At 36.1% G+C, this 144,179-nt stretch overlaps 4 protein-coding genes, 1 long non-coding RNA gene and 1 pseudogene across 6 annotated transcripts; 1 reads left to right on the top strand and 5 right to left on the bottom strand.

Annotated features, from left to right (window-relative positions):
- Positions 1 to 12,097: 12,097 nt before the first annotated feature.
- Positions 12,098 to 12,640, bottom strand: LOC145676475 (uncharacterized). The gene has a single exon (XM_081747280.1). The coding sequence runs from the start codon at positions 12,638 to 12,640 to the stop codon at positions 12,098 to 12,100; it is 543 nt and encodes a 180-aa protein (XP_081603406.1).
- Positions 12,641 to 17,084: 4,444 nt separating this feature from the next.
- On the bottom strand, positions 17,085 to 47,503 carry LOC145676474 (uncharacterized). Of its 2 annotated transcripts, none has more exons than XM_081747278.1 (3): positions 46,956 to 47,503; positions 32,966 to 33,073; positions 17,085 to 18,223 (listed from the first exon to the last, which is right to left on the bottom strand). In XM_081747278.1, exons 1-3 carry the CDS (start codon positions 47,359 to 47,361, stop codon positions 17,871 to 17,873), a joined length of 867 nt encoding a protein of 288 aa, XP_081603404.1. In that variant the 5' UTR covers positions 47,362 to 47,503; the 3' UTR covers positions 17,085 to 17,870. The 2 variants fall into 2 exon arrangements, with proteins under 2 accessions (XP_081603404.1, XP_081603405.1); XM_081747279.1 differs by having other exon boundaries at positions 47,160 to 47,500.
- A 17,602-nt stretch (positions 47,504 to 65,105) lies between these two features.
- LOC145676481 (ATP synthase subunit s, mitochondrial pseudogene) lies at positions 65,106 to 70,986 on the bottom strand (annotated as a pseudogene).
- Positions 70,987 to 84,864: 13,878 nt separating this feature from the next.
- Positions 84,865 to 85,814, bottom strand: LOC145676480 (ATP synthase subunit s, mitochondrial-like). Its single transcript, XM_081747285.1, has one exon. The coding sequence runs from the start codon at positions 85,602 to 85,604 to the stop codon at positions 84,996 to 84,998; it is 609 nt and encodes a 202-aa protein (XP_081603411.1). The 5' UTR covers positions 85,605 to 85,814; the 3' UTR covers positions 84,865 to 84,995.
- Positions 85,815 to 85,868: 54 nt separating this feature from the next.
- On the top strand, positions 85,869 to 109,688 carry LOC145676482 (protein LLP homolog). The gene is made up of 3 exons (XM_081747286.1): positions 85,869 to 86,016; positions 96,596 to 96,756; positions 109,328 to 109,688. The coding sequence occupies exons 2-3, from the start codon at positions 96,615 to 96,617 to the stop codon at positions 109,642 to 109,644; spliced, it is 459 nt and encodes a 152-aa protein (XP_081603412.1). The 5' UTR covers positions 85,869 to 86,016; positions 96,596 to 96,614; the 3' UTR covers positions 109,645 to 109,688.
- A 3,912-nt stretch (positions 109,689 to 113,600) lies between these two features.
- Positions 113,601 to 130,641, bottom strand: LOC145676479 (uncharacterized; the record flags this gene model as incomplete). Its single annotated transcript, XR_014129390.1, has 3 exons — positions 113,601 to 124,124; positions 127,501 to 127,621; positions 130,510 to 130,641. It is a non-coding gene; the product is annotated as an uncharacterized LOC145676479 (long non-coding RNA).
- Positions 130,642 to 144,179: the final 13,538 nt, after the last annotated feature.

The following is a 144,179-nucleotide window of genomic DNA, read 5'->3' as shown; positions in this document are numbered from 1 at the left end:
TGACACGTACTGAATGGTACAGTTGCAGCTTTTCACCAATCTCTTCCTTAGAAATTTGTAAACTATATTAATTTTCTTGTTGATCATTCTATGCACAAATAATGTAGCCTACAAGCAAGTGATTTGACGATCATATTATTTCTTTGAAGAGCAGAGAGAGCAGTGCGAAACCATATCAAAAAATTCAAGAACCCTGTGACCATACTGAGAAAAAGGACGAGTACGATGTATACGCTGACATTGGCCTTTTCATTGGAAAATCAAATATTTCAGACGTCGAGAAGGAAATGTTACGAAGAAAGTGAGAATCTTTCACTTCACATAAATGTTATGTTCAAATAACAGGGTCTTATAAAAGATCTTTTCAAGTCAACTGATTTCAGTGGTATTTTTGGTTGGCATACTCCCATAAACTTAATGATGCCTTTTGGAAATATTTCTCTTTATTTTGCAAAGGAGGCGTTGTGGTAGGAGCTGGTACCACACGTTCTCGGCGTGGGATCTGGCAACACTCCTAGCCACGTGCTGTCTACTACCTATAAAGGGCAGTCCAAGCATGACTCGCCCTTCTACTTGTTCTTCGTCTTGGTTGGAGTCCGGCAGGCAGCAGCGGAGGGGGCGGCCCATAGAAGATTTGGAATGTATTATTGAAAAGTGATAGTGTTGAACTTATGTGTGAAAATGTTATAACCAACAAAGTAAAAGTGGACTATTAACCCAGCAGTTTCCGAAAGTTAAGTAGCTGGACAGTGCTGAACTTGTTTGTGAAAATGTTATAACCAACAAAGTGAAAGTGGACCATTAACCCAGCAGTTTCCGAAAGTGTGAGAGTTAAACAGCCATGACTGAAGAGAGTTACAAGGCAATCAGAGGCAGTGAGGGTGAAGAACCCGTTGTTCTGGGTTTCCGGGGCTTCGAGATCGGTCCTGATCCTCGAGTCGTGACTGCCCCATACATAAAACTAATTGGTGACTTAGAAGAGGATGATGAAGAGAAGCAGAGCTATTCAGGATTAAGGAAACGAAGAAGGGAGAGTGGTGACATAGGATCAGGCAGAAGTTTGTCAGTAGCCACAGATTTATCTCAGTGCCATATAACTCAGTTGTTGCCCGAGAGAGATGATGATAATGTGGGTGACGTAGAAGAGGATGATGAAGAGAAGCAGAGCTATTCAGGATTAAGGAAACGAAGAAGGAAGAGTGGTGACATAGGATCAGGCAGAAGTTTGTCAGTAGCCACAGATTTCTCAGAAACCAGTGAATAAGATAGGCATACAAAGCGTTGAAACATCCCCTCCTGTGGAAATCGTCAATGACAATATGGATTCTTTAAACAAGGAACCATTAAGCGACGGAAGTGATCCTTCCTACTATGAAGAAGTTTTGAGTGTAGATCGCGAAACTATTTGCAATATTTCTGTGTCGCGTTTTGTTAATGAAAATAGTGCGAAAGAAAATCAGGGTGGAAACATTTTCAATGGTAGAGGCGTGGATTTTCATGCGTGCCCTGAATTATTTGCATCTGATGAGGAGATTTTTGAAACGGTAGCCCGGTCTCAACTGGCTACCGGAAGTGACAAGAAGCGTCTTTTAGATATTTTGATGACGCACAGGGAAGTGTTTGCTAAATTCCCAGGACAGTGTGTTAATTTCGAGTATGATCTTGGTATTCAAGCCACAGGGCCTATCGTTCGACGCCCATATCCCATACCTCATAAATATAGGGATGCTGTAAGAGAAGAAATATCCAGATTAAAATCATTGGGTATTTTGGAACCTAGTAAGTCTTGTCATTTGAATCCTTTACATGTTGTTCCAAAAAAGCCTCCCCCTGGCTCCGATAGTATATCTTGTAGGCTTGTAGTGGATCTAAGGGCACCAAATGAAGTAACACCGTTACAGCATGTTAGGTCAGAGCGTATAGAAGATCTATTAGCTCGTTTCCATGGTAACGTAGTCTTTTCTTCGTTTGATTTTTGCAATTCCTATTTACAACTACGTCTTACTGAAAACTCCCGCCCTTTCACCGCGTTTTTATTTGAGGGAGAATTGCTACAATACACTTCGTTGCCTTTTAGTCAGAAAAATGGTTCTAGCGCCTTAAACATGTGTTTGCAGCAGGTTCTAGGAGAAAGTTTAATGTGTAGTATAATTCGTTATATTGATGACGTCTGTTTGGTGAGTCAGTCGACAGACGATCACTTGAGTGCATTGGACACTCTCCTTGAAAAGATAAAAGTAGCTGGCATGACTCTCAACATTGCAAAATGTTCATTTTTTGTGTCTGAACTTAAATTCCTTAGTTTTATGGTTTCCCCTAGTGGATACAGGAAAGACCCGGATGCAGTGCAATCTATCAACGCTCTTCCCAAACCCACTAATCTTAAGGAGCTTAGGCACGTATTAGGCATATTCTCGTGGCATTCTCGCTTTATAGAAGGATTCGCAATCATTGCTTCTCCTTTGTATGATCTTCTCAAAGCAAAGAAGAAATGGCAGTGGACTAGTGCTCACGATGAATCTTTTGCACAGCTTAAAGACGCTGTCATCAAAGATGTAATGCTATCATATCCGGATTTCAAGAAACGCTTCTACTTGCAAAGTGATGCAAATTTACGGGCGATTGCTGCAGTGCTCTATCAGTATGAAGGAGAAGACAAACGAGTGATTGCTTACGTCAGTAGGCTATTAACTGACTGTGAATCCCATTATTCGATCTCTGAACTCGAATGCCTTAGTATCATATATGCAGTAAAAAAGTGGGAATCGTATTTGGACGGACACCCGTTTACAATCCGCTGTGATCACAAAAGCTTACTGTATCTGCAGAAAATAAAAACATGGAATAATCGTTTGTTGCGTTGATCTCTGCAGTTACAGAAATTCCATTTTGACGTCGAATTCATCCCAGGTAGGCTGAATGATAACCCAGACGCTCTTACGCGCGTGTTGCCAACCCCCGAACAGAAAATAGTTCGCGCACACGCCCTTCAAGTTTTAAGAGAGGACGTCATCAACGTATCTACGCAACAATTAATTGAAATGCAGCGCGAAGACCCAGCGTACGCGGATAAAATTTCTTTCCTTACGCCGAGTCAGAAGAGTGAAGAAAGTTGTGTCCCCCCTGCTGCTAGCAGGCGAAAATGGAAAGATCAATATAAGTTGGAACGTGGTGTATTACTCATAAGAGATTTCCATTTCCCCGAACGCTGGAGAATTTGTCTTCCTCGTGCTCTTGTCAGCAAAGTAATCGAATGTTACCATAACAATGGCCATTTTGGTCGAGATAGATGTTTCAGCCTGATTTCAAAAGCGTTTCACTGGCCCTTCATGAGTCGAGATATTCGTAATTATGTGAGGGACTGTGTGATCTGCATGCGCACCAAATCTTATAAAATTCCAGTTGCTCTGCCTATGCAATTCATTACACCTTCTCGCAAAGGTGAATTGATCTCGTGTGATTTGTATGGCCCTCTCCCTCGTGGACCCAGAGGCGAAAAATATCTGTTGACTGTGTTAGATGTTTATACAAGATATTTGCAAGCATACTGTCTCAAGTCTGCCACCAGTGTTTCAATTGCCAATCATTTGGAGTCATTTTATTTCACTCATCTCGGAACCCCTGAAATCATTTTGACCGATAATGGAGCACACTTTACGTCGAAACGTTTTCTTGAGGTCATGCAGAAACATGGTGTCAAAATAAAACACTGTTCCCCCTACCATCCTCAAAGTAGTCCGGTAGAGAGGGAACACTCGAACATTTCCCGTTTATTCCGTTTGTTTTGCTCAGACAGACTATGTTGCACAAATCGTAATGCTGCTTAACAATTCAGTATCAGCATCCTTGGGAATTTCCCCCGCCGAACTGCACCTTAATCAGGATCCCGTGCGGGATGTTGAGAAATATTTTAAAGTCCCACTGAATAACCACAGTCCAAACGATGAAACAGAAACATGGGATCACAAGCTACTTCTTGCAGACTTTAGAAGAAGAGATCGCAAGCGCAGGCGAAATGAACGGATCAATGCCGCAGAAGACGTTAAACGGAAAGTTGAAACATTCGATCTAGTCTTTATCCGTCAGCACCCGACGAGTAGTTTTCTTGACCGAAAAATTTCGAAGTTTTTCGATCTGTTTCGGGGACCGTATCTTTGTTTCAGAGAAGTAGGCACCAAAGTATTCGAGTTCTGCGACGCGCTTACAGGGAAATCAATAGGAACTCATAGCGTGCACAATATGAAGTTGTGGCTCCCATCATCTTCAACCAAGTTGGCTTGGTTGAAACTCGCTGCAAAATGCGTGAAAGGGGACACACTTCGACAACTTGAGAAGAAAATTGCGAATATACAAAACATATCTTGAAACTTCCTCTACTTCTCTCTCCGTGCACCATTTCCCGCCGTCCAAGCATGACTCGCCCTTCTACTTGTTCTTCGTCTTGGTTGGAGTCCGGCAGGCAGCAGCGGAGGGGGCGGCCCATAGAAGATTTGGAATGTATTATTGAAAAGTGATAGTGTTGAACTTATGTGTGAAAATGTTATAACCAACAAAGTAAAAGTGGACTATTAACCCAGCAGTTTCCGAAAGTTAAGTAGCTGGACAGTGCTGAACTTGTTTGTGAAAATGTTATAACCAACAAAGTGAAAGTGGACTATTAACCCAGCAGTTTCCGAAAGTGTGAGAGTTAAACAGCCATGACTGAAGAGAGTTACAAGGCAATCAGAGGCAGTGAGGGTGAAGAACCCGTTGTTCTGGGTTTCCGGGGCTTCGAGATCGGTCCTGATCCTCGAGTCGTGACTGCCCCATACATAAAACTAATTGGTGACTTAGAAGAGGATGATGAAGAGAAGCAGAGCTATTCAGGATTAAGGAAACGAAGAAGGGAGAGTGGTGACATAGGATCAGGCAGAAGTTTGTCAGTAGCCACAGATTTATCTCAGTGCCATATAACTCAGTTGTTGCCCGAGAGAGATGATGATAATGTGGGTGACGTAGAAGAGGATGATGAAGAGAAGCAGAGCTATTCAGGATTAAGGAAACGAAGAAGGGAGAGTGGTGACATAGGATCAGGCAGAAGTTTGTCAGTAGCCACAGATTTCTCAGAAACCAGTGAATAAGATAGGCATACAAAGCGTTGAAACATCCCCTCCTGTGGAAATCGTCAATGACAATATGGATTCTTTAAACAAGGAACCATTAAGCGACGGAAGTGATCCTTCCTACTATGAAGAAGTTTTGAGTGTAGATCGCGAAACTATTCGCAATATTTCTGTGTCGCGTTTTGTTAATGAAAATAGTGCGAAAGAAAATCAGGGTGGAAACATTTTCAATGGTAGAGGCGTGGATTTTCATGCGTGCCCTGAATTATTTGCATCTGATGAGGAGATTTTTGAAACGGTAGCCCGGTCTCAACTGGCTACCGGAAGTGACAAGAAGCGTCTTTTAGATATTTTGATGACGCACAGGGAAGTGTTTGCTAAATTCCCAGGACAGTGTGTTAATTTCGAGTATGATCTTGGTATTCAAGCCACAGGGCCTATCGTTCGACGCCCATATCCCATACCTCATAAATATAGGGATGCTGTAAGAGAAGAAACATCCAGATTAAAATCATTGGGTATTTTGGAACCTAGTAAGTCTTGTCATTTGAATCCTTTACATGTTGTTCCAAAAAAGCCTCCCCCTGGCTCCGATAGTATATCTTGTAGGCTTGTAGTGGATCTAAGGGCACCAAATGAAGTAACACCGTTACAGCATGTTAGGTCAGAGCGTATAGAAGATCTATTAGCTCGTTTCCATGGTAACGTAGTCTTTTCTTCGTTTGATTTTTGCAATTCCTATTTACAACTACGTCTTACTGAAAACTCCCGCCCTTTCACCGCGTTTTTATTTGAGGGAGAATTGCTACAATACACTTCGTTGCCTTTTGGTCAGAAAAATGGTTCTAGCGCCTTAAACATGTGTTTGCAGCAGGTTCTAGGAGAAAGTTTAATGTGTAGTATAATTCGTTATATTGATGACGTCTGTTTGGTGAGTCAGTCGACAGACGATCACTTGAGTGCATTGGACACTCTCCTTGAAAAGATAAAAGTAGCTGGCATGACTCTCAACATTGCAAAATGTTCATTTTTTGTGTCTGAACTTAAATTCCTTAGTTTTATGGTTTCCCCTAGTGGATACAGGAAAGACCCGGATGCAGTGCAATCTATCAACGCTCTTCCCAAACCCACTAATCTTAAGGAGCTTAGGCACGTATTAGGCATATTCTCGTGGCATTCTCGCTTTATAGAAGGATTCGCAATCATTGCTTCTCCTTTGTATGATCTTCTCAAAGCAAAGAAGAAATGGCAGTGGACTAGTGCTCACGATGAATCTTTTGCACAGCTTAAAGACGCTGTCATCAAAGATGTAATGTTATCATATCCGGATTTCAAGAAACGCTTCTACTTGCAAAGTGATGCAAATTTACGGGCGATTGCTGCAGTGCTCTATCAGTATGAAGGAGAAGACAAACGAAGGATTGCTTACGTCAGTAGGCTATTAACTGACTGTGAATCCCATTATTCGATCTCTGAACTCGAATGCCTTAGTATCATATATGCAGTAAAAAAGTGGGAATCGTATTTGGACGGACACCCGTTTACAATCCGCTGTGATCACAAAAGCTTACTGTATCTGCAGAAAATAAAAACATGGAATAATCGTTTGTTGCGTTGGTCTCTGCAGTTACAGAAATTCCATTTTGACGTCGAATTCATCCCAGGTAGGCTGAATGATAACCCAGATGCTCTTACGCGCGTGTTGCCAACCCCCGAACAGAAAATAGTTCGCGCACACGCCCTTCAAGTTTTAAGAGAGGACGTCATCAACGTATCTACGCAACAATTAATTGAAATGCAGCGCGAAGACCCAGCGTACGCGGATAAAATTTCTTTCCTTACGCCGAGTCAGAAGAGTGAAGAAAGTTGTGTCCCCCCTGCTGCTAGCAGGCGAAAATGGAAAGATCAATATAAGTTGGAACGTGGTGTATTACTCATAAGAGATTTCCATTTCCCCGAACGCTGGAGAATTTGTCTTCCTCGTGCTCTTGTCAGCAAAGCAATCGAATGTTACCATAACAATGGCCATTTTGGTCGAGATAGATGTTTCAGCCTGATTTCAAAAGCGTTTTACTGGCCCTTCATGAGTCGAGATATTCGTAATTATGTGAGGGACTGTGTGATCTGCATGCGTACCAAATCTTATAAAATTCCAGTTGCTCTGCCTATGCAATTCATTACACCTTCTCGCAAAGGTGAATTGATCTCGTGTGATTTGTATGGCCCTCTCCCTCGTGGACCCAGAGGCGAAAAATATCTGTTGACTGTGTTAGATGTTTATACAAGATATTTGCAAGCATACTGTCTCAAGTCTGCCACCAGTGTTTCAATTGCCAATCATTTGGAGTCATTTTATTTCACTCATCTCGGAACCCCTGAAATTATTTTGACCGATAATGGAGCACACTTTACGTCGAAACGTTTTCTTGAGGTCATGCAGAAACATGGTGTCAAAATAAAACACTGTTCCCCCTACCATCCTCAAAGTAGTCCGGTAGAGAGGGAACACTCGAACATTTCCCGTTTATTCCGTTTGTTTTGCTCAGACAGACTATGTTGCACAAATCGTAATGCTGCTTAACAATTCAGTATCAGCATCCTTGGGAATTTCCCCCGCCGAACTGCACCTTAATCAGGATCCCGTGCGGGATGTTGAGAAATATTTTAAAGTCCCACTGAATAACCACAGTCCAAACGATGAAACAGAAACATGGGATCACAAGCTACTTCTTGCAGACTTTAGAAGAAGAGATCGCAAGCGCAGGCGAAATGAACGGATCAATGCCGCAGAAGACGTTAAACGGAAAGTTGAAACATTCGATCTAGTCTTTATCCGTCAGCACCCGACGAGTAGTTTTCTTGACCGAAAAATTTCGAAGTTTTTCGATCTGTTTCGGGGACCGTATCTTTGTTTCAGAGAAGTAGGCACCAAAGTATTCGAGTTCTGCGACGCGCTTACAGGGAAATCAATAGGAACTCATAGCGTGCACAATATGAAGTTGTGGCTCCCATCACCTTCAACCAAGTTGGCTTGGTTGAAACTCGCTGCAAAATGCGTGAAAGGGGACACACTTCGACAACTTGAGAAGAAGATTGCGAATATACAAAACATATCTTGAAACTTCCTCTACTTCTCTCTCCGTGCACCATTTCCCGCCGTCCAAGCATGACTCGCCCTTCTACTTGTTCTTCGTCTTGGTTGGAGTCCGGCAGGCAGCAGCGGAGGGGGCGGCCCATAGAAGATTTGGAATGTGTTATTGAAAAGTGACAGTCTTGAACTTATGTGTGAAAATGTTATAACCAACAAATTAAAAGTGGACTATTAACCCAGCAGTTTCCGAAAGTTAAGTAGCTGGACAGTGCTGAACTTGTTTGTGAAAATGTTATAACCAACAAAGTGAAAGTGGACCATTAACCCAGCAGTTTCCGAAAGTTAAGTAGCTGACTATTATTTTTTTCTTTTCCTTTTCAGAATATCATTCCTTAACTTTGTAAATATGTAATTCGCAAATATATTCTCGAAAGTCGAACGAGGTGTTTCGTTTCCAATTGCATCCCTAGATTTCATCATCTACTTTCGTCAAAATAATTTTGCAGGTAAAAGACGCGGGTACTCCTCTCGTTACCAGGCAATGTGCTCGTTGAACGGCCTTGTACGTTGAACGACCACAGTGTACGAAGTGGCTCTCATGAAACACCGCCAAGTCTAGTAAAGAACCGTTCAAAAGACGCAATTGAATCTTTTGATGAACGTGCTGGAACGAAATATTACGAACATACACGAACGTCAGCTCAAGATTTTCTCAAAATTTACCTCGGCAAGCAAAGAGACGTTGTGCAACAAATGCAAGGTAAAGATACAAGTGATACCCAGAAGAACAAAGCTATTTTATCAACTATTGTGAAGACTTTAATATTATGCGAAAGACAGGAAATAACACTTTGTGGGCATAGGGATTCAGGACGTTTGACGCTGGAGGATCCTCTTCACAATAACGGAAACTACCGCGCCATATTGCGTTATTGTGCAAGAGGGTGATTCTCTTCTAACTAATCATATAGAAAATTCGGATGCAAATGCTATGTATGTAAGTCCAACAGTACAAAATGTACTAATAAACGTAATAGGAGATCATATCCAATATGAAATGGTACAACGATTAAGGAGTGCCAAATATTTCAGTGTATTGGCAGATGAAACAACTGTATTAACCTAACGAACAATTCTCTCTATGTGTTCGGTATGCTGGCAAAGACACTGTAAGACACAGAGAAGATTTTCTTACATATGTTCCTGTATATGACGTTAAAGGGTCAATTATTGCTTCAAGAATTAAGGGTAATCTACTTCAACTACGTGCTGAATTAGCTTATTTACGAGGCCAAGGCTATGACGGTACATCAGCAATGAGAGGATCATTTAACGGAGCTCAATCACATATTCAAACAGAGTTCCCTAAGGCTGTTTACACACACTGCTAATCGCACTGCTTAAACTTGTGCTTAAGTGATGCGGCAAAACGTCCTTGTGTTCGCAATTGCTTTTCAGCTGTGTCTGAAGCGTGTATGTTTCTTTCGAGCGTCAGCTAAAAGATCGAAAATTCTGAAAGATATTCTTTTAGCTGATGGAGTGATCCACTCCTCAATTCATAATTATTAATGAAACTTGTTGGATAGAGAGACACTAGGAAGAGATTAGTACAGAAACACAAAGTGATGTGTCAAGGAAAGCTGAGTCTATTCATGCAAGTATGTGTAGTCTCCCTTTTGTAATTGCTCTGACAATAATGTCAGAGATTCTCTAGCCAACATACGTATTATCCAAAGCTTTGCAGAAAGAACAAATAGATCTAGCATCGGCTATATCAAGCAGAGGTGGATCCAGGACGGACTTCTGGGGGAGGGGGGGGGGGCGTGGGATGTAATACTGCTACTTAGAGCTACTTCTAAAAGCTTCAAACTCTGAGATGGGTTTTATTTATATATAAAATAAGAAAGTTTCCTCTTCTGTGGGGGGAAAGGCCAATCCCCCCTGGATCCGCCCCTGCTGTCAAGAGTGAGTGTCGTAGAAGAAACAATAAGCAACATGAGAGAAAATGCAACAGATGAGTTGCGGAAGCTATATTTCAAAGCTGAGAAAATGTCACGCAATGTACGGATTACTCCATTCATACCAAGAAGAGTAAAGAAAAATGAAATGAAATCTTTAAGTTTTACGTCCCACGATTATGCCGGTTAGGCTAAAGGAGACGGTGATTATGAGAGATGAGTGAAATGGTGGAATGAAGAAAGTGGGAGGAAACGGGAGAACCCCGAGAAAATCCACGAGGGCGGTGTTTGTTCACCACAAAGTTCACTTGGCGGGGGCTGGGATCGAACCCGGGACCCCAAGCACCAGAGGTGAAAGAAGAGTAAAGACTCAAAGGTTCCGGTCTAATGTAGAAGCTGAAACACTTGAAGAATATTATAGATCCGTGTTTGTTCCTTTCCTAGATGAAATTTTGGATGCGCTGAAATCCTGGTTTTCAAATCACAATCGTATTTTACTCGACCTTGACAGTTTGCTCCCTACTAAGACATCGTGCAGGGAATTTAAAGATGTATTGTCTGCAGTTGAGTTCTACAAAGATGATTTTCATCACAGCAATATCAATATCCTAGAAGTCGAGTGGAATTTATGGGTTTCAAATTGGAAGAAAGAAGCTCATGCTTCTAAATGTGTGCTGGAGACATTGCAACAACTAGATGAGGAAATGTTTCCAAACATAAAAATCTTCCTCATTTTAGCAGTGCTTCCTGTTACAACAGCTTCTCTGGAAAGAACTTTTGACGACTTAAAAATTATTTGAGAGAGAAACAAAAAACAAAGATCGTCAGACAGCTCTAACACTTATGACAGTGCACAGTGCTCCAGGAGACTACGTTTTAAGTAACGGTTATTCTGGGGCTATATTTATCATGTATAGAATGGCTATTTATGTAGTTGAATAAATATTATTTATCATATAGATAGTATAATTTTAATGTATGTTTTAGTGCTCTTGTCAGTTTTAGATGTTTGTTCTTAAAAAGTTTTTTGTCAATGTGTTTTGTTTGTTGAAAAAGTTGGGGAGGGGGAAGGAAGGAGTACGGTTACAAGTAAGTAGAACTTAGTAATACCAGACTTAACCTCTGGCTTTTGAAGTACAGGGTGGGCCATAAGTCCCTTATCACCCCTTGTAATATCCGTGCTCGTGGAAAATAGCGAACAACAACCATGTAGTAACATAGTAGGCCGAGGAGGAAGTCAAATTGTAATGGTGACCAAGATGGCGGCCATCTTGAATTCACGTCAAGATTTTTAAATAGGAACATGGTCATGAGGCACATCATTTTGGGCTAGAATTTAAAGACAAACACAATGCTGAAATCGGTTTGTTGATATCTTAATTTGTTCAAAAGTTACAGGCATTTTAAATTGCTAATTTTACCTGTCACGCATGGCGGAGCACGTGCTCTACGTGGCCCCCATCCCGAGTTATGCACAAGGTAAGTCGTTCAACCCAATTGTCCATGACCCTCAAAAGAGTTTCTGGTGAAATATCGGCACAGGCTGCAAATATACGTTCTTCCAGGTGTTCAAGATCCCGGATCTTTTCGGCATATACCTTTGCCTTCAGACGACCCCACAGATAAAAATCCAAGGGCGTCAGATCTGGTGATCGTTCTGGCCATTCAATGGAACCACGGCGCCCAAGGCAACGTCCAGGAAATTGTTCATCCAGATAGGTACGGACCTGTAATCCGTAATGCGGAGGGGCACCATCCTGCTGGAAAAAGAGTGGAAATGTGCCGTCCTCAGACAATATGGAAGGGAGGATGAGATCCCGCAACATATCCAAATACCGTTCAGCAGTGAGGGTACCAGGAATGATGAATGGACCAACTAATTTGGTGCCCCATAGACCACACCACACCATTAATTTGCCTATACCTACCATTTTGCAAGGGTCAACTCACTGAGGATTTGTCGGGGACCAATAGCGACAGTTTTGCTTATTCACTGCCCCAGTAACATAAAAATTGGCCTCATTGGAAAATAAAATTTGTGTGTGGAATGTGGGTTCAGTTTGCAACTGTGCAAGGGCCCAGTCGCAAAATTCCACACGACGATCAGAGTCATCTTCAGATAGATGATGTTGAAGTTGCAATTTGTACGGATGCCACTTGCTTTTCTGTAAGATACGTCTGATGGATGTAAGGCTGACACCACATTCCATGGACAGACGACGGGTACTGCCGTGTTGTGGTGATGCAGCAAATGATGCCAGCACTGCTACTGATGTGGCTTCATCTGTTTTGGTCGTGGGTCTTCCACACCTGAGTTTATCTGCTATGGAACCAGTATTCATGAACTTCTGGAAGAGTTGGGCGACACTAACATGGGACACAGGATGTCGATCTGGGTGCCTGGCATTGAATTCAGCTGCTACAGCCCTTGCACTCCTTCCTTCCCATGCCCTGATCAACTCCTTCCTCTCTGCTGTCGTTAGCGGCATAATTATTCACCTGTAACAACAGAAACAGTACGTTAAATTAGTAATTTGAAATGCCTGTAACTTTTGAACACATTAAGATATCAACAAACCGACTTCGCCATTGTCTTTAAATTCTAGCCTAAAATGATGTGCCGCATGACCATGTTCCCATTTAAAAACCTTGACGTGAATTCAAGATGGTGGCTTTCAAGATGGCCACCATCTTGGTCACCATCACAATCCGACTTCCACTTGGCCTACTATGTTACTACATGGTTGTTGTTCACTATTTTCCACGAACACGGATTTTACAAGGGGTGGTAAGAGACTTATGGCCCACAGTGCTTCAGGAGACTACGTTTTAAGTAATGGTTATTCTGAGGCTATATTTATCACGTATAGAATGGCTATTTATGTAGTTGAATAAATATTATTTATCATATAGATAGTATAATTTTAATGTATGTTTTAGTGCTCTTGTCAGTTTTAGATGTCTGTTATTAAAAGTTTTTTGTCAGTGTGTTTTGTTTGTTGGGCGAAGTTGGGGAGGGGAAGGAAGGAATACGGTTTCAAGTAAGTAGAACTTAGTAATATCAGACTTAACTTCTGGCACTTTTGAAGTATTGTGTACGTTATTTTATAAAGCATAAGTATTAAATATTCTGTATGAATATTATGCAAAAATATGAGACGCTTTTAAAAGTGTTTAGGGACATTTTTTAAATAAAAGGTGTCATTTTGAAAGCAACTAAGTCTTAGCTTTTGCCGATTAGCACCTTGCTGCCTTCTAAACTATTTTCGGAAGCTCTGTTCGTCCTAGTTACACTTGTTCGCATAAGATATTCCATTTAAAGGATTAACATTTTTCTTTTTATGTAGAGTAAAAGGGGTAATAATCTGGCACTGGATTATAATTGAAAATTGGTATTAATATTGAAATGAATTTTTTTGAGTTTTACGTCCCACGATTAAGCCGGTTAGGCTAAAGGAGACGGTGAAGATGAGAAATGAATGAAATGGTGGAATGAAGAAAGTGGGAGGAAATGGGAGAACCCCGAGAAAACCCACGAGCACGGTGTCTGTCCACCACAAAGTCCACACGGCGCGAGCTGGGATCGAACAAGGGACCCCAAGCACCGTAGGTGAACGCTCTAACACTGAGCCACCGGTCCCCCATGTAAAGTAAAAAGTGTAATACTCTGGCACTGGATTACACTTGAAAGTTGCTGTTAATATCGATAAAGGTTTGAGGCTGCTCATATTGTCACACAGGAGAATTGTGAGCTTGTGGTGGCTTCTGGCTTTGTTTGAGCGATTTTCATTTGTAATATGCAAAGGTCTATTTGTAAAAAAAAGTTTTCTATATTTGAGCTAAGATTCGGAATTTCCCATTATAATTTTTCAAAACGTCGTTTGTTTTGGTAAAGAAAAGTATTTGCTTTAAGAAGTTTACAAACTTACTTAAGAACAATTTGTGTTACATAGACCTGTGCTAACACGAAAACACAAGTTTACCTGCAAATAGCATTCAGTTGGTTAGTAGATTCTATCATGGTTACATCATGATATTGAGTTCGTGTCCTGGTGACACAAATGTACGTGTGTTTCTTTGAGATAGAATATGGGTGGAACTGAATACTAAGTACTAAAGGAGAAGTAAGGTAAACAGTGTTAATATTAGTAATGCAATTATTACTTTTCACCTTTGACTAGTCTTCAATGGTAATTAGTTTGGTTTGTTCTTTAATTTTAAAAGAATGTTTACACACTTTGGTTCTTACTCACGCCTCCCCAAAATGTTTATACTTTCTTAAAGAGTTAATGTTGTTAATGTTATTGCTCTCTCTCCTCTCAAGAAAGAAAGAAAGAAAAAAAACCTTTTTTCATTTTGACTCTTGCTTGCTGCAAGCCAACATGGAAGTGTTTAAATTCCATGTGAAGAGTATTGCCTTAGGTTATAGGAGGTGAGTCTGGCTCATCTAGCTTTCGCGAACATCGTGATTCAAATGGGTTGATATGGGTAAAAGAAATTCTTTACTTAACGCAGGCTATAATTTTAGATTAATGGATTATCCTTTTTTTTTAGTTCTTATCTTGTATTGCAACAACTCGGAATCTGGAAAACCACTGTCTACGTTTGGGCCATTTATTACTACTGGATACTTTAGGCTCGGTCGTTGCTCATTGTTTATTCTGTTTTAATTCATTATCAAAGCCAGAGTTTGCAATAACCACTTTCAGGTTCATTGCTATTTCTTATTTAATATATATATATATATATATATATATATATATATATATATATATATATATATATATATATATATATATATATATATATATATATAGGTTAAATGAATATAAATATACGTAGGTTAAATTATTCATACAATTCTTGTGATATTGTTTATTATGTAAATGAAATTCTGGAAAATTAAAAAAATGAAATTAAATGTTTGAGTTTTATGTCCCACGGTTATGCCGGTGAGGCTAAAGGAGACGGTGATGATGAGTAATGAATGAAATGGTGGAATGAAGAAAGTGGGAGGAAACGGGAGAACCCCGAGAAAACCCACGCACACGGTGTTTGTCCACCACAAAGTTCACTTGACGGGGGCTGGGATTGAACCCGGGACCCCAAGCACCAGAGGTGAACGCTCTACCACTCAGCCACCGCGGCCCCTCTGGAAAATTAGTATATATATATATAAAATAGTGTGTTCGTAAAGTCGCGCAACCCAAAGTTTGATTGCGTATATCTTTTGATCTAAGAATGATAAAGACCCGAGACTTGAAACAAATGTAAGCATGTTCTACACTATTTTCGAGATAATGACCAATGCTGGAACTTGTAACATTTTTGTATAGTAACGAAAGAAATTAGCGTAAGTGTAAAATAAAAAATGTGCAACATGAAGAAAATCAATATTCAGTTGCAGAAAACTGATTTCCTGCGGGTGAATTCCTGTGTATATGTACAGTATGCATCAACATTTATCCATTGGTGCGAAATTGTGACAAGGTCGATGCAGTGTTGCCATATAAAAAGGCTATTTAATGCAAGTCCGTAAAATGGGAGTTTTTGACAGAAATGCGGTCCCCTGGCAACACTGTTGTCGTAAAATTACTGCAACAGGTGTGCTTTACGTTAATTAATGATAAGCAATGGGAATTTGCACATAATTGATAGCATGATTTTTTATTCCAAAATTTGCGATATCGTAAGTTTTGGAATAGAAATTCGTGTCATCAATATGTGCAAATTCTCAGCACAAAGTTCACTTGGCGCGACCTGGGATCGAACCAAGGACCACATGCACTAGAGGTGAACGATCTACCACTGAGTTACCGCGGCCACAGCAACCAGCGCCTAGAGCTGAACGGTATTCACCAGATTATTGCGTATGCTGATGATATAATAGTGAATGATAGAAGAACAATTGAAAGAAATGCAGAGATTTCATTAAACGCTCGCCGGGACATGGGTTTAGAAATAAATTAAGAGAAAACTAAATACATGAAAGTTAGTCCGGATCGTAATACGACAAATTATGGATGCGGGAAAATATCAAATAACACTTTCGATAAAGTGGATACTAACAAATCGAAACCATATCACGAAGAAATTAAATGTCGACTTAAAGCAGGGAATTCATGTTATTCAGTTCAAAATGCTCTGACGTCACGAATTCTGTCGAGGAATTTTGAAGCGTACATATACAAAACGATAATCATGTCTGTTGTCCTGTATGGTTGCGAAATATGGTCGCTTACTCTGAGGGAAGAACGTAGACTGAAAATATTTGAGAACAAGATCCTGAGACGAATATTCGGACACAAGAGGAATGGGAATGGGGAATGTCGGAAACTTTATAACAAGGAACTACACAATTTATACCGTTTACCAAACATTGTTAGGGTCATCAAGTCTAGGAGGCTCAGGTGGGCAAGTCATGTAGCCAGATTGGAAGGAAGTACGAACGCATTCAAAGTTTCAACTGAAAATCCAGTCGGAAAACAGCCATTAGGAAGACCTAGGTGCACATGGGAGGACAATATTAAGATGGATCTCGCAGAAATAAGAATACAAACTATATCCAGTTGGCTTAAGACAGAAGTCAATGCAGAGCTTTTGTGAACGCACCAGCGAACCTCCGGTTCCATAGGCCATATAGTTAGTTTTTCTCAGCATTCAAATAATGATTTTAGTAAACTGCACTGCTTACTTGCATGAAGCTGAAAACAAAAGATGTAAAATAATGCCTGCAAATAACAGATTTCTGCTGAACAATTCGACTGCCATTTTCACGTTCAAATAAGCCTTAAAAATAGTTATGAAATTGCGGACGCGTTACAAACAAACAAAAGACGCCTTACTTTACATCCTTGTAGAAAATATTTTTAACATAAAATGTATCACGCCGTTTTTTTCTTCCTCCACCTAAACCTGAGACATGGTGGTTGGAATGTTTCTTCTTTAACTTCCATACCTCGAGAAGAAAGAAAAAAAAAAAAAAAATGAAGACCAATGTAAATTCTATCAAAATTATAGAAGTCAAAGATACTAAAAAGAAGTTCTTTTGAGAAACTCCTAACAAAATTAAAACACATTTCACGTATGTTCGAAATACTGAAAATGTTCACATTATATTGGTACTTACGAACTGTCTAAATTGTAGTAAGTTTTTATGTTTCGAACCAAGTAGCAAATGTAACATATGGTGAATATTTTAAGAATTTTGTGAAACTCGTAGCACTAACTCACTCACTTTCTATATATCCAAGCGTTTCTTAAATTGAATAAATAAATAAATAAATAAAAATAAAATAAAAAACGAAACGCTACTGACAGCAGTTTTTATAAAGCAATCTTGAATTCCTGAACGCATGTGTAGGATTCTGACTATCTTTTCATCAACATTTATCCCCGTTTACGTTATTATTTAAAAAAAAAAAAAAAAAGTTTGTGTTAAAAAAATGTTGTACAGGGATGAAAGATGTCTTTTAAATACTAAATATGAATCCTCTAGCAACCAACAGTACAATTTTCAACTGAAACAAGTCTACATATGTTTCTTACCTTAGTTTTTCAACAGATTTTCCACACATTATTTCATAATAATCTGAATTCAATCTAAAATATGTTAACACTTTAGAGCATCTGTATCAAATTAATTGCTTTTACGTTTCTTTTTCTTTAAAAAAAAAAAAAAAAAAAAAAAAAAAAATATGCTTCTCATGAAAATGACGCTTATGATTCATCGTCGACGCTTTTAAGTATTGCCTTTCTTGCTTCATAGTACGCCGCTTTTGCTTTAAAAGCTTCAATCTTACACTTTAACGCTTCTTTTTTTAATTCATAAAGTTCGATATTTCTCTTCTCTTGCGCTATCATCATTTTTAATTCCTGATCACAAACTAATTTTCTACGAATAGACAGTTCAGATGCAGTTTTTGCTCTGATTGAGGAGTCTCTTCTGAAAAACTTCGGTCGCACTCGTTTCACCCACGTATGTTGCTTTCCTTCGTTCCCTCCAGAGTGAGTTTCATCTGCATCTGTAGTAGTTTCATGGCCCAGCAATGAACATTCAACAGGAATATCAACTGAAAATAATAATAAATAAAATGCTTAGTCAACTGATAGCATGAAAATCAAATAATAAAGGTTTAGTCACCAAAAAATCCAAGTGGCAATTCTACGACGCAGCCGTTTTAGTGATGAGTTTTAATTTTCTTCAGTGCGTGACCTTTAAGAAATTTACGGTGATTTGAGGACAATATTATGAAAATGAAATGAAATGTTTCAGTTTTACGTCCCACGCTTATGCCGTGTAGGCTGAAGGGGACGCCGATGCTGAGAAATGAATGAAATGGTGGAATGAAGAAAGTGGGACGAAATGGGAAAACCGCGAGAAAACCCCACACATACGGTGTTTGTCAACCACAAAGTCCACTTGGCGCGAGCTGGGATGGAACCGGGATCTCATGCACTAGACGTGAACGGTCTACCACTGAGAAACCGTGGCCGCGAGGACGATATTACTGATGACTTTTCGTAACTGTAGGAATTTTAATTTATTAACTTACGTATATTCCTATTTGCAACCTGTGATATTTTACTAATGCTTTAGAATAAATCTTCTCTGTAGAAATAACGATAAAAGGTTGATGAAAACTGTATTACGTTTCCTTTCTACTACATTTGAGCTGTATTCTTGTACGTTAATCATACCGGAAGAGCTCAAAATCCTTAGCTCTTACCAATACATTTATTTAGTCCTGAACTGTTTCAACTATTGCTAATGAATGAAAATTGTTCTAAAGTTCTCTGTGTACTACATGTAATACAAAGAGAACTTTAAAACAAAGTTTGAAAAAAAGAAACATCCACGTCATAGGATTGCCACTACTTTGTTTATTATAATTAATAAAAATAATTAAAGCAACAACAGGAACACTAATAAATAAATAAACTCCCAACACTAAAGCAACCTAACTGTTACGATCAGGAAGATGACTACGATTCAACTGGGTGATGTGTAATCGGCGTATACTGATTTCTAATGGCATTATTTTTGAGTTTCTAAACCGATGTTCGCTAAGTTTAATCCAAGAAGCTGCTCAGTTGCCTCACGACAAAGTCTGAAACAATCCATCGGGAACTTGATTTCGGACTATAAATGTTCGCCTTACACCTTAAACCAGTGGTTCTCAAACTTTCCGGTAACGCGGACCTCCTGTGCAATGCTACCTGAAATTTCACATGGTATTAAAAACTATACTGATTAGAATTACCACTGACAAGAAACAGAGCAAGAAAAATATTACAGTAAGTAATTTATTCTAAAGATACGTGATTGTTTTCTAGTGAACGAAATATACTGAAAATCAATGTACTTTTTTTTTTTTTTTTTTTTTTTTTTTAAATAAGGAAATTCACTTGATAAAAGATGTTCTCAAATGTGAGATCACTAATATGAGGAATGAAATTCTTTCTGTTTTTCCATAATTGCACTGAAATCCGGAATAAGTTTTGTCACCATTAATTATAAGTCCGATTCCACATTAAGACGATTTCGCATTCAGGTTTTAATACTATAAAAAGCAGAAAAGGACTGTTCACATAAGTAAGTGGTAAGGAAAGGCATCAAATGTTGCAATGCCTTTTTAGACAACTCTTTACACTCACAGGTCAGAAATTTAGTAAAGTAGGAAAACATTTAAATTTCGAAACGTAAGTATAATTTCTAATTGCTTTCGTTTTAGTAACTGAAAAAATACTTCTTGTATAACAGCTGTGAGTTCCATTTTATTATTATACATTTCAATTTTTAGGTGTCGCGGATCCCCTGACTACGTCCCACGGACCCCCAGGGGTCCGCGTACCCCACTTTGAGAACCACTGCCTTAAACTGTAGAGTAGGACTGTACTTTGAAAAATTCAATTCCTAAGAGGGACCAAATGTGTAAAACTATCGTTACACATCCCTTTTCATTTGAGTTGAGTTTAGCGTCCTTTTTAGTAGCGAGGCTATATGAAACGTGGACCTACTTCTTAACGTAGGAACCAAACCACATGAACCCTTACCAGGAATCGACCCGTCTCTTCCACGCCAAAAGCGCGTACGCTAACCGCTTAACCACGAGGGAACTCTACACATCCCTTTAAACCACTGGATGTACAACACTAAATTAGGCATATGAAGTTTTTCTGATATACAAAATACGAGAATCACATTCACTTGCATCAATTTCGGATTGTTTTGGGGGAAATAATGGAGACACCAGCGACGAGGCTATTTATTTCCATCACAGAAAGATCAATAGCTGACTCATTCTGCTCATAACAGTAATGTCAACATAAAAACAATGATCGAAAACATGTCTTCTAAAATAGATAAAAGGGAATAAAAGCTCATCAAATGAAAAATAACAAGAAAATCAAAGTTCACACTGAAATTCCGATATTGACCACTTTCCCTGACCCGCGATACGATCATTTATGGTGAAGTTTAAAGAATCGTTCCCCACTATTTCCATAACCATTGAACGCTCTCCTTTCGATTTTTAAAAATATAATATAAGCCTGCTTCCTTACTCTAAATACTTCTGAGTAAAACTTTCTGTATTTGGAATGCAATAAAACATTAGTGTCAAACAAATCATTATAATGTAATGTATTCTATTTTCACAAGCTTTGATTTTTATAGACATAAATTTGGTTTCAAGTACTCACTGAGCAAAATAAATAATACGTTTATTGAAAAATTATTAATTTAAAAAAAAAAAACGTATTCTTTTGCTCAGTGAATAGTTGAAATTAAATTTAAATATTTATACATTAACTTAATATATCGGCATTCTAAATATACTCATAAACAAAAACAAATAAACACATCATAATTCGCCATATCGCTCTGATTATCTACAATCAACAAACCTAGCTTATTTTCTTCAGCAGCATCTGATTTTTTTAATATTTAATTTGTTCTTAAAAAGCTTGAAGTTTTAATATCTTTTGGTGCTTCTCAAGCTTCTTTATTTCTAGAGTCTTTTTCTATCTTTTTGAATCCTTAATACTTTCGTGAAATCTAATTGTATTTTCTCTGATTTTTCTGTGAAATACAGCAGTTTCTCTGATTCTCATCATATTTTGAAACACTTCTCTGATTCATTTTAATTTCCCTGACTTACAATGGCCTTCCCTAACTATCAAGGTCAGAGTAAGGCTTGCACCAAAATAAAAATTAAAAATTCTTCTAAAAGAATAAATATTAAAGCTAAAAGAATAAATATTAAAACAGAAAACAACAAGAAAAATAATTAATGAACAAAAATAGTTATAAAATAAAACAAGTTAAGAAGAAAAGCCTCAGAGAACGTTAACTATTTTAAATGCACGAATAAAAGAGAGAGACTCCGGTATCTAAAAACAGTGTTATCGCTCACAACCGGACTGAGAACAAACGTTCTCTGAAATTTGAGTATTCCAAGCATCCTACAAGAATACTCCACAGCACAATACAGTCTTCACAATAGCCCAAAATTGTTTTTTATAGAATGGAGTTTATTTCCATTGGCTTGGTTCTAATTCGCTTGCTAGTAAAAGCACATCCATTGGACGAAATAGCTACTGAGATCGGAATACAGGAAAATGTTTTAGTGCAACATCAGCTAACGGAGCGTGCTTGGTTGTTGTGTCTGCACACTTGTTTCAGACAACGGTGACACAGGCACGTTGAAATAAATCCGGATCAACAAGGCACATTCGTTGGCAGCAAAAGTGAATACATTGATTTTTTTTCAGCAGAAAACCGAAAACTTATCTCATTCAACTAGAGAACATAACGATTTAATGTCAGTTGATGTTGTCAAGTAATACCATAAAAGTACAGGGAACAACAATAAATAGGACAATCATTAATGTAGAGCACAAGAGACAGAACCCTGGACCTGCAACAGAAAACACATTGTTATGGTAAGAAATATGGGATTCCTTTTCGTATGCCACGGCTGTATTTACAACATGGCATCAAATCATGAGAAAATCAGCATGCATACGAATGAAATATCTCATAATGAAATGCGTTACAGATACTATACAAACACCATTGGAAAGGTACTGTAGTTACCTTTAATGCAGTGATAAAACCAATTTCAAATGTCGCAAATAATACCATGAAGTCATGAATAACCATAAGGCGTTTTTAAGTTATGAAATGTTTGGGAAGTAGTTGCACAAGAATACCCTATATTAACTTTGTATATGTCCACACAATGTACAGCTGTACAAAATATGAGATTGCAGAAAGGATAGTGATGATTTTATAGGGCATCAAGTATGGTCATATACGGAATTTTGCCAATGTTTGCACTTGAATATCTCTCGTGAGGGAAGTGTTAAACTTCTGAAACGTACCCTAAATGACTTTCAGTTCATATCGTGGTTTAAAATTCGGGTTTTAGAGTGTGCAGGTATGCAAACTAACGCTGAAAAGTTATATATAAAATAATGGCAAGGTACAGCATAAAGACGCATATTTTGTCCAGCTTAAATATGACTATAACACTAAAATACACTGCTACGAACAAAGCATGTACAAAAGAAGTCCTAACAAGCAGTGCAAGGATGTTATAAAATAGAGGATCTGCCCATACAACAAAATTGTGAAGCCATACGTCACAGTTTCGCCACACCTACTCTGCCCGCTCCGCGCCACTAAGATCGCAATGTTTCGAGCCAACAAACATGGCGGAAACGATTGTAGCCAATCAGACGTGCCAGCTCAGACGATGCTCAGTTGTTTTTTGGCTTCACTGAGTTCATAGGATGAAGATACGTATGGGCAGATCCTCTATTTTATAACATCCTTGAAGCAGTGTAATTAGTCTAATGACGTACACGTCACTGCAAATCTGAACATGAAACTGCATTGCATACATTTGTATGAAGCAGCACTATCAGCAAGTTTGAACACGCCTACCGCTGAAATTAGGTCGTAACTAAATCTCAGTTCGGAGCTGTTCTCTGAAACGAATAGTTGTGTGTTTGAAATTGAGTCCCTTTGGTGAAAACAGAGTACTCTGTCGGACAGTGTGTTTCAAGAGGACTGGCATAAAAGAATATATATGGAAAAGTGAGTATGCATTTTAACTCCAACATGCAAATTAAGTAAGGCTAATCAACAACTTTTGCAGTGAAGGATAGTAAGAAAAGAGATCTAAATTGTGAGCACGTACCACGAAAAGGTTTTATTTTATTTTATTTTTATTTTTATTTATTTATTTATTTTATTTTTTTTTTTTTTTGTCAAATATTCAAATATCTTTTTGGACAAATATATTCCACAATACCACAAAGGTTGGAAGAACGAGGGGGAAAGAAAACCACATGGAAATAATACTTGAATCATCTGGAAAGAAAGACAAGTCAAGTGGTGCAACTTACCTGTGGCATGTACACTCATGTCCAAAATTATTGTCACATCTATAACTGTTTTCTTGTAAGAATATAATTTGATAATAATATTGCAGGGTACTTTTAATACTGATACTGTGTGTATAATCTGGAAATGTATATTTGTGGTCAATTTCATACGAAAAGAATTATAAATGCGAAATTAGAATGAGTCAAGTAAAATGCTACTAAATGGACAAGAAAATTTTATTTTCGTTTCATTGTTCTTATTTACTGCTCTTTTGACATGAAATCTGACACATACATGTCTTTGTCAATTATACACATACTAACTTTATAAAAAATACCGGGCGAATTCGTTATAAAATTATATTCCTACAACAACATATTTATAGATATGCGACAATAATTTTGAACATGAGTGTATCTTCGTCCAAGATTTGCTTGTGCATATGGATATAATATGGAACCAGAAATTGGCCAAGAGTGTATACCTGCAGAAGCTAATCTTAGAGAAGCAGATAGGTATGTTTTGTATATTAATGTCACCAGTATCAAAACTAAGAAAACTTAGTGCTGAAGAAACAGAATGATGCTTCACGTTAACATGTACACGAATAACGAACACGTTGCAACGAAACATGTGGCAATCATTTCCAGAAGTATGATCGTGTTTAGAAAAATAAAGTGCTAAAAATATGTTCCCCTCATTAAAAGAAGCGAGTTTCGTTTCAAAGCGTGAAACTACGGTAGCCTTCCAAACGATATAAATACAATATTCAAACTTGAAGTAGTACATCTGCAACTATTAGTTGCAATAGAGGAATAAGATGTTCCTCGTGAGTCCATATCTAAAAGCCATTACCCTCTATTATTGTTTTTGTTCTACAGAGATTAATATTAGAAACCGGAAGTGCTAATTAAGGTCTATCACTTCCGGTTTCAATAAAGGAATACAATCAGAGGTGAAACATATTCTTGTGGCATTAAATCCGTATGAAAAACTACTTGTCGCTATCTATTTCCCTATTATACATTATGCGATCACTAGTGTTGTAACCAGAAAATACAATTTTCACCACTCCCAATTTGAACAGATATATAAAATTCAAGACCATACTCATTCTTGGGACGGAGAATGTCTGTAAAGCTTTTACCGTTTTTGCTCTATGAAAATTAAGTACTGCAACAGTAAGTACTGGTAAATTTCAATCACTTCTGGCTTTGGTACACTCTTGCGGCTGGTGGTGATATGTTCTCTTGAGACGCTGAATCGACTGCAAGAAACCGCTTCTCGCAATCTATTACCATTTTTGTATCTGGCGAAAAACGCTGAAATCGGAAATGGGTTATTTATATCACTTCCGGCTTGAATACAGAGTTAACGGAGATGAAACCTACACTTGGGTTGCTGAATCGATTGAAAAAAAAAAAAAAAAAAAACTCTTCTCGACAACTTTTACCATTTTTGCTCTATGGAAATCAATATTGAAGCCGGAATAGTAAATTTGAATTTCCAATTTCGATAGAGTGTTAAGGGTAGAAATGATATGTTGCCTTGGAACGCTGAATTGTTTGCAGAAAACCGATTCTCGCTATATATTCCTGTTTTAGTTCTATGGCGAAAAACGTTAAAACCTGAAATAACAAATTACAATCACATCTGGATTGAATAGAGGAATAACGGAGGACACAGAATCTATTATTGGGACGATGTATCGATTGCAAGAAGCCGCTTCATCATTTACCGTTTTTGCTCTGATACCCGTCGACATACGGATATGGTCGTTTTATAACACTTCCGACATTTATGCATAGCATAGTTTGGAAGTCTCAAATTGAAGATTAAGGCGCGCGGCTACAAAGGACAAAAAAAAAAAAAAAAAAAAAAAAAAAAAAGTTAAAATTCATTAGAGTTGGCCGAAGCGAAAAGTATGCGAGGAACTCCAGGTGTCGGAATATCTCGTGCGAATCAAACGAGAAACATGGTGTTCTTCCAGATCTTGAGAATAAAGGACGAAAATAGCTAAGAGTACAAAGTATAAAGGTAACCAAGAAAGTTCTGCCGCTTTTTGAAATGAAATGAAATCTTTAAGTTTTACGTCCCACGGTTATGCCGGTTAGGCTAAAGGAGACGGTGATGATGAGAGATGAGTGAAATGGTGGAAGAAAGTGGGAGGAAACGGAGAACCCCGAGAAAACCCTATGAAGTTCCTATGTTCACTCTGTCCTTAGGCAAGTTCACGGTGTAACTGAACTGCTACAATCAGGTAGTATGTTGGAAATACCCACACTAACAACTGACCTTTGCCTTATCTCCATTCGCATTCAACTCATGGTGTGAGGGCCAATTGAACACAGACCTCTACAAAAAGCGACAGAACTTTCTTGGTTACCTTTATAATAAAGGCTGTTCAACATTTCTACCAGCTCGGTAAAAACAGCAGAATTTTTGCTGGAATAAAAGGGTTGCATTTCAGTGGAAGTGAATGGAGTGAAGAAAAGCAGACAAAAATTAGTTAATTTATGTTACTTTATGTTCCGACACCACTTAACTGCCGGGATAGAAATGAGAGGCACCTAAGAGGTGCGGGATAACAATATCAAATTTATAGCAATAAAGCACATACTAAATGGGGGCGACTCCACCACTAGCCTTAGGCGACTAGAACCATGAGCAAAATTAGACAAGATAATGAATATGAATTTAATGTTAAAAATAATTTGGAAAATAACCAATGCATTTTCATTGAAAATTGGTAGCAATAACGACGTTAAGGAATAGGAGGTAAACAAAGGAATAGCAACTAATTTTGAACAGTCTCACCCTAATCCGAAGTAGTTCCAATCTTCTCCCTCTTACTCATAGATGATGTTTAGGCGCTGTCCTCGAAGTTCCAGTGACTTGCAGGTTGGGTTGTCCTGATGAAGTCCATGATGAAAACTTGTCCGACAATCAACCATGGCACTGAATGCCGGTCCCCAAAGGCAGGAAGACTCCGATGTGTCTCGCGTCGAGCTTGTCCTGACTTCATATCCCGTAACATTTATATAGCCACCGTTGGCATGCGGAATGAAATCTCATATTTCTAATCATACAATTGGTTTAAGCAACACGTATCAATATCAGTAAAAATTATCAAAAGTTAAAAAAAAGAAGAAAAAAATAAAAAAAAATCTTGCAACCGATTTGCAATAAATCGAGCGATATTTGGTGAAATTATCCTTGCTGAAATTGCTCGGAGACACACTAGAACCTACACCAACCTTAAAATAACGGTCATCGAAAAAATTAACTAACAACTCACCACGTGGCCACGAATATACCAGTATATAATGTTACATTATACCATAACGCAAATTTGTGCTATAAGCCTTCCCTAAATTGAAATATATAAAGCACATCAACTGAGAATCGATCCGGCAAATCCTAAAAGATCTGGGAACAAGGAATATGATTTTATTCTTTCACTGAAGAGCAAAAAGCTCAGAGTTGACACCAGGCCCGTAGCCAACCTCGAAATTTAGGGGGGGCTAAATGTAAATTAGGGGGCACACACACACACACACACACACACACACATATATATATATATATATATATATATATATATATATATATATATATATATAATGTCTGTCTCTGTGTCTGATGATGAATAATTTCTTATGCTCTTAAAACTAATACTACAGCGTGAAGGAATTACTATTAAAATTTTCCCCTATAGCGTTAGTACAATTGTACCTGAAAGCTAGAATACTATGAGTTTCCTTTTTATTTATTTGTTATGGCAACAAAATATTTCTTCCGTTTTCTCATCTTCAAGGAAATAAAAAAATATTTAAAAAAATAGTTGGCCGAACGAACCAATCATTAAAATTTCCAAAGAATTAGTACAGGAAATACATTTTTAAATTTTTGATGGACTGAAAAAAATATTTGTGAAACTCGAAAACATCTAGAGAGTAATGAGATTTAATACTATCTTCAAAGAGATTCTACAGAGAAGGGTCTCAAAATCTTAAATCAATATTTTGAAATACATGTGGCCTAAACAAATATATGCATATTGTAAAAATAAAATTAACATCTTACCTGTATTATTATTTACATGTCGTTAGATACGAAACTTTATATTTCTTCAAATATTACGCGCTTTATTTTACACTTGTACTTCTAAACATTTTTTGATCAGCTTTTCATAGTGATGTTCGAAAGAAATAATGATATGTTTATGGGTTTTTGCTATCTACAAATTTCTAAATTTTATAAGATTAAGAAACACAACACGCATATATACACTCCTCATGTTGGCACACTATAATAGAAACAAGTTGAACATTTGAACAATCACTAACAACACAATCACAGTATAAGTCTCCTTGTTTTGGACGCTGCCAATCTTAGAACAATTGTGTCCAGATCGAGATTTCTGGTGATGTCATTGTTGTAACTCAACAAAACAAGATCGGCACGGTGCAGTTAATGTACAACTCTTTTTGAAAAAGTGGGCCGTGGTGGCTCAGTGGCAGAGCGTTCACCTCTGGTGCTTGGGGTCCCGGGTTCGATCCCAGCCCCCGCCAAGTGAACTTTGTGGTGGACAAACACCGTGTGCGTGGGTTTTCTCGGGGTTCTCCCGTTTCCTCCCACTTTCTTCATTCCACCATTCCATTCATCACTCACCATCACCGTCTCCTTTAGCCTAACCGGCATAACCGTGGGACGTAAAACTTAATGATTTCATTTCATTTCCTTTTGAAAAAATGCCCTAACAAAGAAGGAATTCCTCTCACCTGAAGTAGTCCTATATAACGGTTGACCGGCTTCAGGGCAAAAATTTAGTAAAGAAAATATTCAAATTTACAAACGTAGGTAAATTTCTAATTGCTTTCTTTTTAGTAACTGAAAAAGTACATTTTGCATAACAGCTGTGAATTTCATTTTATCACAACACATTTCAATTTTTAGACGTCGCGGACCCCGTACCCAGGTCACGCGGACCCCCGGGGTCCGCGGATTCCGGTTTAAAAACCACTGCTCTAGACTCTTTGGAACATACTATCAACAATCATTTAGGAGGATTGCTACTAAAGTCATGTTTAAGTAAAAATAATCTGTTATATTTTGGTACTCGAGCATTCAAATTAGAAATAACTCCAAAAAAGTTCCCTGTTCTAGCGCAGTTACCTTCTTTCTCGAAACGAAATTGATAAGAGAAGTAACAATTCATTAAGTTTTCTTTGTGTAGTACAATTCATATCAAAGTATACATGAAATTCTTTACATTGTACAAATAATAATTCGAGATCAGTTGCTTTCGTAGGTACTAGAAAAGTTTAAGTTAAGAATTAATGATTTAAACAGCTATTTACTTATTTCTATCGAATATATCTCTTCTTCAAAATGAAACAAGTTATTTAACAAATAGTCAAGTTGCTGATACACTACAATTCTCATTCTTCAAGTCAACTTCGGTGCATCTTCCGAAACCAGCATCGATCAACTTTCAATTACAACCATGTTCAACTCATAACACAACAAGAGTAAACACAATTCAGAAAAGGAAACTTTTCTTACTGTGTTATCACGTGACCTAAAACGTAGTCAACCCCCGCCCCCACTCTCCATGTCCAATATACACAAAACAAACCCATACACCTGTGTGATGATTAGAGCGAAGCAGTTGCGGCCCCCTGTTGAGGGATGCTGTCTTTTCAATCTCTCGCATATTGACCGAAAGCCAATGATTCACAGCAAAAGGATGTTTTCAGCTGCAAATTCCAAGAAGGACAGGAAGAAGTAAACTCTTCGTCCGCAGATTAAGGTAAAACTATGTTGTTTCTGAACATAAATGCATGTTTGCCGATAGAATAACCATAAATTATTTTTCCCCTGCAGCGAGGGTCGTTTGCACATGAAGCATTAAAAAAAAGAAAAAGTATCACGCTCAAAGAAATATTAGCAATTCAAAGAAGCATAGCGCATAAATAGGCCAATACTTTAAATGAGGATAATAAAAGTAAATTTTAATTTAGCACTTTAAAGTACATTTGGAAATACAGTACAATTTCTTCCAACATTTCAGTCAGTGCTCGAATTAAACTTTCGAACGAGAGGGGGATGCTTATGTATTGTTGCTGAAAATATAGAGGGCGAAAATTTATCCCAGAAATGGATGTTATGTTACTTCTGTGATACGAACCGGACATACATTTTTACCGAAGGGGAATTTCCCCGGCATCCCCCGTTAATTCGAACTATGACTTTAGTTAGGGGCTGCAAAAAATTTAGGGGGGGCTGAGCCCGCCCTAGCCCCCCCTTGACTACGGGCCTGGTTGACACCACCATGAAGTCGGACCTTTCATTACTGGATAACATAGTCAAAGGCGACGGAATCTGGTACTATCAATATAAAAATCCATGACAATTCAGTGTGTATTAGATGACTGTGGAACAGATGTTTTAAGAATTCATGACAATGGAAACTAGGACATCTTCAATGATTGATGTTTAGAAGAGCACAGATGCTCGTCAATTTCACATTATACACAATTTTCTGTTATTAGCAGTTACAGAGTATCACCACCAATCCTGGAATTTTATTGTCAAATCTGATATATACTCAAGGCACTAACTGTGTTTTCTTTATTTCTTATCATCATACATTCTATCTAAAAAGTACATAAATTTTACAAAAGCAAGTATCTGAGTGATATTTTCTTTACAACAATGGATTCTTGAGGTGTTTATGACCACTTGTTCTTGTCGCAAATAATACTATAAAACAAGAAGGAAGCCAGGGCATGAGAAATTCAAAGGATACGGACTAATTTCGCTGTACGAGATTCTTAGAGAACCAGAGCAAATTCCTGCCTGCATCTTGGGAGTTAGAGGCGACAGGACTGTAAATAGTTCGTAAATCAAACAGGTATAGATCTCTTCCTCTTTTCCCTTCCTCCCTAACTTACTCCTACTTTTATCAAAATTTTGTCAGTATTGAAAAGCCTACTTGCTTCATTGGATTCTTGTTCCTAAAATAGTATTCCTAGTGCTTAGAAAATTTAATCTCATTAATCAGTGTTTCACATAGAGCCCTTTTCTACTACTACTTAATTTGGTACTCGTAAGAAGCAAATAATGCACAGGAATATCGAAGAAAATTATAAATACCAGATTAAAGTAACACATCCGAGACGCAAACCGGAAAAATACGCCAACGTTAGGCCTGTCAAACACCTTAAGAGAAACCGCAGATGGAATAGGTTAAGTCATTAAAAATTGAAGGATAAATCCACGAATCTCTCTACTCAGAACGAAAATTAACTTTGAATATAAGTGTCTTTAAGTGAAAGTGGTTATCGATTTCTTTAATGTCACTTTGGAAAGAAAGAAAGAAAAGGAAATTTGGAATGCCACTTTGGAAGGTTGTTTTACGTCCCTTTTTTACACCCTGTACAGTAGATTAGAGACGGATGATTATTGAAAGTGAATAATTATGAAAGAACTGATATAATGACAATGTTGGAGAACTCCAAGAAAATCCATAGACACAACATCAAACAAAGAATTCCTCGCACCAAAAGTGAGCGCTCTCCCAGCCCCCAGGACTGCTGGTGGCTGATTTGCTTACATATTCTAACTCTTAATAGACAAGTAGATATCAGGACATATGATAGACCTGTGATAGTGTTTTTTTTGCCTCATTGCACATTGTTCTGATGGTTATCCCTCGCCTCTTTACTGTCTTTACCGTGATCCGTAAGCGAAAATTCGGTAAGTATACATTTTAAAGACTAACAAAACAAAAGGAACTGGAGATAGAAACTCGTTTATTCGACAATATTGTAAAACTTTTCGGTAGGTAGAGATAGGTAATAAAAACAAGGTTTGGAATTGATAAGTTTATTTAAAAAAAATTAGTAGTATTTACAGAAAATATTACTTTTTTTTTTTTTTTTTTAAATTTATAGGTTGAAATTAGGTAGTTTCTGACCGTCTGGCCGAGGAAATTTTAATGTTTTGAAGCAAGCAGTCAGGGGCTAAGAAGTTACAGAGCCCCAAAGCAGGCTAAGCCAGGACGAAATGAATAGCCAAGAGTCCCGAAGCGGACTAGAAGCTTTGGGATTAGGTACTCCTAATGCTCCACAGCAAGCAGTAAGAGGGACACCAGAGAACTGGTACTGTTTCGCTGGTTGCTGTTGAATTTATAGACGACCAGAGCAGCGGCGGTGCAACTGCTGTTTTGTTGTTATATGTTTTCTGGGATGTGCTAGTGGTCCGTTGTTTGCTGCTTGTAGTAATTCCACAAGATGTGTAGTAAATTTATGTAGTAATGTTTACAAACAAGAGTACACGACATTGTCTGTATACAGTTAGCACACGGTACATTAACTCAATATACAATAGTATTGATAACAGTTTGAAATGACCGTGTTCTGATTTGAATTACACTGTTCTCTTGTGTGTTGAAATTACACATCAATTGTCAATAATACCCAAACCCTCCTCCCCTCCCAATTCTTTATCTGCTGTATCTCTGTCAGTGGTCATCCCTTCCGTTCATCCAAGGATGTTATAAAATAGAGGATCTGCCCATACGTATCTTCATCATATGAACTCAATGAAGCTGAAAAACAGCCGAGCATCGTCTAAACCGGCACGTCTGATTGGCTACTCTCGCTTCCGCCATGATTGTTGGCTCGAAACATTGCGATCTTAGTGGCGCGCAATGGACAGAGTAGGTGTGGCGAAGCTGTGACGTATGGCTTCACGATTTTGTTCTATGGGCAGATCCTCTATTTTATAACATCCTTGCGTTCACCACTCTCCTGCTGTTTTCAGTTGTTATTATGGTTTGGTCTGGAGCTCACTGCAATCGAAATGTGTTTCAAAAGCAATAGTTCTGTGTTTACTATGTAAAGCGCTTCTCGCTTAAAGTTTTGCTATTCCATGTAACACTAACTTGCAGTGGATCGAGAATTTCCGAACAATGGACTCAGCGTTGAAAAAATAATCTAGCCGACCTAAAAGTGCCCGTATGTTTGAGAATATTGAGCAATTACAAACTGTTTTCAATAGGATTATACTTTTCAATAAACACAATTTTACATGCAATACTTTTTATTTTATTAGACTTTAAAATGTGGGAGGTCATATTGGATCATCCTACATAATGATTTTATGTAAAAGTATTATTATTATTATTATTTAATGTTAATGGTGGTTTTCACTGGTCTTCAGTGCATCGCTATTCTTTGATGCTCGTTCGTCTAGTTAACTGCCTGCATCGTTCTAAGAAGGGTAGCTAGTATCACTGAAAAAAATATTCATAGTAACGCTCCTTATTAATATATATATATATATATTAAATACAAAGAACGTATTTTAATACTGATTATGTCATAGGTTATATTTCTATTAATCTTACCTACAGCATATTCATCTGCGGCCGTGGCCTCTTCATCTTCAATCTTGATATCTTTACCAGAGATCGGAGTCGAAGACTGGTCACCTTCCGTATCAGTTCCTGAATTTCCTAATATAGGAAAATAAAAAGTTCACATAAATCACACATTGCGATCTAGAGACTGAAGCATGTAATAAGAAATTCTATATTGGCTAACACATGGAGATGTTGCAGAAGCTTTTAGAGCCTTGAGTGTTTTTTCATAGGCTTCCCCAGTCAAAAATTTTCTCTCCCATGTCAATGAAATACGACGAAACCTTGAGTAAATGTACGTCGCTGCGAAATAAGATTTACTCTGTCTTCGGAACCTCTAAACCGAGTAAGTTAAGATTTGGCTGATTTGTCATGACTAACTTGATGATAACTCATAAATAATTTAAGAACTTCAATCCCTAGTAGCGTTAACAAAAAATTAAGGTGGATCACTAGGTGTTCCCAGTGTTATGTCAAACGCTGCTTAAATAGTGTGGCGTTGCCAAATAGTATCGAGTGTTTACTGATGCCAAATAATAAAGGAAGTAATGATGGAATTCTGCTTGGATACTTAATAGAGAAATTAGTTTTCGACCCTTACCGCAATTCCACTTCTCGAACTGCAACGCTAGAAACCAGGAATTTTCTTATTGTGACTACTACAGTAAACGTACAAATTTGGCAACAACGCATTATGGCGTTCTGCACAAGTTTCGTCTCAAAATCTATTTCCTTAAATGCAAATTAATATTTAAATAAAATATGAAACATAACACGAAAAACGGGCAAACAATATGTCTATTTTATAATAAGATCGTTACTTTTAAAATACTTTACACATAAAAATAAACATTTCGTAAAACTGAGCACTTCTAGTAAAATCTTACAGTAAGTGAAATCTTGTGTGCTCATTGTAAAACGAATCAAATATTTTCTTTTATTTGTTACACTTTACGCTATCAGAAGACACAACCAAATTAATTAGTGTCTTGTGCTGTAGCTGAAACATTACTCTATCTTATAGTACAATATTTGTAATATGTAACGTTTCATTGCGCAGTAGTTAAGGCAATGAGCTAAAATATAAACTGACTTCCGGATGGTGATCCACCGTAAATAATAATAGAATTTCTTTAATTGAATTAGGAATTAGATTTCTGGACTTTTGGCATCTATGGCCATATCACGTATGAAGGATGACATCTCTCTCCGATCATACTATCCGAACAAAGGGAAGAAAGAAAGGATTGGAGAAGGAAGGAAGCGGCCTGGGACATATGTTAGATACCATTCCGACATTTGCCTGGTGTGAATGAGAAAAACCTCACTTGGAATGGCTAGCATGATAAAGGTTCTACACTTTTCAACGAGTCTCCCCACCGGGAATCGAAGCCGGGACCGCTCGCATCAAAGACAAGAGCGCTAGCGACTACACTACGCGGGGCCACATTTTCTTAATTGAGACTTTTTAGGAGGCTTACATTTTATATATTAATTTCTTAAGAAATTCCCGTTATCTCCTTAAGTGGGTATGTCGAATACTTGCGTCCGCAATATTCTTTTCCCTATATATCATGACTATGGCAAACAACACGCTTGCGACTTCCACCGCTGTGCTAATTAAAAACACTTCTTAAGCAGATAGCGGTATATTGAAGCATACATTGGGTGTCTCGTGTCTTCCGCATCTACACTATTCATAGTTAATTGTTTTCTCCTTGAGTAGTTGAGGAATTGCAAAACCTGGTGAGTTAGAATGCCAATATACAGTAGGCGGAAAATCATGAAGAAAGAAAAAAATAAAGAATTAATGTGCATAACCAACAGGAACTGCACGGTAGGGTGCAACACATAAGATTCGATGGGTGACCTATTAGGAGAATACTACGATAATTTCGTTCACTTTTTAACCTGTTGACTTTTCCGATAAAATTGTTATCACATTAATTTATGGATAATTAAACTAATTTAAATAGCTCTGTAAATAAAAGATCTGTGACCTACAATGTACTGTTGTAGTATGTCTATGTTCCTTGTTCTCGCTTTCATCACATAAGCCTTAATACCAATTACATTTGCTATAACAGGAGAAACTAAATAGCTTTTCGTTAAATTTCCTTTTAGTGTCAATTATTATATTTTACTTGCTTTAGAACTTACTACAAGTTCATCCCAAAACTTATTTAAATTATCTCTCTATACCAATACATGTTCGTACGTGTCCTTATTTACTATATCTTTGATTTGTGTAATTTATATTTGAAATAAGGATTTTTTTTTTTTTTTTTTTTTTTTGTTACTTATTTAAAATTCTAATTGATGAAAATATCTTACACTTTTTTAAGCTTTCTCTTCTCGTGTGGAGCCTTGTTCACGGGGGAAAAACTAGAAGAAAAAGTAATAAAAACATCAAAGAAATATAAAGGAATCGGCAGAATAATGCAAGCTCTTTGTCGACTGCTGCCGGTTGCATGCTTAATGGTGGTGGAGCATACTGTGAAATTATGGGCTCACGCTATATGTTCTGTTCAGGCAGGAAAAGTTGGCAGCTCATATTAATGTTTCCGTTGTTGTACCAATACTATATGTATATTTTAATTACTGTTTCTTATTCTTTGATTCACCAATGTTATCTATATTTTATCTTTTTACAAAAATAAACAAATTTACAAAAGCAAATCTTTCTGTTTCAGCCGTGGTTCCAATTAAAACTCTTGGGGTCTACAACATTATATTTTGTTTCTTTTAAATATTTCGAACTTTCTCTCGTTTTTATCCTCCGTAAACAGAGCTCCAGGAAAGAACCGACAGGAAGCAGAATTTTAAGTAAAATGATTGTCAAAATTCCTGTATATTAGCATATTGTAATATTAATTGGTACAAGGGAAAGATATTTAACTAACTATTATCTCAATACTTTGTAAATTATTTATATTTTAAATGAAATAAAATTTAGCTCCCAGTCTGGTACTGGATTCACACATCTGTAGATGAATTAAGGAAGTCATATAGCAACTAAAAATTATATGCAGACAGAATATTTCTTCTGTAAGAAGCAAAACTTATGTTTATGAAGCAATGTGTTGGTTTAAATCGTAAACACTTCCAACTCCAGATCGAATATTGCTCTCCCATATGGGCCGTGGCCGCATCTACACATCTCTCTAGATTTGAAATCTGATCTCAATTTCTTTATTACAATAGTAAGTTTTCGTGTTCCCGCACTTCGAATATTACTTAAAGGAGGAAATTTTGCGATATCTTAATATCCAGCCGCCGGGAGTATGCAGAAATAACTCTGACCTGAAGTTTCTTCATAAGATAGTTAATGGGAACCTAAGATCAGAAACCCTACTTCAATAACTATCTTTACCTGTCCCTTTCCGCAAAACCCGGAATACCCACCTATTCCATCTTGCACGCCCTAGGTTGACAATTATACAGAGGTCTCTTTTTCCCCGAGTACTGAACTATTATAATAATCTAACTAGTGAGGTGGATATTTTTTTGAGCTAGCCAGTGTTTGATAGAGCAACAAAACGCATACTGGCCAAATAATATTACTTTTGCACTCTTTGTTGGCATTATTGATGCTATTGTTGTTGTTATTTATTTTTTGTCGTTTTTTCTTTTTTTGTGCTTGTTAACATTTCCCTGTGTAAAATGGTAAAATTATGCTGTATCTGGTAAATTGTTCAATAAGAATAAAATAAATAAATACTCTGAGCAATCAGGAAATTCCTGCAATTTTAAAGTAAGCGGAAGAGTAATGACGCCACCAAGAATTAAGAAGAGAAGGTAGGTGAACTGATTTGGTAGAGAACTCGAGAGTGTAATTGTATCCATAGAAGAGGCAATATCTACTCCATCATCCTAGCCGAAGAATTTTGGTGAGTACAGAAGTGGCTCATGACTTAATAACATGGTTTGCATTCGACTCGAAACGAAATGAAATGAAATCTTTGTGTTTTACGATTATGCCGGCTAGGCTAAAGGAGACGGTGATGATAAATCAACAAAATGCTGGAATGAAGAAAGTGGGAGGAAACGGGAGTACCCCGAAGAAACCCACGCACACGGTGTTTGTCCACCACAAAGTTCACTTGGCGCGAGATGGGATCGAACCAGGGACCCCATGCACCAGAGATTCGACTCGAAATTGCCAATCTTTTCTTGAAGTATGTGTTTGGTCCATTATCTGTTTTGAAAGCCTTAAAACATTGCTGTGAACTTTTTCTCTTATTTTTTTATGCTCGGTTGAAGTGTACGACAGCTACTTTCCGTTTGGGAAGGAGGGGAAACGTCATACTTTTAGGAATTATTTATTGACTATCGAGGATGGTAAAAAGTAGGTAATATATCGACTTCGATTTAGTTACTGAGTGATTCGAAAATAAAACCTGGGTTCGCCTCTCGTTGTGTTTTGAAGTTTGTTTATTTCTTTTGACGACTAGCGCTCTTTATCATATGTTCTTAATGATTCTCTTCAGCTTGCCTGTATGAGTTCCATTGCACTTACAACTTGTTTCATTAACATACGACTGCTGCTCATGGTAATGGTTCTTGTGTCCTGTTAGTCTAGAACACCTGCTCGTTTTTAAATTGTATTCATTGAAAATGCTCTTTAACCGAATTGTTATTCTAGAAAACCACTTTTACACCTACTCATTTTTCTCTACGTTTTAGTTTGATCTAAATTTTACCTGTAAATTTTCCAGTATTTTAAATCCGCTACAAATTCAAGAGAGTGAGTTGTCATCACCTACTACAACTTATAGATTATCGAATGCTTGAATTGTTAACGTCCATGTAGCTACTATATTAATTTTTAAGGTTACAGTTAATTTAGATAGTTAGAACAACTAATTGAACGTATATAACAGGTATCAAAATTTAACACAGTACTATTTGGATAAAAATTGATTATCATCACAGGAACACATCCAAGTTAATATTGTGCTAAATACATTCTATTATTTAATTTATAGTATGCATGGCAATTTATAATTCTTTTGGGATTCAACAGTTCCGTTTCTAGTTACCATGTACGTTCCTTTCTATTTTCGTAAATCAGTTCATTTCCTCCTAATCTGTATAAATAGATACTGCAAAATGATTGGTTTTCTAGTAGTATTGAATAAAAAATTTTTATTGGTGTTCCTATGGGAGCATGTGAAATAAACAGCACTAAACATATTAACTTAAAGCTGCCTGTATGACGTATTCCATGAAGAATATTACATCGATTTATAAAATAAACAATTTTCGATATGATAATAGTACCTACGTGGAGGTAAGAGCATAGTTATTCGTGAAAAAAGCTACCTAGATTATGGAAATTTGTAATGTCAACCTAGTCGACGAATAAACTTGCGGTAGGACTTCTAGCGGACAATGTTTAGCAGAAGGGGTGCAGGTATTTTTTTCTCTCTCTCTCTCTCTCTCTCTCTCTCTCTCTCTCTATATATATATATATATATATATATATATATATATATATATATATATATATATATATATAAAAGAGCTACAGTTTCGGTAGTTTCTTTACACGTTAGGTTAATTTAGGGCAGATTAAGTTAGTTTACGTTAGATTTGGCTAGCTTATGTTAGTGTAGAAGTCCAACACAATTTTCAAAAAATGATTGTACGTACTTTTGGACCCCTTCTACCAAATATTTACCATTCTGGCTGTATATTAGTATAGAAAATAAATATAAAATCACAGCGACTTCACATTTTAGTTATTATAAATTCCTTAATTTGTATTTTCAATTAATATCAATTATGTTCTTGTTGGGATATGTTTCTTTATGTTTAACATAAGGTTCAGCAGGTAGGACATTAAACTGAGTAGGACCTTTTAGCTTTGGATATTAAAGCGGTTAGGTTTGAGCTGTTTTTACTGTCTGAAGAATGTGTATATTTTGTAAGTTTCCAGTTAATAGTTAATTCTCAATGGGATAATGTTGTTCTGATTATTGTGTTTTTTCACGTACTGAAATCACTTGTAATCGGAGCAGTGAATCACAATATCGAATCGTGTGTGCCATAAAGTATAACTGCTCCAATTATGTTAGATTTAGTTTTGTTGTTTACAATATGAGAAAAAGTACTAATATTATATATAAAGTGTTGCAAAATAAATCCAATAGTGCAGCTTTACTATAGGGATCCATAGATTGTAAAAAAGTACAGAAAAAAATTGGGCAAGTCTTTAATTTAATCATTTCATGTCGAGAACAGAACCCAATCAACCTCTGCGGGGCTTCTAACCCGTTCCTACTACTAATACTACTTTATACTATGGATCCGTATAATAAAACTGCACGAATCCAATCTCTGAATAAAACGCATTTACTCTAGACTTGCCCTACTGCGAATGAAACTGCATAGGGCAAGTCATGTTCAACAATACTTAGTTGAACATGAAAAAAAACTGAAAAATAAAGTACAAAAATATACAGCAATTATAAAAAATAAAGCAATGTGGTCATACAATAGATATGAGGTATCAAGAATATTATGGAAACAAGTAGCAGTACCGGCGCTAACATATGCAAATGAAGTAATAACTTTAACGGAAAAAACCAGGAGTATTTTACAACAAGCACAAAATCAAATAGGAAGGTTTGCCCTAGGAGCAAATAAATTAAGTGCAAATGTAACAATAACAGGAGAAATGGGATGGAGTGATTTTGAAAAAAGAGAAGGTGTGAGTAAAGTAAAACATCTTGGAAGATTAAAATTTATGGAAGAACCAAGATTAGTAAAAGTGGTGCATGAGGCCACTAAACATATTAATCCAGGCTCTGTCCATAAGAGCTGTAGAAAAATCGGGGATGACAGCAGATCTCTTCAGAACCTGTTAGAGGGTGATCAATTAATGAAAAAAATCGAAGGTAACACTTCCGCAACCGGGGCCTTCATTGTGAAATTCAATATCCAAAATGGCGCCCGCGCGCAAGTAACAAATTATATTTGAACTTAAATATCTTCTCACAGAAACAAGTTAGAAACTTCGTTTTTGTACCAAATTAAAGATAATTGACAGTAGAAGTAAGAAACCGGGATATATTGCTTACATGTTGCCGCCATATTTAAAAATAACGGTTATTTGGGCCAAAAATTAGTTTTTCTCGTTTCTCTTTTTTCATTTCATGACAAATAACTATGAAGTTATTAAAAATATGAAAACACAGTCCAAACTAATTAAAGTAGCATAATCTTAGCTTTCTATCGTTACCAATATCTTTAGTAGATCTTAAAAAATGACGGAGCTATTTAAATTTAAGTGGCGCAGGGTGTAGTGTTTTCTGGACTGTTTAATAAATTACCGGAAAAACATTCACTACGCGCAAAACTTTCAAAGCTATTACTTTTCAACAAATTAAAATAGTCCATTCATTTTATCGATAAATTAAAGGTAATAGGTTGCTGTGTGGTAGGAAATGAAATAATAATGTTATTGCATTTGTCAGATATTATTATTAAAATGTTCGTTCATATAATATGTAGCTAATATAATTATTATATTGTTTTGTTTTGCAGACTTTGATGTCATGAGAATTTACTTTTGTTTGATGGTAATATCATGTGTGCTTGTGAGAGCTAATAATGTTTAACTAAGGTTTTCTACAGTTTCAAAATTTTTACGAATATATGATTTAGCTGTGCTTTACAGAATATTTACATATTTCTTTTCAGAGCATAATGTAAAATTACTGACAACCAACATGAAACACTAATGTAATTTTTGGAACAATTGAAGAAGCAGTGAGATATAGCAGGAGTTGCACCATTTTCAAGCAGTAATTCACTCAGATGCATTTCAAAGACGATAAACTTTGCTTTTGTGCAAAGGTAGTCTTTTAAGACATCTTGAATTTCAATTTTGTTTTTCGGGAAAGCCCAAACTCTCTCCATTTGCACCGGTAGGAATGTGTACATGACAGATTAGTTAGTAGTATAGGTGAGGCGGTTTCCCTTTGCTGTCTTTCCACATTTTTGACCGAGCTGATTAGATAGTCACATAAAATCCCTGCGGCTGCGTGTTTAAACATTGCTGCCGCTCCTGAAGAATACATCGAACAGATCAGCAAATGTTTGTAAACCTTTCACTCGAGTTTTACGAAGTTGAATCGTAACTTCAGCAATAATTGCTGTATTCATTGATGAATGTCCTTCGAAAACGTACTCAGACAGTCCCAACAACTTTTGCAAAGTAGACAAAGTAGACTACTTTATTTGCTTGACGAAACAGTGGAAGTTTTCGTCTGTGAATGGTCTCCGACAACGGAGTTGTTTTGTACAAAAATCGCTCGTTTCGGTATGCGACATAAGCTTCATGGCTACGTGTCGGGATTTCTTCTGCATTAGAATCTGGTGTAACTTCATGCGACGGGAAATGGTACAACTTCACAGGACTGTGAACTTTGTACGGGGTTTCCCTGCGCTCCATAAAATTCTACCATTCTGTTAACAGAGTTACGAACTTCATCAAGTACATTACCAAGAAACTCATGATGTGTTTGTGATATACCAAGAATCTGACTGAAGATTGGCATGTCGAAAGAACTTCGTGGTACGACAGTTCCCACTCTGTAATATAATTCTTTCTGCGCGTCTGACCCATAATTCCTTCCGATGATTTCTTCGATCTATTTATAATCTGTTCAAGTATCATATCAGCACCAACTGTGTTGAATACATTGTTCATTCTTCTGACTACGAAGTGGCCATTCATGAACTCAGCATTTATTTCCGGGTGTTGGGTCTCCAAATTTCTAATATGTTCAAGATAGAGGGACGCGCACCACAGGAAATTGATTCGATTGAATGCTACGATTACCGGGAGCAACTGCTGTAAAATATACAGATGCAGCGGCCAGTATCCTTCTTGGTCAGCTCTTATAAGGCTTTTCAACAGAAATAAAAGATGTAAAAACTGTTCAAGGCAGCGGCCCTGCTCCGAGATTGAGCTTAGTTTCTCTGAAAAGTTCTGCAAAGCTTCGATATTTCATCTGAATTTATGACCAAGCCCATGAACTGGTAAGTGCACGCTAAGCTTGTCTTTCTTTCATAATAGTCATAGTGTTCACGAACTGCTGGATGACAGATATAATATTCACCTTCTTCTTCCAGGAAAGCCTTCCCTTTAGCATAAACACATCTGCATGCATTCATAAACATACCTCTTGTAATAGCTCTGATTACGGATTTCTTTCTCTCTTCCTATTGCGCAACAAATTTACTTTGATACAGTCTCGCGACGGACGACATGGGCATGCGCCGCGAAACTGTAGGCCCATGGTCGCCATAGAGGTGTATCCTCTAAATGTGATAACGCATCCGATATTGCATCCAAGTCCTTGAAATCTAGAGAGGCATGATGAAATCTTAAGTATATCACAACGCACGGTGGTGAATTAAATTGTTTATATATTGCGCGTAGCATTATTTACTTTTAACAACATTCGTACTATTTTCATATAGATTAAATCATCATCACTTATTCTCATTAGTAATAACAATAACTAATACTCTTTACATAAATCGTTCCATTGGACTTTACTTTCGAAGAACTACAATTCCTTTTACCGGTACATATTAATTCTAGTTCCTTACGTTCATGTTATCATGCATCAGCTGTTCCAGAAATGACGTACCAAACCATCTTACCTTACGTGTATACATCTAACAACATTAAAGACTTCCACTGTGACTACTTGGCTCTTTATTCTCATATGTTACTATAGTGATAGAATAAATTTTCTAATTGTGCATGTAATATGAATTTTACTGAACCAACTAGTTGACACTTTTAATCACAAAATGGAAAATCATCGAAACAAGCAGCTTATTTGAAGTTACCATTAATTTTGAGATTTAAATGTAAATATAAAATGCTACATGAATTTGGTGTTTGTCGTTATCCCGGATTATTAGAGAAAGGGGGACGGAGCCCCTAAACTTACTATTACAGACACATAATCTGCTGGTATTTTCTCTCCGTCATGATATTAACAGAATAATAATACACAATTATAACAGGAAGTTCTTATGTAAAAACTATTAAAATATTGTGCCTTTTCTTCTTCTATCAACATTGATTTCTATTATGGTCCAGACCATATTCCAAGTTCCCTTAACACAGCTTCTGTAACTAGATTGAGAACAAGGCATCTTCAACAAAATTAACATTAAATTAAATATTTCACAATAATAACAAGATTGTAATGCCCATACCGAATGGAGCATTACACTCTCACTGCCCTAACGTAGATAGTTCCCTTTAGAATACTTTTGGTTACTTTGGACCCAAAAATTTTCTATGAAAAGGGACTCCAAACCACTACCAGAAATGTACTTTCCTGTGCAGACAAGAAGGTCATGTGGAATGATCCTAGCATGAGTACAATGTTTGAAAATTCATTGCTCCTAAGTTGAATTTCGGCAGCAATGTAATACACCCGTTCGTCACATACTACAGACATTGAAGATTGGTTTAAGTGTATAATTAGGATCTGGAAGTTTTTTCATTGCTGTATATACACTATTATATTCCGTTACTGGACACGGCAGTACTGGAAGAAAGCCAACTTGTTTCTTGGAAACATCTGAATCCGTTATTATCGCATTCATAGTACCCCGCGTTAGAGTGGATTATTTAGTTTCTAGCTCGTATGCAGCATGCATTATGTCTTGAGTAAACTCTTTCTGACGCAGACTATTGATGTCCAAATCATACAGTTCGGGAGAAATTGTCAGCGTGTTTTGAATCGATATAGGTTGTACCTTCCTTTCTTATTTCTTCAATTGCTGAGATGGAAGTAAGAATCGCAGATCTTGGAGTGGAGGTCTTGCTAATACCGATTTCGACAATTTCGGTTTCGATGAGAATTTTGTTGACACTTCCCGGAAAAGCACCATGACTGTATCGTGGCTATCATGGATTCCTGACAGAGTAACGTCTTCCTGGTCGAAACTGTCCATAGCTCCTCCCGTGAAACTATCACCCTGAGAGTGGTTCGAAAAAGACAAGGTGGAGGAACAGGTCTTTAGTGTATATTGTGCAAGGTTGCTTCGTGCTTGCATGATATCTTTGTAGCCAAGTGACACACTTAATTTATTCATAGTTGAGATCAGTTGTCTGATTTTTCATTTCTCATGAATTGAATGTGCCACCATCAAATGCATGAGGGTTGCTTTCCTACGATATATATTATAGAATAAAATCTGGAAGATTGACTTCAATAGATTCTGAAAATTTAGATTTTCTTCAAGATCATTTTCACTGTCTTCGTCAGTGCTATGTAGATCTTCGCTTGGGCTCCAGATATGATGTTCAGCTTGCCCACTTGTAGTACTTCTGCTAGGAAATCCAAAAGAGGTTGAGGAATTCTAGTTGTTGGCCAGGAGTTATGAAGTTGCTGACTGTCCCCAAATTCTCCTTCAGTACCGAAATTTGTGTGAATGAGAACCGTTCGTACTTCTTTCGCTGCACTCGTAAGTATGTTAATCGATCTCAGTTTGTCAGCTACTTATTCGGTACTAGATAATGAGTTGAAACCTAGAATCGGTTTATTTATTTTCGAAGGCTTAGAAAACCTTACTTTTTCTCCAAAGTTTAACTTCTTGTTATTAAAAGTCAGTTCACTTTTTCCATTAATGAAGTCTCGAATTTCCGACAATGTCAAACCACACCCTCATCCAATAGTTTCTCGATAATCGGCGCCACTTTATTAAGCACTCCACTTTTATTAGTTTTCTTAGACTCGGTAGTTGTGCTATCTGATTTCTGAGAATATTTATTGAACTTCAAAAGATAGTACTCAAGACAGGCCTTATGATAATAGACATCTGCACCGAAAAATACAGGTAATTCATCCTCCAAGTCACAAGTTCTCATAAATCCGTCATCCTTAAAGAACATGGTTGCGAAGAAAAATGTAGTTGCACGATTTGATTCACATATTCTGTACTTTTGTTTAATTCAGTTGTGTTTCTCTTTCCCACATACTACACATAAAACATTTCTTGTTTTCTTGTTTGAAGATGGTGATTGTCGAACTGGAATATCTACTCTCATTTTCTTTGCCATTGGTTCAGATTGAGATATTATTGAACGTTGATCCAGCTCCTCAGTTTCACTACGTTCTCTTTTCTTTTTCTTCCGTAACAACACATTCTTGTTTGAATATAACATATAGAATGCGTCATTGCAATGATACACAAATTTTGCACTTCGCTGAGATCCTTAAGTCTTTTCAGAACACCATCCTTGCGAATTTCAGCCGCAGCTATAACATCTTCTCTCCCTCGGAAAGATAACATTGTTTTACCTGAAGATTTGTCACGATTCTGGCAAATGATGCAGGCATTTACGTCTAATACGGATGCAGAGGAAGAGCTGTTTCGGGATAGGGAGATGCCAAACACGTTTTCTATAGTCATTGTCTAGAATATTGGTGCCAACTATGGATTTTTATTATTACACTGTCCACATTAGAGTCTGCAACATTAGCTACATATCATATAAACGAACATGTTAATAATAATATCTGACAAATGCAATAACATTATTATTTCATTTCCCACCACACAGCAACCTATTACCTTTAATTTATTGATAAAATGAATGGACTATTTTAATTTGTTGAAAAGTAATAGCTTTGAAAGTTTTGCGCGTAGTGAATGTTTTTCCGGTAATTTATTAAACAGTCCAGAAAACACTACACCCTGCGCCACTTAAATTTAAATAGCTCCGTCATTTTTTAAGATCTACTAAAGATATTGGTAACGATAGAAAACTAAGATTATGCTCCTTTAATTAGTTTGGACTGCGTTTTCATATTTTTAATAACTTCATAGTTATTTGTCATGAAATGAAAAAAGAGAAACGAGAAAAACTAATTTTTGGCCCAAATAACCGTTATTTTTAAATATGGCGGCAACATGTAAACAATATATCCCGGTTTCTTACTTCTACTGTCAATTATCTTTAATTTGGTACAAAAACGAAGTTTCTAACTTGTTTCTGTGAGAAGATATTTAAGTTCAAATATAATTTGTTACTTGCGCGCGGGCGCCATTTTGGATATTGAATTTCACAATGAAGGCCCCGGTTGCGGAAGTGTTACCTTCGATTTTTTTCATTAATTGATCACCCTCTAACAGGTTCTGAAGAGATCTGCTGTCATCCCCGACTTTTCTACAGCTGTTATGGACAGAGCCTAGACTATATGAGAAAAGGGGAGAACACGAAATGGTTTAGGAGAGTTAGGAAATTAGAAAGAAAGTATGATCAAACTACCCGCTGGCATAGAGAAGAAAATTATAAAAATTGGGAAAAAATCACAGAAAAAACATTTAAAGAGAAAGCGCAGGAAAAGTGGTATGAAGAATTTAAGAAGAGCAGTTTAAAAGGAATATACACACATAAAAAGAGTTATGAGAAAATAAATTACATGAACAATGATTTAGGAAGCATTTTACTTTTCAAAGCCAGGTCAGGGAGCCTTGAAACAGGGGTAAGACTGAAAAAATTTAAAGAAGTGAATGAAAAATGTCAATTATGTTTTAAAGAAGATGAAACATTAGAACACATATTGTTAAAATGTGAAGAAACCCAAAAAATCAGGGAAAAATGGAAATGGATCGATGAAATGAAAGAGGAAGGAAATTTGGTTACATTAGCTTGGAGGCTAGGCTTTAATGTAAATGGAAGGGAACTAAGTGAGAAAGAAATGGAAAAAACCAAAGAACTTCTTGAATTTTGGTGGAAAAAGAAAATGGAAAAAGTTAAATTAAAAAAAACAGTACTTATTTTTTTTTTCCAGGATCCAAACTTCCGAAGAGAAGGAAGGAAAATACCTTGAACCTGAACCTGAACCTGATAGGGAACTAGCCCAATTGAGACCTTCAATATCTGAACGGGCTTGCACAATATCAGCCTTGAGCACAAACTTTCAATTACCTAGGTATTCGTTATCACTATCTACAGAGTTTTTCACAGGTACCGCATTTTCACTAACTACAGATAGTACTTTTTCAGGCGAGGAATTCACCTGTTTCACAAACGTACACCCTCCCACCCTCAATACATCATGTCTCTCCCCAGCTAATTCCTTTTTCGCTTTTCTTTTCATGTTGTCATAAAGTGATTTAAGTTGTTTCGTACTTCTTTCTGTTACATTCGGATGGCAATTGAAATCTTTAGTCAAATCATCCCAAGCTATTTGTTTCAACTTATTCGTCACACCATCGGTTTTCACATTCTCTATGATGTCTTTGTATTTTATCATAAGCTCCACAAAATAACTGCGTTCTAGCTCAGAAAAGTTTGAAGACCTGATTCTTTTTGTTTTCTGTTCTGCCTCCATGCTATAATTTCGTACTTACAATTAACACAACACATATAAACAAATAAATGTACGCATTATGAGATTCACTTATTCAAAGTCATAACAGATTCTTAACGACCAATCAGAACTTATATTCTATATGAAAAATTTATGTATCATCAACTCTTCATGAAAAACTAATTAGCAGATTTCACGAGTGCCTTTCAGTCCCATCCACAGCACAAATTATCACGCGAAACGCAACGCAAAACATCAATTATAACTGCTATGCCGATTATTGCATATTGAAATGCAAATTTTTCGCTGCAAACAGCTACAGATGTAGTGCAAATAGCTGAAAGGCCGCGCTTCCATTGCATCCGATTGCGACTGCGAATACATGTGTGAATTTACTAACATGTATAAATGAATTGGAGTATGTCCAGTACATCCGAACAGCGAACACGAAGCGTCAAGAACAACCTTTACACGACTGTGGTAACCAGTGATATCAATATATTTATGAACGATATCACATTTCGTTGCTAGTTAAATGGAACATTGAAAGATTTTACAACTGATTTGAATATTTCTATTGTTTTAATATATTATAAACATATAGGGCCATATGCAGAGTCCTTCTGAAGTGTGATTAGTGCCATACTAAAGCGTTCGAGTTACATATGCTTCCCGCAGAAGTTGAGCGTTTAGCATGAAGCTAATCATTTGTCAAAACGACTCTGCATAAGGCGGATAGTGAATTAACATTTTACTGTAGCTACAAGTGGCTACTTTATTGGTTTAAGCAAAACCGAAAAAGCTGACACAAGCGCGAATCGAAACAGCCCTAATAGTATGTTGCTTTACAGCAAGTCTTTCAAAATATTTTAACTTGCTAGACTTTCCGTGCACTGTACACCTGCTGCAAGCTTTTTGAAAGAGTTACCCGCAAATGTCGTAATTTGATTTTCACTTGCTAGATTTTACTTGCCTCGGAGGCTTGAGCAACTTTGTCAGTTCTAGTAGGATCTGTGACTCACGTACCAAGGGTCCCGCCCAGATAGCAAAAATGACTTGCAACAAACTTGCAGCAGATTTGCAATTCAAGTCTGCCAAACTTGCAGCAGACTTATGATACAAGTCTGCAAGTTTGATGCAAGTTTAATGCAAACTTCCTAGTTGACGCTCTTCGAACTTGCAGCACGCCTGCAGTGCAAATGTATGGTAAGTTTGCAAAGCAAGTTTCTGCAAGAGGTTTACTTGCACAGCAAGTATACTGCAAGTTTCCATTTACACTGCAAGTGCACAGCAAATCGGCAGCAAGTTAGTGCAGGTCTGAAGCAAGTCTCTGCAAGGATACCACTCTACTGCAAGTCTACAGCAAGTTTGTAGTAAGTCTTCTGCAAGTATATACTTGCATTGCAAGTCTACAGGAGGTGTTCAACAAGTGAGTGTAGTAAGTTTTCTGCAGGTATATACTTGCATTGCATTGCATACAGGGGCGTCATTTAGGGGGGGCAGGAGGAGGCAATTGCCCTCCCAAGAGTTTGAGAATTACATATACTTTAATCTAATGTCTACTAATATAATAGTACAAAACGTGAAAGTCTTATGTCGGTGGTGCTCTTGGCCCCCTCAAGCAAAGTTTGAAATGACGCCAATGATTGCATGCATTTTACAAACCGAACATTTACTGTATACGAACAATCACACAGTATATTTTTCTCAACAACTTTGTCAAACAATACACGTTTAAAATATAAATTATCTCTACATACTGGATACTTACGTAGTTATCTTAATTATCCACTTAGACTTTTGTGCCACATGTTGATAGAAACTAGAACTGACACACTTGCTACAAAGTTGCAGCAAGCCTCCGAGGCAAGTATAATCTAGCAAATGAAAATCAAATTGACATTTGCGGGTAACTCTTTCAAAACGTCTGCAGCAGGTGTACAGTGCACGGAAAGTCTAGCAAGTTAAAATCAAATATAGTGAATGACTTGCTGCAAACCAACATGCTATTAGGGGTAAACTAAATAATAATTTATTTGATAATATTCACTAGTCCACTATACCCCCCATTTGCGAGAGTTTGCTTTGGAAATGAAGTGTATACAACATTGAATATTAAAAATATTATAATAAAATATATTAATAAACATACTGATTAAGTAATTGGAGTCAAACATACTTTTCTAGTAAGAATTATATATAGAGAGGATTTGCTTTAAAGTGCAATCCACACGAATATTCGAGTTTTAATCCAAATAGAAATCGGTAACTTACACGATAATATTAACTTCAATACTTCTATAATTCTTTATTCTTTTACGTATTATAATTCTCTTTAAGTTATGATTTTGCCATTTCAAAACGTGGACCGAAAATAAACATAAAATTCTATTTGTTAAAAAAACCTTTCAGTGATGATTTCAGGGGGTGACCTGAGGGAGAATTTAAGACCCTGTCGACCTAAAAAAAATCCCCTTCGGGGCCATATCTTCGATCATGCTCAAAGTGCACTAACAGTGCTTTGGTGTTTTCCGTCCTTCATATATTGACAATCCCTCAGGAAGAATCTTCTGAAATCACCAATGCTTATAAATAGTTTTTAATTACAAATCAAAGAATAATGAAATGTTGAACATACTTAATATTTTGTTTTCAGCTATGGATTATAGATTTGCAATTCATATAATGTTCCGTTCTAATCGAATTTGAAAGAAAAGTAGTTGCCAAAGACTTATTCAAAGAAATGTTCTCAGTCCTCTTATGAAAATAGGAACACACTTTAAAAAAAGACGAATTCTACTTACAGGGTTTGAACACATGAACTTCTGATTGACAGATTATTCACTCAACCCGCTCGACCATTTCACATGCCTTCACAGTGTCTCTTTTGACTTTTGTATAAAGTGGTTTTCTGCTCCACACTCGCTTTTGTTTATGTCGGTACAACTACGAGTTTGTAGTGGATATTTGGACGTTACAGGTCTTGCAATGTATAAAAGTCTTTTTAGTATAAATTACATTCGACTTTACGTCCTAATAACTTATATACAACAGGTTGAATCTGTGAAATGATTGAGGTTGGAGTGATCGTAAATGTTTTCATAGTTATGAGTCTGGATACACAAACCCACTTAACGTGGGAATTTATTTATGTGGAATTTGGTACTGTGCAATGTCACACCGGGACTGTTATAATTTGTTACTTTGTATTACTTAGTCCGGAATATATCTAAACGTTGAAGATGAAGAGAAAACAGAAACGATGAAAGCTATATAACCTTAATAACCTTACATAAATTGTAAAAATTGTATTGAATAATAACAGTAAAGTAGAACAATGCGTACCTTTTCTTATGTTTACTATTGATTTTAGAAAGAAGTAAGGAAAAAACGTGATAGTGCGTTAAACTAAAACGGAAGCTTAGGTTTTCGTAATGCCTGCTTTTACATGACTATAGACTTTCGTTCAAGACTGCTACTTTCAAGCTATTCCAATGTGTTCTTCCCAGACACAGAGAACTAGAATATATTTCCGTCCAGTGAATCTTGACGGAAGTGCCATGGAGTACGAAAAAGGAGCTGAGTTACAAATCAAGGAGTTCTGACTTCTATTCTTCCCTACAGCTGATATATATATACAGTAAACCCTCGTTAACACGAATTCCAAGGGACTGAAAAATCAGTAGTTCGTGTTAAAAGAATTCGTGTTAACCGGGGACCCAAATTTTATTATTCGAATACATTTTCTCCATACATACGCACTACAGTATACAGACTATACATACCACTACAGTATATTATGTATGTCATAGAAAACACTAGAGATGTTATCGAGATGAGACTTAGTCGTCTCGGTTCCAAATTCGAGACGAGACCAAGACTATTCTCTGTCTTGATACCATCCACAGAATTGTATCGAGACGAGACTGAGAGTTTCGGTCTCGTCTGGATTTCGAAAAGCACACCTCGATCTCAAATTCGAGTTAAGATCGAGATCGAGACTAGTTTCGGTCTCGGTACTATCCTCTAAAAAGTGAAAACACTACAGTAAGTTTATTATCCTATCTTCGAAGATTTACAAAAAAAGTTTCCGCGCAGAAAATCCAGGTCAAGTTATAAAATTGATAACTCCGCTAGCAGGGTGAGTACCGCTGGAAACGGAAAGGTATTTATGATTGCTGTCACCAGTTTGGAGTTACAGGGGAGAGATGATGTTTTGTTTCGAGCTGTCGCCAGCTCGTCTGCAGAGCACCTGCATGTTCAGCGCTTGACGGAGGACAGAATCAACACCTCATAAGAGAGGAAAGATACATGTTTCTGGTTTTTAGGCGGATTTTCATGTGTCCTTTACCTCCGTGAGTTGCGAGCGATTGTGTTAAACAGCCAATGAAATCACGCATCGGAGATGGCGCGCTACACTCGCGTCAGAGTAGAAATTTGTTCAATTCTGACGGAAGTAGCGCGCGTACACTATTGTATTCACTGACTAACATGGCGGAAGTCGCAAACTTTCTATTTTACGCATGCGCATTAGCTAGGGAGTAGTAATTTGGCGCAATACACGCACGGATGTATGAAAACGAAAATAATTTACGGTGAATACGCTACATGTGATGCTTCCGTTCTAACGCGGGCATGAAAATCCGCCTTTTCTCTTATTTACAAGGCAATTTTCGTCTGTATAAATACTGTATGACAAAAACTGATCTGGAGTGAAATCTGAAATAAGAAAAATGATCTGAAAAAAAAAATAAAGAGTTGAAAGTTCGTGTTAAATGAAAACATTTACTGACTCAAGGGACTAAAAATTAGTTCGTAATTCGTGCTAACCGAAATTCGTGTTAACCGATAAAACTTCCTATAAGATAACGTACAGCGATGCCGGGACCGAAATTTTGTTCGTCTTAACCGAGTGTTCGGCTTAAGCGAGTTCGTGTTAACGAGGTTATACTGTATATATATATATATATATATATATATATATATATATATATATATATATATATATATATATATATATATATATATATATATATATATTAAATATGATTTCTTCTATATAGTGAATGAAACCTTTGCATTCAAATCAAGTGAGAAATCTTTTTATTATCCAATTAATAGGATGTCCAATGTCACTCGGCATTAATAACCGCCTGAATCCTTCTCAGCATCCCTTCAATGAGGGTCCGAAAGTAACGCTCGCTTTCAGCAATTTGCTCCCAGGCGTCATAGATTAAATTCCACAATTCTGTTTTCGTGGTGGGTGACGGATTAGGCCAGTGTTCCTTCATAACTCTTTTCACTTCCGTCCACACATTTTCAATCGGGTTCATGTCGGCACCACGCGGAGGCCAATTCAGAACATTTACATCAGCCTGCTGCGCCAGCCAATTTTGGACTACCCGAGACATATGAACGAGTGACCTGTCATGCTGCAAATGGATCACCCCATCAGGATAAAGCTGTCGAACAGATAGCAGCATGACATTCCGAAGAATTTGCACATACTGTTCACCTGTTATACGTCCCTCTATCTGATGGAGTACTCCTAAGCCCTTTGACGTCAAGAAACCCTAGGCAGACACCAAAACACGCCCACAGTGTCGTCTGTGGTAGACATATCGCTGGTCAAACCTGGTTCCTCTTGGTCTATACATGACAACTGGTCCTAAACTTTCAGAGACGACCACGCATTCATCTGTGAAGATCACATCGCTCCAATTCCGATGCCTGTTCGTCTCTGCAAATTCAAGACGCAGTCTAATATGATCTTGTGAGAGGACTTCCTTTCTTACAGCACGACGAGTGTGAAGGCCTGCTGTCCTAAGCCTCTTGTAGCAGTAGATCGGGAAGCAGGAAAATTTGCTATCTGTTTCAGTGGCCGGGAGATCGTGTATGGTCTCTGCTGTGCAACAGCAATGAGCCGATTATCTTGCTCCTGTGTTGTAACACGTTTTCTCCCACTACCTGGACGTCTAGCAGATTCTCCAGTTTGCCGATATTGCTTTTCCCACCGTTGAGCAGTCCTTGTGGGAACTCCAACATTTATCGCTGCTTGTGCAACGCTAAAGCCGACATTTATGAGAGCTAAAACGGTCCTTTGGATTCTTGTCCATTATCTACACCAACGTGGTTTGAATAATCTCTGTTGCAACCAAACCTCTAGAAAGAACCTGTGTGAATGATTGATAGCTACACAATACATTGACAGAATACCAGTCATAGCACTGAAGCTGCCCTCAGGCAAACTGTCACGTAACTTTCTACTAGTTTCTGTGCTTTGTAACATACATGTAGTGTTTAGAAAACAAACAGGAACAACGTCAGTTGCTTAGTTCTTTGTAAACTAACTGATAAGACGATTTTGTCTTTTATAGAAATCATATTTGTCAAATTGCTGTTTGATATCTCTTTATTCATAATAAAAACAATATATCCAGATTCAGGGAAGCCCAAAGAAATTTTAATAGAAGTTTTAAAAATATCTTTATCATTCAGATCCTATATTATTTGAAAGTTACTATTGCAATGTATAAAAATGAAAACTGTTCAACATTGACTACATATAAATCAAGGAAATTTTAAATAAAAAAGATCGTAGTGGTTACACCTTTTCAAAAGTAAAAGTAATATAATTACTAAAAATTGCATTCATTGAAACACACAGGGGTTGCAAGCAGTGGTGTAACTACAATGGAGCGAGTGGAACAGTTGCTCCAGGCTGCACAGTAAAAGGGCGCAAGGGCGAAAAAAAGAATACGGAAAACTGTTCCTTACGCAAAGAACGTTTGAAAACATTTCAAAAGGTAAGCTATGACTTTGGCAACAGACGATATCGGAAGTGGATCCAGGAATTTTTGAGCAGGTCGCAGGTATAAAGAAATAAACTGGAGACATTTTTCGATATTTGGTTCGCTAACTAAAAATGTGGATTCCAGTGCTTCACAATACGTATTTATCTCTCCGCCGTTCTGGAGACGGCATTAAGGAAAGCCATGTTGTTCAACACGAGAGAATCCAGGATTACCATGAACTGGAAAAGCATACATTATCTGCAATGAATACAGAACGCACTCAGAATGTTCCTTTTGAGAGAAATAGTAAAAATTTTCCCCCACAGTCTTTGAGCAAGCGCTTCATTAGGGACTACTTTATATATTTTTCTCCTCTTGGAGGGGCGCGCGAGCCACGCGCCCAGTTTCTGTGTCCCCACTAAGCGATATCCGGACTATCGTCACTGTAATGTTTGTCTAGCTAGCTGCCTATTGAAAGTATTGCATAATGAGTCATTACAATCAGCGCGCCGCGCCCCCATTCCGGAATAAAACGACAGTTGGGCCTGTTTGAAACTTAGTTGACACTTATAAAGCTATTTTGTACTCCCTACTTATATTAAGAATTATAAACAATAATATCATTCTACCTTTAAAGTAAAAAGTAGCTTAAAATATAATTTGCAATTTTACAAGTCATATAAAAGAATTTTTCGCACACTCTCCTCCTCAACTCAGTGTGAGATGAACATAATTCATATTAAGTATGTAGTGATAACTTAGGAAAAAGATAATTGTAAAAACTTTAGGTTTCTTAATAAAAATAACTTCGTATACTGTTAGTATATATATATATATATATATATATATATATATATATACCGTATTCTCGCGTGTATAAGCCGCACTTTTTTCACGAAAAAGCAAACGAAAATGTAGGGAGCGGCTTATACACGCGAATGATTTAAAATGGCTTAAAGATAATTACGGTATTATTTTTTTGCGTTTGTTGTACGGTATTTACCGCACATCACAAGAAACACGTATAGAAAACAAATCCACAAAGCCACAATCAGACGAAACAACAATTCAATACAGGAACAAACACGTTAACTCAAATACCGCTATTGTTGATTTGAATCAACAATTACCGGTAAACGAACAAAATATTTTTTTAACGGAAGTAAAGTTAAATTTTAAGGGTGCGGCTTATACACGCGAGAATACGGTATATATATATATATATATATATATATATATATATATATATATATATATATATATATATATATATATATATATATATACTGTTAGTATGGTATATGTACATCCAAACTTTAGTAAACTGAAACTTAAATATGTAGACAGAACATTGTGAAGGATGTTACTAAATACCTGTGCTTTTAATTTGTACTTATTCTACACTGGTTGAAGATCAGTGAATGGTGTCTCATAATTACCCTCACTGACTCTATTTATTGGTATTTCACATTATTAGAATTGATTGTTACATATTTGGATATATGGTAGAATAATTCCTGATGTTATTGATATAACAAAACAATTTACAATATAGCAATAATCATGTCACTATTTGTAGTATTCAATAAATGCTGTTGGATATTGTCTTTGTTTATCAGTAAGTACGCCAGAAATTTTTACTTGGGGGTGTTCAAAATAAAAGGGGAGGTGCTCTCAAAATAGTGATATATATTTTTAAACAAACTCAAAGAAAACAGTATATTTTGAGAAAACAGTATACACAACTATTAGCAAGAGTAACTGGTTCCGTATTTCCCCTCCCTCGCAGCTTTCATTTATGTAGCTAAATCTGCTATAAGAAAACTTACACATCGTAATAGATTAATTTCTGTTCATTGGATCATTAAAATAAAATTTCATATTAACACCAATAGAAAATTAAGTTCAAAGATTTCATATTAATGCAAAGAGAAAACGAAGATTTTTTCATTAAAAAAAAAAAATTCAAGCCAATGCCAAAATATGAAGCGTCGATTCGATATTTCTTATATGTTATAGTAACTCGGCAAAAATGGACTTGGGGGAGTATTCCTTTTCCATCTAGGGGTGGGTGTAAAGAAATTTGGAGGTGTTGGGGGGTGTAGATTGCTCCCTGTTGTTTATAGGTACATAAATAATAATAAAAACATAATATAATTGATACCAAATGTATATTTTTAAGTACGAAATATACTGTACCTATATCATGTATTTGAGTACTAATTTTTATTTTTGAAAAATGGCTTTAAAATATTAAAACCACAGTAATGTAAAACATAGGCCAGGACTAAGGGGGGGAAGTCACTTTGCCGGGTGAAAATTCCGCCTTGGTCCGCCCCTGGCCATGTTACTGTAGCTATCAACAAAGGCAGCAAATTGATACAACGGAGACACGATTGTTCGCATGGTTTTCGAACTGATGTGTATGAAGTTCACTCCTACATTTAAACAGTGTGCTTTGTGATCGTGGCTAGCGAACAATCACTCTTAATCTGTGATCTGCAGTTTAATGCAAATTAATGCAATGCAAATCTGCACGTTTGATGAATATGCAGAAATGCTATCAATTTATGACGAAGCCCATCGTAATAGAAAGTGCTTGAGCTCTTTACGCTGAGCGCTTTTCACATCGTTGAGTGCCATCACGTACTATCTTTACCGAACTAGAACGTCGGCTTAGAGACAGGTATCTTCACAGTCAACAGAATCATCAGTTTGAAGACGAAGTGCTTCGACGCGATGAAGAGGATCCTTCGACGAGCACCTCACGCATGGCACACGACTTGTGTTGTAGCTGGACAACTGTATGTCGGGTTTTATATCACGAATAGCAGCAACCATATCATCTTATGCGAGTTCAAAGTTTTGGTCCAGGTGATTTTGAGACACGTATCGACTTCTGTCAGTGGATTCTTTAGCGCTGTGAAGAGGATCCTGCATTTCTCCAACGGATACTTTTCATGACGAGGCGACCTTCTCTACGGATGATGTGGTTAACTTTCATAATAACCACATGTGGCAGCAGAAAATCCTCATGGTGTTCGAGAACGGGCATTTCATGAACGATTCAGTGTGAACACATGGGCAGGCACCTTAAGTGGACGACTAATTGGACCATATCTTCTCTCAGTACCCTCACCGGTGCCAACTACTTAATCTTTTTGCAGAAGATACTGCGGTAGTTAATGGAAGAAATTTCTCTTGGAATCCGACAGCAAATGTGGTTTCAAGACGTACTGCAGCTGCGGCTGAGGAAATCCGAGATATTTCAGCCGTTCTAGATCTCATCTATGCGAACATGCGTAGTTGGTGCAAGGCATGAATCGCTGTTTGTGGGTGTTGCTTCCAACCGCTCTTGTGGCACAATTCGCTTCATGCAATGGACTCTACTTGCGTCAGTTGGATCATCACAATGCGCACTCGTCGATTCGAACTTGGTAAGTGCCACGCACTGACCTAGTGATCAGTGTTTCCTTTGTGAGTGTTCAGAGCGTCTTCGAGTGGAAACATACCTCTAGTATTGTGCTTTTGTCGCACGAAGCCATAATGTCCGCCGCAGGTTCTCGCAGTGGTGGTTGCTTGTGCAAAGAGGACACGATTGAGTCCTACTGTTGGCTTACTACCTTTGTTTTTCTGTCTACTGAAATGCGTCCTGCTCTGTAGTATACAATTTTGTTAGGGCATATCCTCAGCATACTTTTGTAGGACTCACGAACACACGGTGAATAGTCCTTCAGACTTAAATTTCCTAAATTTCTTTCACGTATCACTCCATGCACTTTTGTGTTATTGCAAACACTCAAATAACGCATGTCATTTCCACTGCAAAGTGCGTCAGTGCACAGAACAATCTACGTAACATGTAGACGACAGGTTTGACAACACATTAGCACAGGACTTCGAACATACTCTTTTTTGGCTTCAGCAACATAATGTTACGAAAACGACTCTGTACTTGTTTGTGGTACTACTAATGGAGAGTGCGACGTTGCATGCATTGAAAACAAATTAGTCTAACCTTCAGTAATACACTAATGTTTCTGGTATGGGTACATGTTTACTGGTAGTTATGCATCCACTCATATCAAAACTACAATTCTCCATACTGTATCTTTGATTCTGTTTCCACTATCGACACGGCACAGACAAATTCTACTTTAATATAAAATACTTTCCAGCTCATTTTGACCGACCTTTATTTGCAAGTGGGAACCCGCTACTTGCTTTGGGGAATCCCCTGCGCAATTCTTCTGGAGGTTTCATTTTGATATTGTGGATACTACGCGTATCCAACACCGACTGTGTCAAGATCATTCGTCTTCGTGCTATAGCGTGCCAAAATTCCGTGCCGCCAAATTTTCCAAGCACCTAACTCTTCAACGATGCCGCTTTCGGGTTACTGTCCATATATTTTGTTTGTTCGTTTTGATGTCTACTTTTAACTCCCAAGCGCTGTCATAGGAATTACGGAACACCGTGTATAAAAATGAAAATCACTATTTTATTGTCAACAACTTTTGAACCACCCGACCTATCTCGAACAAATTTTTAACATAGATTAGGTTGTAGTCTGGGAGTGATGTTTTAATTTCACTTTGACGTATTCTTCTCGTGTGAAGAACGGGCATTCTATTCGTTTAAAATATAAACCATAGTGTAAACTTTTATTTATCTAAATTAAACAAAACTTACAGTAAGTTGGACAATAATGTTTTTTTTTAATAATTTCAGTTTACAGTGGCTCACAAAATTGATCGTACACTTGGCGCTTTGAGACAAATGAATAGAAATAATCTCTTTTACATAGTTTATATTACCATAAACTGAAATATATATTATGTGAAGGGATCTTATAAACAAAATATATTTATTTCATTCTGATCTTGAAGCTTTGCTGGCGTCTACTATTAATCCAATGTTCTCGGGATTGCTGCCAGAGTGAGTGTTGCTGTGCTGAGCTTTCGTTACCATACAGCGGCAACATCTTCAGAGCTATGTGTTGGAGTGTGCTGGTCGTACAATTTATATTGTTGTCTTTAAGAATCGCTGTGTTTCTATTGGTTGTTCTTGTTGGCCAATGGCGTGCTCTGATTTTGCTGGTGGAAACTGCTCTCTGATTGGCTGATGGTTCTTTTCGTACTGAGAAGCTGAATCCAGATGTCAGGTACATGATAACCTTCGTCTCTGTTGATGGATGGCTTGCATGTACGGATGAATAGAGATTCATGTATTTTCCTCTCCCAGAACTGTTTGCTTTTCTTTAGTACTTCAATTTGGTCCCACATGGCCGTATGATTGTATTGTATGCAGTGTTCGGCTATTGCAGATTTTTCAGGTTGTTTAAGTCTGGTGTGTCGCTGGTGTTCTTTCATTCTGTCTTCAATGTTCCTACCCGTTTCACCTATGTAAGTGGCGTTACATTCACAGGTGATCCTATAGATGCCTGGTGTCTTTAATCCCAATGAGTCTTTTGCAGTTGGTAGTAAACTCCTGATCTTCGGTGGAGGGCAGTGTACAGTCTTGATGTTGAATTTCTTCAATAGTCTTGCTAGTTGGTTGGAGGTTTTTCCCATATATGGAATAACTGCAATATTTTCCTTGTCTGCCGTGTTGTCCTCTTTTGTGGTGCAACTTCTGCTACTGTATTTTCTCATGGCTGTCTTGATCTGTTTCGACGAATAACCATTGAATTTGAATACCGTTTCCAGCTGAGACAGTTCTGTGTTTATATTATCTGGATCTGATATTTGATAAGCTCTGTGTATTAGAGTATTTAACACCCCCATCTTCTGTGCAGGATGATGAAAACTGGTCGCATCGAGGTAGAGATCAGTGTGCGTGGGTTTCCTGTAGATTGAATGGCCTAGACTTCCATCTGGTTTCTTGTATACGAGTACGTCCAGGAACGGGAGTCTTCCTTCTGTTTCTGTTTCCATTGTGAACTGGATGTTGCGGTGTATAGAATTCAGATGCTGCAGGAATTCGTCGAGTTTCTGTCTGCCATGGGGCCATATGACGAATGTGTCGTCTACATATCTGTAGAATACTGTAGGTTTGTATGTTGCTGTTTCTAGCGCTTTGTGTTCAAAATACTCCATATAGAAGTTCGCTATTACTGGAGAGAGCCCATTGCCACACCATCGCTTTGTTCAAAGAAATTGTCTTGGTAACTGAAGTAGGTAGACGTTAGGGTGTGTCTGAAGAGATGTACTATATCCATGCTGAAGTGCGATTCCAAGAGTTTAATAGAATCTTCTAGTGGTACCCTCGTAAAGAGAGAAACCACATCAAAGCTGACTAGTATGTCATCTGCGTTTGTCTTGATGCTGTGTAGTAGCTGTACGAAATGGCTGGAGTTCCTGATATGGTGTGTACACTCTCCTGTTAGTGGCTGTAGCAGTCCTGTTAGTTTCTTGGCCAGGTTGTACGTGACCTCCTATGGTGTTAACTATGGGTCGTAATGGAACTTCTTTCTTGTGTATCTTCGGAAGGCCATAGATCCTTGGTGGTATTGAACCGGAAGGTTTAAGCCTCTTCTTTTCTTCTTCTTTCAGACTGGAACTTTGTATTAATCTGGAGGTTTTCTTTTCGATGGCCTTGGTTGGATCTCTGTCAATTTTTCTATATGCTGGATCTTCCAGTAGGCATGTCAATTTGGAGTGGTAGTCTTCCTTGTTGAGAATGATGGTCGCGTTCCCCTTGTCTGCTGGTAATATTATGATGCTGTCATCTGCTCGTAGGTCATTGAGGGCTTTCCTTTCTTCTCTGGATAGGTTGTATTTCGGCTTCTGCTGCTTGGCCCTCATAAGGGCCGTAACGGCTTGTGTGCGTATGTGGTCTGCTGCTTCTTGGTCTAAGTGTTTTATTGCTTGTTCTATTCCGCTTACAGTTTCCGTGATGGGAATGTGTTTTGGTGTTGGAGCGAATTTCAGGCCTTTGCATAGAAGACTTGTAGCTGCTTCACTTAGTCTTTTGCTGGAGAGATTCACCACTGCTTTTTCTCTGCTCGGATGAGATGGTTCCGGGTTTTGTCTTCGGTTAAGCTTTTCGAATTTCTTCTTAAGATGAACTGTGTGTAATTCATGCTGCTTGCTACCATATGTATACGTGATGGAATCTACCCATTCCCAGTCCAAGGTGTGGAGCACTGTTGGTAGATACAGAAGTAGATGCTTCATTTCCCTGTCGTGCTGGTCTAGTCTTCTGTAAAGTTCCTGTATCTCTTCTCTCACTAGAGCGTGGCTGGCCCTGATAAGGACCCGTTGTGCCTTCTGTGACTTGATGTGACTGGTTACTTTGGCGAAATCTGGAATGATACCTTGGTCTCTGCATCGTAGTAGGAAGGCCAATCGAGATAACAACTTCCCTTTTGTTCGGCGGAGTGTCTGGAGTCTGTTTATCTTCCTGTAAATGTCCTCCCCGTAGAGGTTTGTCAATATGATCTTGAAGCTTTGCTGGCGTCTACTATTAATCCAATGTTCTCGGGATTGCTGCCAGAGTGAGTGTTGCTGTGCTGAGCTTTCGTTACCATACAGCGGCAACATCTTCAGAGCTATGTGTTGGAGTGTGCTGGTCGTACAATTTATATTGTTGTCTTTAAGAATCGCTGTGTTTCTATTGGTTGTTCTTGTTGGCCAATGGCGTGCTCTGATTTTGCTGGTGGAAACTGCTCTCTGATTGGCTGATGGTTCTTTTCGTACTGAGAAGCTGAATCCAGATGTCAGGTACATGATAACCTTCGTCTCTGTTGATGGATGGCTTGTATGTACGGATGAATAGAGATTCATGTATTTTCCTCTCCCAGAACTGTTTGCTTTTCTTTAGTACTTCAATTTGGTCCCACATGGCCGTATGATTGTATTGTATGCAGTGTTCGGCTATTGCAGATTTTTCAGGTTGTTTAAGTCTGGTGTGTCGCTGGTGTTCTTTCATTCTGTCTTCAATGTTCCTACCCGTTTCACCTATGTAAGTGGCGTTACATTCACAGGTGATCCTATAGATGCCTGGTGTCTTTAATCCCAATGAGTCTTTTGCAGTTGGTAGTAAACTCCTGATCTTCGGTGGAGGGCAGTGTACAGTCTTTATATTTATTTCATTCCTTTACACAAAATCAGACCTTGAACATAGAAACAAAACACTTTCATACACAAACTTAAGAGTCACAAAATTATTCGTACACCTTGTCCATTTCCAAATTTGGAACGTTCAGTAGCAAGTTGCGAACCCGTTTCTTCTTATTTACCTCGGTTAGTCTGTTTGCCATTGATTGTACCAACTTCTTTGTAATACTAGGTGTAATCTTGAGCCACTCTTCTTTCAGGAACGTCTTCAGTTCTGTCAGGTTATTCGGTTGGCGGTGCTGCACATTCTTCTGTAATTCCTACTATAGATTTTCTATGAGATTAAGATCTGGTGATTGAGGAGGGGTTGCAGGAGTCTTTGGTGTGTTGTACAATAGCCATGAGCGCACAATATGAGCGGTATGCTTGGGGTCGTTGTCCTGCTGAAATCTGTAGAACTGTCCAAGTCCTAATTTTCTGCACTAGACTTCAAGTTCGTCTTCAATATGTTGAGATATGCAAATTTGTCCATTGTTCCCTCAATAAAGTGTAGATTTCCTACGCCAGAAGCTACCATGCAGCACCAAACCATGACTGATCCTCCTCCATGTTTTACTGTTGGTCTAGTGTGTTCCTTCTTAAATTCTGTATTAGGTTTCGTCAAATAATTTTGTGACCATCGGATCCATATAGGTTAAAATTACTCTTATCACTAAATATTAAGCTATTCCAAAAGTCTTCGGAGCATTGCTTATGTTCCAGAGCAAATTGAAGCCTTTTGCGTTGATTCGTCTTGTTAATATAGGGCTTCTTCCTAGCAACTCGACCATTGAATCCAGATTTTGTTAAAGTTCTTCTCACTGTTTCTACGGAAAGGGGTCTCCCAATGGATGATTCCACTTCTGTTGTCAGTTTGGGCACGCTTTTACGAGGATTCTTTTTTATTTTTAAAATGATTCTTCGTTCGTCTCTTTCACTCAGTGTAGATTTTCTTCCTCAACCAACTTTATTTCTTATCCTGCCCTCGTATTTGAATCTGTTGACAACTGCCTGGATGGTTGAATGTGTTCTTCCCGTTACTTTTGCCATAGTTCTTGAAGATTTGCCCTCCATGGCTAGTTTAATAATTAATTTACGTTTAGAATGTGTAGTTTCACTTTTTGATGCCATTGTACTGCACCTTCTTCGTGTTGCACTCGCCTCAAATATGTAGAAGGACGTGGATAACCTACTAGTACAGTGACTCACTCCTTCACCTTTGTTTGTTTCCACCCCTTCCCCTTCAGCACGAGCTAAATGTAAAGTGTACGATGAATTTTGTGACTGTCTTTTGCACATGGATCTGGAGAATCCACCAATAACTGTAGACACGGAGGACAAGAAGGTGCAATACTCATACAAATGGGTCTCATAAACATCAGTTCCGACTCAGTAACTGCAATCATGTAGACTTTATGACAAATAATTAATTTACGCGTTCATTTTTAGAAATTAGTAGGGTGTACGATCAATTTTGTGACCCACTGTACGTATAACTTTATTTCTTAAAAATTCTATTTCTTTATTACATTCTCAATCATTACATTAAATTTCTTTTATTAGATTCTCAATCATTATATTAATCATTAATATTAATATCAATTTTACTTTCGCAATACTTCTAACGAAGTATTCCTTTTTATAAAAAAATCCCCCCACCTACTGATGTTGTATAGAAAGTATACAAATTTCACAGATTGTGTACAAAGTTTCCCCTGCTTTTATTTATGTGGAGGAACCGGATTTATTTCTTTTGGTTTCATGAGTCTTGGCGGAGATCTGCACTCTTTGAGTATTCGTATTGTAATTGTGTATATGTTTTTTTTAAATATTTTATGTGGGGATTCGTATCACGGATCCTGGGTAAGTTGCACCATTTATAACATTGCGCCATATGTCTTATGAACAATAAATTCGATCATGAACAATTTTGGTGGTGTCCTCTTCGGCATTACTGCTGTATCGCCGGACCAATTTGAAAATCGAAAAACAGTACCAAAATATACTGCATTCGGCTATATTTGGTTGGATTACATTATTAGGTGTGCAGTTTTACTATAGGGATCCATAGTATAAGTAGGGTCAAGGGGCCGAACATCAGATGGTTTCCCAATATCGGATACCGAGAAATATTCCGTGTAAGGTGCTGGAGCCTAGCGGCCGTTATCGTAACTGCACATCAATCGGTGGGCCATTAGATGCCTGAGTTACGAAGTCTCTTGCAACAAGTTTATTTGTGTTGTGAAGTGTTTTGTGATTTTAACCTTGTGAAATATTTCTAATACTGTAGTTGATAGCAATATGTCGCCCATAAAGGCAACCTAATCATATTCGTACTATAATTATAATATAGGTTAAGAAAGTAGTTTTAAATTATATAATGTTTAGGTAGTTTGTTTCTATTTACTTGATGTATATAGTTGAAAGTTGCCACATGACCTACGTTGCCAAATATCGGATAGTACAGAAGTTCCAAATATCGGACATCAGATATTAGGGAACTATATTGCTGATGTCATTCTTCAATTATTACAGATGACAGAAATCACGCGAAGGAAGAAGCGGGATCCTGAAGCTATGCTCCAGGTCATTGCTGCCGTCAAGGGAAAGAACATGGGGTTCCTCAAGGCATCCAAAATTTGCAATATTTTGTTCACAGCCGTATAAACTTGACAAAGGTGGTGAACGATGGATACGATGTATCCAATGTCTTAAATGGGCACAGTAGCTATGTGCTGGCACTAATCCAAAAACATAGAAATCCTTTGTAAAATATTGAAAAATGAAAAAGTAATACATTGTAAATAAATAGATAGGTAGTTGAGTTGATACATTTGATAGGCAAACCTAATTTTTGAAAGTTAGGCTATGCTATGTACTTCAAGCCTCTTTAAATTCTGAGTGTGGTTAGTATTAGTACCTTGGAATGAGAACTAGAGATCCAATTTAAATATACAATTTATTATGACTGAATTGTACAGTAGGTTGCGTGTCACCAGGAAACATACCCACAATGATGAATGACGTTTTACTCATACATGCCAGATAGCAGAGTTCGAACAACGTTTAGTTACAAATAAATCTACATTATTAGAAAGTAGCCTCCTTTGTTGAACAATACTTAAGTACCAGAAAATCTGTATATTTAGAAAGTTGTCTGATAGAACAATGTTTAGTTAAGATAAATTTGCATATGTACACTCATGTCCAAAATGATTGTCGCATATCTATAACTGTCTTCTTGTAAGAATATAATTTGATAACGATTTTGCAGGGTACTTCTAATACTGCTACTATGTGTATAATCGGGAAATATATATTTGTGGTAAACCTCATAGGAAAAGAAATATAAATACGAAAATTATAATGATCAAAACAAACTGTTGCTAAATGGACAAGAAAGTTTTATTTTTGTTTTATTGTTCTTATTTACTGCTCTTTTGACATGCAGTTTGCCACATACATGTCTTTGTCGATTATACACGTACTAATATTATAAGAAATACCGGGCGAATTCGTTATCAAATTATATTCCTACAACATATTTATAGACATGCAACAATAATTTTGGACATGAGTGTACATATTTAGAAAGTAATCTATTTTGTAGAACAACGTTCAGTTAAATCTACACGTTTTACAACTTTACGTTTTGTATATGTTTACATTATGTAATGTAATTAAAATAATGCACAATCTTCTCCAATTGTGGTTTTCCGTAAGTCCTTCTCACTTTAATTTCCGTACACTTACTATTAGATATTGGGCAACCTTTCTCCGAATTGAGAAAAATGACACTTTGTACCAAAGTGTATTTATCTTTCTTTTAATATTTCCTTATTGCTTCGAAGCTTTCAAATTATAATCTACAAAGAGAACATTTAGAAGAGGCTATGTAAATTAAATATCTGTTGATAAAGTTTTTATTCATAGTTTTCAAACAGTATCCGATATATTTGGCATCTTTTCTATAGTAGTAGCAAGGAGTAGGAGTAGGTGTAGTAGTAGTAGGAATGGGTTAGAAGCCTCGCAGGGGTTGGTTGGGTTCTGTTCTCGACATGAAATGGGCAAATTAAAGACCTGCCCAAATTTTTCTGTACATTTTGTAATTATGGATCAGTATAGTAAAACTAGTGTACCTCTCCGCTAAATAGTCCATCCGCCTCCACATACAGTGCCGCTTATAAAATCTAAACAATCAGCAAATACAACCACTTTCTTAACTTTTACTATTCCCCTTACCTGACTTTCACTCATTCTTCCTTACAAATTTAAATAAATTCTCCAACTGACCTGGTAAATTTTCCAAAATGGGTCCGGCGATAGAGCTGTTAACCCCCCTCTTTTCTTCATGCTCTAAGCACGTGCTTATTTTGCAAAACGGTTAATTCGCTCCTACCTCTACTCATAAATTTTGTAATGAATGTACACTATGTCAGTCGAATTCATTAAATTATACAAAGTTCTTGATTTGTCAAAATCCGCATCATTCCACAGCAAGAATATTGAAAATAAACTATCTGACGGTGATGAGCAGTAAGACTACTAACATCCGAAGAGTCGGTAGCAACGCCAGATAATTCATTGTTAGAAGCACTCAGAGCAAAACATCCAGCTCACTCACATTTATTAGCCATCCCTGAACCTCCTGAGACATCAGCATCAGCAACTAAAGTATCATCAACGGAATTATTGAAAGCTATTAAATCATTTCCTTCTGGATCCGCCGGTGGAATGGATAACCTCAGAGCTTCAATTTTAAAATATTTAGCCCCATCCCACGATTACGAATCAAGAGATCATCTCATTACGGCAATCAGAGAACTGTTACACCTCATTATATTGGGAAATGTACCCACCATATTGAGACCGATATTCTTCGGTGCGTCGTTACTTGTTCTTAAGAAAAAAAGTGGTGGTATTCGGCCAATAGCCATGGGCATGTTTGGAGACGATTGTCGGCCAAAATAATCTGCAACAAGATGCGCGAATCTCTAATCAACATACTATATCCACACCAACTAGAAGTCTGTCTCCCATTTGGGGAGGAAGCCGCGGTACATGCAGCCCGCACATATTATTCTACTCCGCACACCCAAGTGAAAGCATTTTTAAAAATCGATTTCAGAAATGCATTCAACAATTTAAATCGAGATTCCATGTTATTATCTGTTAAAAACAATTTTCCATCACATTTTTCGTACATCTCTCAATGCTATTCTCAGCCAAGCAACATATATATAGGAGATAACACTATTTTATCACAGCGAGGCGTTCAACAAGGTGATCCGTTAGGCCCAGCGCTGTTTGCTTTGTCTCTCCAACCAATTGTAATTAATATTAAAGCAGAGCTGAATGTCTGGTATTTGGATGATGGAACAATAGCTGGAAATACAGACCTAATACTACAAACAACGTAGACAACATTCGTACACATGCATCATCAATTGGCTTATCGCTAAATGACTCCAAATGTGAAGTGGGATTCCTCGGTGCTTCAGAAGAACAAATTAAGAACCTATATAACTTTAATAAATCAGCACCTGGTATTCAACTCCTTACTCCAACTAATGCAGAGCTTTTAGGGTCAGCTATCTCAACAGAAGCACAGAGCAAAATGTTATTAGACAAGACCTCCAAACTAGATTTTTTTTGTCACGACTTTCCAAGCATTCAGCCCATTCTGTATTTTATTTATTAAGGGCTTCATTTGGAATGCCGAGATTATTTATTTCCTTCGATGCACTCCATCTTGGAAGGAAGATGTCCTATTGGAAAAGTGACGATGCGCTTAAAACTGGCCTGGAATCCATCCTCGATTGTTCTCTTGATAACAACTCTTGGATACAAGCTTCATTACCAGTCAAAAATGGAGGTCTTGCAGCAAGTCGCGCTACAGATATGGCTATTACGTCTTTTCTTGTGTCTTTCTATGGTGTAAGTCAATTAATTAGGTCTCTTTTTCAATGAGATAATGACGAAATCACCAATCCAGATGTGCTGGACTACATAGCTAAATGGACAAATTTAGTTGGAAAATCGTAACAATCAGTCGGCCTGGGACGAGCCCATCGTTAATTACCAGATTCTTTATTGCAGACTACAAATAACATTGAAGACAAGGCCACGCTTCTCGCGATCATGTCCCCTGAAAACGGTGCATGGCTTCAAGCTCTACCATCACCTTCTCTGGGCCTACACCTATCCAATGAGAGCTTCCGAGTATCCGTCGCTCTACGGTTGGGAGCAGATACATGTGAAGCACACCACTGCTCCAATTGCAACACCTTAGTAGATAAAAAAGAATTACACGGTTTGTCGTGCAAAAGCAGCGCCGGCAGACATCCACGTCTCAAGTGTGAAAGAGCTTTAATATTTGTGGAGCTCCCAGCAGTGAGGAGAACCGAATGGATGTAGCCGTTCAGACGGAAGAAGGCCTGATGGTATGACATTATTGTGCTGCCAAAGTGTCGAGCCGTGGCAAAAATGCGAACTAAAGCTCACACCCTCACACACCCACGCGTTGAGCCAATAAGGGTTCAGCTGTTCTAAGCGAGTGGAGCTCCTTTCAGCCGATAGCAGCGCTTGTTACGGAAGACTAAGGATCAAATGAATGTGGTATATCTTTAGTACGATGGAAAAAAGGAAAGGCATTGATTTGGGATTTTACATGTTCAGATACTTATGCCCCCTCCAATCTTCAATATTCCTTAGTACAAGCTGGACTCTTAGCTGCTCGAAGAGCAAAAGAATAAAGGGATAAATATAGTAATCTACTCGATAACTATTGCTTTGTTGTAATAGCAATTGAGTCGAGTGGTTCTTGGGAAGAAGGTGGCCTCAAATTTATAAAAGAAATCGGCCACTGCCTATCAATTAAATCAGGAGATGCTCGAGCAAAATCTTTCCTGATTCAACGCATTAGCATAGCCATTCAACGTGGGAACGTGTCGGCTATTATGGGAACGTTACCCACGGGCAAAGAGCTAGAAGAGGTCTTTTTTCTGTGATTGCAGAGCAGGGAGGTTTTGAGTAAAAACAAATCATTGATGCAACAATTTATGTAACAACCGAAGGAGTAGGGAAAGACAGCTCTTAGTCCATATGAAAAATTACGGCAGAATGCCGCACCGTACGTCAAGAAAGTGACATAACATGACCTGTTGGAGCCATTGAAGGCAGATTTAGCATTACCTGCCAAACAGTATGGGAACAAAGGTGTGTATGCGAGCTGTGGTTTCTTGGAAAATATCCCCGATCATGCTGAACGGGTAGCAATTTGAGGAGTCATGTATGTTAGGAAGCTTTCTGAGGCCAGCAAAGCGAAACAAGAGTCACGTAGAACAGGCGAATAAGAAAGTAAAGAGACAGAGAAGAGTTTAAGCGTTCTTGATGTTAATACAATTTTAATCATGAAAAATTATAATAAAGTTTACTATCCACTTATATGCTCACACAAATATATCCAAAATAAATAAATATTTACAAGAAATAAATTTTTAAGCACCTTGAAATTCAATTTTACATTTCGGCAGTCTTTCAGCAAGATACTTAAGACATTCATCCTTATCTTTCACTGCAGGAAGGTCAAAAAGTAGTAGTGTCTGCAGATTAGTGAGTTGGGCAAGTGATTTGACGCCCTTTGAAGTAATATTTCCACATTTACTAATTTGGAGATGTTGCAACGTATCTTTAGCGTAAACAAGCGCCTCTAAAGCAGCGTCCTCCAAATACATGCAGTTATGCAGAATGATTTTGTCCAAATGCTGCAGCCCTTTCAGATGAGGGAAACCAACGTGATTAATGGCGGAATCCGTAGCATCTATTTCTTTAATGTGATACGGGAATTTCTCAGTCTCTGGTGGTAATTCATTATAGTCGTTGAAGAAGTCTTTTCTACCTAACCATTTCACAGAAGCACCATTTCGAATCAGCCATTCAGCACAAGCCCTCTCTGGACCAACGGTTTTCAAACGTTCCGGATCTACTTGATTAAATATAGTAGTCAGCCAACTCCAAATATATCTTTTTCCCATTGACCTCACTGTGGTACGATTGTCCACAATATATTTCCTTAGAAAGGACATTTTCCTTGATACTTTTTTGTTCTTTTCGATTTACCACATTAAATTTCAATCAAAAATAATGATATACTCCAACAATAACGTTAACCTCAAGCACTAATATCAAAATAATTGTATCACAGTAAATTTGTCTAGAATTTATGAGAAGTTAGGCTAGTGATTAAAAATTAAACACTTTCAATCGTTATTTCTCAAACGTGCTCTTCTTTTCCTAGCTTGAGGAAGATATTTGCACACTTACTATGTGTTTCTTCAGACAGTTATTTGGGGGCACTGCCCCACGCAGGAGACCAAAATAGTACCTTTATAATATAATAATAAATAAAATAGTACCAGCAGTGCCCCCCAGGAACATTTTTTCTGAAAGAACGACTATTACTCTGGTTTAAGCAACTATACATAAGTACGTGATTTATACAGCTTTTCCGTATCAAAAATGCACTTCCAGCATCTTATAAATTATTTCCTGTGAGAAAAGTTGCATTTCTGGCTGCAGATTCACTTTAGGAGGGCTTAACCGTTAGCGGATAAATACAGCGTCTGGACATATGCCACAAAAACGACAATGGAATAAACGCTAACTAACTTGTGCAAGCGGTCATTAAAGAGCACGAATTGTACCTAATCCAGTCAGAACAGGGACAGAGCAGATGGGTCCGCGTTGTAGCATTCATGAGGAGCAGATGCATTAGCGATTGTGATTATGTGCGTTAACTAAGACTGCAAAAACACTACGTTACTCTGCTTTACATGTCCCACATCTCTGGGAGACTTTTACCGTTAAAGATCATGATTTAAGCACCGCATTAGACAGAAATCGAGTTCATCAATGTCTCCTTATGGACTATTACGTGTGTAAAATTTGGATTACGTTTTCCAACATTTAGTATGTCAGAGGTAAGATTTCCATATATCTTGATTAATTATATATTCCTCTTTTGAGTAATATCGAAGATTTCTTCTGTAATATTTATGAACCCCTTTTTTTCTTGCGTAAAATAAAATAGTACCCAGATTTTTTCGACTGACTCTTGCAAAAGGTACCTTCCAATGACTGAAATAACAAAGCACCGAGGGCAACTAACATGTATTTGTACAATTTGAAAATAAATAATGAAGAGCAACGCCTTTGGCGTTGATCAAATGAATTTCCGGAGCAGTGACTTGCTTGTTTTTGGGCTCAAATGAAAATAACGACGTGCAACGCCTTTGGCGTTGATCCAATCAATTTCCGGAGCAGTGACTTGCTTGTTTTTGCCTAAACTTGGGCTCAAATGTAAATAACGACGTGCAACGCCAAAGGTCTCGTCGATTCCCGGGCTAGCTGACATGCACGGGAAGAATAAGATTTATGCTATATGGAAAAACAAAGAAATTAGTGAAATAAACCATTAAGTGCCCCTGTCAATCTTCGGGCCAACCGATACCCGTTGTTGCCAAAGTTGCGTTTAAATGTAAATAACGAATAGTTGCCATCCATACCCATTCCCAACCCAGCTGACGTGTGTGAAAAATAAGGCTTAGTGAAAAAGAGAAGTAATATATGAAAGTTTATTATTATTTATTTAGCATATTTTGGGAATATTCAACGTAACACATTAAATTTCTTTCTAACCGCTTCCATAGAAAGTCACTTCCTCTCAGCTTTCACTATTTCGTTTACAGAAGACAACAGCTGTCATTAAACTCAATTCTCAGATTGAGGAGATTGTGAGCAGAGAAGTGACTACGTCTATAGAATTTAACCTAATGTAATTTTTCAATGGAAAAGTTGAATCCGACATTATATATTTAAAAAAATCTTGTTTGAACCATTACTAACTTACATATACATTATATGTGAAAGTTTGCGACTGATACATTTTGTAATAGTAATACAGGGTGTTTCAAAAAGAATTATCCATTTTCACTCGAGTGTATATATATATATATCTTGTACATGCATGCACATAAAATATTGGGGTAATTTTAAAATTTCTTTAAAAATAGTTTTCAGTTATCTTTTCACAAACGCTCGATGTGTGCTCCACCGGATAAACGGCACAAGAGTCAAACTCGACCCATACTTGTGCGAACATGTTTGGTGAATTGCATCCACTGCTGTTATGGGACGTCGCAGTTCTTTCAATTTTGGTGTGTATTTTAGTATTTGCAGCGAGGTTCTACCTTTACTCGTGTAAACGATGTAAGTTTGTGTAATTGGATGAATCTTGTAGAGAACGCCCCTCAGCGATTTTAAGAGTTATAGAATGCATGACTGTTCAGGAAGCGGACTTGTTTTCGTAGTGGTTAACGCATCGACACGGTTAGCTTGGGGATCTGACTTCCAGTCCCGATTTAGTCGTACATTTGTCACTTTTTGTATATCACGGAATTCGCGTCTATAGTTGAATTTGTGTGATAGGAATTCGGATGTTTCCTCCATTTGTCATGTTTACTGAAAAATAGAAATTTAGTGTGCCGGTACGCATGTATTATCTTCAATCTACTGCTATTACTAACTTAATTTTGTAGAGAGCTATTCCATTATATGTCTATTTTTTCCCTTAGATGCTTACATTTAATTTATTGTTAATTTTCTTAAAACCTGCTATCTCCTCAACATTCCTTATTCAATTCTATTTATTTTATTTTCTCAATTTCTAAAGATTATTTATATTGCGTGGATTTCAACAATTGCTGCTGTTACAAAACAGATAAACTTTATATGGATTCAATATTGAAAACAACAAATTACAACAACTTCGTAACAAGCACAAGATGATCGGCGACTTGGATTTAAGTCAGCACCTCTAAACATACATGACTCATGCAGAAGTGGATAATATCACTAGGAGTTTATGGTGCACAACATCGTGTCCGTGGGTTTTCCCGTTTTCTTCCACATTCTCATTTCACCAATTATATTACATTTTACTTTCAGTAATTCATCCGTCTCCTTTAGCCTAAAGGACAGTACCATGGGACGTAAAACTAGAAATTTTATTTCATTTACAGAATCGACTGAAAAAATAGATTGAATAGTGTTGGGAACACCAATTGTTTTTCACTTGTTGAACAGCTTTTTTTTTTTTTTTTTTTTTGTGGTGAGAAAGTATATAAAATTATGTGAAATAATTCTGTATATAAGACATACAGGATACAGGACAATGGTAAATTTTTCTTCTAATACTGGTATTTGTACCTAATACCAGAACTTAAAATGTTTTCAAAGTGAAACACCCCACTAGAGCCCCCAAAGCTGGGGGATGAATTCGTGCCGACCGGGTCAGGAAGGAAAAGGAGTGCGAAGCCAGCTTACGATACCGAGTTTGTATATATATGAGGTATTAAAATTAGTGAGAAAAAACATAGATAACTACTTAACGCATGCCGACGTACATGAATATAGAACTAGAAACTGTGATAAATTTGTAATACCGTCACACAGAACAAGTATGTTTGAAAAAACTACATTTTACAGAGGTGCGGTGCTATATAGTAAATTACCAAGAGAATTGAAATACATAAAAGATGATATAAAGTTTTTGAGAGAGGTTAAAAATATGCTAATTTGTAAATCTTATTATTCTGTAGATGAGTATATAGGTGAATAATTCTTTATTATTTCTGAAGGCAATAAAACTTAGTACGTAGATATATTTTAACCATTAGATTAAATAACAAATCTTTATTTTTTCCTTCTTTTATTGTAAAAAAATTTAGTTTTATATTCGTATGCTTATAGTTTATTTGTATGTGTTTATTAACTCTGTATTTAACCAATGTATTATTGTGAAATGACATGTTCTATACCATATGTACAAATTTGTGTACTCTGTATGGTCAAATGAACGCAAATAAATCAAATCAAATCAAATCAAACCATTGCCGATGTGACTTCTCTCTTGTAGAACTCTAGAGTCGCTATTGGGCCCAAAAACATTGAATCACAATATATTCAACTATGAATGATTCAAACTCAATATGCTTAGTTCTTTACAACTCTACATTCTGAATTAGGATTTGGACTTTTACGGTAAATCCAATTTTAGCTTAGATCAACTGGCACACCAGAAAAAAGGCATCAAAGTTTTAAAAGATACAGGAATTTTTAAATGTCTGATCACAATTAATTATAGCTAATCTTTGCAAATACATACACAATTTAATAAATAACTAAAAATAGAATAAAATACAATGAACTAAAGAAAGTATTCTACTACGAGGGCTACAACATGGACGTTCATTATCGAGGCATAACATTTCCAAAGATAAATTTAACAGGATTCCCTACTCACACTAAATAATTGAATTCACAGTTTTCATGGTCCAAAATGTTTCAATTTCACGGACAGAAAGTTTATTTAAAAAACTACTGAGCGCAAAAGGAGAATAAAAATCTCCTGGTGCAAGATCGAAGCGTGGGTGCGACACAAAGCACGACGCGGCGGTCATTATATTGCAGTGGAATATTTAAACCTGCCCTCTTCCAACATTACAGTATCAACTATACACACACGAAACGTGGTAAAACACACACACGCACACAAAAAACACGATATTTTCAAGTTTTTTAAAAATCAATACGAAATCTTCGCTATTTTTTTTAAAGGAATAAAATAATTGAAAGATATAATAGATTTCAAGTTTTAGACGACAAGGACTCCAAAATTCGTGTCTGATAAGGTACCTAGCGAAAGAGGTAGACGAAAGGTGTGTGTAAATATTGAAAATAACAGACGGGATCCCGGTAAAATGGCAGACAGTTAAGTAGCTGAGTTTCATAGTCACCTTTAATACATATTTGACATTTTTAAACAAATTTACTGCAGACTTCATATATTTTGTTACGATTTTTATAATATATAGTTTAAGCAAAATGTAACAAACCCCAGTATCAGGACCTTCTTATAACATTTTAAGTATTTAAACATTATTATTATTATTATTAAGTATTCTGCCTGGGACTAATTTTATATATATATAATTTTAGGTTTGGGGCTGGAAATGTTTCTTTCACGTTCTCTTCATTATTCGATTGGTTTGTGTTCCTTTCAAATGTGGACCTACAGCTTAAAGTGGAAACCAACGCGTACGCTAACCGCTTAGCCACGAAGGAGGTCACACCTTCTCTTCACGTCTCTCGATTTAAACATATCACACAATAACAGGTAATCTCGGACTCATGTTCGTACTACTTCAGTTAGGGTATGTGCTGTAACTACTAAAGAAACATTATTAATAATTTCATGTAATTTAACTTTAATACAGGCTGCTTGGACTTGTATCTGTAGTCATTCCGTTACATCTCATAGTCTAACACATGGAAATCGAAATGCCAAACCGGCAAACTAACTTATTAGTATATATATTGACAACCAAGAACTTAAGATATAAATTTGTGAATTATTTCTTCGAGAGGTGAAGTAAATATATAATAAGGCAGTTTTAAGTAAGTTTCCGTGTTTCGATCTGCCTAAATTCTGTATTTTAAGTTTCAATCTGTCTAGATTCGTGTAGGATGTTATTTTAACTAACACTGATAAATCTGAAGATACGAAGAATTTGTAAAGTCAATATAAAAAGCACATCTGGTATTCTGATTTAGCAATAAGTCAGACAAACTATTATCAATGTACTATGTGATTTAGATCCGATCTTAAGTAGTGGCTTAGTAGGTATTGATGTTACGGAAGCAAATCAACGCGGTTTTGTTGGTGAAATAAACAATTAGCATAAAATTATGTAACAAAATGTTAGATACTTACGAATATAATAATATACTGTATTCTGGGTGATTCATTATTCTTTTCACAGCGTTTGATGAGAAAACAAACAAAGAAGTCTATGTGTATACAAGCTCCGAAATCGGCAATGTTTCAGTTGTGAGACCCAAAAACCTTGAAAAACTAAATTTTGAAAGTATATAGCGGAAAAACTAGTACTCGTACGAAAGCGGGGTTTGAAATATAGGAAGTCATGCCTTTAGTTTTAAAAATATATATACTTGTCAGGACTTAGAGATACTTGTGCAGTTCCTTGGTAGCCAATTCTTCTACACATACTCGTTTACATCAACCTTCCCTCAGAGTATTACCGGAAATCGCATGCACACTCTGTGATAATCCATTAGTGGCCAATCCTTGTAAATATGCTCATTTTGACCTATCTTCCATCGTAGTATTACCGGAATCGCACGGAAGACGCTATTACTTCTTGTGTTACCTTCAAACTTGCCTTTCCTATCAATACTAGTTTTTCCGTTATACTTCAAAAGTTTAGTTTTTCAAGATTTCTGGCTCTCATAACTTTGAAAAGATGCCATTTCCGGAATTTGAGCATATAAAATATTTCGTTTGTTTTCTTGCATAGATTCATCCACCAAATGCTGTATGTTCGTCGACATTATGCGATACGTATGGTTGTATTCGTTATGTTTCATTGTTTGTAACCCATGCAGTGTCCTAATACTTCTTTATTTCTGCTAGCATATCACATATACACAAGGTTGTCCATGTCAACCACAAAATGGAGCGTGATAATTTAATGTATTACTGCTAAAAGAGTATTAGATTTTGTTGATAGCACGTAGGCTTAGTGGAAGAGCGTTCACCTCTGGTGTTAGGGGACCCTAGTTCGATCCTAGACCAAGTCAGTTTGTGATGGACAATATCGTGTACATGAATTTTTCCGTTTCCTTTTATATTCTCATAACCCATTTCATTGTTCACCCGTTTCCTCTAGCCTGAATGTGAGAAGTAAAACTGTAAAAAATTTTCATTATTTTTGATTTTTCACTAGATTTAAGTTTCTCAGATATAGTATTTGTTTAAAAATAAATAAGATAATTCATCCAAAATTTCAATTTTCATCTTGGAGTATTCTTAATCTGAATCCTGAGCCGCAGTGAGTCGTTGGCAAAGCGCTTACCTCTTTGTTGCGTGGGATCATTGGTTCGATCCCAGTTCAAGCCGAGTGAGATGTATAGTGGACAAGTATGTAGGCGCCAGTTCCGTCGGGGTTCCGCCGTTTTCTCCCATTTTCTTTATTGTACCATTTCATTCATTATCAATATAACCGTCTCCCTTAGGGCTGTATGCATAGTTATTCTGCGGGCTACTTAGGGGCTACATACGGGACACGTGATAATTTGCGTTGCAGAGTTCTTCCGCAGGGTCAAACAAGCCCGCAACCTCCCCGTAAGTCAAGGAAATGGCCAGGGGTGCTATAACGCACCCTTTGCTAGCCCGTAACAGTTTCTGTTGTTAAAATATTTGAGTATGTTAATGAGCTTACCGAAATCGTTGAGCTGATTAAGCGATAATAAATGACATATTTTGGTGGCAACCAATTAAAAAATATATGCCAATTCCTGAAAAAAGATTGCAGGATAATTTGCTTCCGCTAGTATAAATGGGGCGCGGACAAAATCCAAGCGGATAAAATCCAAGAGGACAAAATCCAAGTTAAATTCTGACAAGGCGGACAAAATCCAAGCGGATAAAATCCAAGGAACAGTATCATGTGCGTAGCTGTGGTATGTGCCTGTGAACACCCTAATTAAATTGTATGTTTGTTTCTTTCTTCAATTGTCATTCATTCTAAAGTTTTATCTGTAATTCTTCAATTTATTGAAATAACATTTAATTTACTTTTAAAGAACTGAAAATCCAATCAATAAAACATCTAAGATTGTCACAGTAAGAGTGTAGATGAGCTTTAATTACTTATCACATCCATATGAAAGTATGCAAAAATATTATGTGTGTACAAATACATTATAAAAGTATGTATTTTCTTCTCAATATATATACAGTATAATACATTTAAGACCTCAGCATATTATTGTGAGACCAATCATTGGAGTATTTTAATTCCATTCTTATGAGGTGGCATACAGAAATCTTGATTTGTTTGTTGGTAGTAGTGTTTTATGTATATTTTGAAACAAATAATTATGATATACTAATCAAAGTTTCGTCAGAAATGATCAAAATGTGAAATATGTAGTGTGTATTTTTAATAATGTAATAATGTGTGTGAATTAAATAATGTAAAAGTGTTATCTAGAAAATCGAAACGTAAAAATGTGTCTAGACAAACTAAATGAAAATGTATATATTATTGGTTATTTTGACAAGTGTAACTGAAGTAAATACTTTGAGGGTAGAGAAGTATTTTTTTTATCTAAATTATATATTTTTAATTTTATTTTTACTTTAATTCTCAATAAATATAAAAGAATTAAGTAAGTAGTGTACTCTTTTTTAAGACTGGGCTGCTTTGCTGTTATTTGTTATCTCTGATATAGCAAGCCAGTGCTTTCATTTTCGGGTTAATTTATGTGAGTATACTCTTTTTAGTCAAATTATTTCTGATCACCCTAAATTGGATTCACCTGGGCATGTCCTAGCAGTGACCAGACTATTTTATGAGTAATTAAAGCTCATCTGTACTCTTACTGTGTCAATCTTACATATTTTATTGGATTTTCAGTTCTTTAAATGTAAATGAAATATTATTTCAATAAATTGAAGAATTACAGATAAAACTTTAGAATGAATTACAATTGAAGAAAGAAACAAACATACAATTTAATTAGGGTGTCCACAGGCACATACCACAGCTACGCACATGATACTGCTCCTTGGTTTTTATCCGCTTGGATTTTGTCCGCCTTACCAGAATTTAGCTTGGATTTTGTCCGCTTGGATTTTGTCCTCTTGGATTTTGTCCGCTTGGATTTTGTCCTACACTCAGTATAAATATTGAATATAAGATCAAAGAATGAACTAATAAATTCTACCTGAAATAAAATAAGTGAATGATACTTGGTGTTACAATATTGGTAGTAGATTTTACATTAGATTGTATATTAGATTAGGAATTGATTTCAGGGATCAGCCGAGGGGGATTTTTCCCCGATAACCATAACTGCATAACATTCCCTCGGGACCACATAATTTATTTGCTCAATGTGGATTCCCAGTATTTTCGTTATTAATACATTCATTCCCTGTATATTGAAATTCGCCACCACTTAAAATACCTTCTGGAATCATCACTGATGGGGAGAATTGATTCAACAGTTATACATATTTAATCGTGAAAATGTTATTCTAATGTCTTTTACATCCTTTTCCCTGTTGGTGTTTGCCGACATTTCCCAGTTAGCATAGGTAAAGTTGAGGAGCGCTACCATCCACTTTTTCCACTTATGATCTAACGTCTTCTGCATTCTTCGTTTCTTACCTGTGCACCAGCTGCGTACACATTTATAATATGCTTGCAAACATATATGCTATAAATAAGTGCGAAAACCATGCATGAATGTGTGCTAAGTACCCAACACAAGCTAAGTTTGCATTGATTCCGATTCCATGCTGGGCACAGTTTGAGGGATCACGCATGATTTTGTCCGCGGAAGCAGGCACATTAGCGATGCTGGTGTGTGCAGAAGGAAAGACAAGTATGGAAGACATCACCTCCTGTTTTGCACTGTAATTGCTCAAAATATGCATCGGTTCACATGTACCTGTGATTATGGAAACAGTGTTAAGAATGGTTCATAATTTGCAATTATAATGCAAAACTAGGTTCTAGTGACAATCTACTACAGATTGATGCAGATTTTTGTACTAATTTGAGATTATTCGAGCAGACAGTTCTACCAATTTTGACATATTTCGTACACTTTCAGATTAGGTTAGAGCTTTGTATTTCTTTTAGCAGAATATGCACTAAATGAAGAGCTCCATTACTATTTGCAGATTGACTTCAGGAGGGCTTACTATAAATACAGTATGGACGTATGGCATAACGAATCAACTGGTGCTACGATGTGGCCAAAAGCACGAATGCTACGTAACTGAGAGCCCCTTCGTGGCTAAGCGGTTAGCGTAGGCGCCTTTGGCGTGGGAGTCCCGGGAGCTCATGTGGTTCGGATTCCACGTTAATCAGTAGTCCACGTCTCATATAGCCTCGCTGCTGAACGGGACGTTAAACACAAAATCAACTCAACTCAGCTACGTAACTGAGTTAAGATATAGGCGCACTAGGGGGGCTGAGTGTTGGCGAGCGGGTGCGTCCATACGGAGCAGGCGCATTAACAATGGGGATATACGTATATACGAGGATAGTGGAAGAGCACACTTACACACGCAATACTTTCATTATCAAATTAATTTCAATATGCTGTCATTGATGGTCATTACATATATTCACACTTTCATTCCTTCACGAAAAATGTAGGGCTTCACATTGTATTTTACCTATAAATTTTCTATTTGGTAGAACTGTCTGCTCGAGTGAACCCCTAATTCGCTTACATGTATAACCACCATCTCAAATTCGCCTGTTCTCTACGGACGCACCTCGACTATAGCCCTGCAGCTTCACCTTAGCATATACTGTAATAGATGAAAAAAAAAAATGCTTTTAATGAGCAGCTTGCAAAGCTTGATGCGAGGTTTTGAGACGTGTGCCTTTCACTACTGGCTGAATACGTATATGCCATTGGCTGAATATGTATATGTCTTATACAATTGTACGCAATTTGTTGATAACACTTTAGGAATAAGTAGATAAGTTTTACGCTATTTGCATGGAATTCTCCCCAAAAATACTGTATTTATAGACAACTTTTATGCCCTCCTTAGGTTAATCTTTACTGGAAAATTGTTTAGAAAATACTTCGGGCTGATTTTGTCGAAACAAAGCACAGTGTATATGCAATTTATTTCCAGTGGGATCTCTATTGTAAAGCTACAGCCTCAGATGTTTTCTAGCTACATATACTCCTTGTTTCTTTTTGCGAGTTAACAGACTTTACCTGAAAATTAAAAATTAAAAAAAAAAAAAAAAAAAAAAACTATTTCTAATATACACCGTTATTTTTCCTCCTTTGCAAGAACGAAGTTCAGACCTTTATATATATATATTTTATATATATGTAGCATACATTGTATGCTATTGCTGCTTACGATGTTAATGATTTATCATAGTAGAAGTGGGTTTCGGAGTTTTACCATCTAGTTTTTTTTTTTTTTTTGACAAAATTTTAGCCTCGCTCGAGGTGTGGCTAGACCAATCAGCCCTCAGTGTTAACCATACCTGAGGGATCACTTTGGAAGCTTTATGCATTGCACAGTCAAGGAGAAGGTTGAGGTATCCTACAGGTACGGTTCGTCTAGGGGATCCCTACGCGGTCGACTATGCATATGGCCCTAACGCTCGGAGCATACCGTGAAATGATACATTTAAAAGAAAGAAAAAAAAGCGTGAACACTACTTTTTAACAAGTTGTAATGTTAAAAGAATGTTTTCATTTTGTATAATGAAAAAATAATAAAATTATCATACCTTGCGTATTCTTCTTAGGGCAACAGACTGCGACAATTTCAATACCACTGAATAAAATGGTGATGACTCACGGGATTTACATACAATCAGTTCGTAACAAGAATAATACCTTGTTAAGTGATTAGCTTAAGTACTAGTAATTAATCCCATGTTAGTTTAGTGCCTTGATTTATTTGCAGTGTGAAATAAATTATTGAATTTTGTATGTGGAACAAGAACCCAGTAATTGAAATGTAGGTGGTCAACTTGATATTTAACTTCTAGGAAACGTGTGCTTACAAAAAAAAACAGAGATTCGTTAAAGTGTCGGAACTATTGCAGCCTGATAGATTGGTAAGAATAATACGCAATGTACGATGATTTTGTGAAGAATACATTGTCTCATTGAGTATTCGGCACATTCTTGTCGAATGCCCTGAACACTCAGATTTTAGAAAGCGTCACAGATCCTGCTTACATTTGACCGTGCACCGGGCAATGTTATTGATATTGTTGAGCGTGTATTTGATTTTATGCACACTTGTAGCCTTGCTCACGTTCTCTGAGCTTTTGTAATTGTTTGCAATTTTATTTATTCTTGCTGCAATTTTGTCTTTTACTTTCACTTTTTAATGTTTATTTATTATTTATTGTTATATATTTATTATTCTCATAAATTCATTATTATTATTATTATTATTATTATTATTATTATTATTATTATTATTATTATTTAGGGCTTTGTATCTATTTTGCAGCAGTTTTCTTTTCTTATATTCTAATAGGCATATATTCGTTTGTAAATTTTATTTACGGTACTCCGTGTTTTTCAGCAGTCGTGTTGATGTGACAAGGATAAATAGCCTTGGTGCTGCTGTACATTAAAATACAATCAATCAATCAATAAGCTGTAATGCTATTTTTAAAAAAAATACACAAAAAAAATGTTTTCAACGAACTTAGTCTTAACTCTGAGATTTCAATGCTATCTTATATGTTTAACTAGCTCATTTGCTTTATTGTGCGGTTATTGATGAAACACATAATAGGACGTAAACAGTGACGGCTTATTAGGGTTAAAATGAAATGAAATCTTTAAGTTTTACGTCCTACACTATGCCGGCTAGGCTAAAGGAGACGGTGATGATGAGAAGTAAATTAAAATGGTGGAATGAAGAAAGTGGAAGGAAACGGGAGGACCCCGAAGAAATCCATAACGCACACGGCATTTGTCCACCACAAAGTTCACGGCGCGAGCTGGGATCGAACCGAAGACCCCATGCACCAGAAGTGAACGCTATACCACTGAGCCACCGCTGCCCCGCTTTTTAGGGTTAAGTCATATCGGTAAAAAATTAAACACAAATGAAAGAAACTTTACGTAACATACTAATTCTTGTATTCAATCGAAACATTGCTTAAGCTTAGCTAACTTAGTTTGGAGCGATAAGGCTTTGTAGATCTAGTGCGTGCGTCTTTCATACACGCGGTCCCAGGTTGGAATCCCGGTGGGAGAGCAGAAAATATATTATTATTACTATCATTTCCTTTTCTTAATTAACAGTCTCCTTTAGTCTAAAGAGCATAACCGTGAAGAAGAAGAAAAATAAAACTGAAGAGCCATAACTGAGTGTGCCATATATGGGAGAGATCACGTACTCCCAATGAGAAAGGGAGGCTACAAGACATATATTAATCCTGCCCGTCATCCAAATTTCAAATTTCGGACATTTTCAGAAAGCATCGGACAAATTGTCAGCACACCAGTGTTAATATACTAAGTCTACGGATTTATCTATTGATCTACAAATTTTTCTTCGTGTTGACGAATACATCGTTTGGTTCCTTTTAAAACTGGAAATCGGATTTAAAAAAAAAATCAACAAACCAACACCGATGCTGCAGAAGCCAAAATACAGCAAAAACAGTTCCTAACGCTCTTTTTCTCCGCAAACGACAACCTTGCAATTATACGTCGTAGTAGATTTATGATCTTGTGTCACATTGTCTCTTTCTTTATATGATTCTAGACATGAAATGAAAACACGGTTTCACTTTACAGTACATGCTCCAGTTTGTCTTCACGCACATTGTAAAACAGGACTGGTTTGTAAGCATTTTGCGAGAAGTAACATTAATCTGTCTTTACAGTTAAGGTATACTCAACAGAATTTTGAAAAGTAAGCTGGGTTTCCTCTACAAAATGGTATTACATCTAATTCACGTTAAGGCGAGGCGAATCACGAAGGCCCGCATGGTTCGTGCATAGGGACCAGGTATATCAGCGAGGGTGGGTATGTGCATGAAGATAGATTTTTTTGTTTCCTTATTCTCTAATACAGTTCATTGTTCTCATAGTTGAAAGTACGGTGCTGTCCAGTTTATGGGTTCATACATTTGTAAAATTTACAGAAGAAACTTGTTATTTCAAGAATCAAAATATCACTAATAATGTTAAAAAACATGTATTACCAATGATCCTTTTAACCACCTTAATAGTCCATAAGGAAGTGAACTCATATGTTAGTGATGTGTGTTAAGACATGATCTCTAACGATAAAGCTATGCGACAGGTAAGGTATCTAGTACCGTAACATGAGGAACATAAAGTGAGCTTTGTATTCTCGCTTACGTGCATATCAACTACCTCACGGACGCGTCCTCGCCCTGCCGCGTGGTCCATCAGCTTCCTGCTGCCCTTCCTCGCGTTAGAAACACTTCCTGCTGTTAGTGGTCACCTTCAACAGATTGGTCAATGCTTTTTGTGTATTGATACTCATTGTGGGTACGCCCTTCCAAAGAGAATCTGCACCCAGGAATGCAATTCCTCACATAGAAAACAATATTTAAAGGCGCTACGAAGAGTATATAAGAAATTCATGTGGGTAATCGCGAAGATAATAACAGTCCAGAACGCCTTAGAGAACCATATAAAACAAGAAAAATGGAAAAAAGGACCAATATTTAGCTGATGGGGGAAAGCCTTTTCATCAGTCTACAGAATGTTACAATTTCGCCAATTTCTGTTAATATTAGACTAGGTTATATTCAGCCCCTTCATCAAAACATTAACCAAGATAAATGCTTTTTTAATTTGACAGATTATACTTAATCTTACCCATGTATGCTCCCAGAAACCAGATCTGCACTGGAAGGAATGCTATTCTTTGTTTTCGTAAGGATACAAACTGGAGCGGGCATGTGAAGTTAACCCGATAAAACTAGTATTTTTACACTTGTTATAATTAATGCATAATCTAAAATATTTACAAATATACTATACAATATATAAGTATATTTACAAATATACTATACAAAAAATGTATATACACTCAAATCACGAACGTGCACGGAATTTACTCCTGCTCTTGTTCTTTAGGTTTCTGCTCACTGGCTAGAGCATACGGAAATTCAATTTGACATTGCGGCAATTTTTCCTGCAACCATGCAACACATTCCTCCTTATTTCGTATTTCGGGAAGATCATACAGCAGTAAAGATTTTAGGTTCGTCAGTTGATGGAGAGATTTTATACCTTCAATTGTTACATTTCCACAACTACTAATCTGCAAATACTTCAGCGTGTTTTTTGTGCATCCTAACATTTCTATACCAGCATCTTCAACATACACACATTTATGTAACACGATACGCTCCAAATATTTCAAACCACGCAAGTGTGGGAAACCAATATGCATTATCGCTGAATCTGTAGCATCAATTTCTTTGATGTGAAGTTTGACATTTTCGGGAGGCAAAGAATTGTAATCATTGAAGTATTCCTGTGAACCCCTCCACTTAACAGCAGCTCCACAACGTAACAACCATTCAGCACAAGCTCGATCAGGACCTACAGCTTGGATACGTGATTCATCCACTTTATTAAAGACTGTATTCAGCCAACCCCAAAAATTTCTTCCTTGTATGTGACGGATATGTGGTGTGATAAGTTTAAGTAAAACCATGTTTAGAATTCGAAGAGTGTTTCACAAATTATCTGGTGATCTGACACTAATAGGAGTCACTGTATCCAGAAAACGTTCTATAGAACACACACAAATCAGAAACAGTTTGAGATTTTGCCCCTACCTTAGAAGACAACTCTTAACAGTACTTAATAAAAGTTTAAACATGAGCTAATATAATTCTGCGTGCTATTAATATTAACTACACTTCGCATTAACGCTCGTATTTTGTTTAGGTAGTAGCAGACAACCCCACAAGGAAAAGACAAGTAAATACTAAACAAATGAATGTGATGCAGCGATCACTTGCAGTTCGTGAATCAAGCGCGAAGCATGTGCTAATTTTTACGTTAAATGCTAGAACGTAAACACCTTTCTTACATAGTACTGGACTAAAGAAATTTTTGAATAGGTAAGTTAATACAGGTTAATAATAATAACAATAATAAAAAGAGTTAAAGCACTATTTATTATGAGTATAGTTTAATTAGTTATCCACAAGAGTCCAACGGAATTTGTTACTATATGACGTAATATGAAGTTCGATATTGACGTAAGAAACCAAAAGATCCATTATAACAACTTACAATACACGTAAAGAAAATTCGGATCAAGGGTAAGGGTTGGGAAGGTTCTCGAACACAGGTCGGATATAGTATACATGAAACTGCATCAGTTCCCGAAGGAGCAGGACGCTCATACTTTTAGGGATTATTTATTGAGTATGTACGAACTTACAAAGGGGGTAACAAAGCGACTTTTATTTACTTATCGACTGATACGAAAATAAAAAAGAACGTACCTGTACTTTATGTCTTCATGTGTAGTTCCCTTGTACTTTATCTATGACTGTGTGTGTGTGTGGGAGGGGGAATTTAACGCATATCGCATGTCTTGTGCACATGGATACTTCTTACTATTGCACTACGTAGAAAATTTATGGTATTTCATGTAGAAGTGGTAATAGAACACAGAAGAAACGCAGATCAGGGGGTTCTCATGTATACTATTATCCACAGGTCCTCTCATATAGATTAGTAGCAAGGTTGGTTCCTTTCTGTACCAAAATTTAATATTTAATTAATATAGTATTGCCGATCGAGTGTTAGCGAGTGAAGGTGGGTTAGAGCCCCGCAGGGCACGTTGTTTTCGGTCTTTATTACAGGTAAATAGGAAGAGGGGACCTGTGTTCTAGAACCTTGCCGTAAAGATTGTCTAAAGGATTAACAGAATTCAGAAAATGCTTGAGTAGATTGTTGAAGTGAAATTTTATTGTGCTGGTATAGTTTTGGCACACCATATTTTGCAAGATTCACAATGAAAATTGGTGCTGGTTTACTTTTGGCGCACCACATTTTACAAGATTTACATTTAAAATTGAGTACTTTGTATGAAAAGACCTATTTATAAGTAGAGCAACCCAAAAGCATAATTAGCAATTTACACATATGGTTGGTACCTTAAACATGGTTGTGGTTGTCTAAGGGTCCAGAAGAAACTAATTTTAAAAGCATAGTTTTAGAATATAAAGCATAATTTAAAATATATTGCACAATTCTTTGAAAATTCCGTTTAACTGCAAGTTTAACATACTGTATTAATATTTTTTGAAACCAGTGTTTACAACGCAAAGTCATTGAGAACATAACAATGCAACAATGAAAAGCTTATTTTTATTTCTGTAAACTTTTCCTCCTTTGATGTGAAGGAAAGAAAAAAAAGAGGAAAAGAAGAAGAAAACTTTCCGCCAACAATGAATAGTACACAAGATCCCCACACTATATTGTTATGTGTACCTCTTGAACTTGAGCACTTTCTGTACTTTTTGGTTGCATCTTTTACTTTCCCTTTCTGTATATATGCACCTCTAAAGCCCACGCAAGTGATAAAGAAACTTACTCGAGTAAAGCGAATCTCTTTACAGTGTATTAAGTAGAAAGTTCATTAAGTATGAGAGTAATTGGTTGCATAAAATATTAATAAATAGATAAAGATGTTTAGAATTTTTAATATATAGTAAATATTATACATTATACACAATTAATGTAAAACAACGATTAAAATTAACAATAAAGGATAATTTGGAAAAAATAAAGTATAATGTCGGTTGCTCTATTTATAAGGAACTAATTTCTGCAAGCGACAGAATTTTATAGAAAGTAATACAGCTGTATTTTAGGTTTACAAGCGTATGGAAACTAGTGTAATGTCATTACAAGTACTTTACGTTAGATAACATAACTTAGTGCATATGTAAGATAATTCTCTTAGATGTTATTTTCCACTGGCAGTGTATTTCTACACAGTATAGAGAAGCTGTATTGTGTGTTTACAAGTAGAGCGTTACTAGTGTGAAACCATGACAAGTGCTATTGAACTCGTACCTTTGCCAAAACCCATTTCTTTTCACAACCTTTTCTGGCGTTTATACGCACCATCGCCGACTCGCCTTCTTTCGGACTCTCTCTCACTGTACCGAGCACGGTTACCAGCTTCGCCGTACCATGACTTGGTTAGATGGCATTCATGCTTTTAGTGCCCACTTAACACAGGATGGTTTGTGTTATTTCCACTGCAGTTTGTATGGCATACACCCGAACACCATATTTATACGCAAATGGTAAAAGAGTTGTGATTTTTCGACAATTATTTCTAGTGGCCTTTTGAATTACATTCGTGCCTAGTGGGATATTTCATGTCGCTGAGCGCAAATCTTTTAGGGAAAATAAGAAGAAAATTGGTGAAATACCGTAATTATATTTTTTCAACAATTATTTCGAGTGGTGTTTCAAAATTAAATCTGCACTTATTTTGGTGTAATATTTCACGCCTACGCCCTTCACACTAAAGTAGACGAATAATTAACGGAATTGAATGATAGTGAAAAATTGAAATTTTCGGGCAGGTCAAGTTAGCCACGTCACTCGAAATAACTGAAAAAATATAATTCTTCCACTACTTTCCTATTTATTGTTCCCAAAAAATTTGAACTCGGCGACATAACAATATTCGACTTAAGATAGGTGAAGTTCAAGGGAGCCACTAGAAGGAGTTGTTGAAAAAGTACAATTCTTTCATGATTTGAGTGTAAATCCAGACATGTACGATAAAAGGACATGCAAAAGACGCAAATGATATGTAACTGAGTCAGGGCAGTTTGAATCTGTTGATCCTACGTGGTGGCACGGGGTGCGTCCGAAGGCAGCAGGCGCGTCAGCGAGGGTGGTATGCGCATAAGAGAAGGTGTGGGTTTTTGCAGTGATAGAAGTTCCTGTAGCATTTGTAATAGTCTCAGACTGGTTACGCTATATTTGTAATCGTAAAATATAGCTTTTATACAGTATGTAGAGATAAGATAAGTGCTAAAGAATAAAGGTACTGTTGTTAGTTTTTGAATGTTATGAAATTTTATGGTTCAAGATAAAGAAGAGGCCATGAAAAAGTCGCGAAATATTATTTTGTAATTTTAGTAGACACCTTGGAGATGTTAGAGGTAAATAAGAAAGAATTTGCCCTATTCTCTGCAGTTTGAAAACTACATTAGTCATGACCATTTTTGACCTTACTATATGTCATACGACAGTGATCATCCTGTGGTAATTCCATAGGGGGGTGAGACATAGCACGTTTGCGTGGTTTTGAAATGACTTTTCTAACTGTATGTAGCATGTGGCAATGGTGTCTTCGGAGGAGAGGTTATTGAGAGGAATTCTCGGCAACACTGACGGTTATTATTGAAAGAAATTGTATGATGTTACACAGATAATCCCCTTTTCAAGATTATTTACAAGAATTGGCACTGTCGCCTAAGATTTCTCTCGATAACTTTTTTTTCCCAAAGACACCACCTCTACATGTTGTACTATATCGTTGTAAAGGCCATTCCATTAACATTCAAATGCGCCAGTCTCACCGCTGTAGGGTAACTACAAGATGAGGAATAAGTACTCCCATACAACCTAAGGCCAAAAGTGGTTAACAACCTGTAGCTCTCAAACCATTGAGAATGCTTATTGGAACTTCACTGCTTAGAATGACCTCCCCCATCAACTCCCAAAAGAACACAATTTCATCCCGGGACATTTTATATTTATCCGAAGATTAGTGCACTGTGTTTCTCTTATATATATGTATATATATATATTTCAGGTTTTTTTTATGAAATGAATTCTCATTGAGAACGTAGTCCTGATAGCTCAACAAATTATTTGTATAAGAATTCATTTGATAGAAAAGCGCTGAATATAAAATTAAAAAAGAAAAATGTATTAGTAGGAATTGATGCACTAATCTTACGACATATGCGAGGGTAGTTTGATCTGTAACTTGGTTTGATATTTAAAAAAAATATAATTTGAGTTTGTTTTCAGCGTACTTTATTTTTCGACATACTCCCCTCGAAGTTCAGCGTGCTTGCCTCAGAGTTTCTCCAGATTCGCACTTTGTTTTTAGCAGAAATTAATTTCTTTGAGGATTTCAAAACACTCGTTTACTTCGTGTGTGATCCCTTCATTTGACTCAAATTTTCGTCGTGCTAAAAAAAAAAACATAGTTTTGGGAATAGATGGTCGTCCTAGGGAGCTAGGTCTAGTGAATAAGCAGGATGCCGAAGCAGTTCAAATCATAACCGGGCTCATTTTTGCTCATCAACACGGCTTTTTTGTGCTCTGGAGTAAATAAACGCATCACCCATCTTGTGCAAAGTCTTCATGTGCAGTTCTTTATGAAAAATTAAGTGAACCCGCTCAAATGAAATGCTTGTTGCTTCTACTAACTCGCACACTTTCATTCATCGTTCGGCTACTAAAACCAAATTATGGATTTTATCGATAATTTCGGAGATCCAGTATGTGATTCATCTTCAAGTTTGTTTTGCCACGCTTAAATTTATTTACCCAAAGTCAAGCAGTTCATAGGAAGAAAATGAGTCATACAATGTAGGTGAAATCTTCTCATGAGTTTGTTTCGCTCTTTTCCCTTACAGGAAAAAAATGGAATTGCATACGAACCCCATTTTTCACTGTTACTCGGTACACGTCTGTTTAGTCAACTGTCAAACGACGAATTTAGACAACTGCCAAACAACTTGCTTAAGACCACAGATTACTTATGCATAGAAAAGAGACTACATATACAAGTGACATTAGATATATCTATTAATATGCGAACCAAGTTACATATCAAACCGCCCTCGTATGTATATATTTTGTTGTACGGTATATTAGAACTAAGAGAAATCTACAATATATTAGAAAAGGCAAGCAGAGTTGATTGTTTTAAATCAAATTTATTTTGCTAAAACAAATAAAATACGATATTTATGACCATTCTGAGACAGAAAACAAATGTAAATTCAGACTCGCATCTTAATCCGTATGATGATAGGATCTTAATAATGCTAATTTAAACAGAGTATATCGTTTTTTAGATTACTTAAGCCAAGAAACTTGACGTGTACTGATGTTATCTATCTCTATCTATCTATCTATCTATCTATATATATATATATATATATATATATATATATATATATATATATATATAGATAGATAGATAGATAGATAGATAGATAGATAGATAGGGTGTCCCATTTGAATCTTTCCACGGAAATATCTCAAAAACGGTTGAAAATAAATAAACCAAAAGGGGGCCTGGGGCCAAACTTTAAAATTTTAAATGGAACCAAGGAGCGAGTGATATCTCGTTCGATAAATCTTTAAAAAGTGAAAAGCGTTGTGGCAAAAGGTTTTTCACATCGGTCACTGTATTCAAAATTTCCGCCAAGACATGTTGCCTGTATCGGATAAAACGTCCAGTACCACTAATAAGAAAACGGTTGAACATAAATGAACCGAACAAAAACTCAAATAGAAAATGTCATAGGGGTCATCGATTGGTATTGACGCGGTGACTCCCTGGGCCACCCTTCATGAGGACCCAGGACCCAACTTCAAAATTGTAAATTGATGCATGGGATGAATGATACCTCGTTCGACATATCTTTAAAAACTAAAGAGCGCTGTTGCAAAAGATTGTTCATATGGGTCACCGTTTCCAAAGTGACCACCAAGAGATGATATTGTATCAGATAAAAGGTCCAGTGCTAGTAATATGAAAACAACAGACAAAAATTCGAATAAGAAATCACAGGGGGTATTTTATCATTTCACGGCTCGAAAATGTTGCAACAGAGGAAAAGATAATTAGAGTGAAAATGCAAAGAGGAAATCTAATTTCTAGAAAATTATCTCTCCAAACTCCCTCCGCAAGTGGGTGAAGCGAAGGAACGGTGAAATTGCAAATGAGAACCTTGGTTTTTGCAAATTGTATCTACGAAACAAAGTTATCTGAAATGTGTTTTTATTAGAGATAGATTTCTCTGTGATGGGACAAAGTGTGTAAAATTCTTGTTAAGTGGTACCTTCCATTTTGATTGTAAGCAATGATTTGATGCAAAAATAAACCAACTGAAATGCGAAACCATTTTTTTTCGAACAATGTTTACAAACGTTGGTTTTGTTCAACACTCGTCTGCACGATATTGGTTCGATTCCTTTCTTCTATGTCTTTTTGCATGTGATGAATATGAGCTTCACTAAGATGTTGTCCTCAGTTACATTCCGAATAACTTTCAGCGGTAATTTCAGTTATGATCCTTAGTAACGAAATGGTACATACTGGTGCAAATGCCTTCCAAATATCTTGCACGCATTGCGCTAAATTATCAGAGGTGAAGGGACGGGCAAAGTGTTTGAAAGTTCCAAAAGTGTATTATTAAAACCTTTTGCTTCTCATTTCAGTTGCTTCTTTTTCCCCATCCAATCACACTTTGGAACACGAATGGGAGTTACACTTAAATTTTACCTTATTTTTATTCACTTTATTTTTATTTATTATAGTACCAGTCACTTGTACACTCAAGTGTTTCAGACAAAACATACCTATTACAAGTAAAAGTGTAGTTCTAATTAAAATTTTACCATTCTTTCCCGCTTCACCCACATACGGAGGGAGATCGGAAAGATAATTTTCTAAAAAGTACATTTCTTCTTTTGCATTATGTCATTTGTACTTTAATAATCTTTTTCTCTGTTACATTATTTTCGAGCCGTGGAATGATAAATGCCCTCTATGATTTCCTATACGAGTTTTATTTTGTTCATTTATCTCCAAATGTTTTCATATTAGTGGCACTGGACGTTTATCTGATAGAGGCACCATGTCTTGGCGGCAATTTTGAAAAAAAACGGGTCCGATATGAAGGATCTTTTGCCACAACACTGTTTAGTGTTTGAAGATCAATCGAACGAGGTATCACTTGACTCATATTTCCGTTTAAAATTTCTTAGTTGGGCCCGGGGCCTCCATAAAAGGCGGCCCTGGGAGCACCACGAGAACATTATTCGACGTGCCCCATGCCATTTTCCTGTTTCGCTTTTTGACTGTTCATTTATCTCCAACCGTTTTCATATTAGTGATACTGGATGATTTATCTGATATAGAGACCATGTCTTGGTGGCCATCTTGAATACGGTGACCGATATGAAAAATCTTTTGCCGCATCGACTTTTAGTTTTTAAAGATCTATCAAACGATGTATCACTCGCCCTATGTTTCCATTTAAAATTTTAAAGTTTGGCCGTGGTCCCCCATGAAGGGCGGCCCTGGGAGGCACTATGACAACACAATTCGGTGTCCCCCACGGCATTTCCTATTTGAATGTTTGTTCGGTTCATTTATGTTCAACTGTTTTTGAGATATTTCCGTGGAAAGATTAAAATGGGCAACTCTCTCTCTCTCTCTCTCTCTCTCTCTCTCTCTCTCTCTCTATATATATATATATATATATATATATATATATATATATGTGTGTGTGTGTGTGTGTGTGTGTGTGTGACTTCATGCCTCTTGAACCACCCGACCGATCTCGATCAAATTTTCAATATAATTGATGTTCGGACCTGAGATGGGTTTTTTATCATTCCACTTTGACGGTACAACTTAGGGAAGGGGGACATATTGTAAACTGATCGAAAATGACCGATATTAGTGTCAAATCCATAATTTTCGGGGTCGCCTTGATGAAGAGTGACACTTCCGATGCCGTTTAAATCCAAGTTCAGCCCCGCAACTTGGAGGAGAGGAAGATATATAAAAATGATCGAAAATTACCGATATTAGTACCGAATCTATAGATTTCGGGGCCACTGAGAGAAACATTTTAACTGAAATTCAGCCCCACAACTTGGGTGAGGGGGGACATATATAAAAATTATGGGACAAATGCAAAAATGCAAGAATCCTAAATTTATAACGACGATAGAGGATCAAAGTACATTCCCGAACATGTACAAAACAGCGTAAACCTGGTTGCTGCTACAGACAAAAAAGCATATTTCACGAGTACCAAACACAAGACATAAGGAATTGTGCATTTAAAGTTTTTATTTCAGCCCAGCGAAGCAGGTAATCAGCGTTCATAATTTCATTTTGTACAGGATACCTCAACAGAATGATTATTCCATGTAACATTAAATACTCAATTTTTAGTTCAGAATTGTACATATCGTGGTAATAATATCACATAACGTTTTTACTGCAACTGGAACTCTGACATGTGTATAATGGGCTGAACGGTTTGAAATGAATTTTTGAACTTAGTATTTACGTCAAACTGGCTTTTTTACAATGAAACTTTGATTTAAAAAAAAAAAATGCATATTCTAAGGGGGCTCAAAATTTATGCCAAAAATATTGCCTCTCAGCCTAGGGAAATATAAATTCGTATATAAAGTCTCTCCGTCCGCTTCTAAAGAGAGAAAGGAGAAATTTCTATACCGTTTCCTTCATATTGAAATCGACGTTGTCTGTCTGATCATAATGGGAAAATGATTGAGCCGTTTGAAATTAATTTTTGAACAAGGATCACTTGGTTCGATCTAAATTTTGTCATGTCAGTCCGTTAACCCTTTGACTACCAACGGAACACGTGTGTCCCATGCGAATAATTCAAACAACGTTGGAAATTTGTTTTCATAAAATAAAAATAAAAAAATACGTGTTGTTCTCCCATCGGCTCAGATGTTAGGAATATCCCACATTAAATTAGTCGTACATATAAAAGAATGTTCACATTAAAAAAAAATAAAAAAAAAATGGTAGTCAAGGGGTTAAAATGCGTATCCCAAAGGAGTGGAAGAAGGGGTTTAAAATGTACACTCTAAAAATTGAGTATCTCACGAGCGCTTCATGTTCGGAAAATAAAACTTCGTATATAACATCCTTGTTATAAGTAAATGGCAATGTGCTTCAGCATTTTAGAATATTCTTCTAAGGAGAGGCAGTCTGTATATAAAAATAACCTCAACATTGTTCCATCATTAGGGGAAAACAGGTGTACCGTTTGATATGAATTTTTGAGCACTGGTTTTTAATCTCGTCACTTTTACCAAGGTGCACATCCTAAGGGAGGAGGGGGTTCAAAATTGATGACCAAAATATGTATCTCACAATCCCTGCAAGTTAGATGAAACTCGGTAAGTAAAATCCTTTTGAAAGTAAATTGAGACATACCCCAGGGTTTCTGGAAATTCTACTCCTAAAGGAGGAACATTTTCGTACTGTTGTAATTCTCTGTTTTGTATTCATAAAATATGGAAAGTGAGGAGACGGTTGAACTATTTGAAATGCATTTTTAAACATAATCTGGGTTAACCGTGATATTGTAAGGGAGGGGTACCGTTTGAAAGAATTTTTTGAAGATACCGCTTGGATCGATTAGGGTTACTATATTTTCATTTAAATTCAAATAGAGATCCTAAGGGGGCGGAAAAGAGGGTTGAAATATACCTTTCGTATATTTGCCATAAACGTATTCTTTCTGTTCTAAGAACGGACATTTTATGTAGTTGTTAATATTGTAAATAAAAAGATTTTTTTATTTTATTTTTTTTATTTTTTGAAAACCAAACGCCATTCTTAGTTAGAAACACCTTACAACTAAAAGACCTTACATATTGTTGTATTATTTTTGTCATATAGAATGCAGATAACTTGAAATCAAATATTTATATTCACACACAATTCATGCCGATAAGCAGCAGGTTTGTTTACCTTGAATAATTTTACGGCTTAAAGAAAGTACTCTGATTATCATTATGGGAAAGTTACGATTCAATACAGACCTAGGCATATAAAAAGTTTTAAAAAGGATATATATTCGCTCTACAACGCAGTGTGAAATTTTTACAGATGGCAAACTGCATGTGCATATTTTACTTCGTCTCTTTTTGTTGATTAAGATGCTTAAAAAACAATACGTGCTAAAATTATAGTAATTAGCTGTCTTTTGTTTAATTATTGTGAAGTGGAGTGACACTATGACCTCCCGTTCTTTTATGTTCGAAGAACAATAATGCATTGGTACTGAGTAATTGTCATGTGTAAGAAATACCTTGGATAAAACAACATAGATATAAGAAAATCCTCAATTTCGTTGTTATGCTTACAATATAAGTAACAGTAAAGTACCTTAGTTGACCGGTTAAAAAAGAAATATGTAAATTGTATTCCGTTTTGAAAGAATCTAAGAACAAGTGATTTAAATAAAATAATATAAACAAAAAATATTTTTTTTTGAAAAGAAAAATGTCAAGTGACCATAAGTACCGATAAAATAATACAAGACATGTTCACATTTTCATGACAAGGTGTTCACATTTTTCCTCGAATAGTAGTAAACTGAGATTATATACGTTATAATCTCAGTTTACTACTGTTCGAGGGAAAATGTGAATATCTTGTCATGAAAAAGGACTTAAGCCATTGTACCCCTGAGATAAGTGTCTGATTGTTGTAACACTCGAAATATTAGAAGAAAAGTGTCCGTAAAAGATTAGTCGGTAAATAATTCGAAATATTTTAATGTATTCCATTCGCTCGATAAGTAATTATGAAAATGATTTATTTATTTACTTTTGTCTTTTATGTAGGTTGTAGTTTCAAAACAAAATGGCGAAGAGTTTGCGCAGCAAATGGAAGCGAAAGATGAGAGCCGTCAAAAGGGTGCGATACGCCAAGAAAGAATTAGAGAGACTGAAGTCCATTGTTGGTGCTAACACTGAGATGAAAGATTTGGCAGATATTGCAACAGGTAATTTGTATTCGAACTGAAGGAATATATTTTATATACAATAGAATAGTCAACCTTCTGTATTCGTTCAAACAATATACTAACACGCTTAGCAATTTTAACAGTAATCTCAGGTACTTTAAATTCTGATTCCAGAAAAATTCATTTCACTTCCGAATAAAAACAAATAAAATTGTAAAATTATGCATCTACTTTGCCTTTTATATATATGTATAGATAGATAGGTATAGATATATATATATACACGTGGGTCGTTCAGTACGTAAGTTTCCCTAAGCTGTAAAATATTTATTTTTTTAAGATACATTTCTAAACTATCATTCATGTGTAGGTGGGTCCTTTTTCATCTCTCCACTACTTAATTCCCATTGAGATTCAGACATTTATCTCACCGTTTCACCAATTTCTCCGAGCTCTTTTGCAAAAAATCAGGGCTGTGGCTATTTAGCACACTTCTCACAATCCGTTTCACTTCTTCATCTGTTTCGAAATGTTCACCTTGCAATGCAGATTTTAAGAGTCTTCATCCCGGCGAAATTAAAATACCGCTAATTTTACAGAAATTATGTGATATCTTCAAATAGGTAAAAGATAATCGAAATGTGGAACAAGAGCGCCCTAGACAATATTATTTTACATGAGAAACCGTTATCACGACTCACTTATCTGCTTTCGATTTCGAGCCATTTTGAAAATCGGCATTTATTTTCGCGTTTCTAAACAGCTGAAAACGGAAAGCCATTAAGTGACTTGTGATAACTGTACCTCATGCAAAAATAATATTGTCTAGGGCGCTCTTGTTCCATATTTCAATTATCTTTCATCTATTTGAAGTTATCACATAATTACTATAAAATTAGCGGTATTTTAATTTCGCCGGGATGAAGACTTAAGGAGTTCACTCAACGCTAAATTGAGGGCTGTATGGATAGTGAAGCAGCCGTTCCCACCCTAATACTTCAATTTTGTGTCTTGTTTACGTGCTGGGGGTTGGGGGTGGGTGGGGTGAGCGTCATCAGCAAGAAGAGACTTGGTCGCTTATGTCGAATTGCGTTTCCCAGGAGAAGTTCGACATAAACAACCTGGTCTCCTTAGTAAATAATATAATAAATAATATAGTAAACCTTTAAATAAGAATAGGAAACCATAATTACAATTAAACAAATAAAAATTAGAAACTAGGTAACTAAAAAACATAATAAGACTGTAATCTTAAAAAAAAATCTTAATAATTAAGAAAACAAATCAATCAGTAGGAATTAAATGGTTAAGAATTATAGGGAAATAATATATAAAAATAACAGCAAAATAGAAGAGTAGATTAGTTAGATAATATAGATAGATAAATAGATAAGAATTAATAACAATAGAATGTATTATTTAAGTATTTTATATCGTATTTCATACTGTTACAGTTGTTGGATTAGGAATTGAAATACTAAGTAGTATAGTTCAGGATAGGTGCAGATAGAGTTAAGCTGAGTAGCACTTTGCAAGAAAATTTTTGTTAAAATTTTTTTTTTCATAGTTTATTCTTGTTTGTTTCTTGGTTTTTGTTTGGTTTGTTGTTGTGCTGTGGTTCTTTTGTTCTTTCCTTTTTCCTTTTCACCTTTTTTCTTTCAAACATGGATATCCAATAAAGATAAGAAAACAAATAAATGGCAATGATGATAACACGTTCCGGTCAAAAGTTTCAGATACCGGATCTGAAAGACGGGCCTGAAAAAAAAAAAAAAAAAAAAAAAAATGGTCTCCTGTCAATTGGTAATGAAGAAGTGAAGTGGAATATGAAGAGAATGCTAAATAACCAGAGCCCTGATTTTTTGCAAAAGGTTTGGACAAATTAGTGCAGTAGTGAGATAGATGCCTGAATCTCAATAGAAATTATGTGGAGAGGTGAAGAAGGACCCACCTAAACATGTATGTGTAATTTACAAATGTATCTTAAAAAATTAATTTTTTACAGCTGAGGGAAATTTATATATTGAACAACCTACGTATATATTCCTTATTAAGACTATGATTTCGGACTTGTGAGAATTCCTAGTGCTGTTTTCAAGTCACTTTAACTTGAAGATAAATATCCTAGTTCTCATGTACACTCATGTCCAAAATTATTGTCGTATGTCTATAAAAATGTTGTTCCAGGAATATAATTTGATAACGAATTCCCTCGGTATTTCTTATTATGTTAGTATGTATATAATCGGCAAACACATGTATGTGGGAAATATCATGTCAAAAGAGCAGTAAATAAGAACAATAAAACGAAAATAAAATTTTCTTGTCCATTTAGCAACATTTTGTTTTAATCATTTTGATTTTCGTACTTATAATTCTTTTCCTATGAAATTTACCACAAACATACATTTCCTGATTATACACATAATATCAGTATTAAAAATACCCTGCAAATCATTATCAAATTATATTCACACAATAAGACAGTTATAGATATGCGACAATCATTTTGGACATGAGTGTACATTTTATGTTGTTCTTCCACCTATTCTGAGTTTTTCTGTATTAACTTGTATCGTAACAATGTTACACTAAACTATTAATGGATTATAGACTGATTCTTGCACAAATTCCACTAAAAAGAAAGAAGAGACTATGAAATTCAATTCAAAGTAGGAAGAACAACGTAAAATGTAGATCACAACTACGATATTCGTCTTCAAGGTAAAATGACTTGAAGAATGGCATCAAGAATTCACACAGATACTGTAAGTATAGTCCTACAAAGGAATTGGAAAGTCAAGTTACGTACATTATTTGGCAGTTATTTTTACATAAGTGTTTATAATACAAAGTAAAATCTAACATATTAGGAGTAAAACTATTTTTACTATTTTAAAATTATTTTCCTCTTATGCTTATCCGCTGTAAACAAGGTTTCAGGAGAAAGCCAATAGCTTGAAAGTGCAAGGAGTTTTCAGGAATCGGAATTTTAAGTGCTATGATTTTGACGATTTTTTGTATTTGCTGTTGTGTTTATGTAGTTTTATTGGTTGAATGGGATGTTGAGAGGGGAAGCTAAATGCTTTTATGTTTTACTTTACAAAGTTATCAGAATGTAAGAGCAGTAAAAGTCAGTGTACATAATTCGTTTCTCATTTTGTTTTGTTATTGTATACTCAGTGGCGTATTTAGGGGTCTATCGGGATCAAGTCCCTTCCTCCTCGAAATAAATTTGTTAGTTTTTCGCATTCCACATACAACAATAATTCTGCTTACTATTTCTAAGAATTTCATTGATTTTCCATTTTCTTATGCTCTTAGTTCGGAAATAATACTGTAGGCCCCTATTTGTCAAATTTCATTCCATGTATGAACAGCGTTCTTTTTTTCTTTGTTTCGTCCATTCAACTCTTCTGTTTCTTTTTCTTAGTTGTTACTTTCTTTCGTTTCTTCTATAATACATTCGACCGTTGTTGTGATTCAAGTCGGCCGTCGTCAATAACACCAAAACTAAGAGGAGCTGATAAGCGAAATTAGTGTTCCACACTAACTTGCACGGATATCAACATAACGGACTTTAGTTATTATAGCAAAGGAGTATTTACATAATTTAGTTGTAAAGAAAGGTAAATGTTTAAATTAAAGAAAATAAAAAAAGGGGGGGGGGGGAGGAATAAGTAGCCCGGGAAATTAGGTAGGCCAAAACTATACTTCCTTCTTCTTCTATGAATAGAATAAAAGGGTAGATTCAGTGCTAAATTTTTGTGCTTACTGTATTACACAAGATTCCCCAGTCTACAATTCTTGCCATTAAAACTGCAGTCAGTATATTTCAGCTTCAACTTGCCTCAACATTTTCTTCCAGGTAAAAAAGTACACAGATAAAACTGAATATTTCCATTTTTTTTTTTTTTCTAAAATGAAATCAGTTAAGTGAAAATGAGGTTACAGATATTCAACGTGTGTTTGCAGGAGCGTCATTTCAGATTTGCCTTGGAGATGGGGGGGGGGGAGAGATCCTCCACCGACATACAAATTTCACGTATTTTCGTAGTATACTAATAGATAATCGATTAAAAGATATTTAATGTTCAAACTCAGGTCACCCGTGTTATGCATTGTGCATACTCCCCCGAAACAAAATCCTAAATTCGCCACTGTGTGTGTTATTCTTGAAGTGATTTTTGTGATTTGAAGAGAAAAATGGAAGTTACCAGAAAAATTGCCACCAAAGTAATTGTGTCCAATACTGGAGAAAACCATATGTAAGGCATTGAAATACTGTAGAGAAGAATATCCCTACACTGTATACGTATTAATATTAATGCTTCATAAAATATGCTTTAATGTGTAAAGTGTTTCTTTTATATTGAGAAATTGAGGTTAGTAACCATTTGAATAATTTAATGATTGATCCCATGTTAAATAATTTCACATATTCAACTAAACAGCTTAAAATATATACACACAGCTGCTCTCACATAAATTTCATTAGGTTCAATTTATCCTTTTTATTTTCTTGAAAAACTTATGCACATGCGATAAATTTAGGCGATAAAGTTATATACAGAGTTCTACATACTAGGACATCATATTTGCAAAAGGGATACATTACATTTCCTACAAGCAACAATTAAACTTCCTAATTTTACTCTTTAGCTTCAGTTCATCAGTATTGATCACAAAGCCCTGTTATTTTCTAATAAGCACTATCGCTGCTAAAATAAAATATTTCGACTGCATATACTCATAAATAGCTTTATTAGTAAAAACAATACTTAGGAGTTTTTAATTCTACAAACATGATTTTATTACTAAATGAGTTATTTAAATTTTGGTGATTCCCCCGCCTCGTTAGGGAAGCTTCTTCATTCGACTCGATCGGCCTTTGTGTGTTGGTTCGTCTGTTCCACGATAACCTTCGCAAAACTTATTAACATTTAATAAACTTCGTTATATCTTCCACCCAATGGAGTATACAGGGGGAGGTTTCGAGATTTTAAACCCTTTCCCTTTGAACAAGATATGTAAAAATAATAATTTACCATATTAAGATAGTATACAAACACCTGAAACTATATGAACTTCGGAGCTTGACACCATCCCTAAGTATACAAACACCTGACATTATATGAACTTCGGAGCTTGACACCGTCCCTAAGTATACAAACACCTGAAATTATATGAACCTAGGAGCTTGACACTGTTCCTAAGTAAACAAACACCTGAAATTATATGAATTTCGGAGCTTAACACCGTCCCTAAGTATACAAACACCTGAAATTATATGAACTTCGGAGCTTGACTCCGTCCCTAACAAAATGTTGCGTACACCACTGATTCCAAGTAATTACTGAGGTGAAAGAAAACAGAAAAATCCATGATAGGATACTTAACCAATTACGAAAGTGGCAGTAGCAGTGTATGTTTTTTTAATATTTGTCTAGAAACACCAATTACTGTATTAAACTGTAAACATCTCTTACTTTTATACGTATACTGTATTTCACAGTGCCGGTATGGCGTAACTGTTCGAACGTGAAAGTGAGATGATTGGGATGATATATTGTATCACTATCTTAAACCACAGCCATAGCAAAGTTATTATCTTACTAGGTACTTCGGCATTTGTGCTCATGGTTTCTATAGTTATACCTAACTTCACAAACCATATGAGAAAATCCAGTTACTAACATTACCGTCTCTAATGTTGTGCACTAAGAGCAAGACCATTTACACAAATCAGTCTGCTAACTGAATCAATTTAAACATTAATACAGATAAGATAGATTTTTTAAAACTACAAATCCTCGTTCATCTTACGTATTTTATTGATTGAATACCCGTCTAACAAAACTATGGTTGGACCACCTAGAATTACAGTATATGATAACATCTAAAATGTTCGCTGCTTGACCGTATTCTCTAATAATGTAATCTCTCCTACAGTAACATCTCACGTAAACACTGTCTCGAGCTTTCATCTCCCAAATAATACTCCTTCTTCGACTTTGCTTCTTAGCTCTTTCACGTCTTGTCGCTTCTCATTCCTTTCTCCGCAGTAGCGACAAGTGCACATACATAGTTATAGTCAGGCCCGTATTTATTTATTGTGCGCCCCTGTGTCTAAATAATTTGCCGCCCTCCGCACAAAATATGTCGCCCTCTTCCGAAAACAACCAATATTAGAGTTGAATTCATAGTTTTTGGGGTCGCTGAGATGAATAGTGCCAGTTTTAATCCAATTCAACTTCAAGGTCATACTCCACTCCCCAGGAAGGGGGCGAGATTTTAAAAGTAATCGAAAACGACAGATATTAGTGTTGAATTCATAGTTTTCGAGGTCGCTGTGTTTAACGTTATCAGTTTTCATGATGTTAAAGTTCATCCTCGCTCCTTGGGTTAGGGGTGGGAGAGGATGACCTTTTAAAAATAATCAGATAAAGTAGCTAATTAATAACTACTACTACTAGAGCGAATTAAACACATTAACATATTTTCTCGTGCTTGCGCGACTGTGGGTTGCTAGTTTTAAATATTACTTTATTGTGAACCGTAAAAAGAGTTCCAAAATTTTGCCGCCCTGTGCTCGAGCACAGAATAGCACTTACTTAAATACGGGCCTGCTTATAGTCGAAGAAAATTGTAATGTCAAGTTCCATAAGTGAGCGCTTTCCCCGATACAATTTCACAGAAAGAATTTCTCAGTAAAAAAGTGAGAAAAAGTTTCATCATATTACCAGAAGTGAAGTAATAATATTTTTCGTTTATACACGCTAACCTATCCTTAAGATATTTTAAATACATGGTGTTATATAAGGAAACCTAGAGATCGATATACAGCTTGCAAAAGCATACTTTTCATTTTACCTTTGTGCATTATACCATTAAGAATCTTATCTCATAACTTGTTATTAGAAGATAATTGAATGAATGAAATTTGTCTAAATATCTTACTGAATGAGAAAACAAAGTGACGCCCTCCCCGCCAGTCTAAATGGCTAGCGCAGGGGCTGTTGTGCATCTGATCTGGATTCGGTTCCCGGTGAGAAAGACGAAATTTGAAGGCATTTCGGTAGTCGGATTCCGTATTATAGTACAGGTTTCTGTCTCATAGCCTTTGTACTCAAAGGGTAGCAGTTTTCATTTTTGAGAAAATCATCCGGAAAACGCTTCCCTAACTGTACACTACTCCTTGTCGATTTTTATGACTTATAACACAATATGGGAAAAATTGATATATAAAATATAAACAAAATAGTTACAGCAATTTTTTTATATATTTATTTTTATAGAAAATCGCAAATTTTGATTTTCGCCATTCAGTTAATTACCACTCAACTTTAAAATTTGATCTCTATACGTTGAACGGTATGGTCTCTGGGTGAATGTACATCAGGATGAACAGACGGGACAAATGTCGAAATATCACTTTTTCGGTATGTATGCGCCATGAAGCCGTGTAAATCCATTGAAATCTCGATTTTTTTTAAAAATTTAAAAATTTTTATTTATTTATTTATTTATTTATTTATTTATTTTTCACGATCACCATACTTTCTTCTCTCCGTTCGTCGCTCGAAAGTAATAAAAGTATAATCTTCAAGAAACACAACTTCAAGTTTAACAACAGTTTTATGGGATAATCTGGTATCAGTCAGAACAGGATGTTACAGAAATGATAGCTCTTACTGAGTAAATGCTGCCCTAGGGAAAGTGCCTACTCTTTTGTAGGACATTATTAAGAGGCCTTATCACTGCGAAATTAAAATACAGCTAATTTTACAATAATTATGTGATATCTTCAAATAGATAAAAGAAAATCAAAATGTGAAACAAGATCGCCCTAGACAATATTATTTTGCATGTGGTATCGTTATCATGAGTCACCTAGTAGCTTTCCGTTTACAGCCATTTAGAAACGCGAAAATAAATTTCGATTTTCTAAATGGTTGGAAATCGAATGCAGATAAGTAAATTGTGATAGCGGCATCTCATGTAAAATAATATGGTCTAGAGCAATTTTGTTCCCGCATTTCGATTATCTTTTATCTATTTAAAGATATCACATAATTACTGTAAAATTAGCGGTGTTTTAATTTCGTTGTGATGGGGTTCTTAATTCGTGATTGTCCAAGTGATCTTAATAATGAAATACAGTTCTTACATCAAATAGGAAAAACTTATAACTATATAAGTTATAACTTGCGCATCTTACGAAAATGGTTTAATCAAACTCATAAATCGATGCAAGCAAAAAAAAAAAAAAGTTATTCCCAAAGGAGCAAAAAACTTGGATGGGAATTCCGTATTTTCCACAATTAACGTCAAAAAATTCAACGTATTCTTGCCAAGAACAACATATCTGCTTCCACTATACCACCGAAAAGTTTAGAGATGCATCTCATCGGCTTTAAAAGTTATTTTGTTGATCCACTAAATAAGTCAGGTGTTTATCGTGTTCAATGTGAGTGTGACTCTTTATATATAGGTCAAACCTAACTCAATATTAACATCCGAATTAAATAACACATTAGACAGTCAAAAAGTGCCAAGAAGAGAGTATATCGGGGTTATCACTTCACCTAAACCAACATACACAATATAAAACAGGTTAATGTGGTAGGTTCAGAAAAACAAAAAGCAATGGGAGATTAAAGACTTATTCTTTATTCATAAATATAAACCGGCTGGATTCTGGCAGCAGTGACGTAGCATATACATCGCGCTTCTTCCAATTCATCTCTTTCTTTCTTTAGTCCACTGTGTTCTGCTCGTCGTTTTTAGTACCCATCTCTCACGATATATTTGGTCTAGGAATTAATTCGTGCGGTTGGTACGCACACATTGAAGCTGTAGTACAAACACAAAATACATAAATACCTTAAGAAAAATATTGTCCATCGCTAGCCACCACTTTCGCCCATCTGTCAGGCAATGTACGGATTCCGTGGCGAAAGAAGTCCTCATCCTTGGAAGCGATCCAGTCAGAGACCCATGTTTCGATATCTTCTGAAGAAGTAAACCGCTGTCCAATCAAATCGTTGTTCATGCAATCGAACAAGTAGTAGTCCGAAGGAGCAACGTCTGGTGAATACGGCGGGTGGGGTAAAACTTCCCATCCGACATTTTCTAAATAGGTTTTGACCGGTTTTGCGACATGTGGGTGAGCGTTATCATGTTGAACAATAAGTTTATCATGTCTGTTCTCCCATTCTGGTCGTGTTCTGGCCAGAGCTTGCTTCAAACGCATTAATTGTCGTCGATAACGTTCTCCATTCATAGTTTCACCCGGTTGCAGCAGCTCATAGTACACCACACCTTTCATATCCCACCATATGCACAGCATAACATTTGCACAGTGAATATCTCGTTTTGGTTGTGATGGACCTGGTTCACCTGGTTTCACCCAGGCCTTTTTTCGTTTAGGGTTCTCGTAATGGATCCACTTCTCATCACCCGTAATAATTCGATACAGAAACCCCTTTCTGCTCTGTCGTTGAAGCAGCAATTCGCAAATGGTTTTTCGTCTTTCAACGTCTCTGTCTTTCAATTCATGTGGAACCCAATGTGACATCTTTTGAATCATTCCCATGGCTTTCAAGCGTTTGGAGACTGTTGTTTGATCAACGCCTAATGCTGCTGCAAGTTGTTCCTGCGTTTGACACGAATCCTGCTCGAGCAATGCTGTCAATTCTTCGTCTTGAAATTTTTTTGGCGGTCCAGCTCGCTCGTGGTCTGCCAAGCCGAAATCACCACTTCTAAACCGTGCAAACCACTTCTGACACGTTCGCTCAGCTAGAGCATGGTCACCATACACTTCCACCAAAATACGATGACTTTCAGTCGCACTTTTCTGCATGTTAAAGTAATGCAGCAGGACACCCCGCAAAAACACTTTATCAGGCACAAATTGCGCCATGTTCACTTAACTACAAACTGGTGTTGTTGACGCTTTAATCCACTGCCCTATACTACGAACGATACGCGATGACAGGGGTTTGCAACACATGTGTGGATACACGGAACTGTGGGACGCTCCGTTCGTTGCGCCATCTCTTGTCCACCCGCACGAATTAATTCCTAGACCAAATATTTATTTGGTGGTATGTATTCCTTTTCTTATACCATATTTCTCTCATCCATTTTTATCCTTGTTATCTGACCAGTGAAGACGGAACTAGCTTGTTCCGATACGTTTGGAGAATATTTAGTTTTCCCACGCGAGGATATACGTATTAGTAAGTGTGGCCCCGCGTAGCGTAATCGATAACGCTCTCGCCTCGGGTTCGATTCCCGGTGGCGACACTCGGTCGAAAAAGTGTAAAACGCTTTTTCAGGCCAGCCACCTTGCATGTGGTTTTCCTGGGTTTTCCTCATTCACACCAGGCAAATGCCGGGGTGGTACCTAACTTATAGGTCCCAGGCCGCTTTCTTCCTTCCTCAATCCTTTCTTCCTTCCCTTTCCCCGGATAGTATGCTCGCCGAGGGACGTTATTCCTCAAAACGTGACGGGCTAAATGGCCTTAGATGCCGAAAACCCAGAAATCTAAATCCTAAATCCCGTATTAGTAAGTAACCAATTTTTTTGTTAATTTGAACCGTCCTCTCGTGCACCTACATAATTTTAAACATGGGTTTTGTTTATCTGAAAGGTGAAGTTCAGAGTGTTACTAATCCGATTAAGAGATTCTAATATATTCTACCTTTGCACGGTTAACTGAGGTTAGCATATTCCAAGAACATGTATGCAACGTCTCTTGAGACTATATTACTTTTTTGAAAGAGGGGGAGGCTTTTATATATATATATAGCGAGTACATCTACACATCTCTATGCTAAACTCTTAAATACGCCCACTTTCACCTACTAAAACTATTTCACCTACTATTCATTATTTGTTCAACCTAACTCTCATTAACTACAGGGTGATTTTTGCAAAACTCACGGATTTCATTTGGGTTTCGAATTTCGAACTGAAGACCGATTTTCATGCGATTTGTGGCAAATGATCAAGGAAAGATGGGAGATTTATGAGATTATGTTTACTGGTTTAAATTCATCCCTGGTGATATCGGCCGCGCTTCAAGAAAAACAGCAAATATTCGCCAGTGAACCTTACAATTGAAATGAGGTGCGGTGCGGAGGATTGAGTTTTTTCTGTTAGATGGCAGCCTCACCAAGGTCAACAAGAAACAGGAAACTGGGCCGTTGTGTTAGGAATTGTTTTGCTGTAGAGTTGTACTATCAGGGGCGGATCCAGGCCCGACTTCTGGGGGGGGCGGTTGGTTGTCATACTGCTACTTTTAAGGGCTCCAAACTTTGGGATGGGTTTTGTTTATATATATAAAATAAGAAAGTTTCCCCGTATGGGGGGGGGGGCGATCGCCCCGATCGCCCCCCCCCCTGGATCCGCCCCTGTGTACTATTTTGTGATTGTGATCACGACACAGTAAGAATTGCGCACGGTTTGAAGCAACATGTGTGTATCATTAAAAGTTTTTGAAAACGGAGTCTGTTGTTGCTATGCAGAAGACATTTAGAAATAAGTTTTTCTCACGCTCCGCCCCAGTTGTCAGTGAATAAATTGGAAGAAGTAGGATCGCTTTGAGTGACACACGGAAGCATCGGACCCCGTAGGCGGGTATTGTAAAACATGTGTGTTGTTCACTCCTTAAGTCGCCCAAGAAACCTCTCCGTCGTTTGTCGCAAGAAACCAACTATAGCTATTCAACATGTGGTTTGTGGGTGTTACCACGAACACTTAATTTATATTCTGCAATTCCGCTTCTAAAATCCAGAACCTCATTCCAATTGTAAAGTACACTGGCGAATATTTGTTGCTTTTCTTGAGGCGTGGCCGATATTACCTGGGATGAATTTAAACCAGTAAACATAGTCCCGTAAATCTCCCATACTTCCTTGATCATTTGACACAAACCGCATGAAAATCAGACTTCAGTTAGAAATTCTAGACCCAAATGAAATCCGTGAGTTTTTTTTTTTTTTTTTAAATCATTCTGTATAACAGTTCTTAAACATCCACGGATGTACATTTTCATAAAACATTTTCTGCTTAATAATGGTATTACTAGTGGCGCCTTATGAGAAGTTGGCAAAAATTAAGCTTCTGTTGCTTCAAACTAAGAGAAGAAAACGTATCCAATGTACTCATACTTTTATATAAGAGCTAGAACATTGAGGTAAGTTTTCTTTCTCTAGTTTGAAGAGATAAAAGTGTATTTTTTTTTTTTTACCGATTTCCCTTAAGATCCGCCTCTGAATGAATACCTGAATTCTTGTTAATTTAATTGTTTCATTCAAGTTTTACATATATTTTATACACAAGGTATATATAAAACGTGAGAGTTCCCAGTTTATTAGATTTGAGCACTTTGTTCCAATTGGGGATGTAACCGGGGACCTCACATGCAAAAAGCACGTCGGGATAATTACTTGCTATTGGACAATTTATTGTTATTTTAGTGCACGTCATGAAAAAAAAAATCTTAAATCACTTGAAAGCTTTTTTATTTACTGTTATTACTTTTTTAAATTTTGATGTCACTGAGCTGTGTGCTAACTTTGGGTTTATTTTTCGTTTTAGTTGTCGATGCTAAACAAATCCAGGAAGGTAGTACAGCAAGTGTTGGTGATGCTAAACAAAGCCAGGAAGATGCTATGTTAGCTAGTTCAAGTTCAGATGATGATGATGATGACAAAGCAAGTTCAGATGATGCATCCCCAGAATCGATGGAAATCGAGCGGCTCAGAAGGTTCAATCCCAAAACGTATCAAGATGAGCATGGAACCTATCCCTTGTGGGTGAATCAGCGAATGATGAAGAGAAGTAGACAACAGAGAAAAAAACTGAAGAGGATAAAGAAAAAGAAGCAAGCCAAGCATAAAAAGCAAAACCGTTGATTGTATCCAGTTTTCTGTTTAATAAACGTTCCCTTGCTTTTTGACAGACCTGTTTAAATTATTTTACATGAACCCATAAAATCTGCTGTAAGGAGTCGAGAGAGGAAAAACAGTAATGAAAGTCTATATACAGTATATTCTATTCTATAAACATATATATAAAATATACTGTATATAAGGTACACGAAAGGTGTAGAAGATTCGCATTCGGTTCCTGGTGGGAATAAATGATCCGGGCCCCACATAAAGATGTAGAATCCACATCTCATATAGTGTTAGTGCTGAAAGGGATAATTAAATCTTAATGAAATCGATTAACTGAGCAACCAGATAAACAGACTATTCACCATTAGCTAACAAAATGTTTTAACAGTTGGCTGGATCAAATTCTCAAACTGAAAAACCAGGACATCTTACTAAATCATGTGGTCAAATTTCAGTTTTAGTGAGTTATTTGTTATGTTCACTAAACATTGCTGTAGTAATAGTTATATGATAGAAAATACATTGTTTAAAACATCTAGGAATTTAATTAGTGTAACATGTTTATGAATTAAAGTACTGCATGTAACACTATCTCCATTGCCGATTTATAGCAGACATAAATGTGATAAATGAAGGGTATTTAATTCATCTACAATATAGGTATATTTTTCAGAAGGATAAACTTTTTGTGAGAGCTCATTGTTTCGCATGAGATAATTATAAAATTTTTAGCAGGAGCAGGGTGTCCATCGGTCACGAAAGTCACGAAACCAGAAAACGGTCATGAAAGTCAAGAAATTTAGCTTTTGGGTCACGATTTTTTTTATTTGTACTCATATAAATACTGACTGAAAAACTTTGTTCTATAAAATGTCAAAATTCAGCGCCAAAAATGTCTATGGTCGGCTTTAGACGCTAGCAAATCGCAAGCAAAGCACGTTTCTGTCACATGCATGGAAATTCGGCCTGATTCGCACTCAAATTCACTCTTGAGAGAGTTAGGAAATTTTATGTTTTGGTAAAGAAAAGGTCACGAACAAGTCAGGAAATTTCATTTTGAAATTTTAATAGATACCCTGAGGAGTGATGAAAGTGCGTTTTCACTACGAGCACTGCTTTTAATGTTTTCTTATTAAGGCGACATTTTTCTTCAGTCCAATACATGCCCATTAGACTAATATGCACCATACATAAACATCTGTTCTGGAAACATATAAAACAAACTCCACTATTTTACAGATGATGTCAATAATGATTAGGTCATTCCTAGCACTATTGAAATATTTAAGAATTTCGAAGAAAACTTTCTATTTTTAAAAACTAGAACATCTAGGTGTCCCGAAAATTATTCTCGGGACAGTTAGCGGGAAACCAGGAGTGTCGCCTTTAATCAGGACGTGTGGCCAACTTGACAATCATTGAAATACTTTGTGTCCTTAAACCTTTTCCCAACAAATGCAAGAAGTAGATAAAAGAGACTTTATTGACCTTCTAGAAGTTACCAACATATCACAACTAATTATTGAAGCTAATAAAAATATGATTCCACGTAGCGTAGTTACTAACGCTTTTGCTTTTGGTGCGAGTGATTCCGGGTTCAGTTCTTGGTGGAGACACTCTGTCAAAAAGATGTAACAGTTTTTTGAGGTCATCTTCCTCAGTGGGGTTTTCCTGGGTATTCCTCGTTCACACCAGGCAAATAGCGAAAGGTAAGTACCTTACAGGTCGTAGGCTGTTGCTTTCCTTCCCCATTTCCCTGGACAGTGGCTCACCGACGTGTGTCATTCGTGATACGTGTCGGGCTTAAGGCTATAGATCCCGGTAATGCCCAGAAATAAATAAATAAAGTTAGTACAACAAGTTTACAAAAGAAGTTTAATTAAACTGTCTCTTGAGTATGCATAACAACAATTTCCGAAAAATTACGGGCAGAGTACAGGGGAGAATAGTTTCAATATTATTATTATTATTGCCACGTTAAAGTATTATTATCCTTATGAAATAAAAGCACTGTTTTTTATACAAAAAAAGAAAAAAAGTGCTTCGTGGTTTAATAGATCTATTAAGATTCTCTGAAAAGAGAAATACCGGTATACTTCATATACAAAATGGAGGTAAGACCTCTATATGGGGGAGGAAAAGTACTGAATATGGCAGAAAAGATTCAGTTATCCTAACATAGGGCGATGATCCAGTGACAGCTACAATATTGTGTCAATAATGAAATTTCAACATGTAATATAGATATATATATAAAATATAGCATTACATATAAATAGACAATATGCATGAAAATCAAAACAAAATGTGTACTTATTTAAGAATATAATGTAAATAGTGAAACACATAACTTGCTGCGTTTAAATACATGCCAGTTGCTCTATAAACTGTTTCAGCAATATCTGTTGCATTCGTCAGTAGAAGGACCGCGGTGGCTCAGTGGTAGAGCGTTCACCTCTGGTGCTTGGGGTCCCGGGTTCGATCCCAGCCCCCGCCAAGTGAACTTTGTGGTGGACAAACACCGTGTGCGTGGGTTTTCTCGGGGTTCTCCCGTTTCCTCCCACTTTCTTCATTCCACCCTTTCATTCATTGCTCATCATCACCGTCTCCTTGAGCCTAATCGGCATAATCGTGGGACGTAAAACTCAAAGATTTCATTTTTTTGCATTCGTCAGTAGCTCTGGAAAACTCACGTGCAAGTTTTTACTTCCCGGAATCTCATTGTTCATTTTCTTCCTTTTTTATTTTTTTTTCCTTTCTAGTTGAAAAATGATGAGGTTTAAATTCTTCATATTCGAACAATTTTCCTTTGAATGATCTACTACTGCAAATACTTTTCGCTAGAATATCTTTTGTAACGACATATATAATGTAGAAAAACAGTAATTTTACAATAGTGAACACAATTCCATAAAGCTAGTTCTACAATGCGCAAAACTAGTTATGACGAAGGCAATAGAGATTGCTCAAATAGTTTAAAGCAATTAAGGTGTATTTGAACGCTGCTGTTTTACTTTTCAGTAATTACAAAAATATATCCTTAAGAAATAAAGACAAATAAAACCATTTTAATAATGTGTTTCGTAACTATAATTTATTTATTTTTCTTTTTAAAAAAAGTTTACAAAACACACAAGAATTTGGCACGGTAAATACATTCATTTTGTTGTTTTCAATAATAATAATACTACTACAAAAGTAATAATATATGTAAAAACCATCAAAATATGTTTGTAATAAAACTGGCAGTGTTATTTCGCATCGCAAATATAAAGTTAGCATGTATTACCCTCTTGAGAACATTTCTCGGAATGTGGTTATAAATATGCATATTTCTACTTAATAACTAAGTTAAATTCTAGCATGCCCAAGAAAACTGATATAAGTAAACCGATATTTTATGGAAGCGGGTTAAAGTATAGTTTATTTTAATAGGTGAGTTATTTATTTATTACGAATAAATACGTGCTACCCGGGGAGAAGGAGCAGGGCGACGGTCCCGGGCACTGAAATAAGGGGGCGCAAAATTCGGGAAGATAAAAGAAAAGAAGGGAAAAAGAAGAGAGGAATAATTACTTGGAATATTTTAAGAGGAAACTTTTTCTACTCATGTTAGGAAAATGCATGTGCACATATATAAAATGGAAGGAAAAAAGTAATAAAAAGTGCTCAAAATCAAGGAAAAACAGGGTTCATTTTTGAAAATGTTTTCGTGCTTCGCGCCAACCATAATGGCGCTTCGCGGCTGTTCTGTCGACCTTACTCATACGTACGGGAGTGCCGTCGTATACTTTCGCCACGGGCGCTGATTTTCACCGCACGGCACTGAAAAAATAAATTTAACAACAAAACTAATCTTCTTTATAATTAGTCCTTCTAATTAGTTAATTTCGTATTAGTTAATAGTACCTTAGCAGCTAATTCCTTATTAATGAGATAAAAATGTAAAATTTAGAGAAAAAAAGTGTTGGAATCATATGAACCGTTTATGAAATTCATACCTGAAAACGACACCAAATTTCATTTTTTTTTTTTTTCGATTTGAAAGATATAAAAGGAAATAAATCACTGAATATATTCAGCCTATCAATAATGCCGTCATGTAAACAGATAATGAGAGCAAGGTTCAGACCATCCGCATGAGTTCGCATCTGGACAAATTCTGCCTGCAGCTAACAAATGCTTAGATTTCCCTCATCTTTCCGACAAGAAACTGTGTTAACCATTGTAATGCATTCTGCCTACTCGAACCGTTCATCTGCTACTTTAATTGGAATAATGTAGCTGGAAAATATGTTTGGAGCTGATGTATTCTTGTGCAAAGGACACTACAATGCATTTTAGTTCTAGAGGTTTTCTTACATAAATAGTGGAAGAGCATAGAGGAAGCTTCACTGTGTTCTTTCAAGTAATACTCTGAAATAGAGAGAGTTCCTGACAACATATCTCAGGTACTGTATTTTTGTTTCTTCGCGATAGATGCTAGATAATGGAAAGATACTTTCGTATTAATAGATTTGATTTTAAGCAATAATGGAAATAAGATAAAAATTAGCATTTTTTAAATGTCTTCTCAAATCTAACCTAACATCAAACTGCCTTTTTTTTTTTTTTTTTTTTTTAAATATTCATAAGTATAAAAACAACAACAGCGAAATAATTATTTGTTTCCTGATATGAAATTAGCACCACTGATTGATTCAACAGATTATGCTTTTTAACTCCAGCAGATGGTTGGTTAAGTTACAGAGTGAACATTTATACATTGTAAAATTAGCAAAAATTGCTCTTCTGCACATTTTTAAAGGAATCAAACCAGGTAATATGAAAGTTAGTTATGATTTTGAAATTTGATCTCAATTTATTGGCAGCCAATTACATTTTAGGTTTTTGAAAAAAAAATAATAATAATAAATAAAAAAATAAACATAGGAATATACTAAGTATGTAAACTAAAGCCTGTTAAGATAGCATCTAATTAACTTGATTGCATGTCTCTGCAGATAAAAACGGATGCCATTATTACACTGAAAGTTAACAACTTGGTAAAAATATTTGTCGATAGAGTTAATGTTAGTGGTCAACCAAGACTACTTGCATTGCATTTTGGATTATTACTAGTTACTATAGTTAGGAACTTCAGGTGCTACACTTTATTTAATGTTTTCTTTGTAAGAAAAGCTGATTTGGACATTTTAATAGCAAGCAGATATTAAAGTTTTGGCTAGCTATATTTTGGTTGCACCTGTTTTCAATAAGCACATTTTCACAATGTCATAATCTTTTTGCAATTTTTTAAACTTCTTTTGTCCCATTGTTTTCGTATAATAATTAAACAAAGAACGCCGAACATGTGTGGCATCATTACTTTCGCTTAGGTGCAGTTCCGGTAGGCAAAAGTTATGGAATAGGAAGTGAAGAGAATTAGCAATATCAAATTGACAATTAAGTCTGTCACTAATTAGTATTGTTGAGTGCTTTTCTACATATAAATATTTACTTAGTGACCGGAGATGCAGCCTGACTCACTGAAAAAAAAATGTTAAGTGATATGTGTTTTAACAGCTTTCTGGACTTGTAACGTTAATACTATAGTGTTCTGGAACTTGTTTTAGGCAAACCCCTACTACATGAGGGAATTTTGAGTCCTTATGTATGATGTAATTAATTTTGGTACTGTTTGAATGAACATTTATATTTAAAATTTACACCTCTTTTGCATAAAAAGCACTTTATTAACCAAAATTTTGCACCTGAAATTTCTAGCTCTACTAATTTCCTATCAAAAGATTAGGGAAAACAAAATTATATATCACTAGAAAGAGGTAAGTACTTTCGTTATGTGCTTCATCAGATAGGAGGAAGGGGGGAGTCAATAAACGAAAAGAAAAGTCGCTGCGAAGCATTCAGTTAAGCACCATACTGGAACGCAGTCACATGATAAGTATTAGCAAGGAATCTGTTCACATTTTTTTCTCTACTTATCTAATGAGAATTTAGCGAAGCCCCTTATTGTATACTTCTTTTAGTCTTTTGTGACGTATTTGTTATTGTCTGATAAATCATCTGTTCATATCCGCTTCGGTATTTTTAAGTTCCATTTATATGTATTATACAATAGTCGAACCTTATAATAGTGGAACCTCTATCAATGCCAGTGCACAAATAATGATGGTAAGGTCTAAATGCGAGGCCAAGATGACGTTCCGATACTATTATTTCGTCTATCCCGACAACATAGCTTTATTCTACCTTAGTTCTCCATAAGTTCATATTTCGCCCTTTCATAGATTCTCTCTCATTATCAGCAATCAACATATTTCGCTCTTCCATAGATCCTCCCTCATTATCAGTAATCGACATATTTCGCTCTTTCATAGATGCTCTCTCATTATCAGCAGACATATTTCACTCTTCCATAGATTCTCTCTCATTATCAGCAATCGATATATTTCACTCTTCCATAGATTCTCTCTCATTATCAGCAATCGACATATTTCGCTCTTTTATAGATGCTCTCATTATCAGCAATCGACATATTTCGCTCTTTCATAGATGCTCCCTCATTATCAGCAATCGACATATTTCGCTCTTTCATAGATGCTCTCTTATTATCAGCAGACATATTTCACTCTTTCATAGATTCTCTCTCATTATCAGCAATCGATATATTTCACTCTTCCATAGATTCTCTCTCATTATCAGCAATCGACATATTTCGCTCTTTCATAGATGCTCTCATTATTAGCAATCGACATATTTCGGTCTTTCATAGATTCTCTCATTATTAGTAATCGACATGTTTCGCTCTTTCATAGATTTTCTCATTATCAGCAATCGACATATTTCGCTCTTTTATAGATGCTCTCTCATTATCAGCAATCGACATATTTCGCTCCCATAGATTCTCTCCCATTATCAGAAATCGAACCCTCAAGACACATATCTTTTCTCAAAACAGATTAGTGACTCCCAATTTAATGACACTCCATCTATGAAACACATTACTCTTAAGTGAACGGAAAGCATTTCAATTTTACTTCAGAATTTACCAGTATCTGTCCCACTGAAAAGAATTCCACCATTCCTGTATTTTAATTTTAATGTTGTTATGGCCACATACCCACAATGTATATAACAATGTATGTAACAATGTATTTACAAAAATGTAACCCACTTCACTGGTATAATAATTTTCGAATTATCTTGATCTTTGAGCATACTAGATTTTAACTTAACAAAACACAAAAATTATACATTCATACTGATGAGAATAAAACACAACGTGATACTGTATTCATATTGACACAAAACAATTAAAAATACATTTAAAAATTCTATAATTGACAGTACTTTTAGTTCATATTGGCAGTGTAAGTAAATAACATGTAAGGCAGTGTATGTAGTAATTCCTGAATATGATTTTGGCAATGAACTTTGTTACTATGTTACTATTTCTATTGAGTTACTATGTTATTTCATTAGAAATATTAGTTACAGCTAAAATAAAGATGTTCTTATTTTTAAAAAGCAGCATAAAAGACTGCTAAGGATAATAAACTTTATGTTTAAAAATTCATCATGGATAATTTTCTTAGTTCCTTAAATAAATAAAACTGACCTGTGATATTGGTTAACAAAGATATTGATAGTTTGACATCATTTAGAACCTACTTCACATAAAAGTATGTAAGTGTAAGAATATTAGTATAAACTTGAAAAATACACTTCTTTTTATGCCGAAAGGACATAGGATGTTAAACTAAAAAAAGAACCATTTTATTTGAAACATTTTTTTTTTTACAATTGTTATAAATTGGAATTGCAGACAATAAATTCCAAATATCATCTTTTCTATTTACTGTTGATTTAAACTATTGTACTTATGTTGCTGTTTCATAAATTTAATAACTTGGAGGAAAAAGAAAAAGCCTGTGGATTTAAGTTTTACGAAGTACACTTAAATCCAGTACAGATTTTAATCGATAATATAGGAGACAGAGGGGACACTGCTTCCTAAATTTGTGTTTTGTGTAGACAAAACATGTGTTATTTAAAAGAAAACTTGTGCCCCTCTTCTTCTTAAAGAGCCTGACATACTAAAAATAATACAAAATTTACCATGTTTGTTTTGCTTGTTTTTTTCATAACTGAAAGGAGATAATGAAATGCAATATACAACTCAATTATAGATAATATTATTCAAAAACAGAAAATATGAACCTGAAGAATTTTCAGTGTTGTCATCCATAGAAATTGCAGTGTTACCAGAATAACATTTCCTCCAAAATCTAAGTTAAGGCAGTTACTAGAGGAACGAATTTAACTGCATTTGATTACGTATCATGTTGATTTGGTATCCTGTGAACTACTTTTTAAATAACATTATTATTTAATTTTAATAACTATATGTTAAAACTATTTTGATTATTACAAACTAAATACAGCTATTATTTAAAAAGTAGTTCACAGGATACCAAGTCAACATGATATGTAATCAAATGCAGTTGAGTTCGTTCCTCTAGTCGCTGCCTTACCTTACATTTTGACGGAAATGTTATTCTGGCAACATCGTAATTTCTGTGGATGGCAATACTGAAAATTCTTCAGGTTCATATTTTCTGTTGTAGAATAACATTATCTATGATTGTGCTAAGATGCATTTCATTATCTCCTTTCACTTATGAAAAACAAGCAAAAGAAAAATTGTAAATTTTGTATTATTTTTTAGTATGTCAGGCACTTAACTTGATTCCGCTAATTCCGTCCATCTAAGATATTTTTTATTTAAATTACTAATAAATATTTCATAATACGTAGAAATCATACAATGTTTATGTCTCATTGTTAAGACTTCTCAGGCTAGTGGAGAATGAACTCCACTGAGAGTCGAATTCTAAATCATTTGAACCGAGAAGAAACGCGCAAGAAACTTGACAACTTTGGGGACTCTCGATGGTTCAGCAGTATGTGCCATTATCTCATTTATTTCCACCGAGAAAAGATATTACATAAAATGTTTAAACTTAAATCCAACTTATATAGAATATAATTATTAAAAAAAAGAAAAAAAGAAAGGAATTATGTGAAACACTGAATGGTTTTTTCTTTTACCTTTGAGAGAAATAAAATGATGAAATTAATAAAAAAACATAGCACGAAACGAATAACAAAAATACATAACATTTTTGACACATTCAATTAATAATAAAAATTTATAACGTAAGCAAAATACAACAAATATTGATTCTAAATGAAAACTCAGATAATTAATTCCTTAATCTTCTGGAATATTGTCTACGTCCTGAATGCAATAATTTTATGAAAGAATGGAAATCTTATTGAAATACTTATACCTACTGAGGTAAGCGAAATCAATAAATCAAAATAAATGTTAGCACAAGTAATGTTAATTATGATTTATCTGCGTACAAGGCTCAAGTAGATTTTTATTAGCATATAATTCATAGTTTGTATTAACAAACCTGTGTAGCTTCTACACAAAACGGCTAATGTCAAAAGTTTGAGATTTTAAAGAGACGAACAAGCATTTTGCTTCTTTTCTCATTTGAATTAAGTGCTTTACTGTTGCTAGTATTTGCCATGACTCAAATAGTACCTTGGAAATATTCCCTATCAGAGTGGTTTTGCATTAGAAAATATTGTAGAGATTGGTTAATGTTTCTAAAACTGTGCTCATGAAAATGTTACGTTGTCTGTCTTAGATCTAAGCCATAAAATTTTGTTCCTGTTATCAGTTGATTGTATTACACATTTATTATACTGGTAAATATATGAAATATAATTTGATTCTGAATCTTAGGTTACTTCAATCAGAAAAAGCATTCATTATATTTTTGTACTATATGATAATGGTTTGATCTTTGGAAAGGACAAAATAAGTGGAGTGAGCAATTATTCCCGTGTAATTTTGCTGTGTTCCAGTGTTTATCGCAAGTTTAAGTGGATAGTTTATGTACATTAAGGTTCATTCCTAAATTAAAAACCAAACTAAATACTTCAGGAACGAATATTTGGCTACAAAATGGAACAAGGCTCTTCAGGTCTTCAAGATTTACTTGTGGTTTATTTTCCACGTGAAATTTAGGTATCGTACTGTATATACACACACATACGTAGAGTTGTGGTAGTGTAGTTAGCAAGGCATTTAGCTACCAACCAAAGAGCCCGGGTTTGACCCCTAGTGGGGTCAGGATTTATTCCTTTATTTTACTCTTGTCCTAATGCGTTTCAGGAGTTCACCTAGCCTTTGTGAAATGAGTTCCTGAGAGTACAGGCAACCGGCATGTAGTACTGACGACATCAAATCCATGTCATACTGAGGTCATGGAACTCTGAAGCCTTATTTACAGACTGCCCGTGGGCCGTATTAAGTTGTACTGAACAGAGAAAGCCACTTTACAGTCAGTACTTAGTCGGACTCTCGCGGGCTTAGGCTATCACATGATATTTAGGCTCGCCCATGCTAGAACTCCTTCAATAATGTTTGAGGTCTCTGGACCTCGTTCCCACTAACACTGTGTTTGTCCAGGCAAAGAACATAGACAAAAGTACACACAAACAAGCACTTTTCTATATGCACTGCTGAAACCGTTTTTGATCGTCTGCATGGCAAAAGAACCAATCAACTTTTGCTTTTGCCGCAAGGAGATGGCGCTGGCATCGATTTTCGCAGGTGACGCCATGCTTTGTCACAGTAATCAGCATGCTTATAGCTGCTTCGCTTGTATGTGCGAAGTAGATCCAGTACGGGAAGATCAGATAGAAAATTAACCATACTGCATATCTGTCTGCTACTAATTTATTCTGCTATTGTAACCATTAGAAAGCCCAACTTAAATAAAAGCAACCATATGTTTATTTCAATTCAGTTTCTTGTAGTACTGTATCTAGGCTTGAACATCAGTTTCTTTGCTTCTTTAGTTGTTTATGTACGTCACAAGTTCACGACTCTTTCACCACATGCTAATCAACGATTAGCTTAAAATTTCTACACAACTGAGATCACATCGAAAGTAGTTTCTTCGTCGCAATTAAAAAGCGCTACTGAGTATTGGTCATGTGAGATCTCAAGTCTTTACCTGTATATATTCTTTGTGGCTATGGGCTCGGGCTCACTGTCTTCAATAGGGCTCGCATTTGCTTGTGCCTACGATTACTAACTTTATTGACTGGGCGTTCACCCAGGCTTGACTTTCACTTGAACAGCTTGCGCTCGCTCATGTTTGCTACTGACTTGATCAACTTGTGCTCACTCAGGCTTGCTATTCACTTGCACAACTCGCACTTGCTCAGGCTTGCTATTTACTTGAACAACTCGCATTCGCTGAGGCTTGCTATTCACTAGAACAACTCGCACTCTCTCACGCTTGCTATTCACTTGAACAACTCGCGCTCGCTCAGGCTTGCTATTCACTTGACCAACTTGAGCTTGCTCAGGCTTGCTATTCAGTTAAACAACTCGCACTCGCTCAGGCTTGCTATTCACTTGAACAACTTGCGCTTGCTCAGGCTTGCTATTTACTTGAACAACTCGCACTCGCTCAGGCTTGCTATTCACTTGAATAACTCGCGTTCAGAGAGTGAGAAGATTACTTTACATTTATATTTACATTAACCAAAATTGTGCTTTGCACTGGTTCCCGAGGGTTATAGGTTTGCGAAAAGAGTTCGTTTAGTTGACAATTCCAACACAGAATCATCTATTTTTATTAATGTTCAACCTTTTAATTAAACAAATAAATATCAAATAATTACTGATGTACATTTACAGTTTTCTTTCTCTTGAGCTATTTGAGGGTACAAAAAAAAAAAAAAAAAGCTATATTCCATTTCCTGTAAATTTAGACTGACATCTGTGGCTCAAGTTATTCTAGTGTTGTGCTTCTTTTTCTTTCGGTGTTATAGTTTTTTTTGTTATTGTCTTTCTTTCTCCTTTTTATTTGTGTATTTTTTTGTCCGTAATATTTTTATGATTTTTTACCGAAGCTGGAAATATAATACAATTCACTTACTATTTTCTATATATATATGTTTATTTTTTTCGTTTGTTAATTTTTCAATAAATAGATAATATTGAAATCCTTTTTCTTGCGGGGAAGGGCTAAGGTATCTTATACAATAGTATATTATTAAGGTGCAAATATAAAATTACATTTATGTTAATTCGTTGTTATTTAAAGCTAAAATGATTTTGACCGAAAAAGGTCTTTGACCCAGATGTTTGCCTTATATTTCTGCTAGACTATATATATATATATATATATATATATATATATATATATATGTGTGTGTGTGTGTGTGTGTTTTTCAAATTACATTGGAATACAATATGATCTATATTATCAATTGTCTTAATACACCAACAGTGAGGGTTTCCCTCTCCTCGATTAATTGTGCATAATTGAACAGAACACAGTTATTTGTGTAATCTCAGTCTAAGTAGTGGTACTATACGATTTCTGTTCGATTCTTTTACTTTTACCCATGGTTTGGAATCTGTTTCACTTGAAACTTCCCAGTAAAATTTACCAGGACCTAATTTGTGTGACATTCAACAACCATTTAAGATTTACACAAGAATCAACCTTCATTGTTGTTGTGCGCTATTTTAATTGTTCATCACAAACAAAAAAATATGTCTAATTATGGATATTAATTTTAATATATTGTACCATTGCTATTTCTGGACCTATTCGTTCTATAAATAGCAGAACACTTAGTATTTTGTGATGGCTTCATGACAGTAGTAAATAAACGCTGAATAAACTGTAAAAGGAGACTGCAAGACTCATGAAAGTCACTCTTTTAAATATATATTTCTATACCTTCTTACTTGCAACTAGAATGTTCAACAGTTATTTCACAAGGCCATTTCGACGTGATCTCTATGGTTATAGCTGGTATTCTTAATAGATTTTGCTATGTGTCTACAGGGAAAATATCAAATCAGTGAAAAAATATGTGTTGGTTGACTTTGGTTGAATCATGCAAGTGTTGCTTGTCATACTCTTTATAGGACTGCCTATGATTGACTAAGTAAAATATGTATCTGGGGTGAAAATTTAAAATTTTAGTAACATTACCTTCATAATTAATTTAAAAACTGATAAAATTGGTTTCAATATTAGGTAATTGATTAGGTATGAGAACGTAATGTGATCACTCATAAATGTTTCTAGGAAATTGACTTCGGGTATGAGAACGTAATGTGATCACTCATAAATGTTTCTAGAAAAGTGACTTCGAGTATGAGAACGTGATGTGATCACTCATAAATGTTTCTATAAAAGTGACTTCGGGTATGAGAACGTAATGTGATCACTCATAAAAGTTTCTAGATTTGTGTGAAGCTTGTTGCTTCAGTGAGAGAAAATCTAACAAATCTTAAAAGAAAACCAAAGGTTTTAAATCAAACTCGAGGAAATCGAAATACTACATTGAGACAAAAATACTTGACATTTGACCAGACGTACAGGAGCCCACAACTATTGACTACATACATTTATTATCCTGCACGATTATGTTTGAAGCCATGTTGCTACAACGGCTGCAGTTACAACTGCAACTACACTCGTACGGAACTATCAGCGACATAAAATGAAAAAAAAGCTCTCCATATTCTTCATAACATGAGTTACTAAGACTTAATTATTTGTATATATATATAAAAAAAGACTTACAAGGAGGCAGTGTCTGCAAACCAAGGAGCAATTACTCTTGCTTTAAGACGGTCGTCTATTGAGAGAGCATTCAACATCGTAAATGAGCATGGGGAAAAAATGGATAAATATGCATATTGATTACAGTGAGGAAACTATGTCGATAAATTAATAGATTGGTTCATTTGAGTTCTTGCTATTACTTGAAATCCAACCTATTAGCAACACTGAAAGTCTCCAAAGTAAAACAAATCCCAAATTATTTCATATAATTGATTAGTGATATAATAAAAATAGCCCATTATCACTGCTTCTATTTTATACGATTGTGTATAATTTGGTTACAAATACTGTAACCAAAGGCAGTTTCAATACACATGAAACATATCAATGCGAAAATGATATTATTTTTTTATTTCTTATGATCTAAGTTGTTTTATTTCTTCTGCTGTCACTCTAAAATTCATTCTATTTATTTATTTACTGGAAAATAGTAAGGAAAGTTGGTAGCTATAAACTTTTATATAAAAAAAGAACATGTATATGTAAATTTGAAATCTTACATTGATGAATCCTAATCTAGTGTAAAATTGTATATATATATATATATACGTAATAAAAAGTAACTTAAAAATGTAAAATACAACAATTGACACCGAGCACACAACTAAAAAAAAATGTACAAAATGAACACAACTATTCTTGTGGCAGTAGTAGTAGAAAAACACATGAGTATTTATTTCTTCTAGTGTTCCTCGTTTATTTAGAATGGACGTCAAGTAGTGATCTTTTTGTCCTCCATCACACAAGCACCTGAAATGTAGAAAGAACGAGTTTTTTAAAATTTAATGTGTTTTTATGGAGTAGATTCTTTATTTCAACATTTACAATAAATTCTACAGTATCTATTAAGGAATATATATATATATATATATATATATATATATATATATATATATATATATATATATATATATATATATATACCAGATATGCCGGTTAATAATTCTTAATTTTCTATGAAAGAAAATAGTTGCACCTTCGGAGAAAGCTAACAAATGGTTTGTTCAAAGTATGCGCCATCGCTCGCTATACACATGGCCCATCTGTCCTTTAACGTGTGGATGCCTTCCCACAAAAATCGTTTACTTTTTGACGTGATCCAGTCACCAAGACATTTTTCAACATCTTCGTAATTCTGGAAGTGTAGTTGGAAAAGTGTGTGAGACACCGATGCAAATAAGTGATAGTTCGACGGGGCCAAGTCGGGTGAGTACAGCAGGTGCGGCAATACTCCCCAGCCCAGTGCAGAAATGGTGTCTTTGTCGTCTTTCACTGTGTGTGATGAGGCGTTGTCTTGGTACAAAATCAGTTTTCCGTATCTTGTAACCCACTGTGAACGCTTGTCGTGTAATGCTTGGTGCAAATTGAGCAGTTGTTGACGGTAGCGAGCAGTATTCACTGTTTCACTTGATTTCAGAAGCTCATTATATACCCTTCTGATTCCACCAGATGCACAGCATTGTTTTCCTGCCGAAGCTATTCGGTTTTTGCGGTCGATGTGGAGGGTTGCCCTGGGTCAATCCATGCTTTTTTGCATTTTGGGTTCTCGAAGTAGGTCCATTTTTCGTTTTCTGTCACTACCCGATGTAAGAACGTCTTTCGTTCATGACGATCAAACAACACTTCACACACCGTTTTTCGCTTTTTCATTTGTCGATCGTTGAGATGATGTAGTACCCATTTTCCTGCCTTTTGGATCTTTCCCATGGTGTAGACGATCAGACATGGTTTGGCGACCAACATTCAACTTTTCTGCCAGTTGTTGTTGACTTTGCGTAGCGTCTTCGTCCAACAATGATTGCAATTCGGCGTCTTGAATTTTTTCGGTTGGCCCGGCCGAGCTTTGTCTTTCAGGCCAAAATCACCACTTTTGAAGCGTCGAAACCACGTACACACGTGTCTTGCCTTAGCATATCGTCACCGTAAGTTTCCACGAGGATACGATGGCTTTGACTTGCGTTTTTCTTTTGATTGAACAGGAAGAGCAGTACATGCTCCTTATTTGGTTTGAAACTAGACATGTTTAACACAGCAAAACACTATCACGTTAACTCGAATTCGGTAGTGATTCAACGGTGTTTTTATAGGCACAGTACTAGCAACACACTGACATACCAGTTGAGACTGTGAATTAGCTTGTGCTTCCATCGTCCTCGAGCGACGAAATTCAGAATTATTAACCGGCTCACCTGGTAGCTCTCTCTCTCTCTCTCTCTCTCTCTCTCTCTCTCTCTCTACACACACACATACACACATACACACACACACACACACACATATATATATATATATATATATATATATATATATATATATATATATATATATATATATATATATATATATATATATATATATATATATATATAGAATTATTACAAATGATTTTAGGTTTTAAAGTCTTATAACTTCAAATATTTAAGGCCTACCTATTTGTACTAATAACCAATCGAAAGAGCATACTTTAAAGTTTTGTTTATGTCAGATTCCGTTGTGACTCACCAGGTGGCAGAATGATAACAGTTTACAAAATGGCGAATAATCAACAGAAAGCATTTTATATGATGAAACATGTGAAGACAGAATCCGTCTCCACCGTGCAGTGTGTGTTCCGAAGACAGTACAACATACATCCACCAACCCACCAAAGCATTTTGCGATGCTATCGACAGTTTAAGGACACAGGCTGCCCCATGTAAAGGAAAAAAACTCCGGGCTACCACCTATCTCGGAGGAAACAATGGAGAGCTCGAACGTGTATGGGCTGAGCTTGACTACCTCATAGATGTGTGTCGTGTACCGCGAGGAGCGCACATAGGACATCTGTAATGATGTGTAAGAAACTTGAAAAAGGTGCTTTTTCAAATGATGTATCAATCATTATTTTGTATGTAATACTTTGTGAAATACATTCATACAAAACTCGATGAATCATTTATAATAACCCTGAATATATATATATATATATATATATATATATATATATATATATATATATATATATATATATATATATATATATATATATATATATATATATATATATATATATATATATCCCTCTATAGATCACATTGTGTTAATAAAATGATAGGGGTGAGTGGAAATTCGCTCGTATGCATTGTTTTCGAAAAAAAAATGTATGTTGTAAGATAACCACACAATCTAAGATAAAACCATTAATGAAGTGTACCCGGGCGGCACGGTGGCTCAGTCGTACAACGCTTACTTCTGATGTATGGGGTCCCTGGTTCGATCCCAGCCCAAGTAACTTTGTGTTGGACAACATCGTGTCAGTGTGTTTTCTTGGGATACTCTCACATTCTCATTCCACCAATTCCATCATCATTCACTTACTTTAATCATTCCGTCCCCCTTAGCCTAAAGGGCATAATTGTGGGAAGTTAAACTGAAAGATTTCATTTCATTTTGAAGTATACCCTAATCAAGCATTTCATTATAACATTAGTAGGACGACAATACAGAGCATAATTAAATGACAATATACAGCATAATTAAATGACAATATACAGCATAATTAAATGACAATATACAGCATAATTAAATGAGGGTTACAATTGATTTTCCTTATACTCTTCAATTGTAAAGAATTATTGAACTAACTGAACAATTGTTTAAAGAATTATTGGACTAAGTGAACAATTGTTTAAAGAATTGTTGGACTAAGTAAACAATTGTTTAAAGAATTACTAGAACAATGAACAATTATTTAAAGAATTGCTGGAATATAAGTGAATACTTGTTTAGAACAATTGTTTAAGTAATTATTAGAATAAAGTGAACAAATGTTTAAAACTTATCGGAATAGAAGTGAACAATTGTTTAAAGAATTATTGACAGATAAGTGAACATTGTTTAAAGAATTATTGCAATAAGTAAACAAATGTTTAAATAATTATTCGAATCAGTAAACAACTGGACTTCGGTGCAAGAAGGGGAGAGATCTAATTGTACATTTGGTTCAGGACATTCAGGTCATTTGGAAACATTAAAAAAAAAAACTATTATTAGAAAGAAAATTCTTACAATAATTTCTGTCAATCTATCGAATTAAGATAATATGTATCTTGTTTAGTCGTATATTTGACGCTAATAATTTACGTACAATTTCCTAGTTTTTCTTCTAGGAGAGCAATTTGTTCGCTGAGAGATGAAATTCTGTCATTTTGCAATTCGTTGTTTTGTAGCTTCTGCACTAGCTGCCGTTGCTCATTCTGGCTTTTCTCCTGAAAACACGAAACAATAGAAATATTAGAAATTAAGTACGACCCAACATAATTTCAACATAAAGAATTGAACTATAATAGAGTAAATGTTATACATTTCTCATTTTTTTCTCATTTTAGATGTCTTCTCTACGATTACTATAGCTAAGACTAACGGCATATTATTTATAGTATTTTAAATATAGTTTTAGGGGAAGGAACTGGCTACACTAGCCCTTCGTGCTCTTTGAATTAGTAGTCGTGTTAGGTTAATGGATTAGGCCTTCTTTTCTGGCGAAACACTCAGACAAAACTATTTAACTGTTTAGTCGTTGCAAACGTAAAATATTTCCTATACAAGCAGAATATGCTATTTCTTTTGGTTACAGATTGTAAAGACCTGTTCCAGAAACCTACCACTCTTTTAATAACAATATTCTCATATGCGAATACGTAGGATATTTTAATATTTTTGCTTGTGATAAAGGTTTCAAAAAGCCAAAGACGATTCCTACGTGTTTTATTCCATCACTGGATACTAACAGAGGGCTTTTCAAAGGGAGGTGAATTACAAGTTTTTTTTATTTTTTATTTTTAACGGCTACGTATACGTATGGACATGACACAGCTATTATAGCTAGGCCCGAGAAGGGACTACAAGTGATGACGGGTAGAGTAGTCAACACTGGAAAACAGTATAAAATGGAAATCAACATCGAATAGTCGAAAGTCATGAGAACACGCCATTACATGGAAACACGCCATTACGGATCAGAGTAGAACAAAGAGAGTTTAAAGAGGTCTATCACTTGAAATACGTGGGAAGTATTTTGATGAGAGACATTTATTGCGGAGATAGAAGGAAAGCTAAGAGTAACAAGAAGAAAACTGATTCACGATTGAAAATTACAAGAAAATATCGCGATCTGAACATTGAGAAACGTGGAAGAAACCTATTTAGATCCAACCAAAGGAAAAAATAAAAAAAAATCTGTTAGTTCCAGGATGTGCCAATATGTAGAAAACGTAATAATAATAATAATAATAATTAGTAATTTTTATTAGTAATATCTTTTTCTTTTATCCTACAAGTAAACGGTGCTTATCCATCACAAAAGGCAATTGGCACGAGCTGGGAACAAATCAGGAACCCACGCATGGATCGAATTGTCACTTCTGAAAAATAAATCTGCTACGACATTCATATGATATTCGTAGACGGTCAGATGAGGACAATGGTTGGAAAGTGGTAAACGTTCAGGGTAGTTTCAAACCCTTCACCCTCAGAAGATGATGTTGCTGGTATGGTGGTCAATGATAGGAATGATCTATCAAGTCTTTCTCAGGCGAGGTGAAACCATCAATGCAGATTGTTATAGTGACGAACTCCATGAAATGAACCGTAAAGTTGTCCTCAAGCATCCAGCAGTAGTCATCAGATATAGTGTTTTCACGTTGCACGTCACTCCTTGCCTACAGATACAGATTCTCCATGAATTGCAGTATGGAACCCTTTCTTAACCAACGTATTTTCTGTAAAAGTCTCACCCACCGATTACCACCTCTTCTGGCGCCCCGATCACTTCTTGACAGGGAAGAACTTCATTGATAAGCGGTCGCTGCAATGTATGGTTGATACTTTCTTTGCATAGCAGACTCCAGTCTTCTTTCGTTGGTTGAGCGATGAAAAAAGTATGTGGCTGCAGTCAAGGACTACTTTGACAAGTCAAATATTGAAAGTTTTTTCTTTTCACCTTTCTTTCCTTTTTCGTTCTTCCTTTTAAGATTTTGGAAGTGGTATACGTCAGTTGGACATTTCAATTATATCAACCCAGTAGAAACCTGTATTTCATAAAGCGGAAATGAACTAGCGCTGCTAACTATTTAATTCTCATGTTTTCTGGAACATTGCAAAATTGTTGCAATCGGCTCGTGTTGAGCTATCAACGTTCGGCAATTGAAATTCTCGCCGAAAAATGAAACAATAACCATGTTTATATGTAAAACTTTTCATCAGGAAAACAATTCTAATAACTAGGAAATAAATAAACCCTATCAATTGTGATTTACAGTCATTGAGCATTGAATCTATAAACTAACTTGAATAAAAGAGCATCTTCTAATAAGATCACTATACGTTGTGTTACCGCAATTTGCGGCACCACTTATGTCCTCATTACTTACATATCGAACTGTGCAACACATAAGTGTCAGAAACGCGTTCAGTCAAATAGAGCAACTTTCCTTAGTACCAGTAAATTAAATTATTACTAAGTAATATTACAATTTGCCTGGGAATTTTCTGTTTGCTAAAATATGTCAATTTTTCATTTACATTATAATTCATATTCAGTTGAAACGAAGTATGGGTCTGTGAAATCTCGATAAGAGGCCTCATCCCGACGAAATTAAAATACAGCTAATTTTACAGTAATTATGTGATATCTTCAAATAGATAAAAGATAATTGAAATGTGGAACAAGAGCGTCTTAGATAATATTATTTTGCGTGAGGTACCATTGGCACAAGTCACCTAGTAGCTTTCCGTTTACAGCCATTTAGAAACGCGAAAATAAATGCCGATTTTCGAAATGACTGGAAATCGAAAGCAGATAAGTGAATCGTGATAACGGTATCTAATGTAAAATGATATTATCTAGGGCGCTCTTGTTCCACTTTTCGATTTACTTTTATCTATTTGAAGATATCACATGATTACCGTAAAATTAGCGGTATTTTAATTTCGCCGGGATGAGGCCTCTTAAACATAGACTTTATTGTATTATACAGCGCATAAAACTTGGTAAAATATTCGAAGTTAAATAAGGATGGATTTTGACGTTGCGGTAGATATTCGTGTACTAAACTATACGTAAACTACATTTAAAACTAATAAACATAATACATACAATTTTGTCCATTCTTCCTTTCAAATCTGATATTGCGTCTATGACAATCACCAGCTTCTTATCGAGATCTGTAAGCGATGTCTCTGCAGTCGAGGGAGACAGGGTTGAGCTTGGCTGTTGCGTCACTAACCACTGAAATTTCAAGTGAACATATCTATTAAAATGCAGAATAATATATGCTAGTCATTGATAGATACAGAATATCATACAGTTCAATAGATTACATTACATTTCGGTTCCTTGTTCATGTGCACTGCTTTATGCAGGGTCCATCATTTATTTTGAAATGACTTTGTAACTTTTAAATTAGTTGCTAAAATTCGAAGAAAAATGTAACATGAACATACATTTGTCTGACATACTCCGCAATACTACTCAATTAACAGTGTTGCTGATCTAACATAAATTTATATTGTTTTTAAATGGCTCTATGTAAGCTTATTACATATTTCGAACCTAGATCTACATGTTAAATGAAAATTTACAACTACCACATTTATTATTCAATGTTACAATATTAGAAATAGGATTGCCAACCGTCCGGTATTTTACCGGACAGTTCGGGTTTTGACTTCCTTGTCCAGTGTACGGTACGATCTCAAAACCGGACGTTAAATATCCGGTAATTTTCCCTCTTACTAGTCCCATTCTCTGTTCTATTCATATTATTTTGGAATGACGAAAGGAATCGTTTGTCGATAAAGATGGTTGAAACAGAGCTTATGATTCGCTTTGATATCGACTTGTTGTGCGAGGAATTTGCTGAAGAGTTGAAGGCAGGAAAATTTACTGAACTTACCAAAACTGCTAAAGATCAACAAAAGTACATTTTCAAGCACACAACTAGCACTGTTTCATCCTCAGCTACATCTTCCAATTAAATAATGCATCCAGAACCAGTGAAAATATGTAGGTATTATGAGACATTACCAGCCCCATTGAAACTGTTGAGACTTATTTTGCAATTTTATTTTGTTCATGTCATAATTATATTGCCGATTAAATTTGCTTTTCTGTTTTAAATACAATATATTATCGATGGTAGACTACAAAAATTTACCTGTGCCGACTTAACCAAAACTGGAATAAATAAGTTTCATAAATGCTTCAAAAGTAACTAAAGTTATTAAATTCGAACTCTGAATCGCTTAATTTTATGTGAAATAACCACTTTCAGGTTGTTCTCACTTTTGACGAGCGATGATGTCACAGTCTTAAGAGAATACATACCCCAGGAGGGTGTCCGGTATTTCCATTTTCAAAATGTTGCAACCCTAATTACAAACGTCTGTAAGTGCCAAACTTTTGGAGGTCTTTATAACAGTAACAGCACAAGTGAAACAGATGAAGCAATGCACATTCAAAGTATCTTAGTTTCAAATAGTATGACCAATGATATGGCGTATTTATACGTGGCGTGTTTTTTAAGTAAGGTCCGTTTTGTTCTACACACTAGTAGTTCGCGCGCATACCGCAACGAGCATGTGCGTCGTGTACCGACATGCCTCGGGAACAACTGTGCTCAGTTTCAGCTCTGTAGCTGACCTGTACGGTTGTGTTCTGTGCTTTCACAATGTTTAAGACTATCAAGTCGCCCGCCGCGTGTGAGGTTCGCTCAGTGATATGCTTTTTGTCAGCAAGAAATCTGTCTGCCGCAGAAATTCATCGACAGATTTGCGAAGTGTACGGTGATACTGTTATGAGTGCAAACAAAGTGCGTAAGTGGATACGAGAATTCAAAAACGGCCGTGACAATGTCCATGGTGAGGACCTCTCCGGTCGCCCTTCTTCGATTACAGACGATTTGATGGCTTCAGTTGAAGCAAGGGTTCGTGAGAACAGGCGCTTCACAATAACATATCTCTCAAACGAATTTCCTGACCTATCGAGATCAGTGCTTTACAAAATTGTTTCTGAACACCTAAAGTTTAGGAAATGATGACGACGATGTGAAAACGGCAGTGAACTCTTGGTTATCGGAGCAGGTGGCAGGTTTTTATGAAGAGGGTATTTTGAAATTGGTTGAGAAGTATGATAAGTGTTTGAACAAACTTGGCAACTATGTCGAAAAATCGAGTTAAGTATGTACTTTCTGAAAATACATTTACTTTTTTGAAATAGCCTTTCGTTGTGTACTTATGTTCAAACGGACCTTACTTAAAAAACACGCCTCGTAATAAGTATAGGAACAAAGATACAATAGATTGAAAGTTTTACTTCCTTCAAAAGTTTAAATTTTGTAAAAGGTACTAAGATCACATTCAATGACATAGATGTTTTTCAATAAACGTAAAATATCATAATACCGTTTACAGTAATTTGAAATCTCAATCTTCGAGGTATGAAAAATACCGGTAGAAATCACTGTACTGCTTAAAATGACGTAGTTATGGGAAATCAATTATTAAAAAAAAAAAATGTTTCTGTCGTTGGCTTCTATAACAACAACAGTAGTTTTTTCGAAATTGTAATTACAAAAACTTCTCGAAATTTCATAATTTTGTTACAAAAAAATCGACGAAATTTTGTATCATGCAAAATTTTATCGATTTTTATAAATTACTGGTCGTTTCAAGATTATTGGTGTGTCCTGTTTAAGCGCGTAAACACGAAGCAAAGCTTGAAAACGTGAATAATGAAAGTAAATCGGAAGGGGAAAAAAAGATACATGTATTGTCTAGAAATGACTGAAAGAAAGTAGATATATAGAAAAACACAAGAGAAAATAACTTACGAAAAAAGAAAATTAAGGGGAAAACAAAAGAAGAAGAAGAAGAAGAAGAAAATAAGAAATTATGTGGAATAGACATAATAGTGCAAACTTTTTAGAATGTACAAGCATCAACACGTTATCAAGCTTGTATGCTTATGGGCCTATATTCTATATATGTAAACGTAACCAAGAAAGTTCAGTCACTTTTTGTGGAGGTCTGTGTTCAATTGGCCCTCACACCGTAAGTTGAATGCGAATATCGAGATAAGGCGAAGATCAGTTGTTGGTGTAGGTATATCCAACATAATACCTGGTTGTGGCAGTTCAGTTACACCGTGAACTTGCGTAAGGACAGAGTGAACATGGGACCTCTACAGAGCGTCATAAGGACGTGTACGTTGTACGAGTTCAAACTAAAGTCAAACAACCGCTTCAGCGGGGTGGAAGATATGTCAGGCCTTTGGTGAGGGTGTCGTGACTACGCGGACAGTGCAACAGTGGCTTAACATGTTTAAGGACGATGACGAAACACTCGGAAGATGCACCACGTGCTAGAAGACTAACACATGTACAAAATGAAGATCTTCAGGCAACAATTGAGTTGAGTTGACTTTGAGTTTAACGTCTCGTTCAGCAGCGAGGCTATGTGAGACGTGGACCTACTGATTAACGTGGAATCCGAACTACATGAGCTCCCGCCGGGAATCGAAGCCGGGTCTCCCACGCCAATCAGACAGCAATTGAGGCGAACAGTGTCCGGACATGTGAGGAACTGGGACTACAATTTAGTGTGGGTGGAGAAACCATTCGGCAGCACCTCCATCAATTTGGGGAGCACTACAAGTTGGGTCGATGCAAGGATGTTATAAAATAGAGAATCTGCAAAATCTTGAAGCCATACATCACAGTTTCGCCACCCCCACTCTGCCCACCCAGCCCAATAAAATAGCAACGTTTTGAGTCAACATTCATGGCTTAAAGGAAAGTAGCGGATCAGACTGTGACGGAAACGTATCAGACGTGCGAATGGTCAATTGTTTTTTGGCTTTATTCAGTTAATAGAATGAAGATGGGCAGATTCTCTATTTTATAACATCCTTGGGTCGATGCATCGGGAACTACTATCAGCTGGTCAGAGCATCAATGCAACTGTGTACTATCAGCAGTTAAGCCGTGTTCAAGAAAAACTCAAAACTCTGGAACCAGTACTTCTGAATCGCAAAGGGATCCTTCTGTTACAGGACAACGCAAAGCCCCACCATTCTACGCCTTGGATGGAAAACACTATTGCATTCGTTATACTCCTAGGACATTGCACCGTCCGATTACCACCTGTTCCATTCCTTGGACAATCATTTTAGAGATCTCCAGTTCAAGTCCCTAGTAGAGATGCGAAATGCATTTGATACCTTCTTCGCTTCACGGCTCACCAAGTTCTACCACGATGGAATCCGTAGTCTTCCAGAACGTTGGCAGAAGGCCGTAGATGCTGATGGGGACTATTTTTGATTTTCCAGGCACGTCTTAGATGACATATCGATCTTCGAAGGTGGTGGGAGGAAAAACGACAGAACTTTCTTGGTTACCTTTATAAATGCTTATATAATTGAGCTTATAGCTATCATCATCATCATAGGTATTCTGCCTTTATTGGCAGGTCACTTGCCGCAGCTGAGAAGCTTCCATGCTCCACGGTCCTCCGCTAACCACTTACTTATAGCTATAGGCAAGAATAATTTCTTTATGTTGTTTATAGTGTATAAATACACGAATGTTGCAACAGGAGAATAATGAAAAAGTAATGTTTAGGAAAGAAAAAGTAAAGACGTATCGGAGAAGAGGTTAGAAAATACTTGAGATAATGAAAAGAAAAACAAAGTACTGGGCGAAAAAGTGACATATAACATCATAGGCAGATCATGCTTAAAATGTAGATAGGGAAAACACGGAAATAAACAGTGAAAGGACGATGTAGGTTAAAGAGGAGAAAGATTGTAAAATAGACAAACCACCAAAAGATAAGTATCATATCTATTTCATGGGAGGATACAGAAATACTAGAATATGAAAGTAAGAAGCTGTTGAGAAAATGGATAGAAACAAGAACAAAAATAAAGGAATTAACAATGAAGTAAAAATCAAGTTTAAAATACAGAGGAATTATGAAGAAAGAAAAGACACGAAAAGGTGCTAATAAAAGAAGAAGAAAAGGCAAGAACAGACCGATTGAAGAACAGTCAATAAAAAAGAGATAGGAGCAAAGGAAAGAAAACAAATGATATTTGCATGCAAACGAGCAGGCTAGCCGTGAAAGGAAATCGGCTCAATCGAGCACAAATGGGGCACAGAGAGGAGGACAATCAAACAATAATTGTAAAACGCATTACAAATTGCGTACGCGTTCCCAAAAACAATCGGAATGTCGCTGATAGATCGAATTGAATCACAGCTGATTTGCAATCGGTTCCTTCAACAAAGATGGGACAGGATACTTTCCAACTTAAAACTTTAAACATTAAGCTTTAATTAATTTTAAGCTTGAATTTTTTTTTTAAATACAACTGTTTAAACTTATTTTTTTTCCAGCCAGACTAGAAAGTTTTCTTTCTAGTTACAGTAACATTTCAAGTGAAGCACTCTACCTCAATAAAAATAAATGGACTTCTCTAGTTTCTTCCCCCTCTCTTTCCAATTCTAGTAACACTTTTTCCAAATATAGGGGTCTACAACATCAAAAAGATTCGCGGAACTTGTTATTTTCCAGTTAGCCTAGAAACATTTCTATCTAAACTTACATTTTTTCCCAGTTAAACACTTGTTTAAAGCAGTCCCTTCTCAAATAGATTATATAATATGTCTAAACATATTATTTTCCAATTATTCTAGAAATATTGATAAATCTATTCTTTAGCAGTTAGATTGGAAATGTTCTAAATCTATTCGCTAACACTTGAGCTAGAAAATCTTCTACACATGTGTTTACCCTGTTATAGATAAGAACGTGGAAAACTTATTCTTGTCCAGTTAGTCTAGAAACATTTCTATCTAATTTAGTTTTTCCAGTTAGTTAGAGCTTTGTGTAAATGTATTCTTTTCCAGCTAGACTGTAGAATGTCTAAACCTATTCTTTTCCAGTTCTTCTAGACATTTTCTAAACCTAATCTTTAACAGTTAGATTAGACAATTTCTGAACATTTCTTTTCCAGTTAGGCTAGACTTTTGAACGCTTTTTACAGCTAGGAACTATTTAAAACCTTTTTTTTTTTTTTTTTTTTTAATATAGGCCAGAAACTGAAAACTTATACTTTTCCAGTTAGTCTCGAAATCTTTCTAAAGTTGCTTTTTCTATTTGGTCTGAAAGTTTCTCTTAATCTGTATGTATCGCGATAAGTGAGAAAATTATCTAAACCTGTTTTTCAGTTGTTCTAGAATTGATTCTAAATATGTATTTTAGTGGTTAAATCAGTAATTTCTAAACGTGTTCTAGTCCAGTTAAGCTAGATTCTTAAAAGTGTTTTGAGTTAGGCTAGGAAATTTCCAAAACCTATTCTCTTCGAGTAAAGCTGGATTTTTAAAGCCTTTCGAATTAGACTAGAATATTTCCTAAATCTATTCTCTTTCAGTTAGGCTAGATATCTTTAAAGCCTTTTGAGTTAAGCTGGAAAATTTTTGAAGCCTTTTCCAGTTACTCTAGGCTTTTTAAAACCTTACTAGTTAGACTTTTCTTCCAGTCAGACTAAAGTTTTTCAAACCATTTTAATTAGGTTAGATTTTCTGAAATCTTTTTTGTTAGACTAGAATTTTTTTCTAAATCTTTTCTTTTTCTATTAGGCTAGACTTCTAAAAACATTTTGAGTTAAACTAAGAAACTAGGTTTTCTAGTTAGGCTAGAATTTCTAAAACCTTTTGAGTTAGACAAGAAAGGTTTCTAAACATATTCTTTTCCAGTTAGGGTTAAGGTTCCTGTGAACTCCCCCTTGTCCGAGCACTTCGCCTTTTCGCCACCAGATGCTCACTTTTTCATTTAGCAATCACTGCTGGTACCTCTACTGGGAAGAACTGAAAGATCGTACCGCTCAGTTTGAATGTGTCCAGGATATCCACACTTGAAGTGGGCGGGGAGAGGAATCCAAGTTTTTTTTTTCGTGCACCTGCAGTCAGTCAGAGTCTATTTATACAAGCCGTGTTGTTCAGCCGCAGGGCAAAACCTCAACCATTGATGAGTAACATAAATCTTTTCTTTTTGCAGGTAGGAATAGAGTTTTGTACGAAAAACGGGAATTAGGTTGCAGAGAACGTCATTCACATCGCGTTGACAAATTATCTTTCGTACGTTTATCACATGAAACTCTTTTCTTTTTTTGATTATTACCAGAATATGAGATAAAAAGAACCTAAATGGTTCTTTGTATACAGAAAACAGACAAACAATACTAATATTTTCTTACATATCAGTATTATATGATTTTTTTTCTGAAGTGTATGATGCATGAAAAATGGACAAAATGAATTTTGACTTTTCTATTTGTCCCTATCCTTCTGAGTAGAGAGAATGATGTGGCGCAACTAAAGGGCCTGCAGGGCCCGCAACATTGAGAGGCCCATTTCAGTTTCGAAGTTAAACTTTATAATGTTAAGATGTTAAAAATTATGTGATGTTCCAACTATATCTCATTTTTACCTATGAAGACGGTAACACCTGAGCGATTATTTAGTAAATTAAATGCCAACAAAACTTTTACTGACCAGCGAAAACATTATGACCACTCGCTACTTTTTGAACGAAATCATCGGGCTGAGATAAGAGCTACAAGGCATAACACAACCGCGCGCCAAACACAAGAATCTCACTCGATTAGTCAGTGTGATGCTTGTGCCTTGAATGGGGAAGGACGACGATATATCAGGGTGACTAAGTGGCTGGGAGCTTCATTTCGGAAACAACGCGACTTGTCGAGTTTTCGCGATCTGCCGTGCTTATGTATTTCAAAGATGGGAAAAGAACAGTGAAACCAGCATCGAACCAAACAACAAAAAGTGGGACGACCACACCTCATTAAAAATGTCGGATGTCGTAGACTCTCGAATTTGGTATAGCAGAATAGACGAAAACTATAGCACAATATAATAATAATAATAATAATAATAATAATAATAATAATAATAATAATAATAATAATAATAATAATAATAATAATAATAATAATAATAATAATAATGTGCATTTTTTTGCATATGAGCAAGTTGTGACTCACTAGATAGAACATAGAAAATCAAAACTGTTCTCTGTAAGTTTTACGTGACTCATGAATGTGGAAAGAGGGGGTCCGTTTAACATTTTTGCGGGGAGGCCCATTCGTCCTTACTTACGCTACTGAGAGAATGTAAGGTAAAATAATAACACCAATATATATATATATAGATATATAGATAGATAGATAGATAGATAGATAATCCTGGCGCAACAGTCCCTTGTGATCTGAGCCTGCAGCGGGCTTATGTTAGTAGTAAGCACAACCACACCCAACGTCGCCGGCTGTCTAGATTGAAGTCCGCTATCTTTTAGTTTCCCAACTTTTCTCTCGATATTTGGTCAACACAGAAATGTTTGAGTGCCACACCGGGAATTAATCCCTGGACGATGCACACCGTATCACTTTCGCTAATCATTTGGTAAAATTCAGGTTAGGGTGGTACTGAATTAATTTTGGAATATGCCATTTCTCATAAGGTAAAGTTCAAAAGTATTGTGACATAATTAAAAAGCTCATTATCAACCACGTATTCTTGCCTCTAATATCTCTAAAAGTTTTCGAGTTATGTGTCAAAAATGGTTGAAACACTTGAAGTTAGTTTAGTAACTTGAAGAAGATAGTGGACTTATACATACATGATTAGAATTGCTCCAATTTTTATTTTTATTCTTCTTTCTCGTAAAGAAATACAAAATCATAATTTCAACCATTTTGGTACATTTTTCATAATTTGAAGCGCGAACAGCCGGTTTCTTTCCTCACGTTTTGAACTTGGGATTTATATTCTCCTTGTCACTTATCGTGAAAGTCATATAATAACATGGGTCACAAAGCTAGAATATCTTATGGGACAGAGGTAATGATAATTTTTGTCATTTCATCTCTCAAGATCTGTTAAATTTGACATTTATTGAATGATATCGGTTTTATAATACGAATAAATTTTTCGCAATAAGGTGCGTATAGTGGTCGTAAGAAATGGCAAAAGCTACCACTGACCTTTATAGTTTGACTCATGCTTTTTCGATCATGGTATTCCTCTTAAATTTTGCAAAGGACAGTATCATTTTAATTATCTTAACCTAATTTCCTAAAGCATCTCATTCGTACGCTAAAAGAAAGATTTCTATTTTTTATGTATAAGAATTCAGGGGATGCAAATTTATTCAAAATTCCTTTACAATTAAAGCCGCCTAAACAGATATTCCTTCGAGATTTCTGTATTTTGAAAACAATTCGCGATTTCAGTTCTTTGTATTTACTTGTTTCCATGTTTATTTATATCAATACTGTATGATCAGTTCCCAGAATTATTTTAGTTCCGCGGTAAATCCATTTATAACAAGCTCCAAATACTGCTACAATTTTAATGTGGTTTCAGGAGAATCTGCATATCTCATCCTTTTGTTACTCTCTATATATTCATCTACTACGTAAACAAACATCAGTGAAAGAAAGAGGCTGAGAGCTAACATGTGCTCCGTGAGGAACGTTGTCATACCTTGCACTGATATATCTAGAGAGTCTAGTGTTGCCACGAGACGAAACGAGACGAGACAAGACGAGACTTCTGGCTGTGTCGTCTCGTCTAGAAAAGATGTGTCCGTCTCGTCTCGTATCGAATGGTTCTGTCTCGTCTCGTGGCAACACCAGAAAGGCTGAGGCCCACAAAAGAGCTGTTAAACCAAGTGGTTAAAATTATAACTTTTAACCTAGTTTGGTTAATAGAGCACAACACAAAACACGACTGCAATCCTCCAGCAACGACTGCTTAGTTTCGACTGAACCCGTAATTACTTCGATAGGAACATTTGTCAATACCGTCAGTACAGACGAAAGGCAAGATTTCCCCATTTATTCTGATATCCTTTTTTCAGAACCCCTGGCGCCACTTCAACAAATAAGGAGGCCTATGTAACTTTCCCATTTAAAAAATGGTTTATCTTCGAATAACAGCATAAAAGGATAAAAAAGATAAATTTTATTGTCAAATCAGAATCTTTTTCGAAACTCAGTGTCGAGAAAGGCTGACACGTTTCTGTCTTGGTTCGGAACGAGAAAGACCATGAAACAATAGTTAGTTACTGATAAAATTGCCACTTCTACGCATACTTGTACTTCTATTAAAGGATTTTTATACGTAGATATCTCCACCAGCCCCCGGAATAAAATCTTCTGAAACACTGATCTCAATGAACGCTTTACATTGTATTTGAATCTGGAGCACTATCACAAAATAATTAAACTTGAATCGATTGAAAAATGGAAGTGAAAGCTGTTTGTAAGAATCATTTTTAAAAAGTGCTTTAGGTATTCCCTGTTCTTTGTAGGGTTTGAAACGTTGAATCATTTGGATCATTTGAAATAATAAAAGATGGTATACATTTCGAAGGCAAATAATTTATTCCGAGTTAATAAATTTTTAAGCAAATTCAGAAACTGTGTATGTATTTTTCGAGACACGAGACAAGACGTTTTACGAAACGTTTCGTATTGTATCGTGTCTCGCTTCAAAGAGTCCTGTCTCGTCTCGTTGCAACACTAAGAGAGTCTTACGCATTATCTTTCCAAGAAAATGAGCTAGAAACTTGAAAAGCACATTCAGTCAATTGTTATCATAGAATATACTATGGGCATAGACGCTGATGTGTAGAAGGTGACACAGGCGGAATTTGTTTTTGGCGAGTTGGAGCCGTGGGGCTCTATTATTTGGATTGGAAACATTGGTTCAAAAATATTTTACATTTAGCATACATACATATACACATATCATACGCACACACACACATATACGTACATGTGTGTTACATATACTTTAATTAATGTGTGGATCTAAGGACAAGGTCCGGTTCGCCCACCCAAAAACCGCCTCTGGGAGATGGATTGGAAGCGCACCCCTGAAACATAGAATTATGCTAATCGCAATCTTCTGAGATAGACTACCCCCCGAGGAATAAGTAAATAAATAAAAATAGTTTATTAATGTTTATCTTCCGTATACGATTAATTGAAAAATTTTAGTGTCTCAACAATGAGAGCCATATACAGGTGATCCTGCGTTCCTGGCGGAACTTCCCTAGTTGCGGACAAAATTTCATACTATAAACTCTTTTCGGCTCTCTCCCTCACGGTAGTTTTTTTTTTTTTAAATCTATTATCTACTCCCTTGGAGTAACTGTTGCTCTGTATTTTCACGGGCTTGCAACCGTCAGAATGAATATCTTGGCTGTCTTCCCAGCTACCCAATCAGCATGCAATAGATACATGCAATAACAATCAAATCCCACACAAACTACTCTACCCATCCAATATTATAACATGGAAAGTTCTTTTACGCAACGTATTTCGTTTGTTTAAAATGGAATAGACCTAAATACATCTTTTTTTTTTTTTTTAATATTCTTCTGGAGATTCGATAGCGAGACCGCTCACATCAAAAAATGAGAGAATTAGTGCTCTGACAATCTGGTAGAAATACACCATGCCATATGTGCATTACTGTGATTACATTGCTATTTATTCAATGATTATTTTGCTTAGAGTTTTCTTACTCTCCAGGGTACTCTTCAAGGATATACAATTACTCTTCACTTATGTCGCGAAAAAATATTCAGCTTGCAAATTTATTTCGAGAACTTCTCATTCCCTAATACATGTTTATACTCTGAATTTGTGCGTACAACCGACAAACTTACACAGAATCTCAACAGAGTTCAAATGTGAGGTGTCTGCTGTGAAACAAAGGTCAGTTATATGGGAGGGGATTTTAGAGTGCAGCTCTAGGAACACTGTGGGCTTTTAGAGTGTAATTCTAGGAACGCTGTAGGGGGCCATCCCGCTCCACCTGAGACAAAAAAAAAAAAAAGAATGAAAAGAAATCTGGCGGCACACAACTAATTCACTGGTTACAAAGCAGGCACAACAAAGTTCTGAGTGAAATATGTTTATTTTTTTGCACTATTCCATTTTCCGAACAATAACATTTACCGATGACTTGTTAGCCCCTCCACCACAGCCACCATGAAAACAAATTCAATCGGAATTTGGCCAGCTCGTTTGATCACGAATAATTATCGTTTGATCCCAAGCATCATGACATATTACACACAATTTGGCTAGGGCTTGTTAGCCCTTGATAATCGGCATGTACCATTCCATAGACATTTCAATCGTAAATAGGTAAGCAAAGTTTCGTTAGTTTCTGGTAGAAAGTATGACAGATAAAGTTGATTGTTTATTTAACAATGGTGGCCTCTAACAATGAAACTAACAACAACAACTGAAATCGACAAGTACCATTTCATAGATAACTCAGTGGTAATCCGATGGGTGTGCCAAGTTTGGTCAGTTTCTGGTACAAAATATAGCAAGGTTGATTCTTTGTTTAACGATGGTGGCCTTCAACAATGAAACTAAAAATAATATGTGGAATCAACACGTACTATTTCCTAGATATTTCAATCTTAAATGGGTGTGCAAAGTTTGGTTAGTTTGTGGTAGAAAGTATGTAAGATAAAGTTGATTGTTTATTTAACAAAGAAGAAATCCAATGATTGTTTATTTAACAATGGTGATCTTCAACAATGAAACAAAAACAATATGTGAAATCGACACATACCATTCCATAGACATTTCAATCTTAAATGGGTATGCAAAGTTTGGCCAGTTTCTGCTAAAAAGTATGGCTGATAAAGATGATTGTTTATTTAATAATGGTTTCCTCTAACAAGAAAACTAACAACAATATGTGAAATCGACACGTACCATTCCATAGACATCTTAATCGCAAATGAGTGTGCCAAGTTTGGTTAGTTTGTGGTAGAAAGTATGGCAGGTAAAGTTGTTTGTTTATTTAACAATTTAGAAATCCATCGATTGTGTATTTAACAATGGTGGTCTTCAGCAACGAAACTAACAACAATACATGAAATCAACACGTAGCATTCCCTAGATATTTAAAACTTAAATTTGTGTGCAAAATTTCGTCAGTTTCTGGTAGAATGTATGACAAAGTTAATTGTTTATTTAACAATGGTAGCCTATAACAATGAAACTAACAACAATTTGTGAAATCGGCAGGTACCATTCCCTAGATATCTCAGTTGTAATCCGATGGGTATGCCAAGTTTGGTCAGTTGGTGGTAGAAAGTGTGGCAGATAAAGTTGATTGTATATTTAACAATGGTGGCCTTCAACAATGAAACTAACAACACTATGTGGAATCCACACGTACCATTCCCTAGATATTTCAATCTTAAATGGGTGTGCCAAGTTTGGCCAGTTTGTGGTAGAAAGTATGGCAGATAAAGTTGATTGTTCATTTAACAATGGTGGCCTCTAACAATGAAAGTAACAACAATAAGTGAAATCAACACGTACCATTCCATAGATATCTCAATCGTAAATGAGTGTGCCAAGTTTGGTTAGTTTGTGGTAGAAAATATTACAGATAAAGTTGACTGTATATTTAATAATGGAGAAATCCAACCATTGTTTATATAACAATGGTGGCCTTCAATAATGAAACTAACAACAATATGTGAAATCGACACATAGCATTCCCTAGATATTTCAACTTTAAATGGGTGTGCAAAGTTTGGTCAGTTTGTGGTAGAACGTATGGCCGTTAAAGTTGATTGTTTATTTAACAATGGTGGCCTTTAACAATGAAACTATCAGCAATATGTGAAATCGACCCATAT

The sequence above is a fragment of the Thermobia domestica genome, unplaced genomic scaffold, assembly GCF_964235325.1.
Source record: "Thermobia domestica unplaced genomic scaffold, izTheDome1.hap1.1 HAP1_SCAFFOLD_160, whole genome shotgun sequence".
Classification (NCBI taxonomy): Eukaryota; Metazoa; Arthropoda; class Insecta; order Zygentoma; family Lepismatidae; genus Thermobia; species Thermobia domestica.
The sequence above is the reverse complement of the archived record's forward strand: the minus strand, read 5'-3'. Positions and strand labels throughout refer to the sequence as shown.

Bases quoted from the DNA above. Each gene is read 5' to 3' on its own strand.
- LOC145676475 (XM_081747280.1), bottom strand. From the start codon at position 12,640: ATGCCGCTAACGACAGCAGAGAGGAAGGAGTTGATCAGGGCATGGGAA.
- LOC145676474 (XM_081747278.1), bottom strand. From the start codon at position 47,361: ATGGAGGCAGAACAGAAAACAAAAAGAATCAGGTCTTCAAACTTTTCT. The intron at 33,074-46,955 runs GTAATTGAAAGT...TTCCTATATTAG, and splicing joins TAGTGATAACGAATACCTAG to GAAATTCAGGAACTGATACG. The intron at 18,224-32,965 runs GTAAGATTAATA...TATTATTTTCAG, and splicing joins CGCAGATGAATATGCTGTAG to TTGATATTCCTGTTGAATGT.
- LOC145676480 (XM_081747285.1), bottom strand. From the start codon at position 85,604: ATGGTTTTACTTAAACTTATCACACCACATATCCGTCACATACAAGGA.
- LOC145676482 (XM_081747286.1), top strand. From the start codon at position 96,615: ATGGCGAAGAGTTTGCGCAGCAAATGGAAGCGAAAGATGAGAGCCGTC. The intron at 96,757-109,327 runs GTAATTTGTATT...TTTTCGTTTTAG, and splicing joins TTTGGCAGATATTGCAACAG to TTGTCGATGCTAAACAAATC.